We start from the raw sequence: 144,179 nt of genomic DNA, 5'->3' as shown, positions 1-144,179 counted from the left end.
TTCAGGAATAAAGCAGTAAACAAATGCAATGAAGCTTTTGATTTTTTTCATGATGGGAAAAAAAAACAGCAAATAACCCCACTTCCCCCTTCTATTTCTACCTTTTGTAACTTAATACTGCCAGGGCTTCCTTACTGAACAAAGCAGCACTTTTCTAGACTAGCAAGCTTGGTCCTAACCAGTCACAGCACATGTCGGTGTGGGCATATTTGGGAGATCTTGTTTCAAGCAAAGGAAAAAAGCAAAATAATCTGTAAAGCTGTAGTAGAAGTGGATTAGATGAATCTACCCTTTCTTTCCTTTCTTAAAAATTGCCTTTAGGGTTTGTTTCCTTTTGAACAATCATGACCCTAAAATTATTAGGAGGTATTTCTGATGGCTTGAACTTCTACCATAACCTAGAGTAGTTTTACTCCTCTGTGATTACTTAGACAAAGCAATATAGTCCTGAGGTATAGCATGACTGTGAGGGCCTGGTAGAATTATTAGTTTAGTTGCTGAAAGTTGAGTGGCTGAAAGTACCTGGTGTGATTTCCTGAAGCGCTCACACATGGTCAGCTTCTCTCCTATGCAGAGTACTAGCACCAGTCCATGAAACCACTTCAGTCACACTCAGAGCCTCAAAATAGGCTTAAGTACTTCTTAGGCCTTGTGCTGGCCTCATGTTCAAGAGTGGCTTTCACCCCTTAACAGTTTAAAGTAACTGAAGTACTTTTTAGCAAAACAGTAAATTATAACTTCTGGATTTTTTTTTTCAGAGAATGCACTGCAGTAGATCCTGCAGATGGAAACCATTGTGTAGGAGCAGGCTTTGATTGCACCACTGTCATGATTTCAAGCCCAGCCACAGCTGACCATCATATGGCTGATCACACAACTGATCCCCACCTTCTTCTCCTGGTTGGACTGGAAGGAGAAATTGGGATCAAAATGCAAACCCTGCAGGCTGAGATAAGAAGAGTTTAGGAGAACAATGCAAAGAAGGAACGAACAACAGAAATAACAACAATAGTAAAGAAGTAATACATAAAAAATGAGTGATATAAAATGTGACACCCTCACATGCCAAAAAGACCACACCATAGAGCCCCCACAACTGCCTGCAACAGCCATCCCTCTTGTCTAGTAGGCATGAGATGCATGGTATCAAAGGTATCAAATGCAAATTGGCTGGTTCAGCGGGCCATCCCGGCTGGGTGTGATGGTTTGACACTGGGCCACCCCCTCCAGCTCTTGTGAAGGAAATTAACCCTATCCTAGACAAACCCAGGACAACCAACCAATGGCTAAGATCAAATTGTTTGGTAATAGATAAAATCCCAAGAGATTGCTATAAATAACAGAGTGTATCTATAAAGTAGAAAGAACATAAAAATCAGAACTAAGAACTGAGACATTTAACTTCTGAATAAAGAAAGGCTCATACTGTGGTTGTCAGTACCACAGGGTACTTTTGCCCATGAAAGCAGAAGATAGTGTGCATATGTAATTGTGTGATATTTGAGGGTGCATATAGCTCTGTAATATGGAGAAATATAGAAAAAACTTTAAAAGACTGATTGCCTTTGAAGCGTGTGAATATGATGTTAAGAATTACTTAAAACTCTTTATGGGGTCAGTTATCTTTGAGAATAACTTGCAGTCCATTAGTGACTACATGATATACATTGTACTATATCAGCTCTCTTCTCTCAAATCTGCCTCATTGTTTTTTTTAGGGTGAAATTCATCCCTAGGCAAAGCACACATACATGATGTTGAGTCTTGCATTTATTATAACATCTATAACTCAGTACATAAAACTGTGCATATGGCCTTGATACCTGCCTGCAGTGGGGTGAATTTTCCTTTTGCATACTGAACCAAGGTGAATAACTGTTTCATCAACACTTTCTTCTTCAGTGCTTCATTAATAACAAATGAGGAGCTCATGAATCCTTTCAATTAATAAATTTTTTTCCTGGTCTCCTTTTCTTGCTTAACAGGTTGATCTGTCTCCAAAATGTACATTTTCTGAATTCCCACTCAACTAATGACATTTAATTTTTTTTTTAATTATTTTTTTTATTTTGGAATATAGCCATCCAACTTAAAAGTAAAAAGAGATATTGTACATTTGAAAATAGTATTACTGTCATCTTATGCCAGTAAATCCCAATGCTATGAAAAGGAACAAGGATAGAATCTGTCTTCCTTTGAGGTTATGAGACCAGGCATATCACTATCACTGAGAGAGACACTTCCCTTCAGGTGTCTCGGCTCATATAGAGTTTTATTTAAGTTTTGATTCAAATAATCATTTTTTCCAACCAATTTAGGGGTTATAATATCTGCTGTTGACCTTCTATTACAACCTGTGAACCATCCTGTTTAATGTGAAATTACATCATGTAAGAAATTCCCTTTTGTCCATTATCTTGGTCAGTGTCTTGACAGGGCTCTCAAAGAGTCATGGGAGTGTAAATCAGAGATGGGACTAAGAAGTGAGGGACTTGGGAGTAATAGGTGTGAGTCTAGCATCATGATTCCTTCTGTTCCTAAGGCCATAGCAAGAGCATGATGAAGAATGGACATGAGGTGTTTCTTCCTGGCACTGTGTCAAGTGCAGAATATTTTATGCAAATGAAATATCCTGTTCCGAGAAATAATAGATCTGTAGTGATTTCATTCCCATGTTAGAGCAAGAAGGTTTACACTGGAAAGATGGGTTGGCCACAACTATGACCACTTGTTGAGCACGAAAGGAATATCAAGAAGAAATTAATTGTGTGGCATTAGCTAATAAGAAGCAACACATACACATAAAAAGAGGTCATAGGCAAAAGATTTCATAGACAATAATTGATTATTGTGATTTGCTTAACTGGACTTGAAAATTATGGGAGAAAGTGAATGTCAGAGTGAAGAAGGTGGAAGTCAAGGCTGAAGGATACAGTGCATCTTGTGTACATTACACACTTTACTGGGTAATGTCTCAGGCCAGCAACAGTGTTCCTTCCTGGTATAACAAACCTAGGCATGTAATTGGAAATGTGAGGTGAAGGTAAAATTCATACCAGTAAACAGGATTCTGCATTTCAGGGGAAGATGAATATAGTGGTACAGTGACACCTTTGGAAAGTTAGGAGACCTTACGGAGTGAGATGGAGTTCAGTCTTTGGATATCTCTGTGAGGGACTGGATACACATTCATCCCGTTTCAGGTGTTTTAAAGTACATTGTCTCAGATATTTCTTTTGGGATAGAATCCTATGCTTTTTTTCTGTCTTGGTTTGGGGTTCAGTTGCCAGCTACTTACCCTGTATGTGCAAGTGGGATTCAAGCACTATGTTTGCCTCTTTTCAGCAATGACCTGAACAATATAGTCCTTAGGGCAACGTATGAATTAAGAAGTTCAAAAAAAGTGTGAACACAAGGGGGGCTTTTGCAAAAATCCATCTGAGCAGCGTTATCTGTTGCCACATCATATGGAAAGTTAGATAATACACCAAATCACAGTTGCTTTGAAAGAAAACATCCTTTTGTTGTCTTTCTTTGCCTTTTCTGCAGCTTTGCTCTTCCTTCATATGTACATGTGCCCTGTGATCTGCTTTGTGTGAGGCATGACCTATACTATGTGTTTTCATCAACATAGATAAGCAACTCAGGAGTGTGAAGGGGTCAAAACTTTCTCAGGTGGTATAGCAATGACTAAATTCCTCTTGTTGACTCCATAGCAGCACAGGGGGAGTTTAGTGGAATAAATACCATTGCAGAAAGACTTGATGGAAGTGGACTACAGATCTACCAGTCTCTGGTGCTCACATGTAAGTGCCAACAGCTAGCTGTAATGTTGACTAACCCTGCTTTGAATAGAATTGAAGATCTTCACTTCTATTGGGAGCACTTCTGATCTTTCACTTAAAAGTAGATTGCATCTGGAAAGGTTGTTAGCTTGTATTTTGCCTCACTCTCAGGACCCTGCTGTGAACGGTTCTTATATTCCTTCTCTTAGTACGTGAAAGAATTTGACGAATTCATGAAATGTGACTTCTATTTATCTTTCCCATTGTGGATATGGTTGGTTCCAGTTGCTCTTCCATAACTGCTCTGCCTCCTTGCAGCTACATCCACTTCATGGTAGAGTTACTCATCTGAAGACTGAACTAAATGAATTCCTTCAGTTTTCCTTGTTAGTTTAACATACAGTCTTAGAAATCAGGTGGATAAATCACATTCTGGATACAAATCAAAACATGTGATTAATACCTAGACATTTATGGCCATACAATGTCGCACCACAGTCAAAAAAGTAACATTTGGCTCTGGGATCTGTGCACCTGCTAAGCAGTAATGTGTTGCTAATGTTTTAATGAAGGATCCCAGGGAAAAAAAAAAGCTCTCTATGTTAGTGGTAAAGCTTGTGTTCCTGGAATGCACATATATGGATAGCAGAGTTGACTGTCTGGGAATATAGCCATTTGTTTTCCCAAATTACAAATAATAATTAATAAATAAAATGTTTTCTCATGCTGTAAGCAGGGAGCTGGGAAAATCGCTTGGCAAACAAACTGATATTTAAGCTATGATTTGCTGAGAGCATTTTGCACATTACTCTAAAACAGTGGTCCCAGGAGGAACAGTGCTGAGCAACTTGCATTTTACAGACAGGTTTGCTCTCTCTGTTGGCCTTGGGATTAAGTTTTTAATTTGCTATATTCAGAAACAACATCAGAAAGTCTTGTGGGCAACATGTTGCATGTGAAACAAAGATTGGGAACTATGGTTTTCTGGTGGTGTATTAAGTTTATTGATACTATGATATACAGCATAGCTTTTGCAAAGTGCATGTGGGGAGAAAGAAAAGATTATGTACAGAGGCCCTTTTTCTGAGAAACTGAAAAAAAAAAAAAAACCCTGTGCCACTGGTTTGATGCAGTATGGACTGAAATATGTTCTTTGCATTACGATGATAAATTCTGGAGATGTTACCTGGCAGAAATGGTTTAACACTACTTCAGAAGCAATGATTTGCAATGAGAAATAGAGATGGACCAGTGCCCTCCTTTTTTTTTTTTTTTTTTTTTTTTGGTGAAGCTTCAAAAAGAAACTCTGCAAGACCTTCCACAAGAATGTCTTCAGGAAACCTTTATTTCATATTTGTTTTTGTGCTTCTGCTTCATGGAGGCATTCATCTAACCTGTGATTTGGTTGTTAACAGTGGTGAACCCTAAACCGTTTTAGCAGAAGGTGCTTGGAACTTTGTGATGCTATTAACTCATTTGGTACCACCTATGTGGATGTATATGGCATCTCTTCAGAACTTGCATTTCTTAATATTAGTGCCCTACATACTGGAAAAAATGAAGAAATATTTCTAATTCATCAATCCCATTAGAGTACTTCAGCAAATTGAAGCTACCAAGATATACAGTAGATCCTGCTTTTTGTTTATTAGGTGGATCCTGTTTCCTTCCACATAAGCAAATGGTTTTCTCCAGTTTTATGTGGATGCATCAGACAGCAAATGTAATTTGATTTGCTGATCTCCTTCTGAAGAATACGAGAACATCCTTTTCTTAGTGAAACAGCTGACAAATCTGGGGCAGAAAAGGAAGCAGTACACAGAATAGAGGAAGTTCATGGTCCTCTGGTTGACAGAACTGAGATGGTGGCTGAGGATGGCATAGAGGAAGCACTAGGAAAATGTGAGATTTTTCTGCATTTTCCTTTACATACTTCCATAAAATCATATTTTTCTGAAGAAGTGGTTGAAACCTGTGTAATGTTGGTGACATCAACAACATATCAGCAACTTAGAATTTTTTTTGAGATACGGGGGCTTCATTTATATTCAGTAAAATATAACCATTGTTTAAATGTGAGTATTGTGAGCTATAAAATTTGTGACACCTGATTATGTTTTTATTCATTTTTCTTCATGGGGAGAAAAAGGTTAAAGACGTTTACATCTTTGATCTTAAATGACAACAAGTGCTAAGAAATGAGTATTCAGCAATAAGAGGTGAATGTTAACAGTAACATGATAACCTTCTGGAATACCATTGCATTTATTTACCTGAATCTAGCAATTATTTATTGTTTTTCTAAAGAATAATTTTCACTATAAAAGTCTCTGTTTTGGGTCCAGCTCAGTAGAATTTTCTTCCAAGGAAATTCCTTCCATATAAGTATGGAAAACCATTTTCAAGCCATGACCAAGCTAATTACAGAGCTGCACAGGACAACTTGGAAGGGAACTGAGCAAGCCCAGGCTGGATGCCAATGAGCTGCTTGGGTAGGGTGCAGAAAAGATGGCGATAGAAATTTATTCTTTCTTAATTTTCAACCTCCCTCTTCACAACTTCTGTTTTTAAAAATAATTTTTAACTAGTGTAAATGCTTAACTCAGGGGAGTGCTAGATTAAATGGTATTGGGAGCTTTTGTGATCAATCCCACTCATTCATTCTGCCTTTAGAATCAGAGCATGACTTTTCAGGGCATTATAACAAGGCAGTAAGAAGCCTTAGATATGCCACTGCTGTCAGCCTCAACAGTTGTTTGTTTGTTTTTTTCTTTAATAAAATGAACAGAAAAAAACCCCACCTCATTAGTTTATATTGTGTACAGAATTCAAACAATTAAGTTACAAATAAAGCTATCATAAAAATAATTTAAAAAACTGCAATGACCTGTTTTCTGAATTTTGAGCTTTGTGTGCATATCTAATTTCTCTTTTACAAATATCTGATCACTTTTGAACTGGGCACAGAGATTCTTCCTTTTCAACTGTACTCAGGGATTTGAGGAAAAACATCACATTAACTGCAAAACTCATGATAAGACTGCAAGAACTGAAGAGACTGTAGGCCTTGTCTTTTAAAACACAAGGTATCTTAAATGGCTGTGCACATTTTACAAGCTCATAATCTTAAAGTAGATGGGTGTAGTGTGGATTATATTTGTAATGCATTAATAAGAGGTAATAGAAGTGGTTTGTAAAAATTTCTGAGAGAGAAGATTTGACATCTAGACTTTATTACTCTTTCACTGGTGTATATATAGCTACTTCTAAAGAATGGCTAAACTTCGCTTGTGAACAAGAAACAAAAAACTGAAAATGGGAAAAAAATATTTTTTCAAGATTGCCATTTCCCGTGCAGTTGTTTCATAAACTACCAGACACAGCAATCACTGATTTCCAAACACATTGAAACTGATCATGAATTTTACAGTGCTTAAAAGAGCAAAGGAGGGAATTACTGAGATTTTCATGAAACTCTGAGCTGTGACTTCAACCTACTGTAATTTCATTCTTTCATCCAAAATGACTGTATTCTTATTTTACTGTCAGCACAACCCAGGCTAATTTTTAAGCTGTATGACTTCCCATTTGTAAATACAGATTTTAGCTACAAAATCTCCAAAGACTGCCTGTGTAGTAGGTATCAACCATCTAATGTTGCATCCATGAAGCTGGGACTGAGCAGACCAAACACTTAGTCCTTCTATAAAAGGAGTAAGAGAGAAGTTGTAATATGAGAACTGAAACAAATACAAGGAGGTGGCAGAATATCTTTCACTAGGTTTTTTTTTTTTTTAATGTGGAAGAGAACCACAGCAGAGAGGATGCATAGGAAAACAATGTGAGTAAAATGGAATAATGTGGTTATCTGAAAATCTAGATATAGTGTGGTTTTAAAGGTTTGATTTTAAAGATCTGAAAGAGGAAAATTATGGCAAGGAAGATGACTTATCGCATATATTAGTTTTCTGGGGCTTGTGTTTCAGGACATTGCAGAACACAAGAGTGACATCTTCCATGACTTGAGACTGGAAGAGATTCAAAGAAGCTGCTCTCAGTATGCTGTCACATCTATATTGTGCAAGGATAAGGATTCTTCAGGTTCCTCTAAACAGTCCAACTTAAGCATTCAAAGCAAACTAGCTGTAGCAGCAGGTATCTCCATACCATTACCTCTTCATAGAATCATAGAATTGCCTGGTTGAATCATCAAGTCCAACCACAAGCTAATGTCTCCCTGTGCACAACTGTTAGATCATGTCCCTAAGCACCTCACCCAAATGTCTTTTAAACACCTCCAGGGATGGTTACTTCACCATGTCCCTGGCCAGATTGTTCCAGTTCTCAATGACCCTTTTGGTGCAGAAATTTTTCCTAATATCTGGTCCAAAACTCCAAAACTCCCCTTGTGCAGCTTAAGGCCATTTTGTCTTGTCCTGTCACTTGTTACCTGGGAGAAGATGTCAGCCTGCACCTCTCTACAATCTCCCTTCAGGTAGTTGCAAAGAGCCATGAGGCCCTCCCTTAGCCTCCTCTTCTCCAGGCTGAACAACCCCAGCTCCCTCAGTTGTTCCTCACAAGACTTGTGTTCAAGACCTCTCACCAGCCTCATTGCCCTTTTCTGGACATGCTCCAGCACTGTCCTTGTAATGAGAGGCCCAAAACTGAACAAAGTAGTCAAGGCATGGCCTGACCAGGGGAACAATCACTTCCCTGGTCCTGCTGGCCACTCTATTTCTGATACATAGGATTTTTGATACATATTCAATGACAAATATTCCTTTTTGTAATTGATGTGAAATTCATGTTTTTATTGATGCTTATGCTACTGAGAAATGTCTTCTGAAAACAAGATAATCTAAAAACACAGGAACAGATAATTTTTAATCAGAAATAATCTTGGAAGAAGTGTCCTCTGTAAGTGATCACGATCATTGTGAAATATTTCTGCAATGTTGTCTCTGTACCAATTTCACCACTTTCAAGTCAGGCTTTTGATTAAAAATCAGATGGGTGAGTGTGTTCAAATAAAGTTTTTGCAATATCCAGCCAGCACAAACTTTCTAAAAATCCTGTTGTCTTGGGAAAGATAAGAGATGCCTTTGGCTTCTCAATGAACTGCCATCTTTGAGCCATCAGCGATGGATTATTGCCTCCTATTTCAGAACCGGTAGGAATTACATTCACCAATTTATATTGAGTCTTATTCAAGAAAAGACATTTTCATTTAAACCTACTGAATTAGTTCCTCACTGAGAAGACCTAAAGAAGGCAGAGCAGCTTTTATAAAAGGAGGAGGACACAGCAGGTGGGTTTAAGGAGAGTGAAAGCAGTAAAGGAGATTCAGGAAGAGGATATTTTTAGGGAGACCCTTTAGAGTACAGATAAGTAATGGAGAGCCTAAGAAACAGAGACAACATATCTGAAGCAAGCAGGGCCAGTGGGAAGGAAAGAGAAGACATTAAGCACCCTGGAAAGAAAACCGACATCATTAGAATGAGGCATTTACTCTCTCTTGATCCGAATGACAGAAGCAAGGCAATCTGCTGTTTGTGTTGTAAAAGTGTTTGCAGTGGGAAGTATGGTATACACACAGAAAGAACATCTGTTCTAAGAAGGCTTTTGCAAATATAAAGCTGCAATAATGCGGTAGGAACATCTGCACAGCTTATAGCAGGGCCACCAGTAGTGCTTTAAGGTGGGGGAGGGTATTAGACTTGCCACAGACAGGACAAGGTCACAGGGAAGCGTCTTTAAGGATGAGATATTTTTTCTATATATCCATTCAAAGGTGAGATACTTGTAGACAGACTGCAGTGCTGTGGAAGTGTTATAAACAGCACAAAATACATTTTTGTTCTTTCATTTAATAATCAAATTCACAACTTTCGCATGTTCTTGTGTACTCACAGGATGATTCAAGAATGTTAAGGAAAGTCAAAACATAAAGGTTTTCTCCTCCCAGTTAAAATAGCTGAACGTTTTATGGTATAGTCCTGGTAGCAGAAGACCAAGAAATTCAGAGTTACTAAGGAGCAAGTGAGGCAAAATCCAGTGTCAACTGGCAGCTTGCTGCAGGAAAATATGTCCAGGCACAGTTCTCTGCTACGGTTACACAGCAGCTGGCACCTGAAAAACTAATTTCTTGTTGTTTGGAGTATCGCTTCACTACAGACATTGCAGGGTAAATATGATTACATGATTTGGTGCCCTTTGCCTCAGTTCCTTTTCATTGCAAATGCAGCTTAACAACACCTGCCTGAATAGAGCAACTTTGCCTGTGTGTGGAATTTTTAATGAGAAAGACAGAGGAAATCTACAGCTCATTTAGAGCCTACAGTCTTCAAAGGATGGCATTTTGGGCTGTTTTTTGCGAAGGCGCTCTTACATACTTCCCAAAGTGGTCCATTCCTTTGCTCTGTTTCAACTCTCATCCTTCAGACATCTTGGTTTCAAAGCAGGTCCAGAAAGTTTTACAACAATGTTACCAATTTTTATTCCATCAGGATCTTACTGAACTCTGTTACTATAGCTCAGAGAGACATAAATGCACAGCTCTCCCACCAGACAATGACCACCTTGACAGTGTCTAGGGCTTAAAGTACAAGTCTTTGGAATTTCAATTTGAATGTAGATAAATGACAAGAACTAAGGACAGGAAATATTTGTTAACATGATATCATAAATGGCTGCTTCTGCTTTTCTCATAATTTCTCTGCACTGAGTGGACTTTTTTTCCATGGACAATAATCAGAGGTGGGAGGGTGCATCTGATGACCGGGCTGTGTTGAGCAGCCACCTGTATAGCAAAAGGTTATTGCTAGCACTGGGAGCCCAGAGCCCTGTTGAGCCTCACCCTGAATATCTTCAGGACGGGGCCTCAACCACCTTCCTGGGCAACCTGTTCCTGTGCTCAACCACCCTCATTGTAAAGAACTTTTTCCTAACAACCAATCTAAATCTACTCTTCTCTGATTGAAACCATTGCCCCTCATCCTATCACTGCAGGCCTTTGTAAACAGTCCCTTTCCATCCTTCTTGCAGGCCCCCTTCAGATACTAGAATGTGGTGAATTGGTCTCCCTGAGCCTTCTCTTCTCCAGGCTGAACAACCCCAGCTCCCATCCTGTCCTTGTAGCAGAGGTGCTCCAGCCTCCTGATCATTTTAATGGTCCTCCTCTAGACTCACTCCATCAGGTTCATGGTGTGCTTGCAGAGTTCAGGAAATAGTGAAGACTTTGGCCTGCATCAGAAGATCTTTATAGCATGCAAACTGCTGAACATGATGCTGGATGTCCTGTTGCTTGCAGGCAGACAAGGCTGTTACTCATTTTGTCTGTATTTTAATGTTCTGCAACAATATTTAACAAGTATTGCTCCCAGAAATACAAGCAGACTTACCCAATTAGGTACAGAAATTGTGCATGTTCTGTTTTACTGGAATTAGTAGAACTAAAAGACAATTTGTATTTGTAAAACAAGACCAAGAGGATTAAGTGCAACACGATCATAGGTGAGTAATTCAATTGCCGGAACTAGGAATCACTTTTCCATGGCTCCCCATGTAATTCACGGAAAAGAGATGGCTCCAGCATAGGAAATGAAGCTGAGACCTCTGAGAGATCCTCTCTCTCTTTCTTGCATCTATATATGGCACCTAAGCCTGGCCATTTCACCACTTGTTTGGGGCAAATCCCCTTCCTTTCCTGTACTGGTAAAATATTACTTCAGGAAAGTGCTTTGGCATTTTTACCTTTTAGCATGTTCATCTTTAAGCATCTTAAAAACCCAGGGCAGGTTGAATGACACTACCTGTATTTAAAAACAGTGACATGCTTCAGTGTGTGGCAAAAATAAATGAGGAAAGTTCTTCCATCTTTGAAGACTAAGCAAGATGATTTTCTTTTGTTTTGCTTTATTTGTTTTTTTTTTTTGTTTGGTTGGTTTTTGGGTTTTTTTGTTTTGTTGTTTTTTTTTTTTTGACAGACATCAAGCAGTTAAAATAAAGGTGTTGTTTACATTTAGGAATATTCCTTATTGTTACTTTAAATAAAAACTTACCCTTTCCCATCTGAAACACGTCCTTAGATACATTCGTTCTCCTTAGATACATTGGTTCTGGATAGTGTATAAATTATACCTACCTTGGGAGAAAAGAACTTGGCCTTGAAATCAGATGCCTTTTCCAGAGCAACCATGTGCTTTTTGGCTCTGGAGCACTGCATTGCATCATACTTCACAGAAGAATTCTTATAAAAGTGATGGTGAGGCAAATCTAAAATACTCTTTGAAAAATGCCTTTTGGTGATTGAGGCCAGAGGGGGCTGCTTCATTTTTTCACATCAGGATGACCACACAAATGGTCAAAATCCAGATGGAAAAGAGAGTGAAAGACTTTGTCATGCAGAGAATATATCTTTAACAGGGGCTGCAAGAGGAATAGGCTTGGTCCCTGCTGTCCACGTTACTGTATGTTAGAAGGATGCCGAGGCTCCACATCATTGGTTTTTCTGGTGCAAAAATCACCCTGCTTTTCTCATGAGAAGTGTAGAAATGGTTTGGGCTTGTTGCACTGTGGAACAGAGAAAAATTTTAAAATCTCACACTGTGTCAGCAGACAGGAAAACAATTTCCTACCTAATTCTAATGACTTATCATTTCTCATAGAAAATAATGCCAATAGCATGTTAGGGTTTTCAAATAAGATGGAAAAGAGTAGTTTCATCACTGATGTTATGGGGTAGGTAGAAGAGAACATTAACGTTGAAAAATATCAGCCCTCAGGTCAGAAGGGGCTTTTTCCCTGATCTTCCTTTTCATTCATTTTAACATCACATTTATCTCCAGCTATAGAAAAGGTTATTACTGGGCTCCTAGATGCTGGCCATATAAAAATGGCAATATTAAGCAGTGTTAGGCGAGACAGGGAGGAGCAATGGCTGTGGTATTTTTCTAGCTGATTTTGGCCACAATGATGCCACATTATTGTGTGCAGGCAGAAGTAGAAGAATAGCAAACTGAATGGAACAGTATGAGCACACATGATGTGGCCAGGCCAATTAACACTAACCATCACGGATGCCATTAAATTCTGGTAAAGAAGCAGATCTGTTATTGCCTGCAGTATCCCATGGAGGGAGGTTGAGGACGAACATGTAGCTACTAGGGATCTCATGGCAAATATAAAGAGCTGCCAGTGACCAAATAATATGCTCCTAGAAAAAGGCATGGTCCATTATCCCTGCTGAAAACAGAGTGACAAATTACTGTAAAAGTACTGTACTGCAGCTGAAAGAAGCCAATAATTTCATGAATTTTACAGGTACAGCGAACCATAACAGTATGTTCTAGTACTAGCCTCTGCATGCTACAGTGCTTTACACTATAGTTCTTTTTACAGCACTCACAATATAACCCATGTCCTTTCTTAGCAACATCCCTCAAGCCAGGATACTCAGAAAGTACATCTGCTCTACCCTGGGAGACAAATAACACCAGGTTTAAGAAACTGCTGTAACTTGCATGCGTATTACCACGATCCAATTCTGATCTCATCTCTGCTGATCTTGTTTCGGTGTGCATCTGTTGACTGAGAAAAATGTTACTATGGATTTGTGTTAGAATTGAGTCTCAAATATCTTCTATGATGATTAATCTTTTCAGACTGTTTCCTGCATCTCATCCATGGTCTGACCAACTCATGCTGCTTTTTGAGTATTAGTGTGTTGTTCAGTACATTGGATATGAACATGTGCCCTACCTGCAGTATAATAGTAACAACCTTGAAAATGCAATAATAATTGGAGTTGAATGCCAAATGCATTTGGTAGTGCACAGATGCACTGGAAAAGAAAACTGAAAAGAAGGGAGATACCTGGAGAATTTGATGAAACAACATAGGCAGGAGGTGCAATAGTTGATGTGCTTCAGATCTGGATGTGGAAAACATTGCATGTACAATGATGGTCAAAGGAGAGCAAAAGCAGCAGGTGAAAACTATTTCAATCAAAAGGCTTGGGGTTGCCTTGATTTAATTAGAGTTTATGCTGTTTCATCACAGATTACTGGTAGAAAGTCTCTTACCAGTGAGAAGAAATTTAACAATAAGAGAGAGTTTACAGTCAGTGCCTCCTTTTTTAGCACATTTACTGAAGTAAGGATGAAGATCTAGCAATTCTCCTGAAACAAACTTGCTTCGTTAGGACTTTTTCTATGATTTATGAATGGAAGAACTCAAGAACAGTCCAGTTATTTTATAAATATTTTGAACTGTGAAAGATTGATTCATTGTTGTCGACAATATCCATATAGCAGTGTCAATGCAGCTTGTGTGGTTTTTCATATGAGATTTTCTGAGTTTGGGGTCTCAATATTTCACAAACACTGACTCTGATTTCTGTCTGCAGTGAAGGCTGTAATGTGGAATGAATGGAAAAGCATACACTAAAACAAAAAAAACAAAAGCATATACCTGCAAATCAGGCTTGCCAGGTCTACCTGTGCTGAAATGCTATGACTCCCCTTTTTACAAAGCAAACTCTTGAATGAAGGTAATGCAGAAGACATCAGTAGCACAGCAGAGAGCAGAAACTATTTTCTTCCAGTCCTATCAATTCTTTTTTCAGCCATAATTAATTGCCTGTTGCCAGCAGCTGTTCCAATGCCATAGAAATGGTTCTGTATTGAAACAGGTGTTGACCATTCTAAGACTGCTTATTAACGGATGTCCCTCTGCTCCAGCCCATCTTGGAGCTTGGTTAATTCTCATCTTTGTGTTTTGTTTAGTGGTCACATTTTTTATTATGTCGGTTTTTATGTTTCTTTGATTTATCAACATAGGAGGAGAAAGCAACCTGTAGAATTAACTGCTGGTGTCAACACAGAGATGGGACAAGACTATAGTTGTTGGAATTGTCATTCAGATACGTGTGAGTCAATCCAATAAACGTAGATTTTTGGCACATTTGTGAGGGATGCTTTTACAACAGACTGCTGTCTGAGTGTGTCTCGCAAGGACTCCCAGCACTAAGTATTGCTGCTTTCAGATTATTTCCCTAAAGGCAAAGTCTGCATAGTTTCTTCATGTGACCAGACGGCTTTGCTGGTTTCTGAAGATCTATTTCCCACAGAGTCTGATTTGATATGGGAAGGATGGGCTTCCTAGCAATTAGTAACAAGGTATTTTCCTTCCCACCCACACACTCTGATACTTCGCAGAACTGTTTTCACACTACCAGAACCAAGCCAGAAAATGCCCCCAGATTCCTCTGCCTCACAGGTCAAATATAGTTACCTTGGATTTGAAGTATGGCAGAGCCTTTTGTTTCCTGTCCCACCTAGAAGAGACATTTATAGAGTAAGGTCCTGTTGGTGGCAAGACAACAACTGACAGACACTGGGATCTAGGAGAAAGGTTTAACTGGAGTGAAAGCTTTAGTGGATTGAGATACTGAGCAAGGGAGATCCGATATGGAGAAGTGCAGGCAGAGCCAGGGAAGCAGCAAGGGCAAGGGCAGGAAAACCAAGAAAAAGTAATGCCACCAAGCATTACCATGAAAGAGAAAATGAAGAAAGGACTACCTTTATGGATGTTTTTCTTCTGCCACATCCTTAACTACTAGTAATGTATCAGAAGGCTAGGACTGAAAAGATGCCCAAAGCAGGCATCCATGGTTGTCTTTACTAAGTTTTTCACTACTGGTGGGTTTTCCAGTATCAGACAAAGGGCACACAAATAGAGAAAAAATGCAGACAGGCTAAAGTGTGAACTTTCATAAGTTGGCTAAAGAACAATACCCTTTCTGTCCTGAGAAATGGAGTAATATAATAAAATCTTACCACTGGTTCAAAGCATGAAGCAATCAAAGATGTAAAAAGACTCTCAGTGGATTAAACCAAATCCACAATGGCAGCCAAGCATACCAGCAATAAATGTTCTCACTGAGCCTGCAGACACGGATGCTCTCTCAGCCGCAAGTGATAAAGCACTTAACCATTTGGCTTTGAGCCAAAAGATTTGGAGATCTGAGGCAAAACTGATCACTTTAGGAGAGAGTCTGCTATGGGTAATTAAAGGCAGATTATTGGATTAAGATTTGATACAAATTTGAAGTTCTTCCTTTTCTTTCCAGATTTATTTTATTTTTCTTGTCCTCTTTGTTTCTGGATAACTATAATTGAATGCATCTTTAAACTGTAAATTGTAATTTTGCTGTCAGCAATGGAGCTTTAATTTCAGATGTTTATTAGAAAATTTCTCTGTGAGCCTGTGAGTTTTGTTTGCTGGAGGGACTTGAATCAATTCTAAAGCCTCCTCCACAAAGCCACGGACAGCGTATCATGTGTTGGTGCTTTGAATGTTTTGTTTGCTAGTGTGAGAAGAGGAGGTAATCTCTGTCCCAAAGAATATTCCCCTCTCCTTCATTGTAGTCATGTTCTTTTGCACATGCTTGTTTTTTAGACACAAGGATCAAGTCCCTGTCAAAGTTCCCTGTCCTTGAGTATGGCTGTAGCCCACATTTATGACCACAGTGAATCTGCTGTGATCTCTTGTTCAGAACTGCAGTGAGAAGGGAACTTTTCCTCTCATATAAATGAACAAATACATCCCTAGTCAGCAGTGCTGTTCTCAAGTTGCTACTGAAAGATATGACAAGAGTAAATGCACAAAAATGGAGGAGAAACAGTTGCAGGGAGAAATCAGTCTAATTTATGAGCCCCCGTTGCTTCTTCAAAGGAAATATATACCCTCTTGCAAAAAAAAGGGGAGGGGGAGTAAAAGCAGCAGCTGAGGATTCTTGGAGTGCAGGAGAATCCTCAGCTGCCATGGAAATAATGAGGACAGCACCAGCTGTTCCCAATCTGTCCCATACATTTTGGGGGCACTGTTGAAGGCCAGCTGGTACACACTGCTCAGGTAATGCTGCTGGTGAAGTATAAGTGCCGTGTGCACATACCACTAAGGAAAACCTCAAAACATGTTTAAAGATCACCATAGCTATGTAGAACAACTTCTTTTGTGTTTCACCCAACTACATTTTGTAAAAAAGTTCTGACATCATGAGTGTGTGCCTGTGATGAGTAACTGAATGACCACACTGATGGGACCATGGTAACATTAGATATTTGAGGGGTGTGGGTGTGTGTGAAGGAAACTTTCTGAATCTATTTGAGAAAAACACGGTATGTGTTTTTTTTTCTCCCTGTTTGAGCTGGACTGTTAAGGGACTTTTTATTTTTGTAATCCTTTCTCACAGTGCACCACAGGCATGCTTTTATTGCGCAGTGTCACTCTACCTTGTGGAGTCTTGTTGCTTAAATAGCTGTAGTTACTCAAGCAACAATAAAGCTGTATGTCTGCAGAGCATATCTCTGCCTCTTTACCCATTGTGCTACCTGCAAGAGACAGCAGAACCAAGCAAACCTTTCAGAACTGCCTGAAGAATGGGGTCTGGTTAAATGCTGTGCTGCAACTGTTAGTTGCTTGATGGCATTATGTCACTGTCAGTCATTCAGTATAGAGCTCTAATATTGCTCACTCTCACTCTCTCAGTCCTTCTCTCTTCACTCTAATTGAACTCCTTATAATTAAGATAAATTCTGAGCAATCAAGCCTGGAATGTGGATGAACAGTCCCTTGTGCAATCCCAAAAGTTCAGCTTTAGGAGGTTATTTCATACACTGTAAATCATTATCCCAGTTTAACTACAGCATGTGGGACTGTGAGGTCTTGGGAAAGCTTGCTAGAGCAACTTCATTTATGAAGATAACTCAGAGGAAAAGGATGTCTGTTTACAACAGTGTGATTTTACAGGACGTAAGAGATTCTTTAATGTTAACACCTTAGCAATCAGTGAGAGGGAGTCCAGTGCACAGACCCTACAGCTCATTACCAGAATATGAGGCATGACTACTGAAGAAGGGTTTCCAGTACCCATAACTAGTCTTTAAAGATAGAAGGGCACATGCAGCCTATTTTACATAGCTTGAGGTACAGCCTTCTAGTGATGAGTAAAGGGGGTATGATGCAGAGCTGTTGTGAGCCAGAGAAATAGTCAGAATATGATGGAGGAAAAAAAGAAAAAAAGAAAAAAAAAAAAGAAACCAGGGATCTTTCAGAAAGAGGAAGTTAAAAAAAAAAAAAAAAAAAAAAAAGGAATACTCTAATTCTCATAATAAACACCAGAAACACTCATATGGTTTGAATGGCCAAGAAACCAGAGGTGTATGAGTCAATCTTGTGCTCCCAGCTTCACACAGTTCCCCATGCCTGCCTGGTGCAGAGGCTTGCAGAAAGAATGATGTAGTTTCCTGCAGGGATTAATAGGATTCTGTATATATTGGATCTTCGCAACCAAGCTCATCAAGATTAATTCACACTGTTTTTCTGTTGCTGGACTTGTGTATGTATTGTTTTTTGATTTTAGAACCTAGGCTCCTCTGGCTGTCTGATCGTTCTTCAGATTCACTTCAGATTTGTTTTGCAGAAGGAGACAATGGAGGTGTCACAGCTCTTGCCCTGCTGTAGTGTTACAGCATGGCTTATAACATCTCAGATATTCTCTAGTTTTGACATAACTTCATTGGGCCACGTTTTGAGTGAGTCTATAGTATTTCTAGGTTTGTATGAAAACCCTATCACATCATTTCCTGGCATACTCAGGAAACTGTAATGAGTATCAGCTTGCTCTAATTGTGAAGGCTGACTATGGGCAACTCATGAGAGGCCCAGAGACCTGGAATATCTCAATACCTATGGCTGCTTCTAAGATTGCTCTTCAAAATCAATTTATACATAGCTGCTGACCTTGATTCTGCAACAGGAATTGCAATGCAATGGAATTGGGGTTTTTGTTGTTTTTTTTTTTTTTTCACTTTTTGAAATCCTTTTGGGTTTGAATTTGTTTATTAGGACTCCATGCAATGATGCTTCTTGAAACACTACAGTGTAGCAAATGTCACATGAAATGTTCATAGGAGTCTTGAATACCATGCAGTCTGAGGGGAAGAGCCAAGTATAATCTTCCTCCAAGTTTGTTGCCTTGACATTTTCACTCATGGATCCTATTTTGAATTTCATGATACAGCACCTAAGTCATAAACAGATGTGTTTGACCCAGCTGTATAAAGACCAGCTAAAAAACCAAATTACAATTCTGAAAGCAGCACAAAGATCACTTGTCACGACACTCCAAAGAGAATAGGGAAAGAGATAAGCTTTGCACAGGTTAGACTTCCCTGGAGCATCTAACTTCACTGTAAAGGAATTTGCATGTATTTTGTATACTGTCTGTGGGATGGCGAAAAAGAAACATGACATCCTTAGGACTATTTTCTCCACATGCTACCTCCTTCCCATCCACAGGCTATTCTTTTGGATGTGATCAGATGTGATCTTTGTCCTAGGCTGGTTTTGATCTTTACAAAAGTTATTTGTTTGGGGTTTTTGTTTGTTTGTTTGTTTGTTTCAAGAAACCAAAACAACTTTTGATTTTGTTGTGAAAAAGTCTTACTATGAAATTAGGCAGAGGATGAAATAATGTCCAAGAAACAGAATTTATTGGGGGAAAAAAAAATATCTCTTTTTACATGCTCTGATGTTATTTACATTTAATTTGACTGAGCTGTGACCCTTCACATGTGTGAAGTCTTTTGTGAATCACAAATTCACCTCTGTGCAGAAGACTTGTACAAGCCTGAGATAGTTAAGTCCAGTCCCTCTCAGATTCTCAAAATGACTCTTACATTGGATTCCACTCTGCAGAAGAAAACAAATGGATTGTTTTAAATATATCGCCCTATCTGGGATCTCTTTCTTCTGTATGCCAATGCTTAAATAAAACCTGATTTATCTTATTAGGTAGGAATTTATATCTTGTCACATGCAGTTCTGAAAATGATTTTTCCTCCTGCTTTGGGACCCGATTCTCTGAAGTGCTGAGACTCTGCCAAGGAGATGCTGAGCACCACACATACTCTTGAAGCTCAAAGCGGGGTGAAGTCTCTCAGCACTTCTATGATTAGGCACTTTGTGACTGTGTTAAAGCTTTTCTACCAGAAAGAATTACTCTTTTCATGGCATTTATTACATGTCTCCTTGAGTCTCCTTTGCAGACTCTTTCTGCCATCTTTCTGTAATAGGAAGAAATTTGATCCTGGAGTTATGGTGACAAACCCTTTCGAGCCGTGACACTACAGCTTTTCTTATCACCAGAAACCATCAGTGGAATTACAGCTCTCTATTATTTCATTGCTTTTTTCTTATGTTCTATGACACATGGGCTTGAAAGCTCAAGTGTATATTACTGCAGTGAGACACAGAAGATGGATTTCGCATTAAAATCTTTTTGAAGAAAGGAGTAAGTGGGGGGAAGGGAATCACCTAATTAAGTAATTACCTGGTTCTCTCAGTTTATTGAGATATAAAAAATAACTTATTAATAACAATGCAGTTCTGAGTGGTTGATAAATAACTGCCTGGAAATCTCTTTGCAGTGACAATGTCAAAACTGATGAGAGCTTCCTGCTGCCTGCTCTGCTGTCCTCTGCTCTGTTATCCTCTGCTCTTCTCCCTTCTCGCCTCTTGCACCCAGTCATTCATTTCTTCCTTCTCTACTCTGCCATGCATTTCTGTGTTTGCACTGTCCTTGTGTTTCTGGAAATCTGTCATATTGGTGTCTGGTGGGTTTGTTTGGGGACAGGTCCACATTTAGGGTCAACTGCCACAGTTTGGATTTATGACAGCTGAGGATTTCACCCTTTATCTATCTTCCAATCCCCTATGCCAGACCAGTTTTGGCAATAATATAGACTGGATTATAGATGTATATCCTGCCTACATTTTAACATGTAACAGGATAGAGTACATCTTGTTTGTGAGGATTTTTATTGTTATGCCCCCTTTAGCTCACCAGTCTAATCTAAGGTAACTCTTGTGTGTACTCAGAACACACAGCTGCGAATCGCATAAATTCTGTGCATTACCACCTTCAGAAACAACCTCATTTGGAAAAGCAGCAGTAGCCCTTTTGATTAAAAAGTGCTCCTAGGCCTCAGTTTGAAGTAGAAAGGATGGATTAGATAAACTAGGACTCATTAAGAGGTTTTTTAAGAGTTTTTTTTCCTTACCTGGGCCAGGTACAAAGTTTTATTCAAAACTGAAATAAAGTGTATGGGCTCATACACAGCACTTTTAGTTACAAAGCCCTCTATAGATCTTTTCTTCTTAAGCATGATGAACAAGACTTTTTTTCCTAAATCCTATATAGTGTCTGGGAAGACCTCTTAACAAGCAGTCAGGCTGCAGAGTTGTTTCTAATGTCATGACTTGTTCCTTATTGCTGCTGAGGGTGGGAAAAAGGCTCCCCTTTGACTTTTAGTTTCAACAGACAATTTGAGTTCATTGTAGGCAGTTTCCCTAAAATATTGCAGGTATTTGTAGAGGAAAAAACAATACCCACCTCCTTAATCCTCTCCCATGGCATATCATAAAAATGGTATGTTTTTTCTTACACAGCTTTAGGATAGAGGTGTGCCATCCAGGTCTTGACCCATGTGGTAGAGCTCTCTGCCATCTGCTCCTTGGTGCTGGCAGCCTCCAGGAACACTTCTGTGCACTATGAAGGACAACTTAACTTTAGAAATGTTCCTCCTTCTGGCATGCCTCACTACCTCCATGTCAGCTTTGGGTTTTTCAGTCCAGAAACTGCCTCAGCTTGCTCCAGGCCATCCATTGTATCACCTTGTTGTTGATCGCTGTGTTTGTTTTGTGAGGGGTTGAGGAGGAGAAACTGAATGAAATCGTGATATAAAATCAGACCTGGGGGTCGGGTAAATGATAATCTGTTGGATTTTAAACTTTAAATATTTTCTTTTCCTCCTATCTGTGAGGTAAACTCTTCTGTTGATGTTCCTTTGCTCATTAAATCTCCTCTCCTTTACTCTGAAGCTTCCTGTCTATAAAATTCTTATGGTGACTTAATACAGAAATTAAAGAAACATTCTTTTAATTGCAAGCAAACCTGGGCACATAATGTATTTGACATCATGAGGGAAGATTGACAGGCTGGGTGAAAATAAGTTGACCTTTTAATTTGTTTTTTATTTTTACTTTTTTTTTTTTTTTTAAGGATGTTAGTTGTATTCTCTTGTGCCTTGTGTAATCGGATGCATCAGTATGCAGAGCAGAAGTCTGAGTGTCCTTAGGTCAGTTTGGACCAAGTTTTATTGGCCTTGGGCTCTTGTATGTGATGTACTGTTGTGTAATGTTGCATAACCATCCCTTTGAAAACATTAGCAGTAATCTAAGGTTCAGCCTGAGTGACAGCTATGCATTGTGAGTAGGTCTGTTTAGGTGGCAGGGTGATGTAAATAAGGATGACTAAGCCATGCCACATAAACAGAATTTGCCATATGATATTGTTCCCTTTGCATTTTTCTAAGTCTTTTGAAGTTAGGGAGGGGGAAATGACAGGATGCATGAAAGCAGCACAGCTCACAGCTCAGCAGTCAGTCGTACTTTAAGATTTGAATTACAGTATCTCTGCCAGATGGACACAGACACCTATGAGGATGCTAGGACAGGACTGCTTCTTAGAGAGGTCAAGTGACTCAATGTACTTCAGCACATCTGAAAAGTGAAAATTAAAGACATGGAGGCATAGTTGACTTAAATTCTAAAATTTTAAGGGGCAGAATTATTTTATTCCTCTTGTGTTTTGCCTTTTTTTTTAACTTTTCTTTGTCTGCAATATAGTTTAGAACCATATACAGAAACCTCATTTTTTTTCTGTCAATCAGTAAGGGCAGCCAGTCAGACCTCATCATGTAATAATGGATGTTCAGAGTGAATTAGTTAGCCTGATCACATCAGAGGTGACACTAAAGAAGGGAGGAGAATACTTTATGGTCTGTGGTGTATTCACTTCTCTGGTAATTTGTCCACATCTGGAGAGGAGAGGAAACCATCCTCCTGAATTATGGCCAAACAACTTCATCAGGAACTGAGGTGGAAGATCGTTCTCTGAATTATTCTGGCCAAAGCATGACTCTTAAAACTCTCCAGTGCCAAGGGCTTAAACAGTCGATATACTTCTTGTTTACCACTTCCCTCTTCAACATATATGTCAAAAGCCTGAGATTCTGGTGTCCAGAAATTTGGCTATAATAACATTTTATGTACTGGTTTTGTGCAATATTCGTTGTTAATCCTGCAGAGCCTGCTGGTAATCTAGGCTTTGGTAAAAGTACTTAAATTCCTGTAAAGGAACACGAGTCATCAATATAAAATGGTGAACTCCACCCAAACTCCTGGACTTGCTAGAGTAGAGAATAGGGACAGCAGTGGCTGGCCTCTGGGTGAGTGTGTTGATCTAGCTGCAGTTAAATGGGAAGGACTTTTGTCAGGGCACAGAAAAAGAACAAGCTTAAGTACAGGATTCTGCAGTCTGTCAAGTTGCTAAGGGAATTCAGTTCAAAATACCAAAGTGACTAACATATGGAGATGAAGTGAGAGCTTTGAGGAACCTATCAGAGGATCAATGTGCTGCAGAAAGGAGGGCCAGCTGGAATGAAACAAGAATAGATGTTTCACCTCTTGTACTTGGCCAAGGAAAGTTCATGTAGCCTTGTGGAACAAACAAGGTGGGTAACCAGGCCTTATTGTCTGCTGGCATCACCTTCATACAAAGGGAGTTTGTGGGGGACGGCAAAGAGATTATTTGTTCTCAAGCAAGATGAATCAGTCTGAGAAAATGACCAGGTTGATCCATTAGTGGTTACGTCTTTTTTTATCCATTTAGATATCTCTGCACTGCCCATTTGTGGCAGGATACTGTTTCATTGCATTTGTCAGAATTTCCCTGCAACATTCTGTATGAGTTGTGAGCTTATTGTAGTTGCGTTTTTGTAACCCTTGAGATAGTCTCAAAATGAAATATACCCCAGACCTTCCAAAAAAATGCATTTTCTATGCATGCTTGAAAGAGGAATAAGACACATATGTTAAAGCTGTTCAGACAAGAACAAATTAAGGTAGTTCTAGGAATAAATAATCATAGCCCCTATATTTTTAGAAGATTTCTTGTTATCAGAGAGGTGAGGTCCTGAAGAGACCCTGATCTGAAGATTTAAAAGATAAGGATCAATATATTCATTCACAGCAATTGAAGGCATACTTGTCAGGAACAGCAAGGATCTGGATGATGTCACTTAGGAAGTTTTTCTGGTCCTTCATACGTGCCGTGTCTATATTTAATATATTGACAAGGCCTTGTGGGAAAGTCTCACCACATAAAACTTCTCTGTGACCATTTGAGCATCTTTTCCTGATAACCAAATTCTGTCAGTGACAAAATTAATTTCACCTATACTGCCAACATGCAAACCCACACATATACACACACTTCTACAGACATATACATATACACATACATATACATATATACATACATATACACTTACATATACATATACACATACATACAAATGAAAAACACAGGCTACAGTTCATGAATCACCAGAAGACTGAATGAATTTACAGAAAAATAGTATTTTTCTATGTCCTTACTCTTCAACACCTAGCTTCGAGCTTTTACAAAGGAACTGATTTTTAGAGTGCAATGATTTTTGATTAAAAAAAAAAAGGCACTGAAAATGTTGAGCATCCAAAATTCTATTTTCCAGTTAAGATCTGTAAAGTTATACCGTTGTACAGTTTAAGTGGAAAAAAAGCCTTGATTTGCTTTGGGTTGCATAGTTTTGTGACTTAGAAATCCATTTTCACAATATAAACTGAATGAGCACTGCTACTTTTAACTACTGTCATGACAACCTATATAGGTCTGAAAAGAGGAAAGTGTATTTCAAAAGGTCTTTGCAAAAGTTCTTAAGATTCGTGAATCTGTGGCCATTTTTTCTTGCAAATATTCAGGATGCTGATTTTTTTTTTCTGCCTAGAAGCATTTTTGGGAAATGATGTCTAATTTATGTTGTTCCTTGGAGGTCTTGCATAAAGCCACTAATATAATACCATATGACTTGGGGGGATCAAATAATCTGTGCAAATATTGACTCACAAATATCCAGCACATTCAGCAAACAGTTTGTAAGTAATTTATTGGCTAAAGTGAATACAGGGGTTCAGAGAATTGTACTGAAAAGGAAATTTTTCAAGATCATAACCTCTTCACTGGAAATTTACCTAAAGAAGAAAACAAGTAAAATCTCAAAATCATTAGGACATTTTTTTTCACCTGGCTCCTAATGCAATGCATTATATCTTCTCTTCCCTCCCTACCCCTCCACTATCATCTTGTCATTAGTGTTTTTTTTTTCATTGTTATTATTATTATTGGCTACTACATTAATAGAAGTATTTTTATTTAATCAGCATAAGTTTCAGTGTCTTCTAGGATTTTGTTGCTACTCCTATAAAGTTTTCTTCACTTTTGGAGTGCCGTGCTTCAAAGCTGGAGTGTTCTTGGTGCATATGAGTGAGTACAGAGATGTTTCAAATTTAGTCTTTTTCTTCTCCAGTATAGAGAATACTAAATATTGTTTTGCAGAAAACTCTGAATAACTGTAGAAATGTCTGCCTCAGTGGAGCCATGTATTATGCATCCATCTTCTTGTTTCAGTTTTGTCTCTTTTTTTTTTTTTTTTTTTCTCCTTAGGGGTAAGAAAGTCTTGTTATAGTGAAATTTGCCTTCTGGAATAAGGTTTATCAATAAAATAACATGCAGTATGGAAACTGGGAATATTTACAAAATCAGTTAAAGAGGCAGGTTTACTGTTCCCCAGATGTTTCTTAGAAGGCTCACCAACAAGATGTTTCATGCAAAAAGCTAAAGCAATTTTTATTAATACCTCCCAACCATCTTAAAATACATTGTCACAGAGTATTTAAGGTTGCATTTGCTGTCACAGATAGGCTAGGCGACCTGTCATCACAGGGATAGCTCTTCATGGATTTCTTTCTCCTGACAAGAGCCTATTGTTTTGCACAAAAATTTCTCATCTTAAATTTATCTGATATATAACCATTCTCATCCCACAGCCACTCTGCCAATCATGTACGATATCAGTGTACTGCTTAATTCCCACTCAAATGTTATCAATGAGCCTTGAATGCAAACCTGTAACTTTTCAAAGTGAGAAGTTGCACTTTAAGTGTTTCTGCAGCCTGATACTGACTCCTTTGAAATATTCCTAGATACAGTCTGCCCACTGAATTAGCCTAAAGTGGTTCATAATACTGCCATGCCTGATAGGGTAGCTTCTTGGGAATGGTACCATCTACTGCAGACAAACACATCAACATCTGCAATAACCATTGAAATCTTTAGAGAAGGTGATTACTCTTAAGATAGCCAGTTGCAAATTTCTTGGGTAAGTTGCCATGGGAATGGCAATAGGACGTCAACTGCAGATGGAATTATCATAGAAGGACATAATTTCTGGCAGCAGAATTAGAATGTCCAGCCATACTTGCTGGAGCATTTGCCAGCTGAGTGGTAATGCTCAAAGGAACAATCAAAAAGCTTCCTAACAATTTTAACATTAGCAGTCCACAACCATCTTGAAGCAAGCTTCTTCGATGTGTACTAACCAAAACATACAATATAGCTATTTTTGCTGTCTTCATACAGTTTGGAAGATGCACTCTGCTTGAGAGAGTTTAGAAGAGAACTTAGAGGAGATTTCCAAAGAAAAGGTTATTAAATTTTTATAACCTTATTACAATAATATAGCTGTAGCAATGTTCAAAATAGTTCAGACAGCTTGATTTACCCCTGAATAATATACTACCAATCTTTGTCCTGGAAAATAGTTTCTAAGAAGCCCACCTTTTCTTTCAACACCACTGAGCTGAACAATCTGGGGTATAACCTCAGCTGGTGTCAAAGATGTTATCATTGAAGTCAGTGGAAGTGCACTGATTTACATCAGCAAAAGTTCTGGCTCTGTGCCTTCTTTTGTCCTCCATCTCAGTTCCAGGGTTACAACAGACCACTCTTGAGCAGACTGGAAGGATTAAGCTGATGATTTGGTATTTCAGAGTTTAAAAGGCAGCCTATGATAGAGCATATGGTCTTCTTCTGCCCTTTAGTATTCCTATATCATGAATCTAATGCAATCTGCTCCCACAGAAATATGAAGCCTGATAACCTGTTAGAATAAATAAGAGACTTGCAAACAATTGCACCCTGTATAAATTACGAACCCAGCACACAATAAGTTTATTACTCTGAGAAAATGAATTGATTGAAGTGTATGAACGTTTCCGAGCTTTTAAAAACCAAACGATCAAAGATACAAATTATATAGGTTTTTAACAGTACGAGTAAATAAAATTAATAACCAGCCCAGATGGTACTAAATATTGTGTGGCTAGAGAATTCATCACTCTATTGACCCAAACTTTGGACTGGTTACATAGCCCTAATGTAGTTAAAACATGCACGCAGTTTACCTGCCTCAGAACTGCATCAGGTTATTCAGGGTTAAACTAAATGCCACAGGATTGGATGAATCCCGAAGGGCTTTTGCCTCCTGTGCTAAAATATGAGTTCACTGCCCTTTATGTTTCATATTGTAGTGCAACAAACATTCTGTGTAAGAGGATAGGGCAGTTTGTATCAAAAATCCACTAGAGTTTCTGCCAGCACAGAACTAGCTTTTTTTTTTTTTTTTTCCCCCTCTCTTTCTCTCTTTTTTCCAAGTATTCTAAGGCATGGCCTTAATCCTTCATTAAACAAAATTATCTCTAGCCTCATTAGGACTGGAGTTCATCACAACTGGCACTGAGCAGCAAACAGGCAAAGGGAAGGTCCTGGGTATCAGCACAGATAACAGGCACTGTGCGTGATTCTTCGGTGCTGAAATACCCTTCTGCCATGGCTGGCTGTAAGCGAATTGGCTGGACAGATTTTCCAGATCCCCTGAACGTTCCTAAATTACTATACTCACCCAATTACGGTCCTCAGGGGTCACATTTCATTTTCTGAAAACTGGTAACAGGCCACCACAGCTGATGAAATGATGTGGGTATCCAGGCAACTATTGTGCTGTTTGATTAATATAGCAAACACTTGTGTGGCATGATCTCACATGCTTCCAAATGTTCCACACGATCTGCCTCAAACTGGAGACCATAAAAGTTTGCCTCATAGTTACATTCCCAGTCTTGCATGGATCCTATTTTCCAGATGAAAATATTTATTAGCACCTCTTGTTACACCCCTCTTTTGTATGATTTAACCCCTGACATACTTGGAGGTGTTTAGAAAACAGAAGGTTAATTTCTGCTATTTCTTCATAAGTCTTTTTTTTTTAGTGAAGTTCATTCACTTCAGTCTAAGCCAGTTAGCTGTGGGAAAGTTTCAGCTTGCTTTCAGGTATTAATTTTAATTCAGGATGTAATGTCACTCCAGGGGACATTTTCAACAGTTGAGGTGTGTCCATATGGCCAAGGGGGAAATGGGGAAAGACAAAAAAATGCAGCTTCTTGTTGTCAGAGAAATAACAGAGAGAACTCTAAAATACCATAGGTCTCTCACTTTGTTTAAGAGGATCTGAGCATTGCTTACCCTTTAGATGTCCTGAAAATATACTTTGAAAAACATGTAGACCCAGCAGCGGCACCAGGACAGTAAACAAATACCTAACCTAGTTTCTGTTTGCAGCAGCATCACTTTCTGCAGACAGCTAATGCACTCTGATTTGCAAATGCTGGAGAGATGGTGAAGAGGAAAAGAAATGGCGTGTGGCCTCGAGGCAGTGGCGAGCACTGTGGGCAGCACTGGCTGCCATGTTCTGCAGTTTCTGTGGGGTACTCAAGGGGTTAACAGAGCCTGTAGTGGAGTGTTTGTTTTCTTCTGTTTGAAATCAAGCATCTGATCTTTATCTGAAGTGACAGGTTTAATGCCTTTCTTCTCTGACAAATTTTTACCCAAAGAGGAATGCAAACACATATATTGGTGTGGTTCTATAAGTGTTCATCTGAGCAAGCCAATATTGGCAGCTTCATTCTCTTAATACACAGCAAAGCCATGAGCTGATGCCACTTGCTTTATTTTATTTTATTTTATTTTATTTTATTTTATTTTATTTTATTTATTTTATTTTATTTATTTTATTTTATTTTACTTTTTTATTTTACTTTGTTTTATTTTACTTTACTTTGTTTTATTTTACTTTGTTTTATTTTGTTTTATTATATGTATATTTTAATCTCTTGCACCATTTAAATGACTTTATTTTAGACCTGTCAGGGTCAGGTACTTAGGCAAAGTGAAGTGTCACTGTTCAGCAATGCTGACTTCCTTTTTCTCTCTTTTCCCCCCCTTTTCTTTCTACTGCTTCTTACTTAATTTAATGTTTTCAAAACACCCTATTACTAGATTCACAGAGGGAAAAGCCTATTTCGTGCACATGGCAGGACATGTTCTGGCCAGCAGAAATTTGGCTTAGACTAAATCTCTCCCTCTGGCATGCTATACTTGCTTCTTGAGGAATCAGAAAAGGGGCAGAGGAACAAATTAATGCTGATGATTCCTGCGGACTTGATGTAGACAGATGTCTGTTCTGAAAACAGGACTGTGAATTGCAGTCTGTTTTAAATAAATCAATGAAGATTCATGAAGCCATGGTGGATTGCAGACATTTTTACACTAATATTTATATTCCTGAGCACAGCAAATGCTCCCTAATTCAAAACGCCCTTCTTTTACCTCTAACTTATTGAGAAGAAAATAGGTCTTTATTTAATTTAAACTTTTGCTATAGATCTGAAGCATCAACCATTGTTTCGTAACAAAATCCATAAAAGCTCAGTAGTTCTGGTTAGTTAAAAATAAATTTCCTTTCTTAAGAAGCCCCTCAGTAACTTCTATGACTGAATGGTATAAGGCAGAAAGTACCTGCTAGAAGCACTGAAAAGCTATTGTGTGGTAGCACAGAGTTTTAATTTTGGCTTAAATAAATGATGGTGGAAGAATGTTTTTTGGCTGTTTGTGACTATTCAAAAGATCACAAATTAAACCAAGATTAAAGGTACTGAGTTTGTCTCTTAATTGAGGTGGGAGTGTAGAGAAAAATTGTAATTTCAGGGTGCCTGCAGTCAGATAAGTAAAAATGATGATCAGCGGGGTCAGGCAGAGCTTTGATCAGCTAATTCTCTGTCGTTAGTAGAATTGGGGTCAGATTTGTTTGCATCATGTTTTAAAACACTTTTCACCCCTGAAGTTTCTAATGTACTTCTTACTCCATTTTCTCATGCCAAGTGTTTGCAGTACCCACTGATACTGATGAACAAACCTTATCACTAAACACAGCATACAAAGCAACCCTGTTGTGGTGTTTGGGAAGTCATCTCCTGTTCTGCAGATCTTTTACCTCTAAGCCTAGATATCCTAAGACATAACAGAAGATGTAGGCTATGGTATTTGGACAGAGGAGTCTTGGATTTTTAATTCGGTCTCATATTGTTGTTTTCCCGCACAAAATTGCACCCATTCAAGGTAAGGTTCCATATTCCACCAAACATTGGGTAATTGAATGCCTTGGAGCATGTGGAAGATAGGATAATGCCTCCAAGAAGTCCTTGCAGCCACCTTCATGGGAAGCCCATATCTACAGTGATTTCCTAAGGTCACTTGCAGCCACCCTTTACAGGAGATGTAGATTTAGATTTGATTGTGAACTTGGGCCTATGCTGAAACTGCTGTACAAACAGACCCAAGCTGGAGGACAGTCTCGTGTGATTACAGCAATCGATCTTCTGTTCCCAGCTGTCTCAGTGGTGCAGAGTGATTGTGTTGGGTGGTAACTGGGAGCCTTGCTCCAGTGTGGTAAATTGCAGCACTGGCACCAAAGCTGCTATTATTGCTCCCAGCTCCAAACTGTTCTCATCTTTGTGATTCATTACTGGGAGTGCATGTTTTCTGCATGTCAGGTTTTGGTATCACAAGAAGCGTGATCACAGCTGGATTCATGCCAAGGACATACTTGCTATGAAGCTTCTAGCAGACTTCAGTTCCTTGCTAGAATTGCAAGGAGACATACATACATGGATGGGAAGCTGCTGCTCCTAAAGTTGCCTGAGGGTGCCCAAATAAGCTCAATTTCCATGCTATGGGTTGTGGCCAACTTGCTAGATCACAGCAGAAGACCTGAGAGCTGATTCCAAGTCTGGAGCCAGGTTTGTTGGTGCTGTGATGAGAAACTGGCCCTCTTGATCTTTGCTCATTTGCTGATTTAGGATTCCTGTTGGCTTTTGCCTGTGCAGTCCCTGGCTGTGCCCTTTCTCCCACAACTTCTCCTGCCAGAAGGCTGAAATGCCAGTCAGCTATCTCATTTTTTTTTTTTTTTTTTTTTTTAGTCTGCCAGTGCTCACTGACATAGAGCCAAGCAGAAACGTAAGCATAAGCATCATACTGATAAGGTGATGTTAAGCTACCACCTCTGTATGTTACTCCTTTACTTATTTTCTTAACCATGGTGTCATGTGGGAAGACAAAAAGGTGAAAAAAATATCCAGTCTACCTGAGTGCATTCAGGAACCTCACCAGCCACCCTGCATGGCTTCTTATCACCTTGGTATTATTTAGGCGCAAACATTTGCCCTCCTGCTATGTTGCAGGAGATGCTCAGTACATGACCTGAAAGATGGACCTGCAGGCACTCAGGGCAGGGAACAAGGTGAAACACAGCCTGCCCCAGTGGCAAGGGTGGCTGGGACACTGGCCAGTAGGTGCCAAGCCACCACCCTCCTCCTCAGCTGCCGGCTTTTCCATGATCTATAGAGCGATGCTGACAGTAGATTTTCTGGCAGCAATAAAGGTGGCCTGATTCAGAGAATAATTACTGTATGCAAATGAGTGTGATTTTCCTCTGCCCTTTTATGGATGACTCTGCTCTGCCATTCATCAGGGCCACAAATTTCACTTGGTAGGAGACGGATTTAAAGAGACAGCCGCCTCTAGAGCTTTGTCTTAGACTTACTAAATCCATGCTTAAGTGTCTTCATAAATAGACGTGCATATGTTATAAAGGGGATGGCAGATTCCAGCCTCTTTATCTATGTATTATTGCTTAGGAAACTGTTGAGAAAACATCCGAGTCTCTGGCCATACAGTATATGAAAGCTTTCACTGCTTTGAATAACAGTCTCTTCTCAAATCAGGGTTATATGTGGTTTAGTATGGCCTCTAGTGTGTTTTTTCTCTCTCGCTGTGTCCTTTATGATGTTTATATGGTATGTGCCTCGGTGTGCAGTGGAGGAGGGAGAGAGTGCTATATTTTTTCTGATGACGATTAGTTAATGGCTATCACGTTCACCATAGTAATGGCAGAGGCTGCACCCACAGCAAGAAGCCTCAGCACGTTTGTACTGTTGAGGTTCAGTATGCCTCATTGGTAGAAGGAAATATTCCATAGTCTGGGTGCTTCTGTTCCCATCTTGATCTGATGGTGCAATCAACATATCCTGATACAGGGGAGGAAAAAACTCACAGTGGAAAAGAACCGAATCGAGATTTTTGGTTTTGAGTACAGTGTGTGCCTGCTAGGTGGCAGGAAAAGAAAACCATTATGAAGTCAGTCTTCTGTCATTCGCTGGTGCTGGACACAGGAACACAGTGGTGTGTTCACAAGAAATGTGTAGTACATAATGTGTCATTGCTAAATATCAATTCCAGCACTTACTCCCAGCATGCTCTCTGCACCCTCCTCCTCAGAGCATGGAGGAGAGAGGAAGGAGAGTGCTATAAACCGAGCAGCCCTTCTGTCACTGGGCTGTCTTGTTATTCATATGGCAACAATATACCCATGTCAGTACATCCAGAACACTTTTCTTCCAATGCCACTCAAAAAGCAAAGAGAAGCTGTGATATTTCTGTGTTTACCGACAGTGTGCACCACTAGAGGCCATCACACACTTCCCTAAATAAATATCAATTAACTCACTGGGTGATAGGGAAATCTGGGACATAGGCTCTAGGCCCCTTAATCTACTCTCTCAGCCCCAGTACTTTGGTTCAAGGGTCAGGTCCTTTAGCTCATAGATCTGAGCAAGATATACTTTGAGAATGAAGCTGTTTTAAGGAAGCCTTTGGTCCGTGTGCAGAGTGTATCAGACATTCCTTTTCCTTTAAATATGACAAATAGATATCAAAGGAAAGTGGGAAAAAGCAGACCAGAAGTGTAGTTTCCCCAGGATATCAAGAAGGACAGAGAACAACATTTGCACCTAAATGGGGCAACAGGGAAAGTTTACCTGCTTCTGAGTTAGTCTCTTGGTCATTCCCACTTTTGGCAAGTTTCTTCAGTCTCACAGAGGCAGGCTTGGACTGGATTTATACATCTAGACTTCCCCACTACTTGTACCAAGCTATAATTGTTTGCAACACAGATGCAGCTCCAATGGGTCTGGGCAGCTAAGGAGTTAATTGGTATGAGTAAATGTTTTCTGACATTTGGAGGAGCCAGTGATTTTCTGGTAAACTAAACCTGAGTAGTCCTGGGCATTGAAATTTTTCTGTGGAAACTTAGAAAAAAATCCTGATTGTGATTTAAAGCTGGTAAAAAGTCTGTTGCAGTGAAAAGATTTTATTCCAAAACTCATAGCTGAAGATGGGAGGTGTAAAACCTCACAGAAAACCCTTAACAGCACTGATTCTGCAAAAAACAATGAAGATGCTACCAGTGCTCCATGTGTATGTCCAATGAAGCTGAACTCCATGCCAGAAAGCCCAGGGCTCATGCTCACCCAAGGAAGGATAGCAGCAGGGCAGAGGCAAGTGTTTAGAGAGTAAAGTTAATTATTTAAGGAAAAAAAAATAAGGCAGCTTTCCTATACTAGTAGGAGGTATTTATCCTATGTCTATTGAGCTGCCATTCTGATGTAGGTTGACCTCTGAAAAAGATTACAATAATGTGACATTCTTACATTGCATTAATAGCCACAGTGACTCATTCGGGAGGCAGATTGTGACTTACAACTTCAGAGATGATCTTCTCTGTGTCCCATTATTATTTCAGTGTTAAGGGGAGCCTTAAGGCTTCAACTCCAATGGGTTTCCACATAGCTTTGGCGTGAGCTGGAGATTAATGCAGTTGCAAAACTGTTTGCCTGATTCCCTGTTTCCCATCCACCACTGGCAACTACACTGCTGCTGGGGGAGTTTGGGATGGAGCTTAACCAGCCTTATGTGTCATTGGACACTGGGCTGCTTTTGATAATTTATATTTGGTGCAAGACATGGCATTGAGATTTAGGTAGGAGATTTAGGTAGTCAGGGCAAACTCAGTGTAATGAAATTGCATGCTGTCCGGGGCAGCCAGAAGTCTGCTGCCAGGAGCTGGTGGGATGACCTGTGGAGCCTCGCTGAATTCCTACCAACCACAAGGTGCTGCTGCTGCTGTGAAGTCTGTTTAACAAGTGTTTAACCATTGTGCTCTGCAGAAATTTTATGGATGCTGGACAAAATAACCCTGGAAGGATACCACGGGACCTTCCAGTAGTCTGTGAGAAAATCTGTTCTTGGACTTACAAAATAGATGGGGCAGAGTTAGGGAATGGAGCAAGCACCTCTGAGGAGAAGGTTTGAATAAATATGTTTTCTTTTTCTTTACATCCACATTTAAGACTGAGGTATTTTCAGGCTGCTTAACACAGGGTTGCTGGTGGTTCATGTGAGTGGGACTAAGGCATGAATTTCAAAACTGCTTTTCTCTGCTGCAAAAGCTCCAGACCACAATCAGGGGAAAGGGAAGGAAAGGGGGAGGAAGCTCATTAGATGGGGGATATTCACAGAAGTTTTAATTGAATGCAAATCTTTATGTGACTGTATCCCCTCCCACCTGCAAATTACTTTCTTTCATTCCAATTTCTCCCTTTTCCAACCCTCTGTGAATGCAATCAAGAGACGGTGCTGCAACCCAGATCTGGATATTGCACCCCATATGGTTTGAATATGTGCACAATGTAAGCTCTGGTGTGACTCTTGCACATTTATAGTAGTCTCCACTGTATGCTAGACATTTGCCAAGCATTCAAGAAGGAAGATTCCTACTCGAAGGAGTTTGCCATCTAAGAGCAGTGACAAAAGTTGACACAGTAGGGGAGAAATTGATAGGAAGTTTACATACAGTCAGCTAGACATGACAAGAGCAATTTAAGTATAGATGGGAAGAGGTCCTTCAGGTGAAGTCTGGGAGGTCTTACTGGGCAGCCAGAGCTGCATAGATGAAGTCACAGAGGCAGCTGAGGAGCAACCTGACAAAGAGATAAACAGGCTGTCATCATGGGAGTCTACCTATCAAAGCAAAACAGCTTGTATTTTTTATTTATTTTTGAGCAAAGGCACTGTTTAAACTAGATGTCTAAATAAAGCAAAGTTCCCTATTCATTCTGACATTTTTTTGTGTGTGGAGATGTTTCTATGAAATTTGAACCACTGTTGGTTTTTTCAGCTGAATTTTCACCAGCTGAAGTCCACTTGTAACCAGCTCTTCTTCTTCCAAACATTTTCCTCTTCTTCTCACAAACCCCTTGTGCTCCCTCACATTCACGGACAAATGCTGTGCCAGGAGAAGAGCAGTTACACTACCTCAAGCCAGAGACTTTTGTGTCCATTACCCATAATGCCTTAAAGTGGACAAAAGATTTCTGAAGCACACACTGAGACACACCACAGGAGAATAGTTAAAAGAAAATAGAGCATCTTTTCAGTCAAAACATCCTGCAGTATCTCCACATAATGCTTCATGGCATATGACAGGAAGAAGATGACATCTCTCATCACTAGTCAAAAATAAAAAGCATGTCAACTATGAATTGCCTTTGAAAAAAGCTGTACATGATTTCCATGGTCAGACACCCTGGAAAACCTCCAAAAAGGGGGGAAGAAGGAGGGGATAAAGTTAAAACAAACAAAAAAAAAAGTTATTGATTTCCTCATTGGGAATGTTATATGACCTTCATATTTTATTTAAAAAAAATTATTCTCACTTTGTGAAAGGTCCTTAACATATTATGTCATTTTGTAATACAATAGTTGTGGCAGTTTCCAGCTCTTTCCAGACCCATCTCCCCAATGTGTTTTCTCAACTGCAGTTTTCTTTCCTTCCTTTTAAAAAATATTTTTGATAAAATGTTTGCAAGTGTTAAATAAAGGGGTGTACTTTAGTGCAGCATAAGTTAATACAGGCATCAGATGACACTCAGAACATGCTGACATATTTCAAGTAAAACATGGGAACACTTCAGTTCAAAACCTTATTTTTTTTTGTCCTGAAGGACTCTCATAGTCTTTGTTTCAAGAACACAATCTATTTTTTTTCCTTCGTAATAGTAGATTCCAGCTGCAAGACTCCTCAACTTTTCCTTTCCCCCTTCCTCCTTCTCCACTTCCCCCCTCTCCTGCCTCCCCTCCATCTCTCCCCCTTCTTCCCATCCGGCATCTACTCACGCACACATACTCTCAAACTTTTTGTTTTTAGTAGTGGCTGCCCCATAAGAAATGCTATCCAACAGACCTGGTGCCTGTCACCGTTTCCCATCACATGCCTGGTAATTAAACTCTGACTGATTTATTGACTGACAGCCAACAAATCCCAACCCAGTTTTTATGATATACATGCTTCCCCAGGCTAAATTCACTCAAACAACAGCCCAGCTGAAAAGGAGGAGGAAAGGGAACGAAAAAAAAAAAAGCACAAAAAAGAGTGATAAAGGAAAAGAGCTACACACATGCGTGCACACACTCACATATAAAAAAAATCTGGTATTGGTAGGAGAAGGGGAGACATTTTGCAAAGAAAAAAAAAACCTCAGCACAACATCTCTTTCAAATCCAGACTTGGAAAGGGAAGGAAGGGGGGGGGGTGGGGGGGGGGGGGTGTGTGTGCAGGAAAGAAGTAGTAAACATCATTACTTCAGCTTTAAGATTCATTTGAAACGTCTCACGTACAAAAGAGCTCTGAAGGGGAAAACAAGACGTGCTTGCAGCTAATATTACAGTCAAGTTCCAATTTTACCTAAGGGAAAGCAGCTTTATTAAAAGTCATGACTGAAATTGCGTGACAGGTGCCAATATTCTCCACCCTGACAGATGTGTCAGTTTGCGAATGCCATTTTCTTGTCAGCGGTCCCTAGATGGAGTTGCTCCCATCACCATTTGTCTCTCTTCCAGCTAGATCACACATGCCCGTCGCTTGCCTCCAAGCTGCGCTGCGTTGTTTGATATGTGGAATCTTCACAATGAGACTTATTAAAAGACAGTCCATTATTTTTATTTAGAGCATTTCCAAAACAAGCAGAGCGCGCACAGAGATAATTTAAAAATTGTGCGGCGGGTCATCTCCAGGCCAGAGCGGCTCAATTGGAAATGCATAAGGAAGCAGTGTCTCCCCCGAGCCCCTCCTCATCCCTCAGTTCATAATGAGGTTGATTTGAGTGACATTTAACCCTTGAATAATGGCCCTTCGAGTCAGCAGGACTGTATAGCTGTGCTCCGCAGAGGCAATTCAGCCTGAAGGATTAATTCTGGTCTGATTTTTTCCTAAATCTCATGCCCTCCCCCCACCTCCCCACCTCCTGCTTTCCTATTTTGTTACAGGTGGGCTTCACAGTGTACTGCTAGATGTAAAATACCCTTGATCGTCTATATTTATAGACCCTTTTTCCTCCTCCTGTTGGTTTCAAACACAAAGAAAAATGGTATCTCTCAATCGTGCCTGGTATGAACAGCAGGTAAAGCTGCAGCAGACTCCTGTCCAGCCTCTGATGGAAAATTATTACAGATGAAATGATTCTGTAATGGAAATGGTAATAGGAAAGTTTCATTCTAAAGGATGTTTGTGCTAACATGAGAGGCTATAATATGTGATGGATTTGGATGCAGGAATAAGTGTGATCTCAAACTGAATTTTACTTCATCATTTCTAGAGGTGGCACTGGGGGGCTGGAGGAGGGCTAATGGACAGTGCTGCAAACATTGCTAGGTGAAAGGACTTAAATACACGATTATTTATGTCTCATTGTCCCAGGCCAAGTGGCATAGCGAGTTGTTGCTTCAGCACTTCTTTCTTAAGTCTGTGGATGTTAATTCTTCTCAGGCTGGAATTAGCTCATGAGTCCTGGTGGGTGTTTGTCACTCAGGGAAAGATGTGTGATTAAATTGTAGCTAACCCTTTGTAGATAATAGGGAGCTGCTTTTATTTCTTGTGAGGAAACAGCATTTAACTCTTCCTCCCTGGCTTTTGTACAAGACACGGTCAAGACCCTTTTGCTGCCTGATTGCTTGAGAAGAGTTTATTTTCGTTGCCATCACAGGCAACTCTGAGCTGGCTACTGGCAAGGCAGGGCTGCAGACCGGCAGTCAGAGGTCACGTTTCCTGTATGCTGCTTTGGATCCTGTGCTTCTCAGTAGCCCTCAGCTCTGTCCCAGGCCTCCATCAGGTAGAGGCAATCTGGGATGATCTTCCTTCTTCAGAATATGAGCAGATCCCAAAGATTTGGGACAAGAATTGGACTGAAAGGCATCTTAACAATGTTTGACAAGACCTATATGGAATATCAGAGGCTCCCTCTGGAGCAGAGAAAACAAGACAGGGACAAATATTGGAGAAGAAAGAAGCAAATGAAGTACAGATTGGTTGTATCACTTAAGATCAACAGAAGACACTCTGATACTGTTTGAGTTGATGAAGTTTTGCAAGAATTTGAAAGGAAAGCTCTCGTATTCTTCAAACCATCTCCTGGAAGGCCTAAGTGTAGATCTTTTCACTCACTAGTTGTCACACTTTCCCATGAGCAGTCCTTTAGAAACATTTAAGAGTTACAAAACCATTACCAAAAACTGTTTTGAATTTTATCCCTAAGCTGTAAAAAGAAGATGGGCTGCCACAAGAATATATTCTTCTCATTCTCCCACAACAATATTTGCAAAGCTAAAGCTACTGTGCTGAGAGCAGCTCCAGAAGCTATTGTACCATAGTGCTAAACAACAATCAGCTCCGAGGTAGACAAGGAACCCATGAAACTGTTTCTACTTTACACTACATATTAGCATTTCGCACCTGGGAGGAAGGGAGGAAATGGCTGAGGAGGAAAGAGAGAAGAGGAAAAGGGAAGAGATAAAAGTGCTGCTTGTTTAGTTGATTTGTCTTATTGATAGACATATTAATCTGCTCCACCAGATTTCAGAAATCTGTTCTTTTTAAGGTAAAGAAAGAAATGCACAGCTCCCATCAAAAGCTGGGAAAAAAAGGGCTTTAACAATTTGAAACTGTAGCCTCAGTCTATTGAAGAAAGAACAATTTCTTTAGGTGAAAACCTTCAACAGGGCAGGGCAGCAGGCTTCACATGACTGTGGGCACTAACATAGCACGTTCAGAAGATTGTAGCTGCTGTGGCAGATCTGCTCTGGTGTCCATCTTTCAGAGAGGATCAAGGCTTGCAGGTCTTAATAAAGTCAAATCAACACATCTCAATGAAATAATAAGTCCAGGCAGCTGACAGATGCTAATGAGCATGTTTCTTTAAACCACTAGCAAAATCCAGTTAAAAACTGAGCACATATATAAAACTCTGGACTCAATCCTTTTTATTTGGAGAGAGATAATTAAGGCCCATAGGACATTTTCTAGGAAGATATTTGGGATGCTGCATTAAGAGCCCATTTCTGAGCATGATTAACCTTACTTACTGCAAGAGGAAGTATTCCTGGTTTTAATCACAGAATGTAGCTAGTTCTGTGTATTTGCAGGATCAGATTATATGGGCAGATGATGGAAAAAACAAATAGGGAAAAGAGGATGGGATGATGAAGAACTATGCCAAAAGCATTACTGTTGATGAGTCCAGGGAGATATGCATATGTTCTCAGCTTTTTCAGTGGAAAGACCTAGGCAATAGACACACATATGTGGACCTTTTAGAGCTTGCAGCTTTGGGTAGATGCATATATAATAGCTATTTTAAACATCACCTTGACAGTAAATGAGACTATTTGCTCTTGTGTTGAATATATGAAAGCATTTACATTATTGACTCCAAAATCATATTTATGTAATGAAACAGTGGGGCCTTCACTGAGTCCGAGTCCATCAGAATGATTGCAGCCAGCAGAAAACAAGATTTACACACTGGCAAAAATGGAAAAGATCCCTCCCTCTCTCCTGATTTCTCCCCTCAACTATTTGCACTTGCAAACTACTGGCCTTCAACTGCAACAAGGAAGTAACTCAGATGGTAATAATTCAAAGGAAAGCATTTGCTTTTTGTAAAAAACCTTCATCACTGGAAAAGCTCTGACTTGATTTTTGCAAAGCTTTCCTTTCCCCAGTGACATGCTGACAGAGAAAGCTGAAAAGAGTGTCTCCTTTCCCAGGAAAGCAGAGCAGAGATCATCTGTTAGGGCCTGGTGGCTCTGGTGCATTCGACTCATATCCTGTGGTTGCTGGTAAAGGAGGGGGAGGAAGATCCTGGGGACACAGATACGTTTTGATCTTTCTTGTCTTGTGTTTCACTGTCTTTATTTCTGTACTGTTCAAAGTGACTGTGTCAGGAAAAAATTGCTGATGCAAAAATTTCTTCTGTTAGCAAGCAGAAGTTTTGGGGTAACTTTTTTTTTCTTTTTTTACACCACTTTTTCACTTTTGTTCTGCTATAGTGCCAGGGAAATCTAGAATGCTATATATATTAATACCACTGGCTTTTCTTTCTTTTTTGGCAATCACTAAGAAGAATAACACTTCATGTGGGAGACAGCTGTTCAGATATGCTTCAAGTTAAGTTGATATGTATACATTATTCCCCACATTTTCTTTTTTTTTTTTTAATCTACAGTTGTCTTCATCCTCTCTCTCTCAAAAAAAAAAAAAAACAAAACAAAACAAAAAAAGCAAAAAAACCTTACCAAAGACTCAGTGGGACTCTTCAGATGGCCTCTGATTGTTTTCTTTTAACTCTGGCTAATCTGCATTCACCTATTCAGTTGTCTGCTATTCACTAACAGGAAAACACCTCTGACTGTGGACTTGAACTTCAAAAATTGTGGATGATTTCCATGGTTCTCTCTACTGTAACTGAATTTCATGGGTCTACAGAAAGGAGTGGGTGTGAAAGTGAGTGTTTCTACACAAAGGACATCCATGAACATTAGTCCTGATTTCATATAGTATTATATTCACAGCAGGGAAAAAAATAATACTAAAAAGATATTTTAAAAGTCAAAGGAATTAAAATGGGAAAATTATATCAAGGAAAAAATACATAAAAATTACTAAAATTAACTTGTGCTCAGCTGAAGATCAAGAAAAACAGAAGCAACCTTTTAAACTGGAAAAAATTAAAAAGGAGAAAAGGAATCTAAATTTTTGCAATGATGAAAGCTACCGATTAAGATGTCCAAGCCACCTTAAGTCAGCCAATTTGAACAACTTGAGAAAAACAAAAGTTAAAGTCTCTTATCTATCCAACATAGCAGTGGTTTCTTATCAATCCTTTGGCTTACATTAGATTTGAATCCAATGAATTTGGCCCAGTAAATCTTTCTAACACTTATTCCTTGGAGTCACAGGCTAGCATCTGTCTCAAGTTCCTTTTAAGTATAACCTGAAGTCTGAATTTTCTATGCTTTAATAGTTGCTTCTTGGTAACTGCAACATGCTTATAACAAATTTGATCTTTCAGTTGCTGATGTTCAGAAAACATAGAAGAGTTATCTTCACAAATTTATGCTAATATTTTTTCTTTTCTACAACTAGTTAAGCATAGCCAGTGATTCAGTTCAGCTTTGAAAACAAAGAAATACAAGACTATAAATATGACAGGATATATATATATATAAAAAAACTTACTCAGTTTTTTAATTTTTTCTCTTTGAGTGTTGCATGAACATAGTCATTGATGAGGGGTTGGTCTGTGACTAACCTGGTGTGGCCTTCATAGAATAGTATTGACTTTGTCACAAACTCAAACCATACAAACCCTTTAAACTTCCACATAATGTCTAGTGTTATATTAATATCACATTCTAGATATTCAAGTCTCAAGCTGACAGAAACACTCGTGTGTCTAAACCTCATCAGACATTTTGGCCACAATGCAAAGGATGAAACTGGGCAATTCCTGAACTATAAGCATGACTGCCTAATATTTAGAAGTAGCTGAGCTACATTTTGGCTGTGATACTCCACAGGCACTTAGCCTGAGGTATGGAAAATATGTGCCACTGTACGTAAGGTTCTGAGCAACTGGAAACTGTCCTACGAAGCCAAGACTTAAGCAAAGCTGAATAATAGATGGCATTATACAATCCAAATGGTCCTACCTGTTCCTGTTTTGGGATGTCTGAAGTAGAGATGTTTATTTTCAGTTCATTTTTCCACTCCTTGGGGTCTATCCCACTAAACAGTGCACACAGTTGTGTAACTTCTCACACACTGGCTCCATGTTAGAGATGAATTCCAATCACATATTCCACTTTTCTCTTCTGATGAGGTTTGAATGTCACGACATACATCTTCTCATCCCTTTTTTCTCCAAGATTATCAACACATGATGATGATTCTATGCAGTTCTTGAGGTCTCAGTAGACAGTGCTACCTTCAGGAAAATGCTGCCAGAAGCAGTGATTCTCTTAGCTGCTGGCACTGTCACTAAGACGGGTATGTTGGCTCTGGGTCTGTGTCCTGTAATTATCCCCCAGTGTGCCCAAAGCTTCTTGTATAGCTTGCTCCTCACTGAGCTCCTGTGGCAGTTCTTTCTCCACTGGTGTTACTTGGATGAGGCTAGAAACCTGGACTGCTGCTGTGGGTGACAGCAAGCTAATGCTGATGGTCCCAATTTCCTGATGAAATAGTTTAGTTTATTTCTTCTGTTGGAATGGTGTTAATACCTAATGTTATTGGGTTTACTTCTATTCTCAGTGCTCTATTTGTTCTCTTCTATATGCCTTGAAGTTGTTGTGTTGCTCTGGTTTCTTGCAAGTTGCCTGATTCTGTTTCCACCAAGACTATTTGAAAGTTTCTTAGTGTTGAAGTGGGAGGTAACATTATTTCCCTACCTTGGAAAGGTCAGAGAATCTCTTTGGGCCTGATGTTCTTCTCCTGGCTGTGCTAAGTCCTGTTGCCTGTGTTTGCTGTACAGCTCTGCTAGGCAGAAAAGAAAGTTTGATGTTTAAGAGCATAGCCAGTCTCCAGACCTGCTTTCACTCTTTCCTCATGCATACAAGAACAGGGCTTTGAGCAGTCTGATCTAGTTGGGGATTTCCTGCTTACTGCTGGGGATTGGTCTAGATGACCTTCAGAGGTCCTTTCCAACCCAACGCATTCAATGATTCTATGATTCCACAAAACCAAACATCTATAGAGGCTGCTGGGCACAGGTGCCACTGTGCTCTAAACATAGAGCCAAGGCCATTGTCATGAGGAGTCTCTCTCTTGCTTGAGACTGTGTTTTATCTACATCATGACTGTCTACTGCCCTACATGAGTCTGTGCCTCCTCCTCAGCCATCTACTGGGAAGCTGGGGGAAGAAATCAAACTGAATGTGAAAGGGCAGGCAGAGTCAGGCTCAGTAGAGACAAAAAACAAGCCTGAGAAGCAGGGATGGTCTGGGAAGTAAATAAAATCAACTCTTTAAATATAGATGCTGTAGGCAGGCTGGGGAAATGCCTGATAGCAAAGTAACAGCTACACAAAATATCAAGGGAGAAGAGTCATACAATTTGATAATTTAGACAACATTTGAAGACTGAAAAGGATGCAGCATCCAATCTAGTCTGGTTTAGAAAGGCACAGGACATGTAAATCTATCACTAAGAGCAAACCAGATACTAGCCATATTTTTCTGAGACTATAATGCTGTTTTGATTGCACCACAGGAAAACCAGGTGTCTTTGTAGCCACCAGAATTTCATTTATGGCCACCAGAATTTCCAGAATAGAAGTTAGACACCAAGTTGCTATAAACAAGCTTCCCCATCTCAATCCCAATTTTCTTCAGATTTGTTATTTTCCAAACCCAAGAATAACATAAATTTATAAAGATCCACTAAGATCTTTCTAATCACAATAGCAACCATCACATTCCCCTCTCCATCCCTATTTGAAGCTCTTGTTCTCTCCCATGAAAGAATAGCACTCTTAAAGTACTATGTGGTATTCTAGCAAGTTGTGTTTTGGTGGAAAAAAGGCCATAATGCAACACACTTCCAGGGGTCTCATGAGGAAGGGCTCACTTCTATGACCCCAAAGGATTTGTGCATACCTATAACCTTCACAACAAATGCTGAAACCTTTGAAGTGTACCATACTTCGACAATATGGTTTCTATATCATTCATTCAACACAGTCTGTTTAAGGAGTTCATCCTGAGGGATCCTCTGAATTTTAGCTACTCTTATTCTAAATAAGAAAAGAAATTGAGAAGTATCCAGAGCCTTAATAGTCTGTAGCATGATAAGCTTTAGGCTTTAACTCAGAGAGGACAATGTGACTTCTCATCAAAATCGTGTAATTGCCCAAACTTTAGAACTGAGCAAGAGGGTTTGGCAGGAGCTGTTTCTTCAAAGCTACAAACTCACCCTGTAATTTATCTATGAGGTTCTTCTTAGAAAGTTTGTTTTATCTTCTAGGATACGAGTGGTGGGATGCTCCATATGTGACAAAGTATTCATTGAAGGGCATAGGAGAGACTAAGGACAAGACAGAGTTTAATAAGGGATTAAGTCATTGTATAGGAGTGGGAGCATGAGGCATGTGAACTGCAGTTCCCATGAGCCATTGGAACAGCATCTCCACAATAAAATTAATACTTTTCAGCTGAAAATTTCTTCTTTTTCTTTTGCATTTTTGGATTTTCTCAGGGGGAAGAGGGAAATCATTTTCTGACAGGCACTAATTGTTTCCCATTTGATTTTGGCTTGTGAGCAGATCTGAGTTAAAAGGGCTAAATGCAGACATTCTGCTATTACAGTGCTATGCTCATTCAACAGTCAGTCTTGTTTTACTTGCAGCAATATGAGTTATACCATATGTGTTGGAAACTGGTAACCAAACAGAGAAGGCTTTCAAGCAACCCTAAGCTAAATTATTAATCTTTTTTGCATCTTTTAAGTAAAATAAATAAATAAATAAATAAACTCTACAGCCACAAAAGGAAATCAGTGAACAACTTGCAGCTTGGGCTTAACAATAGCAGTCTGCCTGAGAAACTCAATCACCCTAGTAAAAAATACTAAAGATTATAATTATCCAGCCTGACTATGTTTTAGTATTCTACAGGATTTTATTTTGTTTGTGTGTAATGTTATGGAAGCATATCAAATAATTAAAATTATTCTTAATTTGTATGTAATACTACTGTTTTATTTTTATATTAAAGACATTGTTATTTTGTTATCAGTGTTATGTAGCATGTACAAACCCTAACCTTTGAATGGGACCTCACTGATTTATGCACTTTATGAACTAATTGTATTTTTTAACTTTGATTGATTGCAATTTTTTCCCCTTAATTTCTACATTTAATGAAAAGGTCTCTTCAAGAGAGTAAGATTACTTCTAAAAAGAATTCTCTAGTATAAGATCATAGCCTTAAATAGTGACTTATTCATGTCCAAAGTTACACTGAACTCTGGGAATTGTTAACATCACTTGATCTCCCACCTTTGAAAAATTATTGGCACAGAACAGGGCTAAGTTTCTAGCTTTGCACTGTGAACCCAAAACTTCAATCACACAGCTTGGTTTAGCGATGTACTCGAGAAAGCTTTGCACTCATACCGATCTCTAGAAGCCCAAAGTTTGGCTGAAAGAGTAATCAACTCAATGCCCTTTTAAGAGTGGTAGTCAGATGTTACCACCAAGTGGGAAACAGGTAGAGAATGGATACGGCCAGCTTGAGGTAACTTGAAGAGTCAGTGGAAAAGCAAAGAGTAGCAGTTAGCTTTTCCCTGCTTCTCATGCACTCATTTCTCCTAATCCTGCCTTGCACTTTGATCACGTTTAACTTTATTGAGAAGACAGCTGCAAACATGCAAAGTAAAATAAAATGTTCTCTATAGACTTTATAGATTTAAACAAATACTTTTTAAAATGTTGCAAAACAATTTGGCATACCTACACATTTATGATAATACCCTGCAATTCTATAGTCATATTCTAAATTCAGAATCCTTTACTCAAAAAGAGTATTTCAGTTCCATCTGTGATTGATAATGTGTAAGATCAAACAGGCTGGATGCAAAACTTTTTGTCCTTATCAATGCTATAAATTTGCAGAAGATCACAAATCAAAAAGGCCTCTTATTTGCTGAAGCTGGTTCTCATACAGCCCACGGTGGATGAAAGCTCAGAAGAACAGCTGATCTCATGAGATTTTCAACATTTGCAGCTAACACCTTCCGAAAACAGTTGGCAAAATTTCAGTGCCTTGGAACTCGAGTTTTGGTTTAGCCCTAAATTCAGCACTAGCCTGGTGCAGCTCCAACATTTCTAAAACATGTGGGCACACATCTAAGTTTTTCACACATGCACATCTATTTTGTATGTGTGTGTGTGTGTGTGTATAGGAAGTTATGGATTGAGGATTTTTATCCTTGGAATAGCTATTTATCCCTTTTCTCATTTCATTCAGGGTACAGCACTGGACTCTTTGGAATGCATCACCACCCGCATCTCACCATGTTTATTATTAGAGGCTCCAAAGGTACCAAAGGGAACACAAAACTTGCCTTGAATCTCGAAATACAGAACATAAAAGCTGTGCCACTACTTCAGCTCTCCATCTGCCTTTTATTATCATTAATATTCAGAAAAGAATAGGATTTCAAGAGTGAAGTTAAAAATCTTTGATGGGTCAAGGCTGTTCTCCTACAGTGGTCCTGACATCTCTCTTCCCCTTTTCACCCTACCCAGCAGAATCTTCTCCAAGACTCCTTGCTGGCCTTCAATAAGGACAGTATGTGTTGTGTAGCAGCTGCAAAAGGCCTCACAAATGCTGGCTGACAAGAAGTGACAGCTCTGTATATCTCTCACTGGCACTGACAGCTGACAGATGGATACCACTCACACACAGAAAAAAAGCCCCCAGGATGATTCGCCAACATTACTCTCTGTTCATAGGGGCCACATTTGATTGAGTGCTGCTCGGAATAATAAACCCTTGTCGATCCGTTGCAGAGCCAGTTTGCTCACAATGTCCTGATTTTTTTCCCCCTGAAACACATATCAACATACACACAGAAGCCTTGCTTTGTCTTCCCCCTGCCTTCCCCTTAGTTTTGTTTGAGAAGAATAGCTACCTATCTTTATGCAGCTGCTTGTTAGAGCAAGGCAGCAATAAGTATGTAACTTAGCAATACCATGTTAGGGTTTTGCTCCCTGATAATTCCTTCATCTCCCCAGTCTGTTTACTATTACCCTTCAGACTGCTTTTACTCCTTTCCACTAAGCAGCCTATTGTTGAAAATATTGCTGGTTGGGCTAGTCAGAAGACAGTAATGTAAAACTGGACAATAATGCGTGTTGATGTAAAAAAAAAAAGAAAAAAAGAAAGAAAAAGGAAAGAGAAAGAAGGTGATAAACAAAAAGAGACATCCATCCATATGGTCAGATAGATCTAAATGGAAAAAATAGGAAAAGGAAAGTTTTTTTCAACTGTGGTGGCTAAAGACCTCAGACTGATGTAATTTTTCTGGCTTTTTGTTCCATTTTCTTGTACAAACTGCTTAATTACTGGACCCTGCAGGTGGACAGCTTTTACCAGAGTTCATCTGTTCTAGGTGAAAACATATTATGTCATTGTACTCCTCAAAAAGACCGGAAATAAGTAACATGAAGAAAAAACACCCTGTTACAATCTGAGTCACCTGTATAAAATCTGAAGGTTGTGAGTGGTTCAAGAAGTCAACCATGACTGAGATGAATGAGAAAAGAAATCTGAGCTGTCATCATTAGTGATTATTATGTCATGTTAAGCATCCTCTCTAAATCAATTCCTGTTATTTTTAACAAAGATCTTTATATGAGTTTTTGGATAAGACCAATCGTTGTTGTGTTTCTGAAGAAGAAACTGAGGCAAAGAGTTGTGAAGGTGTTTATATGTAAAATTTTTATCCCTTTGGGAAGTCCAAGCATAAAGCTCAAAGTGCAATGTATGCCTAATCAGGCTGAATAACCAATGAAGCATTTAAACATCCCTACACATCTGGCTTGATCAGTCTGATTTTTTGATATTCAGCACCTCCAGCTCTTAATCTGAAACTTGAAGCATCCAAAATCTGTGAATTCTGAAAAAATATAAGTCCATGGACTGTGTTTTTAAAGCTATCCATGCAGTAAGGAAAAGACTCTGTTGAGTTGAAGAAACAGAAAAAACCCACATACCCTAGTTAAAACTTGACACTTTCTGTGTGGGCAATTTTGTCCCATGCCACCCACCTTGGTGGATAAACAATGTCCTGTACCTTGCATTGTTTTACTTTATGGCTGTTATGTTAATATATTCTGATAAATGCAGAAGGCTTTATTCTGAAGAAATACTAAGTGGACATTTTAAAAGTATATAATTTATTTGATTTGTGTGTCAGGTGACTGGCAGATTTGCTAGACAACTTGGACAATCTGGAGGTTTTCCCACAAAGGAGGACGTCACTCTGTCACACCATTGCTCTGCAAGATCGTCGCCATGCATTTTCTGAGTGCTCCCAGAGAGGGAATGCATTGTGCATTGCCACCCAAGACACTGGAGTGTGTGCTTTCTTGCTAACTGGGCAGAGCTTTTCCCTGTGCACAAATGTGCACAGCCAGTGTAGGATCATTCACCATCCGATGCATTTGATATCAGAAGCAAGAAGCAAGGAGGGTTAGTCTGGGGCATGGAATGCCAGGACTGGGATAGAGGAGGCATTACATCAATTTCACAAGGTTTTCTGTTCAAAATAATTTCTGGTCAGCCAATTTTTGTGTGAATTTGGACCTCGGTCGAGTAAGGCACCGTCTTACTCTTATAAACCCCAAAAGAGAGCCTCAGCCTTCACCTCAGGGTGCCTGAGGAATATGCCTGATCTGGGAGGTCTGGCTGCTCCCAAAGATGAGAAGATGCATGCTGTGCCATGCTGCTGTCTGCAAGCAGAGGTGCTGTGCTCAGCATACCTACACATATAGGTGTGCATGTATGCATGCATGTATGCATGTACTTGCAGAGAGGCACCTGTGCCTTGAGCACCCCAGAGACCCTCTGTCCCTTTGTGGCTCTGCTAGGTGGGGAATGACTGCTGGGTAATGGATCTGAAAGTCTCCCTTAAAGGATTGGGTAGGGAAGACCTCCTTGTGGAGAAGATTGAGTTTGTCTGGGTCAAAACTCCAGTGCTATTTGTTTTACTCTGCAACTCTGCTTGTCCCTTGGGCAGGACCTGACCTCGGAAGTGAAGCCTGATCTTATCAATATCAGATAGAAGAGATAAATGTTGGATCCAACTGATACCAAGTGAGAGAGAACTCATGCAGGGAGGAATAATACTGCCTCCTGAATGAAGCTCATTGTTTTGCTCTTTAAAATATACCAAAATTTTATTTTGGCTGATGACACAGATCACTACAGAAAAGAAGGGTTGGCTCACTTTTCCTTGTGGTATAATAGCCCTCTTTCATATCTTTCCTAAATAGACAACTGAAGAAACATTATATGTTAATACTTCAGCTAACAATAGCTATTCTACACAGATATGTCTGATATCTACATAACTTCCCAAAGTGGGGGTGGGAAGCTGTCTCTAGCTTCAGCAGGGTTTGAAGATTTGTGTGATACAATAATAGGTGCATGTAGCAGGAAAAAACAGAGGTGAAGTGTGCAAGGAATTAAAAAGAAAAAAAAAAAAAAAAGGAAAACAACTTTTCTGTCAGTATCCTATAGGCCAAAGGATTGCTTGTAGATAATCATGGATTAATTGTGAATGTAAAGAAAGAGACACATTTTTTTATCAAAGCTGTTGCCTCAGGGCAAACTCCAGTGCCATGAAAGCCGAAATGTTTTCTTTTATCACAGTTCCTTTTCTGGCACCTGAAATTATTTCTTTCATGTCTGATAGTGAGGAACGAGGCAGCATAGCTCCCCAGAGATGAGCGATTGTTACCATGGTCTCATAACATATTGGCAGCCGATGTGGCATCCATGTACACCTGTCACTCAAATAGGGCGAAATGCAGATGTGCCACGAAAGCCTGAGCTCAACCACTTGGAAGCCTCCCCCCCTTGAAAATGCTCATGCACACCCCAAAACACGCACATGTCCTCCTCAGCCCCCCTCCTCCCCAGGATGTGGCTGTTTTTCAGCCTACACATATGTGAGTGCACTCAGACGTTATCAGGCCTGTTTAATGCAATGAACCTGCATTAGCATTTCTGCAGGGCAAACACAAATAAACAGAAATGCGCTGAAAAAAAAATGTTTCAAACAAATTCCTTTGCAAGTCAGGCAGAGAGAGAGAGAGAGAGAGTACAGCACACAAATGAGCCAATTTCCTTCATATGGAAGTGAACTAAGACCTTTTTAATGAAGACTCCAAGGTTGGGGAGGGAAGGGGGGGCTGGATGGATGCTTATTTACTTTTTGATTTTCTTCAGGCTTTGGGCAACTCACGTCACTGTTGTCACACAAGGCAAGGTGATAAAAGTGTCAAAAGACAAGCAGATACAATTTTATTTTAATCTCAGGACTGATGTTTTTTGGGGTAATTCGGACCCCGGATTAAGGCTCAGCATTCAGACAAATGCAAGAGGCAAGCAAAACGATTTTTGTTGAGAGATATTGTATCTAATATGGACATGGGACAAGCCTTTTGCTGGGGATGTGACACAACTGCACTAGAAGAGGAAGGAAATGAGACATATATGGCTCTAAGGTTAACAATCATGTTGAGGTGAACTGGATTTGCCCATGTGAATGATCTGACATTTTTGGTCAGTGAGACAGAAAGTATAGTACAAAATGAAACCTGAACCCTCTCTTCTCTCTCTCCTCTCTTGCTTTTTTAAAAACAAATTGCCAATTTAGCTCCTGGGCTAAAGGAAATAGTGCACTGCCATTTTTTTTAAAGGGAAATATGACAAGGAACTCAAATGCGTTCATCGTAGATTTGTAAATCCATTGCTTTATTGAACCATTTGTCCATTCTTATAAGCTGATTTATAATAACTGTAATGTGATTCATCATGTCATCTTGTAAATAAATGTGACACTTCATTAAACACAGTAATCAAATTTAAGCAGTCCCACTTTCGTGTTAACAACTGAGACCTTTACATTTCTATTGCTCTGAAGATACTCCTACTCTAATGAAAGTAGCATCAAGCAAAGAATAAATTGTAACAGAGGTAGTTTTCTTAGAGGAGTGATCAAGAAATAAATATACTTTCAGTAAGTAGCCAGTAATGAAATTACTAATGGCCTGAAATTTACTGTAACAATGGTTTTACAAGATACTCCTGTTGAGATGTTTTATGTCAGTAAGGAATGGACAGTTTGAACATATTGGAAAATCTGTTGGAGGGTTAACAAAACTCTTTTAGAGCCTGAATTTCAGAAAGAATTTTTTTTTTTTTTGGTGCTATTTTTGTGTTTGCCATCTGGAATGACACTGCTAGCTGGCAAACACAGGAATAATGTGAAATATTTCCATCACATAGAGTTAGCTATGGATTCATCAGGGAATGTAAGCATCTGAACATCAATTAGATACCCATAATTATCCCAACTTTGACCTGTTTTGAGGTATCAGGCAGACCCTGTATTAAAATTAACTTTTGCTTTCTTTCAGAAAATGGTAACGTAGGTAACTATGTCTTCTGAGGGATAGGAACTCAAATAAAAGAAAACAAAAAGAAGTGCAAATGGTAAAGTAAACATAGAATAGAGTTTTTCTGTCTTTGTTGGGAGTGATTTAACATTTTAACAATAGCAGCTTCATGTTGTAAGCCAGATTTGCAGATGAAGTAAATCACTGTGAATTACCCTGGTTAAGGATTTGGCCTGTAGTTCTCAATCATGCCCTCTATTGATCAGCTGTAAGGGAAAAGCTTAGTTCCATGGCCCTCCTCTCACACTACTTCAGAAATGGGCATGGAACTCAAAGGCAGAACATGTGGCGTTTCAAACCAGGAATCTGGGATGAAAAATCAAGCAATGTAGCTATGCTATTCTAATCAATATTATTAGGATTTTGGGGCACTGCAAGGCAGAATCTGTATTTACTATTCTCACAATTTTGTTCTTTGCTTTACCCCTGGTTAGACAAAAGCAATCATCACACTAAGAATCTGAGATCCCTTCCAGTTGCAATCTGGAATATCAAATGTAACTCTCCTCTCTGAAGTCTATGTACATTTATAGCTTGACCACTGAAGTCTGATTTAGTTTTTCAAATCCAGTTGGAGTCTGCTAAAACTGAAGACAGCTAAAAAATAGCATCTTAAGAAGACTGAAAGAGAGCAATGGAATCTGCATGAATGACAGTCCTCAGAAAGAGGAGGAGTGTTGAAAGGCAGTGAAGGCTGGGTTCCAAACTGGAAAAACCCTAAGTATACAGGCATGACAGTAGAGGGTGCCAAGGAAATTCAACTCCAGTAGAAATTAGGGAAGATATATCACTGCCTGTTAGAGGGTGTCCAGAATTTCAAAGATCTGTATGTTCAACATCTAGTTTCATATTTCTCATGGGAGAATTGAAGAGGTCTCTGCATTGAAAGTGAGAGGTTGACAAGCAGAAAGGGCCAGAACATAGTGTCTGCAATTAGAGGAACAGAATATGGGCAAAATGATGAAATAATAAAATAAAAGTAATCAAAACAAATAATATTATTCCACATCTTTCTTGCTAGAACAAGAAAACAGATTGTGCTTAAAAAAAAAATCTTAAATAAATGAAATTACTTTGTATGTGGACCTAAAGCTGTCTCTGAACTCTGCCAGAGTTTATAGTTTAGGATTAAAGAATAGAATAAGTGGATCTCAGCACTCACCTGTTGTAACAGAAGGATCTTTAAATGAAAACAAATTGGTGCTATGTTGGGATGATAAACAGTATTTGTTAAACAGCCCTTAGCTAGGAACAAGCACTCTCAAGAAAAAGGGTGGAGTGTAATCCAGTATCTAGAAGAATTGTAATTAAATCATTGATAAAGCCAAGTCTTCAGGAAGGATTGGGCAATACTTGCATTACATCTGAGAGCTGTTGTCACTTGCATTGTACCACCTTGATAAACATCTCTGAGAAGAACAGACACATGATCCTAAACAACTTCAGTTGTAGTGCTTCTAGTTAGTCTTTGGAGCCATGACTGTGTAACTATGCTGCATGGAAAAGGTAATTTCAGGATTCCTTTTATCATCAAATCAAGCAAGCCCAAATATTGAAGCTTCATCCATAATCTTAACTAGTTCAGATGTGCCTATTACTTGCTAGTGCTACTCCTTACCACATGAAGTATTCTGCATTGGTCAAATCTGGCTGCTTAGAGCAGGTGAATGCTGAAATACGAGGTATCTGGTGCAAAAGACTTAGCTGGTTCCTCTCTTAAAGCAGTAGCTGAATTCTGCATTATCAGAACTTCCTGCTACATGTATTGAAGCAACAAAATGGCTAGATGTATATGGCCATTTTGTAGCAGACTGAATGATTTCCAGAATGAAATCCGATCCTTAGATAGCCATCTACCTAAAGGATCCATAGCATTAAGACAGACTTGCAGATTTCTCCCATGACAAGTGGGGAGGACTAAGATATCATAATGAGATCCACAATAGTATCTGTGCTGCACAGGAAAGTTAAGTAATAGGAAATTAAAGAAGCAAATAGATTTAAACTTTAAGGCATAGACATCTGGGAAATTTAATCTTGAGTCTATATGTATAAATATTGCACATCAATGCATAATTTTATGTAGTATACCTAGTAGCTGACACGCTCAGACTGGACACACTCTCAAATTTAATTTCTTCCTCATCCTGTGGGATTTCATAGAGCTGTATGAAAAACAGTCCTCAGAAATGGGAGTGTTGAAAGGTAGTGAAGGCTGAGCTCCAAAATAGAAAAACCCTAAGAGATACAGGGATGATAGTAGAATTTCATAGAATTCTTTGGTGGGAAGGGACCTCTTGAGATTATCTAGTCTAACCCCTCTGCTCAAGCATGGATAGCAAGAGGAAGTTGCCCAGGAGCATGTACAGTACAGCTGTCAATATTTTTGAATATTCCACAACCCCTCTAGGCAAACTCCTCTGAAGTTTTGCCTGCGCCACCAGAAAAAAAAACAAAAAAAAAGTGCCTTAACCAATTATTGACCCTTCACTGGAACTGTCTCAGCTATGTCTGTGCCTCAGTTTGTGCAAGGGATTCCAGTGCTAGACAGAGCACTCCAGATGTGTCTCTCCAGTGCTGAGTAGAGGTAAGGGTTCACTGCGCTTGACCTGCTGGCAGCACTTCTCATAATGAATCCCAGGATGCTGTTGGCCAGGATATTACTGCAAGGGTGCATTGCTGGCTTATGGTCAGCTTGTTGTCTACCAGGATCTCTGGTCATCTCATCGTAATGGAGCTCAGATTACACAGTCTGGTCATGACAGCAATAAACCTGTGCTGGCAGTTTGGCATGGTAGGCTTGGAGTAGTAGATTTTACCCTGTGTGGTCACATACCCTTTGCAGGACAAGGCAGCATCCATTGCTAAGCAGTACAGAATGACATAGAAGACCTTTTGGGATGCAGGTCATGTTGCCATATTGAGTTTAGCTGTGTCCAGCAAAGTGTCACAAGCAGCCTCAGTGCAGAATGGTTGAAGTGTGTAAGTTTTGGCAAAAAAATATCGTATCATTGCTGTTACAGTGTTTCATTGTGCATTAAAGGTTTTGGGATTTGCCCTAAAAGCTCCTCAGCTGCTCACATTGTTGGGAAATTTAATTGCCAAGTGACCAAAAAGTCAAATTGCCAAGTGGTCATTAGCACTTGCCACAATGGTGGAGTTCTAAGCACTCAGTGCAGGGCTGATTCTCAGGGAGGAGCTAATTTGTAGCTGGGGAGGACTTCAAGTGTAGCAAGGAGGGTTGAAAGGACAAAGGTTATGCATTTGGGACACATGAAATAGAAGATCTGGAAAAACAAAATCCCATGGCTTTCTTCTTTGGATCTAAAAATAATAAATGGAGAAATCAAGGCATTTTTAGAAGACCCAGTTTACTGCAGAATTACACTCCAAATGTTACTGAGTGCACAGTCCCTCTCAATGTGCCTTCCTGGTCATGGCAAAAAGGTGATGTCACCCTTTCTTTGGCAAATAGTTTCCAAATTTCCAATCTTCTAAGATGGAGAGACAAAAAAAAAAATGGTTACATTTCTTATTGACCTGTAAGTGTAAAGGCATCTTTAGACATGAGGTGAAGTCAACACACCATCTAATATAATGCTTCTACAAGGCTTCCACTGATTTGTAATTTGTTTTCCTTTAGTCCATAACTGGTCTCCCCAACAGTTCCAGATAGCAAATCTGTACAGAGTGCAGAACTCCCATTAGAAAACTAAGCAAAAACCTCAGCTTGCTGCTTTCCAAAGGAACTTTGGAAAAAAAAATTAAAAATTAAGATTTATAGTGTCCAGTCTCAAGGGATTCTTCTAGTATTTCATTGTTTGTCTTACGCAATCTGGAGGCCAAATCTATCACAGAATAGCCATTAAGATTGGAAAAGACCTTTAAGATCATTGAGTCCAACCATAACCCATCTACTATGAGCACTAAACTGTATCCTGAAGTGCCACATTTATACACTTCTTGAACACCTACACACTTCTTGCTTGGTATTACACAGGGACACTTGGTCTTGCTGCTTGCCAGGAAAAGGGGATGGACAATTCTACCACTTTTACCACTGCAGTGGCAAAAGGATCCAAGAAGTCCACACCTTCTGCCACTGCATAAGAGTTAGCATACCCTTCTTTGGTTAGCTTTTATTTTATTTTTTTTCCTTCTTTTTTTTTTTCTTTTCCCCCCTTTTAAACCATCAGCTAACTAACTTTGCTACTTCTTCACTTGTCTGGATGTTCATTAAAGCAGTGACTGGCACCGTTCCATGTCTGGCCATTGAAGTGCAGAGAAACATAGGCTGACAGAATATACATGATGCTGTCAAGCATTGCTGTCAGGTGGCATTAATATTATTATTTATTGTTTACCTATTTAATGACCTTATTGATACTATGCACTGTTATTATCACTGATTACAAGACGATAAACATAATTCATAAACACTTTATAGTGAAATATAGAATAAGTGATTAGTGACAATACCTGAAAGAGTTGCAGATTTGGTATGTACATGCCAGAAATTACTTTAAATTGACATTATCATGATATGAATCTGTTTTGATAAACTTAGGCATCAGCAAGTGACCTACATAGAATCATCTTTGTCTTCAGCAGAGAACTGATCAAAGCTATAATTATGGTGTGATTACCTTGTTTTTAACTCTAGTTAGCAAAAAAACAGAGAAAAGAAAAAAGAAAATAAAAAATCTCTCATAAATCAGATCTTTCAGTTTCTGACAGCTCTACTTTTTTTCCCTGGCTGTACATTATTTCTTTAGCTAGCACTTAAGGAATTATAGGTCATTTCCTAAGAGATGCTGACCATCTTCTGGATATTCTTTGCTTTCAGAACATGACCTATTTTCCCAAAAGGACATCTTTACCCAGAGTGTCCATTTTGTAGGCTTTAAATGCCTAAATCCACTTAGATAACAGCAGTGTGTTACAGTTCCAGGTAATGCTGCAGATTTGTTGTTACTCAACTGAGGTCTGACATAGAAGCAATCAGACTGACCCTGACTCCCTGGACCAGATCAGGGTCAGTTTCTCAGTGAGATCAGGACAATTTGCAAATGGAGCCCCTGCTCTCTCTGGCTTTTGGAAGCATGCTGTAAGTGTAAAATGAGAACATAGAATCATAGAATCATAGGGTTGGAAGGGAACATCCTCTCTCTAACACCAATGAGACCCACAACAGGCACAAGTAGTCTGGTTGCAGCCCATGTTACCCCATGTTCTGCTAGTAATGCCACATTTACAGCACCAAATCCTAGGAGAGCTGCAGGAGAAGGAAAGAAGCCTTTGCACTGCAGACAGGATCCAGGTAGCTGGTTTTAAACTGACTTGGAAATGCCCATAGGAGCAACATATTTGACTTCCTCGTAGGCATAACCCAAACCAGCTTCTCTGTCAATGTTCATGTTAATTTTCTCAGCTGCAGGTAGTGGTGGCTAAGAAAGATTATGTATTTCCAGTGTAAAATTTATGACTAAAAAATATTCTTTGTAATGTGTGTCAGGGTGAGCTGAAATTCCCCCCACACCAACAATAACCAGGCTAGCTCAGTCTGGAAGTGAATGAAAGCATTATTTTGCTTTCTTACACCCAATAGTGACTTATTTACATTCTTTCACTTTCTCTGCTTGAACTTTGCAAAGAAAAATTAAAAAGACAGTTTCAAACCATCACAGTAATACCATAGATATTTGGAACTTTCACCATAAGCAGTGCACTTTTTGAGAAAGCTTCTTCTAGAAATAGGAGAAAATCTTGCTGAGAGCCTCCACATGTAAATCATAAAGGAAAGTCCTTTTATAATGCCTTTCACTTCCTACCTGTTTCTTCTTGAACAGATCTGTTTTCTAATGTACTACAACAGCAGTGGTGACCTGTGGGACACATGCCCAGACACCTGCATATTAAGATTTTTAATTGTATTTTTATTCCCTTTTCCTAACAGCAAGGTGACAAGGGCTTAGGATTTCATAATGTGGGGAGAAGTTCTGTAACTTCTGAAATCAGGGTCTGCAATATAGCCAAAGTATTGCAGTGTCTTTATAGGGAGAAAAAAATGTAATAGAGCAGAAGTCTTTTTTACACCAATGTGAACACCTTTTCAATACAGAATACTGTCTTCAACACTGATGCTGAGAATCAAAAAGTAGAAAGAGGAGAGAAAATTAAAGGAGAAAGCTGGAGTGAATAGAGGACCAGGAAAAAAAAGAATAGAAGGAGAATAGAGAAAGAGCAGGGAGACACAGTATATTGAAACTGAATGGGGAAAGCACAGAATGAGAAACATAATACAGGCCTATTCTTATATTGACTTGAAAAAATCATGTTGGTGGATTTACAAGCAATTGTGAATCCAAGATTGTCCACTAATTTCTGACCTTGAGTGTGATAAGCCATTGTGCTCATTCACATGTATATAAGAATTTTGTTTAGCAGAAAAATAAAGAGTTATGTGTTCAGGATGAGCAGGGGTACTTCGGCAAAGGCTTAACCCACAATGGTTTCTTCTAAAATCTAAAAGGATGATGATATTAGAAGGTTAGCTGAAAAATAAAGTTTGTTTCATAGAAAACATGGATCTGACCTTCCCTCTTCTCTGTTGAGAATTACTGTCTTACCAAGCTTTACTCACTTGATATATGCTCTGAATGGAACTGGATATATCTGAACATAAGTGTAATTATGTGTAAGTACTATAATTTTATTACCATGATGCTACAGCTATTGATTACAGATAATTGTCTGAAGTCTACAGATATGGTTGTGTGAAGCTGTCAGCTAGTATCATCCATTAGGTATCACATCTCTGTGCTATTGGAGGAAAATGAAATCAGATTTTAAAGTGCATTATATTAGTTCAATAGGTATCTGAAATACAGAGAGTATCTTACTCCATGCTTTCTAAAGCAAGAAAATTTAAACCTGATCCTGAAAAGTGCCTGCAGAAATATAAATGTGTGAATGGTTTTTATCACTGTCTCTCAGTGTCTCAGATGAAATGTACAGTTTACAAAAGGTGTTCCTCTTGGCCTAGAAAGGAAAGTCACTCCTTACCTGACATCATTATTTGTAGCAGAATTTATGCAGGGCAAATTCTGCATCTCTTACTTCAGAATTGTCTTCGTATTTGTCTCACAGCTCCAAAGATACAGCCTTCTTAAATTTTATGGGAAAAAAAAAAAGGATTTGGTCCCACAGGTAGAAGTCATCTACCATTTACCATGAAAGGTAAATCAAAACATTTTAAAGTTTGCAATTCTGAGTCTTTTGTGTATATTTCTGTTGCTGAAGTTTGAAATGTAAAAAAGAAATGTCAAGAACTTCACAGAAATATTAGCCTTCTTTTCAGGTAATTCTAAGCTTCAGTTCCCAAATTAGCCAGACTGTCCTCCTGATATGTGAGCTATAGTATGTTGTGCTGAGAGGATTAAAAACTTTAGAAATGTGCTTTTGCTTTTGAAATCTACAGAAATTCCTTGGTTCTAGCTGTGGTCATGAACAGGAAGTGGGACTGTTGAGTAAAAAAGTGTCTTTCTATATGATTTTCCCACTGCATTTTAATTATATTCAACACCAGTGGAAATGGAAGAAATAGGAAAAAAAAATAGAGGTTGAACCTGGCTTTCCACTAGTTATCGCCTCTAGCTGTCAGGAAGATTTGGAGACAAGAACTGAGGGAAACCTTACAGCACAGCCATGCTCAGCTTCTGCTGAAATGAAACGATCCTTAGAGTTTCAACATATCACCCCATCAGATGAGGGTCACTCACAAGATGCCTCTCTCACTAACATGTAGCCATGACTATGGACCCCTAAATAAAGTCTAAATGTATCAAAGTAAGAAAGTCAAAGATTTTCTAGGTTTCATATATTGCTGGCGTACTGGAGGCTGATGGTAAAATGCTGAGTATGTGTGATACTTATTGGCTTCTGTAAGGATGAGATCCCTTCTATCTATTTTTAAAGAGTTTGTCATTTCACTCTATCTACCATACCTGCATTCTGCCCATTATTTCAGTCTGTGTAACCTCTTAAAAGATTAAAATAGCCAGTATTAAAGTGTTAAAGTTATATACCTGTTTTGTCTCAAACAGATCCTCTTCAGGAGTGTTTTAATGAGCAAGAGTATTTTAGCAAGCAAAGCAGCCCCAGTACTAGGGGCTGGCAGCTCTCTGTGAAGGATGAGTACACAGCTTTAATGGAAAACCTGAGCCCTTGCCACTGGTTTTGTTTTCCTACTGTTGAAGGAATGCAGAGCACAGAGACTAGCCCTGAACAGGCATCCTTGCAGCTGGAAGGTGCCCTCTGTCTTGGTGCTGTTTGGAAAGGTGCTGGAAGGGTTTTTTTAAATCTTAATTTTTCAAATCAAGTTAAACTATTTATGCTCACATCTGCTATGGGGAAAAACTTGGTTTTGCTTACTGGATCAAGTTGGCATCATCTCTGAGCTGTGTATTGCCTGAACTCCCTAGGTGAAAATCACCTCTTCTCTGTTGTGGAGAAATACTCTGAGCTGTGGGGCTGGGCTTGTTCAGGTCCTTTGAGTGCTAGCACAAGCAAGTAATAATAACAGCATGATGATGTGTGTCTTTCAAAGTGTCAAATGGCCACTGCAGGTGGTGACAGTCCAGAAAAATAGAAACTGCAGCCTTTAATAGCTCACCAACTTTTTAATGAGACTAGGAAATGGTAGAGCAGAAGTCTGCTCCCCGGACGATGACAGCAACATGGGTAGGAAATGTACTAACCTAACCTGCTCTCCTCACAGCCTGCAGCCTGGAGTCCTCCAGGACTCCTGACTATGCAGGGAAGAAGCCAGGAACGCCTCCTTTGGGACAGCAGCTAATTAGAGTATCCCAAAAATCTGATGTCAAAGCCTGGCCGGAAGCCTTAAAGAGAAACCTCATTTTTAATAACTAGATTAGAGTAACAGCACAGCCACAGAGAATTTCCCCATGTGGGTAGCTTGCATAGCAGGGGAAATGGGGTTCTGTGGTGGCAACCTTTATGATTGCTTTTTAGAGAATCCTAATGAAGCCATGAAGCTGTGGGTTTGTTTGGTTGCACAGTCTATTACATTGAATCAAGCCAAGGTCTGAGAAGCAGATTTCAAGTTAAATTTGTTTTGCTTTCGATTTCTATAAACTGAACTCTGAAGTACACTGATAGAATGAAGCAAAAATACAGTGTACAGCAGCACTTCATGCTGCTTTTGTCACTGATGTGGTGGCAGATTGTAGCGAGGGTCATATTGTTGCCAAGTGTGCCTATAATCTAAATAAAACTCCAGGAGGAGCAAGGGACTGGTCATACAGAAGAAACTAACAATTACCTATCAATGGGGCAAATCCCTTCTGCTAGCACCTAATTGTGAGCTATTTATAAATGCTGTTTTCTTCTAAACTTTGCTTATTGCTGGTGCAGCCAATGCCAATTGATATGTAGACTGACACATCTGACATACTACTTTCTAGTAGCAAAATAGCCCACTTTTCTATGGTGTTCCTATACACTGAACTTTAAGCCCCTGAATCCTTTTGAACGGGATAGGATTGCAGATTTGTGTATGAAGCACATGCTTGATTGTGGTGGAACTGGGCAAGGACATGACAGCATGTAGGTCAGAAGTTAGTCACATGCTTGAAAACACTCAAGGAAGACTTTGTCACTTTGCACAGCATGAGAGGCACAAAGGTTATATAAGTAGACAAATGCCAGCTTAATATTCTGCAATGGGCATTTACATCACTGCTGGTATTTCCCTTTAAAAACAAAATCTTATTGGAATGTGTTATCTAGACCTCTTTTTATTAGATGTTAATAGAGTCTTTATAAAACCATGGGTTAGTTAAAAACTTCTCTTAGATGACAGTGTCGTTACTGGTGGGCCCATGGTGCTCTTTTGGCATTCATCAGCTGGAGGCAAGTGGGCTGTCTCATGGGGAGCTGAGAACTTGCAGGTTATCACTTTGATTAGCTGCTGTAGGCAACCGGTGGCTACTGTAATTGCCTCTGCAAGTCTAACATGAATATACAATTCCTCTGACAAGGAACCAGTAGGAATATATGCCTGGTGGAAGTTTAGGTCCCCGTAATGCCATGGAGATCAAATTAAAAAAGGAGAAAGGGAACCTGTTGCTATAGTACTTCATTAATTAAACATCAATTTAGAAAATACTATGGCATTGACAGGTTTGGGACTGGCTGCTGATACTGTTTGGCAGGGGCAAATTTTCAAGTAGGTTAAAGTGTAATCCTTATGGAAGATAACAATGATGCTGTAATTTGGAGGCTGCCTCTTTAAATTTGGTTTAAATTACAGTGTACAAAGTCAGCCTAATGATTTAAGTATTCTTAAGTAGATATTTTAAAGTAGTTCACTCATAAGCAGCCATAGGTGTAGGAAATACTTGGAGCATCCAGAGAGTGGTGCTGGGAGTGGAGGGGAAGGAGAGCAGAAACTTTTGCGCTGTTTGTCTGGGCTGGAGAGAAGCAGCTTAGGGATGGCAGGGATAAAACGGGAAACCTGGAGCCAGGACTTCAGCTGAGATCCAAACAGCCTCTGCATTAGCCTTCTCTCCCAGTTTTGAATTACATTACATCCCATGTTGTTCTTTCATTTCTGTTCTTGCTTCAAAAATGTTCTTCTGCCTGTTCTTTGGGAGGTGTTCCAACCATCAGGCTGTGGCGGTGGATGAAGTATGGGAGCTCAGCTCCTGGAATCTCCAGCACCTCAAAATTCTCTGGGTATGTGAGCTGAATGGTGAATGCTGGGACAAGGTGTTTTGAGAGGTGACTGGTTCATTTGCCATTTTGTGTAGACAATGTGCTGGTTTATTCATCAGTGAGGTTTCGCCCGTCCCAAAAAATTACCTGCCTGTACCTGATCAACAGTACAGAAGGATATTGGATCCAGTGGGCCACATTGCCTTATCTTTTCCAAAAGCACAATGAGACTGCACTCATATCACTAAGAGCGAAATTTGGCCAAGTATTTCTGAATCAGAAAAGAAAAACAAAAGGTTGAAGGTCACTGACACACTTCTCTCTTTTGTTGCTAAGATAGCTGCCATTAACGCTTCTGGGAAAGACCCTGGAAAAATCTGGGAAAATCCCTAAAATCAGCTTTGATAATAGTTTTTAAGCCATTTTATTATCCTAGGGAGTTATCAGATCATAGCTCTTGAACTGAACTCAGGGTATTTAAAAAAGGAAAGAGTTTATTAAGAGCATTATATTTTCATATAGAAAAAAAAAAATGAGTGGAAAATCCAGTCTATATTCTTTCCCTTTCCTTTCAGGAAAACATGTTGAGTATTTGGCAATCACATTCTTCAGCATAAAAGTGGTGTGTGTGCTTTTCACACATTTTCTGCATAAATATTTTGAGGTTCCTGTAAAACAGGACAACTGCTTTTTTTATTCTTCATGAATCAGCCCCTATGTTTGAAACAAATCGTTGCAGCAACAAGGAATGACAGCATGACAGCCTAGTAGGTTATTAATGGGAGTGACAGCCTGCAAATCAGAAATCATGGCAGTGCATCTGTATGAACAGCAATTTGTGCTCAGTTGAATAACCAGGAAATCCAGAAAATCAGAAAGGGCTGGGGGAGAAGATGAATCAAACAGATACATTTTTAGATAGCCCAAACTTTCTAGAAGTAATTGGCATGTCAGGGGAATAGCAACAGTCAAAAGTTTACTAGTACCAATACTTAGGTCCACATACATTTGTTTTGCTGGCCTAAGACTAAGACCTAAAACTAAACAAAAGAAAAATATAAAAATGCTAAGGTTTTTTTATTATCTGCTATAATGACATCATCAAGAAAATGAAATTGCAGCCTATTTATCATAGTTTTCTTACAAATTTTATTTGCTGTGTATTCAAGATATTCATAAAGTAGAGCTCAGTAAGCTGAATGTTGGTAATTCTCCACAGAGGAAAATCTCTGCATAGTTTATAAATGCAGGTGAGTTGTTTTTCCTACCTGCTGGTTGAGTTGTTCTGAATAAGAGAAGAGAGCAAAATAAAATCCATTCCATTTCTTTCTCATATGTAATAGAGAGGGATGGTGTTATGTAAAGTACGAGTTAGAATGTTTTCAGTCTTAGTTTATATATAGGTGTATGGAGAATTTCTCCATGGACCTGTAGAAGTAGGGTTAAATTTTCCAAGTAGACCTTTTAAGCTTTTCTAAATTTTCCTAAAACTAACCTGATTGGTGTTTGAACCCAGATTTATCATCTCACTGTTAATGGTCACTGACACCAGTCATCAACAACTTTATGGTGTACTTCTCACTACTGATTAGCTGAGCAATGCAGTCTCAATTTTTTCATGAACTCAAAAAAGGATTTTAGTTTTAGTTACCTAGAAATTGCTATAAATGACTACCTAGAATCAAAGCTAATAAATTTTCTGACTTCGATTCCAATCCAGAGAGTGGGAAATTTACCTGATCTAAGCCCCAGATTGGAGGTTTCTCCAACATATTGATCTTAAATTTATGCATCTCAGTCCAGATTTTACGCTTTCAGCAAGCATCAGTTGTTTGACCTAAGGGATATCAATCCCCCAGTGGTACATTCCAGCCATACTATTGCTTGGACAGTAAAACATTCCTTTGATTTACGTGTTCAGTGAAGACTGAAAGCTCTAGGAACATGAATCTACTTTTACAGATAGATGTTAATCACAGTAATCTAGCTTTATTATCATACAGTGATTGCTATAAGCATAAAATCCGGAGCAAGGTGAGTTTAAGGAAGGTCCTACCTTCAATTCAGAGAGACAATAACTATTCACCATGAAGAGCATTTTAGCACGTGACAATCAGGTCATCCATACCTGATGCATAAACCTTCAGTGATTCAAAGAAAGGAAAAGAGACAAAGCATGTAGATTCAGAACACCCACACCCTACACTATACTTTCCTCCCCAAAGCCGTAAACTATTCCTTGCTCTGTCTGTCTGATTTTAGTACAGAATTAAAAACAAAAAACAAAAGACACAAACACAAAACCAACCCTTATCTGATAAATCTCAAAATCTGTTTTGCTTCATGAAGAATCTGCTTCTTTTTTTCCTCGGTTTTGATTATTTCTGATAGTTTGTATTGTTTTGGGTTTTTAATAAGCTTTATTCTTTATGTTATCAAGCATATAGCCTTTGAATTCCATGTTTAAGTTTTATTTCCAATGCTACAGTAACAATTTTGCCTCTCTTCTTCATCAGCCTTTGTGTTTGATTTGCGCTAGAAGTTAGCATACTGCAATGGGTAACCCTGAGGCAGTGCTATCGTTCTGTTCTTGAAGTAGGGGGGAAAAAAAAGAGTATGCCTTTTTTTGGATCACTAAAACATAAAATAAAATGAAAACTAACTCAGAAGTGAAACCCCATTGGTTGAAAAGCTTTTTAATGTCAATACAAAATATAAACAAAACATGGTTTCTGAATGAAGTATCAAGACAAATAATCCTCTTGCCCATCTGTTATACTAAAATGGATGCTATGGTATTATTTGTGAGGATACATGTGCCAGTAATGAATGAGATAAAAGCAGACATATGCCAGCAAGAAAGAATAAAAATTGTTCATAATAAGTTATGAGCTGAACCAGTATGGAAAAATATATTCAGACATGAGAGTACAATATCTGCCAATCTACGTGTAAAGCAGATATTTCCATCCTGCAGGTAATTGTTCCAGCTGCTTAGTGACTTCATCCCAAAGGACCTCAAGAATGCAACATGTCACCAATATCAACCTAAATAAACACTTCCTCACTTGCCTTAGAAACTGCTCTGTCAAATCACCTTTATGATTATTTGGCATTCTTGGAACAATTTCAGCTTACCTGTGAATACGTTTCAGGGTTTGACCAATCTGGGAAACAGCTACTCTGCTTTTAAGGAATAATACAGCTTTTTCTGGTTTATCTCTGTGAATTTTGTGGAGCTGTACATGAGAGATAGAAGTACATTGGAGATTGCCTCTTGTTGCTGCAAACTGAAAGATTAGTAATGGCTGAAAGCCACAACACCCAAAAGTCCATGGTTTGTATGAAATAAATGAGTCTTCTTACTTGCAGTCCTGGCAAATTTCAATTTGTCTGGAAAATAACTAAAACAAAGATGGTGACACAGAGGCTCCTTCATGCTCTGCTGCCAATGAGCCTCGTCTTACCCTCTGGAGTAGAGTTGGTTGAAAAATGGTATTTCCTACAGGAAATTCCAAGAACTTAATGTATGGATTCACTCCAAACTGAAACAAGTCCAAGTCTCAGAATTTTTCACAAAATTAATCTTTCCAAAGCATTTCATTTTGATTGCTCTGAAATAATGCAAGATTCCCATTAAAAATCTCCAGAGCTGCCAGTGCTGGGAGCAGTAGGGGACTGGACAGAGCTGAGATAGCATATTTGTAGGGCACCTTTACAAATGTTGCTCCATTTGATTCCTGGCTGGATTTTAAAGCACGCAGTTAAGATGACACTGCAGAGAAGGCATAGAGAGGAGTGATGTGTACAAAGGCACACAGCATTCACTGTGGTGAGTTCTTCATGCCTTCTTCATGCCATTAATCTGGGGAATCAGTTTTACAGCCCATAGAGTAGTCCTTCCACAGAAACTGAACTCTTGAGCAATGGACAGCCTCACGGAATTTATACCACAACAGCCTTCACTAGCCACCAGGTAAGCCTTTCTGTCAAGCCCTTGTGCTTTCCTGTGTCATACCCAACTGCATATCATGCTTCCACATCAGTTCCCATTCTGCTGAGGAGTATCCAGCAGTGGCCAGAAAATTAGTGTTCTGGGGATGGTGCTTTCTCTCCCAGCTCCTACTGTGTCACCATTTCCTCATCAAGTACACTCAGGTTTTGGGTTTTTTTCACCTTTTCCCCTTTGCATATATTAAAATTGAAAATTCTGAGGGAGAAATGCAGTTTTTCAGGTCATGATAATATTTATTGTTCCTTAGAACAGCAAAGTAGGGTCTTTGTGTATTCACAAAAATGAAGAAATGTTGGGATTACTGCTAACCTTAAACATGTCAAAGCTAGTCAGTAAAACTGTTCAAATTTTGCATGAAATAGTAAGATTTGATTTTTGAGGAATGTAGTATTTTATAACACTAAGAGTATAAGACAAATGTAGAGTAATTGATTTAATTCTTTTATTTTAATCTATGATGTCTGTTATGAATATGTGATTTGTGTCAAAAGATGAGTTAGGAGTAAAGTTCAAGGAGTTTGTTTTGTTATAATGTCCATTGTGTAGTCTCCAGAGTCTGATGGGGGATGAAGAAAATAAGGAGTCTAGTTAGGTGTTCATCTGTTGCAGAGCAAGACCCCTGGAACCTGTCAGTCCTCAATGTCATGTGGGAAGCACCAAACTATATTGATGATATTTGAGTTCCAGCGAAACAGAAAACTGAATCTGGCAACCTAGAAAACATGATTTGTGATTAAGTAGTGTCATGTCCTCCTTCCTGGGGAATCCATGATTGCAAGCTCAGACAAACCTCCTCTGTGGTTCTGACAAAAAATCCATACCAAGTATTTACGATTGTTCTCAAATGCCTTTGAAAAACTGTGGCCAAATCTTTGGTAGAGTGAGCTGCTACACTCATCTTAATGAGATTAACTCTCAGAACTAGTGTTGAACCTCAACCAAAACCACAGAGCAGAATACAGATTGCTTTTGACTACTTGGATCCAGATCTGCTGTTGAACTCTGGATTGTGTCTGCTATTTTAAGGAAAAAGATCAGATCCAATACAAACACTGAGATTCTATTTTTATCTTTTCAAGCAAGAGCTCAAGATTTTTTACTTGTATTTTTCCCCAACACATTTTCAAACTTCCCCTCCGGACTTCCCTTTCTTGTCCTTTCTCCTTCTACCATGACAGAGATATTGAGATAGACAAGGTTCACTTATGTTCAGATTTTCTATGAGCAATGGAATTATGATAAATTCACAAACAAAATTAAACAATTCATTTAGGAGGAATGAAAGATGAATAATGGGACAGGAGATGAGGTGGAGACAAATCTACTGAGATATATTACTCCACATTTTTGGCAGTGGCTGTTTGTGAATGATAGAAAATACCAGATTCTTGGTTCTCCTTAGGAAGAGTTTTCTGGCATCCACAACGCACAATGCATCCACAATTGCAGAAATAAGCAGATCTTCTACTATATCCTGTGTTCTTTTGGCATAAAACAGGGAAGAATCTGAAGAACATGACTGTATTTCATCATACTTAGAATCTTTAAGATAAATGTTTACAAACTCTTGTCAAAAGATGTAATTTCAAAAAAATTCTTCAGCCACTTTAACCTGTGTTAATATGGAAAAAGACAGGGGACTTTGAGGTTCTAACGACTCTGATTAGCCAACATACTCTGCTTGGAAATATTACATGCATTTGCAGTTGAGAGTCAGCTTCATTTTACTGAATATCTTTCAGGGCAGCGTAAATAAGCAGCTTGTTGACCCCGAAGGGCTCTTGAGTCATCTACAAATGCTTCCTCTTCTTGCATGAAAGAAAAGGAATCTAGTTGTGAGAATGCTAATTAATAACTTGGTCCTATTTCATACTCCAACAAGGGCTTCCTGTAGTGTGTTGTTCAAGTAATTTAATCCCTGTTCATGGAAGGTTTTCACTGACTACAGGGGTGGAATTTGGGTTCCTGAGTCTAAACCTGTTTGTAAGTCTGTGGCTGCCAGCTTTTTCACCTGTAAAATTCCCCTGATGTTCTACTTCTGTGCATAAACAGAAGTACCACCAATTTAGCAGCAGTTAAGAAATTAAGTGGTTTGGCATTTATTTAATGGCTGATTCAAGCTCAAGTTCACATACTCTGTTGAAACTTCTGATGGATCTAGTAGAGCAGATTTTTTTGAGCTTGTTTTGGCAAACATCTTTCTGAGTTCAACAAAAAAATATGTAGTGTTAGTGGAAGATCATACATAGTCCCCATTCCTGCAATGTAATTGTAATTAGGGCTGCAGATGTAGGAAACCTATTTTCAGTTCCTCTCTCAGCTTCAGGGAGTGTTTATCCATGTTCTTCATCTTTTAGCAGACTGTACTCTGTTGCAAGTCATCATCTTTTCTCCTAAAACTCTGCCACTAGGCAGAAAGACACGCAAGAGTAGATTTCACAGAAAGAAAATTCAAACAAAACTGCAATACCAGGCTTTTATAGATCAGATACAGGAGGTACAGACTGTAATTACTGGGTGCAATTTTACTGTAGACTGCACTCAAGTTCAGATGTACTTACAGCTGAAGGGAGGCTTCCTCTTCTCTGTCTGCCATGTCTTGTCATGACTGCCAGGACACATAGAAAGTTAGTCAGTGGCACAGTACTGAAGCTCCATAACTTTTATCTTATGCCCTCAGACAGACTCACTATTTCATGTAGTCAGTTTCATTTTGGATAGTTACAGGTCCAATTCAAGTATCTTTTTCATATTTTTTTGCAAGTTAATTTCCATAACCTGCCTTTATTTTCCCAGCAAAGATGGTTTATTTTAAATAATTGTGCCCCTAGCTGATGTGCTGGTCTCCAGGATGCAGATGAGTCACCGAAACAGATTCTCCAACAGTGTTCTATAAATGAGGCCACAGAAATGTGTCTTGTGAGCAGTATGCATTTCTAGGCTTAAAGGCCAAATACTTTCAGCTGAGTTGACTGAGAGCATCTTTGGGTACAAAACCAGAATATGGCTTGGACTCACGCCTCGGTAGCTGAAATGAGATATCTTTACTGCTCAAACACTGAATTTTGGCATGGTGTGTATGCATGGAGATAGTGAAGATCTGCCAGATTCTCCTAACAATTCTAGAGTTACTTCTTGTTTCAAACATGTCTTTCTTTTCTTTATGGCATCTATTCTGAATCATAGTTTCAAAGCTTTTCATCAGCTATTTAAGGAGCACCTAGCTTTCTAGGGCTTAGATTAGATTGCTACTATGTTTAAGGTGACTAAAGATGGGGAATTCCCAAATAGGGTATGTGATAAAGGGAAAGTAAGTGAGACATGGCTATGGGAAAGTGACATATCTGTATACAGAGAGAAACCTTACTTCTGAATACACATTGACTTTAGGAAGAAATCAAAATCCTATATCACATTATTAAGGCAGGTGATTAGGGAAAAAAATGGAGACTATCAAAGAACAGGAAAATCCCAAGGAAGGTCTGAAAAACCGTAATCAGAGAAAGCAGATCTCCACAGATAAAACTGAAGGTATTCTGTCAATAAGAGTCTTCTACTAGTGGCCTGCAGGAGGATTTTCCTTCCAGGTTGTTGGCTTTCTCCAACAGACAGACAGGCAAGACTAAGCCTGGAAGAAAAATCCTGCTGAGACTTGGATGTAAACAGTTGGTTTCTCTTGAGGGAAGAGAGCTGTTTGTTGTTTACAGTGCCATTGTGTCATATCACAGCTCTTTGAATAACAGCAAAGAAACTGAAGTGTTCTGTTAGGCAATGCAGTTTGCTCAGACCCAAGGTGTCAACATATCTTTAAAAAAATGAAATCCAAAGTTAGAATTAGCTGTTAGCATATCATGAACAAATTTTAAATCGAAATCTTTAATAGGTACACTGTAAAGTTTAGAGGATTTTTATGCAGTGTTATTTAGCCAGTAAAAAAAAAAAAAAAAAAAAAACAACCAAAAAAACCCCAAAAACCAAAACAACAACAACAAAAAAAACCTTTGGAAAAACTAGGGAAAAACCGAAAAGCCAACATCCTTGCAGAGGACTTCAAAATTCTGTATAAAGTGTTAGATTCATTTCGTATTGAAAGATTTGGGGCTGTAAATGATAGAATGCTTTCTATACACTCATGAAATAGTTTTGATTTAGAAATATTTTCTCCTTATTTTCTATACCTTGCTGGAATATTGTGCTACAGGCTAAACTTTACTGATCAAATATTTTTATATTTTTTTGGATTTTGCGTTATTATTTTGTGAAGCAATTATTTGTTCCATATGTTGTGAGGTTTTTGCTGGGTTTTTTTTCTTTAATTCTGTAATTTCTGCTAGAAAGAGGATATATATATATATATATATATATATATATATATATTCTTCCAAATTTCCCTGAATGCTGATAAAAACTTGGAACAGTGAAGACAGAGGAGTCAACTGAATCTTAGTAAAATTCAGAGGTAGAACCATTCAGTTTCCTGCTCTACAAACAGTCTTCATCCTAATGTACTTAAATATCAACATGTAATTTGACTAGCCACCACTACAATAACCACTCACTATTGTGGTAAGAATTTTATAGAAAGTAGGTCTGGTCTTGCCTCCAAATAACTTTAAGACAAACATATATTAAAGTGCTTTACTGGGTCAGGGCCAAAACGAAGCACTTGAACAGGCAATTGAAAACACATATCAAAATGGAGGGTGAGTGGAGTTTAGGATGCATGAATAAATGAGTCTTTACATCTCTCACATTGGAGAGTTTTGTTGTTGTAGGTCTACTTTACAGAAACAGAAGCTTCTGAGAGATAATTCTGGTACTGATATGAATTTTGAAGATTTTTCCTGAATTTTGAAGATTTTTCCTGAGTATAGCTTACAGTAATCATTCAAAATGCGTAGAATATGAGAACATCTTACATCTCTGGAGGAGTAAAGTTGCTGAGATGAAAATAATTTACTAAAGCAAATGTTGAAATGGCATGAAAGGCTGTAGAAATTATGGTCTGTCGTTTTACTTTGGTGGAGTCTTTTGACGAACCATAGCAGTTTAGCTAAGTCCCACCAGAGTTTTCGGACAACTGAAAGCACTTATATTGATTAATCCTCATATTAGTCCTCTGTTTCATTTGATCTGTTAATTTTTTAATGCAAGAATTACATCTCCTAAAGTTTTTTTGTTTGGTTTTGTTTGCTCGGGGTTTGTTTGGTTTTGTCTTTTGTTTGTTTGCTTGTTTGTTGGAAAAAAAACATTATTCAGATAAGTTATGACAATGCTGTAATACAGACTTTCCCACCACTAAATAAATGTAATCTTTCCAAAGTCTGAACTATTTAATTTTCATTCTAAAATTCATTTCATATGAAGCAACTGCCTTGTTACTCATCCTTAGTTTCAATACTCAGTCCTGACATACTGAGTCATGATTCTACATCCTTGAAGAGTTTTTCAGCTTGACTGTCTTGCTTCACAGTTTGGATCTTCCTGTCCCCTCCCTGCCACTGCCATTATGAGAAGCAGTAGGTTTGTGTCTTTTGTGTATCTTGCTGTCCACACCAGTATTTAATGGGGAGATTTTTTTAGTAATCCACATAAATGCACAAATTTTTCCTCTGTCCTATTTTACCAGTCCTGCAGAGTAATTGCCACAAGACAATATCAGGAAAAAAAATCTGGCTTTATTCCCTTTTATTTCTTTCAGCAGAGAAGAGGCCAATATTTTAGCAAGTTCTCTTTCTGTTCCCTATTCCAAGAGCTCCATGAATCACAGTTCAAGAAATTCTGATGCTTGATACTTCAGGAAAAACCATTTCCAAGATTTTAATATTACAAACCCTGTCCTTCCCCCTCATTTTTCTGTCTGACCATTTTTATCACTTTAATCAGATTTTATTCAGGTTGTCTCCTCTTGAGTCCTTAAGCTGGGAGCACTGATGATCATCTGAATGCAAAGTTTACTATGTGGCTGTAACTGCTCTCATATTGCAGCTGTAATTTTTTAAATTATCGAAAATATCTGTGAAATATAAATACAGAAGTTAAATTGCAGTGACAGTGGAAATGAGGTCAATATAATAAACCAGCAACACCAGATAGAATGTGAAGAATATGCTAGTGGATAATAACTGAAGAAATCAGGTAATTCTGTTCTCAAAGCCATAAATATAAAGATTCTCTAAGTGGCAAAAGTTAAATTTCTCTATATAATGACTAATAACATTTAGCTACATTTAGAAGGTTAGCTCAGCTGTTAGTAATATAAATGGGAAGATCCTATTTAGTATAACAGAAGATGGTTAGGACTTAAAGTTCTCTAGATTGTCTAAGCACTAAATAAATATTATCCAAATATGCAGGGCTCCAAAAACCCTTACAGAGAACAAAGTGAACCATGAGTCAGACTGTTTTGAGGTCCATGAGCATGGATCCTATTGCTGCATGCCTTCTGGGGAACAAATTTGTGTTGCCTTTTGTTGTATGTAGCATGGGTGGGAAGGTAACATTCCATTTCCTTACATAATTTATGGCAATTTAGAAGAAACAACAAGGCTGGGACCTCTGGGCACCTGATATCTAAAGAACAGAAAGGATGTGCCCAAGGGACTGTGGACAATGACAGCAGAAGAGTCATCCTAATTGTCTTTGCTGGACGAAAGGTCTGGGTTGTCCTGGTTGTTTTCTGTCCTGTAGGTTTTGGGTTTCCCTCTTGCCAAGGAAGGCAAGTGATGAATATATGTGGTGGGGGAAGAAGGGAGGGAGAAAGAAGAGGAGAAACTGGGAACCCCTTGCTCAGGCCCCTACATGGGATTGGAATACATAAACTTCTGGATATGGAAATGATAGAACTCTCCAGGTTCTGTCAGTTTAGATAAAAGATACTGTCCAAGATATATGAAGCCTTTTCTTTTTACAGAGTTGTCAACTAATTCAATCCATACAGGATCTTGAAATTAAATGCTTAAATATTGTCATGCTGAAGTAAGTGTTTGAAGGAGGAAATAAAACTAAAAAGCCAATATTACAATATTCATGTAAATTGACTCCACACAAAAAGTCCCACTGGCTTCAATAGCTAAAGACTAATTGGGCAGCTGAAGATTTGTTAGTATCTAGGCTTTAACTAGCAACGTGCATAACCAGAAATCTAACACTACAAATCAAATGTGCTAAGATATGGTTTAATTCCTGTGTTACTGTAATGCATAGAACCTTTTGCTGCATGCAAGCACATAACAGTTTCTGTCCACAAACTATGCAGAAAAGGTACTGCTGAAGGAAGGAAGAGTTGTTTTACTGATGCAGAAAAAAAACCTAGGGAGTAGGTTTTGATGCTAGAGTGCACACCACTATACTATGCAAATCAGTTTTGGAATTTGGTATAAAATATAGAGGAGTGAATATAAGCATGATGATGTAAGTCTGTTCATAACAAAATAGATGATAATTTGCCATCACCATTTAAAGAGGTCAGATACCAAAAATAGTTTATTCTTCCTCCTCTAAACAATAATAAAGAGGCCATCTATCAAATTGGCAGGTTCATATCTTTTCTAGCCGTGTACAAAACACACTCCAACTGGATGAACAGCTGTCAGAGCAGTCTCTTGTCAGCAGGTGGGTTAAAGTTTGCTAATGCATATGTACCCAGTCAGGCATTCGTATCCTTTATCTTGTGAAGATCAATAACAGTATTTCCAAATGTGTTTGCATTTAAGAGTTACTCTAGATGCATTAACTTTCTTGTCTTCTTATGCTGACCTGTCTCCTGTTATCATTTTTGTAATTTGTCTACCACGTGGGAATTTTGCCATGGGTAAAATCTAGAGAGGTAAGTAGTATGAATTAATTTTGTTCTTTTGATTCCTTTCTTGATTCCGTGGTAAAAAGTTTATCTGTGACCATTCTACTGCCACATTTTTCAGGTGCCATGGATTGAGTTGAACCTGCTGCTGTTATTCCTACCATGCTGCAGTCATGCCAGCATCAAAAAATGAAAGTGCTAACTGGAGCAAAGTATTATGGGGCTTGAAGTTCAGATTGCAACATGGGAGGCTTCCTGTTCCAGTTGCTGCTTCTGGGTTCCAGCTTCTTGGGTGTGGTCTCTGCTCTGCAGGTATGGTGGTGGAAAGAGTGGGAGTCAGGTAGCTGCTGGGTTTGGCTTTCTGGTTTATGCTGCTTGTTTTTTAATCCCTCTGTATTTCACTGCACTTCTGCAAATAGACTAAACTAAGGTAATCATGTATTGTATTATTAGATTAATTAGGTTATTACCTAAGGTAATTGCATGTTGTGCTTATGATATCCTATATACCTTAAACTCTTCTCTCTTTATCTCAGCCCTGAGTTGTGTGTGTTAGTCTTCTCCTCACTTGTGTGTTGGGGGAGCAGGCAGGTTAGCCCTTGCTCTAAACCATTACATCAGGACATGGAGATTATCTAGTTTCTCGTCTCTTGTAACATCATGTATGAATATCATAAGCCATGTACATCTTGAAACTAATATTCCAATCCTTGCCAGTCTAGAATAGAGTCCTACTCCTGTGAAATTTTATTTTACAAGGTGTATATGAAGACAATGAAGAAATTTAGTCTGCATGATTCAGAGGCATCCACACGGCAAAGGCCATACCAGAGGGAAGTGCATACTTATGGATTAAGATGAACTTTCCTTAGAGCAGACCTGAAGACCTGCTTCATAAACATATTCCCAAATCTATGCTGAGGTAGTTGAAAGCCTTCTTCGATTCCAGTGCTTTCATCACCATGCTCTGAACTTCCTCCCAGGCTTATTTTCCAAAAAAATTGTCAGCTGAATCTGTCTCATCTGCCCTCTGTAAATATAACTCTAACTATGCCATTCAAAATCAATACAGGTAGTCTAAATACCTTTCTGAGTACAAGGCTGTTTTTATGATAATCCTAATCTCTATGTTAGATTCACTGACAAGCAAGAGCTGTAACACAGAATCACAGAACGCCAGGTTGGAAGGGATCCCAAGGATCATCTGGTCTAACCTTTCTAGACAACAGCAAGGTTTAACTCAGATGGCCCAGCCCTGTCAAACCAAGTCTTAAAACTGACCAATGAAGGGGAATCCACTACTTCTCTTGGGAGATCACTCCAATGCCTAACTATTCTCATTGCAAAAAATATTTGTCTGGATTCCAGTCAGAATGTCTGCAAGAGTAACTTGTACCCATTGCCCCATGTCTTTTCCCATAAAACTGGAGTCTCCATCGTCCTGGTAGCCACCCTTTATGTGTTGGTATGTGGTAATAAGATCTCCCCTAAGCCTTCTTCTCAAGGCTGAACAAAAACTGTTGTCCCAGACTTGCTTTGTATCGCAGGTCTTCCAGTCCTCTCATCATTCTCGTGGCGCTTCACTAGACGCTTCACTAGACACTTCCCAACTTGTCCACACCTTTTTGTACAACAGGGACCAAAACCACTTGCAGTGCTCCAGGTGTGTCCTGACAAGCTCTGAGTAGTGTGGAACAATGACTTCTTTATCTCAGCTGCTAATGTCCATGTTGATACAACCTAGCAACCTGTTGGCTTTCTTTGCCACTGCAACACACCGTTCACAGATTAAACACTGTTAGGCCAAATATCAATCCCTGGGAGGCCCCAGTTGTGACTGGATGCCAGGTTGAGAAAGAATTATCAACTGTCACCCTCTGGGTGCAGTCTGTCATCCAGTTCCCCACCCACCACACAGACCACCTGTCTAGGCCATAACGTGTCATTTGCTCTAGGAGGAGGTTGTGGGGGGACCGTGACAGAAGCCTTGGAGAAGTCCAGGTAAATAATGTCAGCTGCTCACCCAGCATCGACAAAGTTCCTTTGTTGTAGAAGGCAATCAGGTTTGTCAAGCACAACTTGCCCCTGGTGAATCCATGTTGGCTTTTCCCAGGGAAAGGCTTCAGTTGACTTGTGACAGTCCCCAGGAGATTTGTTCCATAACTTTCCCAAGGATTGAAGTGAGTCTATAATTACCCAGGTCCTCCTTGGAACTCTTTTTATAGATGGGGGTGACATTAGCTTTCTTCCAGTCTTCAGGGATGTCTCCTGATCTCCATGACTTCTTAGAGGTTATGGAGAGCAGCCTTGCAACAACATCAGCCAGTTCTCAGCACCCTTGGGTGGATGGCATCCAGTCCCATCGATTTGTACATTTCAAGCTCTTGTACAGGTCAAGCTCCTGTAATAGCTGACACACCAACTCTTCCTTCACTGAAGACAGGTCTGTGTCTGCATCAACCTGCATTTTTGTTCCCGTGGGCTGGGACCCAACTGCATTGGTAAAGACAGAGGCGAAGCAGATGTTGAGGACCTCTAGAGGCTTTTTCAGCGTTGCTGGTTCACCTTTCCCATGTAGTTGTGGGCCTATACTCTCTGTTTCTGCTTGTTGTTAATATATCTGAAGAATCCTTTCTTGAATTTTTAACATCTTGGGCCAATTCCAGTTCAAGCTGAGCTTCTCTCCACTAGCTGGACAGGGAACATGGTCTGATAACTCCAAATGCGCAGCAGCCTGAACCTGCCCCCTGGTAGAAGGATTCTCAGTGATGCCTGTGATTAAGCCAGCTCTGTGTGGTAGGTGATCTGCGTATGTCCTACAGACATTACATGAAATACTCAAAGAGCATAACACACTGCAGATAACTTATTTAAGACATACTTATTATCCACATATATTTCTTGATGTCTGCAGGCATCACTTGCAGAATTCCAAACCTCTATAGCAAGATACTGCCAGTATGCTAAGAAACCTGCCACTGAAAAATAAATTAATACCATAAACAGATTCATTTCTGCAGTTTGGCATAAATATATTTTTTTTTCAATTAGACAAGATGTTCTGAGTAGCATAAATCCCTTTTATAGTTTTGTTTGGTTAGGTACTTAATCAGTTACTTTCCTGAGCAGTGAATGATCAACACTTAACTTTTAAACTTTCCTCTCAGATAAGTGCCATCAATTTGCGAGGTGATTTAGAATGCAAATCACGAATAGTGCTCAATACTGCTACAGTTACTCCTTTATGAATCAAGACCCTATAAAACTTTGTCAATATCTGTATTAAACACTTATTGACTGAATTTTTATAGAAGCCTTATTCACAAAGGACTAGTTTTCCCAGTATGATCCTAGATCATTGGGAAAGGCACAGGCTTTGGTTTGTATTTTCCTAATGATTGCCCTTAGATATATGGTATAAGAAGATACACATAGACAGGTGTGAAAACTCTGGTTGCCAAATCACCAGAAGAGGGAAAAAAGATTATATTTTCTGAATTATTATAATAAAAACAGATAAAAATACAAGGAAAATAAAAAATATATAATTTGTACTACATTTTAAGAGTTGGAATAATAAGCAATAACACAAAAAGTAACTGTAGTTATTTGTCTGCAAAGCTTATCATTTTATTACTGTTTACCACTTCTCAATTCTTGAAGATGGGATGCTAAAAATCTTAGTTTAATTGAAGTTAGGGGAGTTTTGCTTTCATTTCATTGGTAGCAATACCTTACCTTGTGTGGTACCAAAAGGGATTTGATTAACATCTAGCTGACCAACATGCCGTGTTATCATCCAAAGGCAGTAATATTGTCAACAATGAAAAACGTGCATATCCAGAAAATATAATAATCCCAAACTGCAAAATGAAAATATCATTCAGGACTATTTCAATTTTAAGCACAATGTTTTGGGGTCTAATATTAAAAAAAAAAAAAAAAAAAAAAGTTGCCTTCCTAACTTTCCAGTTGATGAGTTGATGGGCAGGAGAGAAACCTTTGTAAATTGCTTTATGCCAATTTAGACAGCTCAGTGTTCAGAGAATCTGTGAGAAGCAGGTTAATCCAGTTTTTTCATTGTTTTCTAATATCAACATAAAGCAGCTGGATCAGGATGGAACAGCTACTTAAAAACTATGGAAAATTGCTTATTAAGGACTTTTCTTCATTACTCCACCTTCATGGTAACTTCAGCAACAAGGAAATTCAGGTTTACGGTTTGATACATATATAGTCAGCCACTTAGAATCACAGCCAAACCTCTAAAAACTGCTTAATACAATGGTGACAACTTCAAAAGAAAAAAACCCAAAAACAAAAAGACACCCCCCCCCAAAAAAAAAACCAAAACCAAAAAACAAAACAAAACAAAAACAAAACAAAAAAAAACCAAAGAAAAACAAACCCCAACCAAGGAAAAATAAACAAATGACAACAACAACTAAAAAGACACAAAAGAACCAACAAACAATGCCTGCAGCTAACATTTACATGAAAATATTTTTTAACTGCCAAACCCAGCTTCTCCAAATATAGCCTTATCTATGGACTACCATGACTCTTGTGTAAAAAAATCAAAGATGTTGCCTTTATAGAACTATTTGTAAATTCTAAAATAATGCCACACAGAAGATATCTCAATAAAAATACACATTTTGGTTTATGTGTGTTTTGCAAAATCTAGCTATTGATTTATTTCTTAAAGAATTATTGAAAATATTTTAGAAAAAAATGTGTTTGTATAAATGAGCTTTATTTGTTTGTTTTTTCAGCAAAATTTTGTCTCTGATGTTATATAAAATTTAAATTATATTTTAAATGTAACATCTTTTAAAAATTTGAACACTTTTACTTCTGTAAAAGCAAATAATTTTTCCTAATTTGAAATTTTTTTTTCACATTGTCAGCACACCAAAAATTTCTTTCCAAATGCAGCAATGATCTTTCCCTGGATGTTATGGAACTGCTACTTCATTAAAACCACAAGTAAACAAACAAAATCCCTACCCAAACATACCTGTAGTTAAAAAGAAAAACTGAATCTAAACTTCATTTTTGGCCTTAGGATCTATCAGCCCTGTGCATGTTTTTTGTTGTTTAATGTGAGTCAAGTAAAAGGGGTTCACAAGTCATCTCCATAGCTTGTCGTGTGTGCAACCTAATTTAATGCACATACAGTAGCAGAGTATCCTGTAGCAAGAAGAAAACTTTTGACCTTTCCTGCTTTTGGGGAATACATAGAGTTGGAGATTCATCCAAATTGTTCTGGGTACACATGACATGATGTATGGTGCTAGAAATACTCCTTGCTGCAGCAATCAGGATGCTTTTATCAGTCAGTGGCCATAGACTGACTGACCTTAACTAACCCAGTTGTTTAAGGGCAATATGTGACCCAAAAATGAACTTCTCTGCAATGAGAGCAACTAGTCTGCATGTGAAAAGGTTTGCTTTAGCTGTGTTCAATTTCTGTTCAGAGGCTTAAGTCGGCTCTTATTTTATCTGCAACCGTTCAGCCATTAATATGAATTATATTTTAGTTCTAGAAGTAGAATAAAACTATTGGCTTGTAATAATTTGGTTGTGCTCAGTATGTAAATTACCTACTGCTACCATAATTAGATGGTCAACAATTCTTATGGAACACAGAAGCATTCAAACTGCATCTATTTGGTGAAAAATAAGCATTGTTCAGCGGAGGTTATTTCACCTATTCACCCTATGATAAAAAACTTGCTGGTTAAAGATTTAAATGGGTTTAGGATTGGCATGGTGTCACCATTGTGCAAATCCTTTGTTAAATATTAAATAATAGAAAAATGTCTCAGGGTCACACAGTGTGTGATTTATGTAACAAAGCCCTTATGGGCTGTGTTTGTCAGAGGCAACTCATAATTCTAGATTGTTTCGCTGAATAGCAGAGAATACTCTTGTTGTGGTGGTGGGTGGGAAAGAGATTTGTTTTCTCGCTATATTCAGTGTGGTAAAGATTTCTCTCTGTCTTTAGACACCTTGCACATGAAGAAGCCAAGCCCTGGGGCAAAGCAAAAGAGATGGGGAGAGATGGGTGTCCCTTCCTTGCATTAAGCCACTGCTGATAAAGGATTTTTGACATATGCATGGTCTGGGACTCAATTAGATTGTCAAATAAAAGTAATAAAAATATGTCATTTTTCTAAACATTTTTTTTTTATGTGTGTCACAGTCAGAAGCTCTTTAAAATCTGAAGGCTGTAGGCCATGTGGACTTTTTGAAAGACTTGCATATGTGTATAACTTCACATCATCTCAGAATTATTCTTCTGGGACTTTCTAAACAATTGTATCCATATAAATCCCTATTGCTTTGTTAAAAAATATATATGTATACAAAAAAGTAGGTAGTAATTTCCTTCCTCCACCCCTTCAAAAATATATATATAAGTTACAGCCAGAAATTATTGCTTGCATTCTGTACTCTAGGAAATACAAAGGCAAATTCAAAAAAGACCTTGTCTCCTTTCTTTCTCTAAAACACAATTTATTGCTTTAAATCATAAAAATAAAACAGTCAAATGTTGCATAAGAGACCCTCAGCAGAAATAAAAGAAAAGAAAAGGCAAAACTGAACTTCCCATAAACCCAAATCCCATACAGCAGAGCTTTCTGCAAGACCATAATTAAATAATCCCTGAAGGACTTGTGGAGGAGGGGATAAGAATACATAAACTTTCCAACACGGTGAAAGAAAAGACCCTGTTATTACTATTTGATTTTATTTTTAAGAAGGAAAGGACTAAAAAATATGTACTTAAGGTGGCATACATGTGACAATTAGTCCATTTTGAGCAAGTATCTGTACAAATCTCAGCTTCAATACACAATAAAACAGAAATTAAAAGATACCTTTGTAACTTGAAGTCTACTAGTGGGTTGTGACATTGTTTTAAGGAATGCACATCTTCAACACCAGATAAAGGCCTTAACGCTGCAGAAAAATGCTATTCCTAAGCATTTAATTCTTTTTTTCTTTTGACTCTGAGATCTGAGATGGAGGAAACTTCCAGAAGAAGGTCTCTATTTTTCAGGAGGTTCTTCACTGGATGGGACTCTTGTTTGTTAAAACAGGAGAAGAGTCACACACCTGTGAGAAGCGACCTGCGCACACTGGAGATGAGGTAGGGAGAGTGACCAGGAAAGGAAAATATTTTTGCAATCGTTTTACTTTCTCAAATTAATAAAAACCAAACTATCAATATTTTATTCAGCACTTTTTAATTACATTTTGCCATTTTCCTTCAGGAAAGTTCACTTTTGATGAAATGATTTTCCTCAGACAGAACAGTATCTCACTGGGAAAACACTTTGAGCATCTCAGACTGTCATATTTTTCAAAGTAAATGCTGACAGAGTCTTCTTTCTGCTAAGCCTTGAACTATGGGAATCACTCCTCCTTACATAGGCAATACCAAAGCTTCTGTGAGCATTAGAGCACCTGTGAAAGGGGAGGGCACTTCACTGGAAATCCAGCAGGGCAATTTTTGCAGAGGCTGGCAGTTTTTAGTGTGACAATACCACTTTTTGATTTTTCTTTAGGGTTTGTTTTTAGTTTTTTATTTATTTTATTAATTATTATTTGTTTGGTGGGGTTTGTTTGTTTGTTTGTTTTGGTTGGTTGGTTGGTTTGGTTTTTTGTTTTGTTTTTTTTTTTCTTTTTGAGGAGGATGATTCTCCTGTTTTTATTGAAACCTTCTAAGGACTTATGTCATATTTATTTGGGACTAAAAATATGGAACTCTGTCATGGTTTTGCTTACAAATCTTTCCAGCAAACACCCCTAGTAAAGGAATAATTAATTATTAATTGTACAGATGTCTAACGTGCAAAGAGTTGTTTTGTGATGCTATTCTTCACCATAAAGCTGGAAAAATTATCATGTATAAAATGAAGCATGACTCCAGAGTTCATGCAGGCAGGGAAAATTCAGGTTTAGTTCTACCTGCTGAGCATCACAGTTTTGTTAATGTCTTGTCTGGGTCTTCTAACATAATGATAAATCCTGTTTGTATGTTTTGCATCTGGATTTAATAGATGGAATAATGATAGAACTGCTTATGATTTCACTGGTTGGTACTACCTAAATTTATAAGTTGTTCAGTCAGAGGTAGAAAGTTGCAAAGACAATGCCAATACATTTTCTTTTACGATAAGACACGCCTCAGTGAAGCACTAGGAAGCATGGGAATAAACTGAATTGTGTCAGATTCTTCACAAAATACCCAAAATTCCAACCTTAATAGGGTTGACTAATGGCAATCAGTCATTTTGCCTTTCTGCCAAATTGTCTCTAGCCATGCAAGGCCTGGAGGACACACAGAACTATAGAAGTGAAGGTCTAGTCAGATGAAATCTAGGAGAATCTTCAAGTCACAAGTAAGAAATTGGATCCTACATATTCTTCCTGTGAATAGGGATAGTATGATAATTTTTTAATAATTATAGAAATTCTTTCCTTTACTTATTCTTTCATGTTCAATACCATGCAAAGTCGTAGTGAAGTGCACAGAGATCATGAATCAGAGTCAGGAGGAAAAACTGAACAGAAAGAACAGTGGATCTGAGACATCTTTCACCATCCAAGATGGCTTCATAGCAATGGGAAAGCAAATGAACCTTTTAATATAATTCTTATGAATTGAAGGTACAGTAAATCCAAATCAGACTCTGAAGATAGTTGTGTTTTTTTTTCCCTGATAGCATCTCTTTAAACTATGTTTGAATACCCTGCATATACATACAGTGGTCCCAGTTTTACCCTCAACTAAGTCTGGTTTAATTCCAGGTATTTTAATTCAAAATTATTTGTTTCTAGAGGTATACTGGTACAGCTGCAAGTGGAAAAATCACACAGCAAACTGAGAAGCTTGTTGGAAATAAGTATTTGCTCCTTGGTGTAACTAGGCTGTTTTGCTTAAGCACGATATTGCTATACTGCATGGAGTTTGAGCTGGAATGAAAATGAATACAATTCATCTCCAAATGAGATGCAGTACCATATGTGTTGTCAATTTATCAGTACACCAACAAAATTGAAGTGTTGAATGGAAGTTGCTCGGCGACTGTGTGCGGCTGTAAGAGTCAGCAAATATTGCAGTTAGCTGACTCAGCCAACTGCTTCTTGACACATCTCTATCTTTAGAATTATTGACACATCTCTAGTCATATGGAACTGATATTTAAATGTTAGCCTACAGTCAGGCACACATAATGGCTACAGAATTCATGCCCCTGGGTAGGCTGAAGAATTTGTGGAGAGATTACTACGACACAAACTGTGATTTTCCTTCCTGTAAGGTCTGAAAGGAATTGCAGTCAATCCTCCATTCTAACTGGCAGATCAATTTTAATGAATGGCCTAAAGTCATAATAAAACCCACTATTTTTCATTGCTTCATCATGAACATAACTATTTACTCCCAGATTAGCATCTTCTACCTGCCTCTTAACTATGTTTTTGTTTTGTTTTATTTTAGTTTTATTTTTTGGAGGGGGGATGTGGAGTGAGAATGGAGGGGATGTTGCTGCAATTGTTTAATATTCGATTGCTTAACGTTAAGATATGCTATAGCAAGCTATGTTACATGAGTTGATGGGAGTAAGGAACAGAGCAGTGCAATATAAATTTAAAAATAATTAAAAATCCCTAAGGTGTAAGAAGTATGAAGAAGCCCATTACAAACCCAGACCAACTTGGCAGCTTTCCTGTGCTGACATCTTTAACTATTCCCTCATTCCACTCCTCCTCCTCCCAACAAATGCAGAAGAAACACAAGCATGTAGAGCCAGATTCCTAAATATGTTAGATACCTAACCTTTTAAAATCTGATCCATAACTCCCACTATTGTATTTCCTTCTCAAATGCATTTTATAGCAACCATGACTCCCTCAGAACCTGCTTGTTTCATAAAGGCCACTTAGAGACACCATGTAACTCTAGTGACTCACCACAGTGCCTTTTCAAGGCAGCAAAATCATGACACACTGCTCGTATATATAACACAGTTCTATATTACTGATTTTAGATTTAATTTTCTTGGCTAGGGCTGAGTTATTGGATGGACACCATGGGATACCAAAAGTACAAATTGCCTTGCAGCTCCAGAGTCTATGAAGAATCTTGACTGAAGTGTCTATGACTTTCTCAGCCCACAATTAACACTTGGGGACCTGCCAAACAATCCAAAGATGTTCATGGCGATATATGAATATGTTGAAAACTGCACTGTGGGAAGAAGTGTTAGTACAGAAAGGGGCAAAACACATGCACCAATCTCCCTGGGGAAACTGGAGCTGGAAATTTTACCAGATATGTATATGCACAAGCTACCAATAGACTCTATTTCCCCTGTTCTTCAGGGTCTCTGTCTGCTCTGAGATGTTAACTGTATTGTAGTCTCTAGCAAAATGAAATTTTTCTTCCCTGCTAAAAACATTACTTTGGAATTAAAGAAAATGGGTTCACCTAGTATCACACAGAGTGTCTATAAAAAAAGAGCAGAATGTAGATAATCCAGCTAAAAGTGTAACTTATTAAGAACAGAAAAGGCACTGTGCTTCTATTGCAATTTCCCATGCGAACCTTCATTTTCAGTAGAGATGGGTTTTACCAGCTTCACAAATTTATATTGAAATAAACCCCCAGAAATGGCAGCAAGTTAATTAGGAAGTGACAGCTTTATTTGTAAAGATAGAGAACAAGGGGTCTTTTAGGTTCACAGTTTTGAATCGCTTCAACAATCATTTCAAATAGATTTTGGGTTTTTATTTTATACTCTTGAATGTAGTTTATAATATTGGATTTGGGGGATTTTGCTTAGTCCTGTTAGCCTGGAACAGGTCATCTACTTGTATAAACCAGAGCAAAACCAAATGTTAATGTGCATCAGTTGAGGACTGGGCCCAAACGTGCAATTCTCAGCTTCTTTGATGTGTTAATATTGAACTGCCAAATGCAAACGAAGATCATATGTCATTTTTCAGTACCATGATTTTACTGTAAACTACGGCAGGGGAAATATTTATGTTAAGGTATTTACTTTAACATCATGCTTTTAGTCTAGGTTAATGGAAATAATGTGTTCCCTCATCGAAGTGTATGTGTGACTTCTATGCTAATGAAAGAAAGAGACCTAAATGCACTAATTACAGTAGGGAATATTGCACAGGTAGCTGAGATACAAGCTCCTCTACACAGATCTGCCAAATGTAGCTCACACTTGATCTGCCACACTGTCAGCTGGTTGCTGTACTAGTGCTCTGCGAGGTAAGCAGAGACGATAAGCTGCAGTAGCAACTAAGACTAAATCCTCACCTTTCAAACCCCAGAAACAGATCACAGGGAAATTGTGAGGACCACAATCCAGATGCACCATAAACTGTGAGAGTTGTTAAGCTACATATTCTTAATTTTAAAAACGTGTATCAATAACTCTGCAGATATAAGAATCAAAAATTGTGATGCCGCCTCAACCCTCAGCTTATAAAGGAGATCTGTAACTCCTGCATTTATTTATTTATTTATTCATTTATTCATTCATGTCAGCATAATATTAGGGATATATTTTCAAACCTTGTTTTGCTATCATGAGAATACAAGATCTGGAATAAAATCACCAGCAACCAGAACAACTTGTGCTTCCGAGTTTATTCACCATATCCATATTTGTTTGTCTGAATCCCATACCTTCTCATCTTGTTTGCTGCTGTCTAGTTTCTGTATTGTCAGAAACAACAAATTGTTTTCTGTGCACCTTTCACATGCCACCCATGATTTTACAGAGCTTTATAAGATCCTTCTGCCTCATCTCTTTTATGAGTTGAACAGTCCTAGTCTATCTTTCCAGATAGAGAAGTCTTTGATTTCCCTTGTCACTCTTCCCTGTACACTCTAACTTGTTCTCCTGAATGCTAAATATTCTAAGCTCTGCTAAAGTTACATGCACCTATTTATATAATAAAATACACTTTATAGGATCTTTTCCAAAACTTCAAGAGAAATCTGTTGCTCAAATAATGTTACATTAAGATAAACATTATCATAGTCATCAACTGTTTGATTTCTTTTCCATTCCATATAATTGAACAGATCTAATTAGGTTGCAGAATACCAATCATGCACAGATCATGCTCTAACTTGTAATGTAGCTGGACAAGTCTTAGAAACTAGGATTGGATCAAAAAAATCCCCAAACCTCCAGGATTAGGCAAATTAGATCAATTTGAAAATTATGTCCAAGTAAAGCAAGGTGGAATACAGGAGATAACCTAAAGAATAAAACATACATAGAAGTAGAAAAAGAAATGTTAAAAGTGAGAACGGATAGCACCAAAATGTAAATACATGGGAGATGATGGACAAAATTCTGTGGTGTCATACATCAACAATAAAGTATGAGTGTGATTTTGGCCAGCCTCTGCAGGGGAGCATTGTATCCTTCTTTGTGTACATTAATGCAAACCTTACTTAAAACAGTCGCTCTGCTTTGTGCATTTCATTACCAGGGGGAATGCTGGATCATGGTGGAATTCAGTTAGAGAAATTCAACTGTAAAGATTGGCTAAGACATAAGTAAATGGGAATGGAAGGGAGATTAGTATGGCAATCATCTACTAATTGATGAAGGAAATATTAGCACCCAGAAAATAAAAAGCAAACAAACAAACAACAAACTAAACCAAACAAGACAAAAAAATTAAGAGGGTGCAGACATCTAGGTAATAGGATCCATTCAGCTGCAGCATAATTTCATAAGGCAAACCACCTGTGATAGTTACAAAACAGACTGGCCCAAACACTCATGTTAAATGTGTTCTCAGGAACAATGCTGCAGTGGCATGAAAATGAATATTCCAGCTTTAACTTTGGTATTATTATCCACAGTCTGCCTCCTTCCCATAAAAAATGAATAGTTTCCATATCTCAAAACAAATGGATCCCAGATTTTTGACAAGGATTGAGGTAGTTCACTGAAAAGTTCTCATTTCACTCTACAGAAAAAAAAAAAGAATTGGAGGGTGCCCATGACAAACTGGGGTCCTCTTTATTTTCTGCCTGTTGTCATCTGAAGTAAATCATCTCAGTAGGGAAGCAAACTGGGAGTCTAATATTCTGTCTAGAATCAGCCTGCTCACTCCTCCAGCATCCACTCAGTGTCAGCTCTCAGGAGATGACTAGGAAAGTGCCTCCTTGACAGAAGGCAGCAATATGCTACCAAAGTCTTCTCTACTGTGTCACTGATATGTCTTTTATTTTAAAATGGTTCCTGCAGATTACACCTCAAAGTACCCAGAGGTGGAAAAAGACTTAACATGTAAATGGCTGGAAACATTCTAGTTATATATAAACACCATCTAATGTGATTTTCTTGGTTCCCTCTTGCCTACCAAGCTATATTTTTTAATCTGCTGAGATATGTTATAGGCATTTTTACTAGAGGGAAAAATTTACTGTATCAGTAGTCAGTCTAATCACCTCCTGCCTTGAATGTTCTCCCGCTAGATTTCAGGATCCCATGCAGAACAAAACCTCATAGCAGGTCCTCACTTCTTTCCCACTGATCACTGTGTTCTTCTTTCATAGCAGAGGCACAGAGAAAAATGACAGCCGTGGAGGGAGAGGGGCATCAACTGCTGTGGATAAATCAATCCATCAACAAAAAAAAAAAAAAACCCAAAACAATTCTGCCATTCTGCCATGAAACTTAATCACTAAAGGTCATGTCGGGGAGTGAGGAACAGATTAAATTAGCATAGTATTAGATATGGAAAATGATTTCTGTCAAAATCATCTTTACCACAATTATAATATGTTAATTACGTATTTCATTAAGGAAGTTGATTATGGTTCACAGATGAAATCATGCAGACGAAGACACCTGGAAGGAAGCACTAGAGCCTGAAGCCTCTTCTCTCCCTCTCTCTCCTTCACACACACGTACATGCACACACACACACACACACACAATTAAGTACATGCACTGTTATGTGGAAAAGCTTTTCCTGATATACCTTAGAGATTATTAAAGTGCAGCTGTGCCTGGTTAGGACAGAAACTTGAGGAAATAAAGGAAAGAATGGTAGGGTACATTAGTTTTCCTTCTATCAGTACTTAGAATGAACTGTTCGTTTTAAGACTGTAACATCCCTTGCCTCTGGTGACATATTGGTGGCATCTAGTACTGTGGGCAAAGGATTTCAGCACTGACTAATGAGATGGTAGCTGCGTGTTTTTTATAGGGAAGAGATCATTCGGCAAATTTTAGCCAAGTTGTTTGAAAGAGATATCAACCATACGAATGTCATACAATATCGTGCCCTTCAAAGTGATTTCACTTCATTTATGGTGACTTCGAGTACTTGAGTACTGTGAAAAAGTTACATCCATCAGCAATTATAATTTCTGAGTCTTCTTTTCCAAATAATTGCTTGAATTGTTTGCTCTATTTAGTGAACAGAGCTACGTCTTTAGTGATTTGAAAACACAGCCTCCTTGTTTTAGCTAGAAACAATGCAGCCAAATCCCATACTCTGTAAATGCTGAGAGACAGAGAGAGGAATTTTCACATACGTATGAGTCTGAGTGTGTGTGTCTGTGTGGTATGTGCACAAGTGCAAGACAGAGAGGAGTTGTAGCCGCTATAAGAAAGGGCTAATTTTATTCCATTCTGACTATAAGAGCAGCAGAAGTGGAATAAATGAGGTACTCAGTGCAAGGAATGGAGGAGGTTATATGTATCCCTCTAAAAAAGGGTCCTAGAGACGCCCCTAGGAATGAAAATGTCTCAGTCTCAGTCAAATATAATTACCTCATTCTCATATTTCCTAGTGAGTGAGAATGCATCAATGCTTGTATGCCCTTGTGTTGATAGATTTTGCCACACAGAATAATCATTGTTGGAATTAAGCATAATTGTCAAGAAAGACTTGGTCATCATGAGAAAGACTGTCTCGTACAACTGTCCTTTTGCTTTCCAACAGTAATTACTTTAGTAATTAATCTCTGTCATTTAACTGTATTACATTTTGAAAAGAGAAAATGGAAGAAAGACCATTCTCTGACTAATTTACATCACAGTTTAAAATCCTAGAAGAGGGTGAATCAAATGTCAAATTTAGCCCTTTCGCAGACTGCTAAAATGGTTGTGCAGCACAAATGGAGTTAGGTTGTTAAAGTAATCTTTACAATACCTGCATCACTTGAAGATTTCCATTTCAGGTCTCTTAGTTGTAGGTAATGGAAGACAGAACATAGAGCAGGAACCCTGGCCAGGAAAAGGTGAATCACTGCCTACTGAAATGTCATTTCTGCTGCTAGCCATCTTGGTAGGTGCTGCTTATCACCATGCATCACTTCTGCATCGTGCGACAGTGGCCATGTTTTCAAAAGCAGCTGTTGAATGTGAATGTTGCCAGTGGTTTTTGCAAGCTATGATGGAAAGACAGAAGTGCTGAGCATCCTTCATTTCAGTTGCACCGATGCCCAAAAAGCTTCTAAAGTTAAGGCCCAAAGTGGGTCTCTGTTGACTTCATGACATTCTTGCTCTTTAAAGTATTTTAAAGCTTCTTCCCTTCTTTTCAACATTTGAAACTGTTTTCCTTTGTGAAGATAGGTTATATGGATAACAACAGTCCCTTAACTGAAGAGAAAGACAGGTCAATGGTGTCACTGCTACAATGACTGCAAAGTCAGGGCCCAAATGCATCCTAAAAACTATTTAGAAAGAAAAAAACGTTGTTTATTTTGAAGACTGATGAAAGAACTCATTTATTTGTTTCTTTTAATGATTAATCATTTTCACTGGTCTTCACAGGAGTCAAATTAGGCTTGCAGGATTTGACCTAGTATCAACTCAGAATAATATGTAAGTCAGGTGAGGTATTGCCAGGGATATATTACAGTCAGGTATTAAGTTTTGCACTCAAACAGGCTTGTGAGAGAACGGTGGTGTTTACAGTGCAAGCATGAAATCTGCCATAATTTGAGGTTTTGAGGTTATAATCTTACAACGATTATCAGATACTGATCCAAAGACAAGTCCTCTCCTTTCATGAACTCTTCCATTTTAGCGGAAATGAATTTTACAGTCCATGTTTTCCTGAAACAGATTGCTTAAAGAACAGAAAACAAAGCAAAATATAAAATCAATGACTAGGGCTTTTCTTTATTTCTTTATTAGGAAAAAAAAAAAATTGGCACATTTTTAATCCTGATGTCTTACTGTCCTAAAAAATTAACAGTGACAGCTTGAGATTGTATGAAAATATTTACAAGCTGTAAACTAGCTGAACCCAACATGCAAAGAGAACTCTAGAAGAACCTCAGAGAATATTTTTTCTGAATAAGACCAAAATGCAGACCTCAGGATCAGGCCTACTGAGCAGGTGTAAAAGATTGTCTGATGGAGTAAATCCATGTAGCACCATGAATATCTGATCCAGCGAATATGCTACACAGACTCTTGCAGAATATGTGTGCCTATGAAAACACAGCTCAGAAGTGAATCATTATTCTGCTGTTTTGTCGACAACCAAGTACTCCCTTAACAAGATACTGGGAATTTTTATTTCAGTTGCTATGTAAAGAAACACAAAATGTACAAAAAAAAAATTAACAAAAATGTGGGTAGGGTAGTAAAGAAAGAAGGATTCAGTTGTGACTGTGTAACAAGAGAGTCTTAATGTGGTACATGAGGAGGAGGTGGAGGATGTAAAGAGCTATGGGAGAAAAAAATGAAACAAAGGTGATTATGGTAAACAGTTATTTTCCTGTCTCTGTCCCCCAACTGTATCCAAGGCCTTTGTGAACACTCTCTTTATAATATGCCCTTAAACGTCACTGGGCTTTCAAGATCAGCCTTATAGGCAGTGCATTCTACTAATTTACATTGCTAATTATATTGTACTAAATTTAGTTTATAGTGATAAAAAAATATCAACATGATGCTTTACAGCATCTATGTAATCTGAGCTTTCTTCTTTCAGGACTATTTTTGGGTTATGCAGATGAAATGGCCCCTTGAAACAATCAGGATTTTTTTTTTTTTTTCCATTTCCATTTTGTACCCATTGTGTGATCTCAGTGCTCCAGATGTGATTTCACTGAGGTTCCTCAGCCATTCTCCATCACTTTCCAGAGAGGAGAAAAGGGGGGGTTAGGAAGAGTGAGTGACATGAGGGGGGCTATTTTTACAGGCCCGGTGCAGCGTGATTAGGACAGGCTTATGGTCTGCATATGTACATGGAAAAAACCTCGCAGCAATTGACCTGCTAAGTGAATATATATTAGAGAGCAGTAAATAAAAAGGCTATGAGGTTTTAGTTAACAAGAACTGACTGATACTTAAAAGCCAGGTTCTGCCCCCCTCCCTACTCCTCCTCAGTGCTAGCTTGTTATCCTTTCACACTGGACAATACAACAGCACGTCTGTCTCTCCCCCTCTTCTCCCCAAATCAAAGATCAAAGGCTGCATTTGTAAAGCAAATAGTTGGAGAGCTACAGCCGGGTTTGATGAAAACCCACTCCAGGCCTCTTGGGAGATATTACCTTCCTCATTATTCCACTGATTGGCCTTATTTCATCCAAGGATTACTGCACATTCTCCTGACGGCTGATGAGCAGCTTCATGAATATACAAAATAATCCGGCGGCACTGGGCCAGCACTGATTATTATTGTGAAACTCGGAGGAGCAGCTTCAAATGAGCTGCTGGAGACTGTGGAACTCTTCCTCCCCGTTTTCCATCTGATTTTACCACAAGGATCCTTATTAGGCTATTTTTCACATGTCTGTGAAGAAAAGGAGAAAGAGAGAGAGATATTGCATCTAGTTAAAAATGATCAGGGAATTCTGGGTACCAGATGTTTTTTGCTTAATATTGCAAAATGGCTTTTATTAGATTACACTAAGCACTTACTAACTACAGTTAAACTGCTTTGCAGAGAAACCTGATGGGAATGCTGCCCTAAATAGCTTCTTTTTATTTATTTATTTTTGGGGGAGCAGCCTCCTCTCATGTGTGTGGGAGGGCGGGCGGGAGGCTAGCATGTCGGCCGGCACGTGCAGGCATAGGTCGACAACACCACAGGGTTAGCCAGGGATGACAGAGTGCTGGAAGGCTGCGGTGCTGAGAGACTGTGTGCAGTGAGCAGAGCCTGCGTGCCAGCCTGCGAGTAATATGACTTCAACCTGCCCTCCGGCCTCTTTGGCCAGGGACCTCAGCCAAGTGCTCACAAAACCATCAGAGTCGAGAGCTAAGGTCTACGTTTTCCAATTCAACCTAGCAGAAACAGTGTTGATGTAAAGCACCTCTGATAGACTCCAAACCAGAGCTCAAAACAATCCTTTCTGATAAATTCTAACCCCAAATAGAAGCCATTTTGTGGGAGATCTTCTTTCATGTTATCCTCTTCTTTTTCCTCACTTTGTTGTGTTTAAATGTAAAAGGATGCCCACAAGGCTGTTTAAAAGTGTAACTGGAAATGGTGGCCCACTTGCACTCCTGCTCTTCAGAATGTAGCCAGGTGGCTTTGCATTTGACAGAAGCCCTTTCTCCCCCAGACCTTTCATCTCGATTAGTTAAACAAGAAGGTTCCCCTCTTGGAGGCCTCTCCCAGGCCCAGCACCAAACAGAGTGCCTGATTTACAACACTGCCAATGTAATATCTGATAAACAGAGGCCCTGTAATTGTCATTTACAGTTGGGTACACTAGTTTTTAGTGATTATGAACTACCAAACTGCTCCATGCTATAAAAGTCTTATCCTACACTTTGTAATATGTCACATGAGATAAAAGACTGACACAAGTGACTTGCTGCTCCCTCAAACCCCACTAACCATGTTTGAACCACGGTTTAACCAGGTATGTTATTTTCTCAAAAGAGAAGTCAGAAAATGTGCTGCTGTTCCTCTGACAGTGACATGCTGTCTCCTTCTTTCAGAGAAGACAGGCTGGAGGCTCACCAGAGAGACCAGCTGTTAACTCTTTCTGGAGATGACATGAACACAGCTACACAGCTGTTGGGTCCTTGCAAGCTCCTTTAGTTATGAACTAAAGGTTACTCCTTGGTATGCATTCAGGCTTCAACATTTTTTTTTTAATATTTTATTTCAAATTGTCAAAGAATAATATATTGACCACCTCTATAAATATACTTAATAATAGATTAGATGGTTTGTCTTGCTGGAAGCCCATTGTTAGGACTGAGTAAGAGGGAAGAGACTGACAAGGAAGCCTTCTCTTTTTTTTTTAAGCAGTGTCTTGATGAACAAACCCATGCTGTATTTTAAACAAGGCTTTTGCACTGAGCTACCCCAGCACAGTAATTTAATGAATCTACATTTCATGACTGAAGTGATAAGGATGAAACATTTTAGAATAACCAAAAGGTAGATACACCAAAAAAGTCTGATGAAACATTAAATGAATGTAGTGTAACACATTATCTTTGCTTCTGCACATCCAAAAAGTGCAATGAACTAAAACATTGCATTAAGCCAAGAATAAAGCTAAAAATTAAATTGGCTTAGAAAGATCTAGTGTAGTGGTTTATGCACTAAGAACGCAGTAAATTTGGTCATTTAATATCATTCTCTTTACCTCTGATATGCACATTAAAGGCAAACCAAGACTCGTGGTAAAAAGTAAGAAGGAAAAGCAGACCTGAACTTTGCATTTTAGATGCTTATCTTCTTTTAAATATGCAGTATTAATTGTTGTTTCATTTACTTTGTAGTCATTCTAGTTGTCTGTCTTTCAGGTGCTATGAATCCTCTGAGACATGAAATATAGCAAGGTCTGTTACAGATTAAAACAGGATCCAATAAAGAAGACATATTCAAAAATATAATACTGCCCCTTCAAATCAATAAATAAAGACAAGCATTTCATACACTAATGCATATATCTATGACCATTATAAATTTGTTGCTTGCCAGAAAATACACTTCTTAGCACAAGTGCCATTATTTAAAGTTGTCTGTTTAATGCACACTTAGTATATTTTCTCATCCAAAGCTGCACTGCATAATTAGACAACATCCATTCTTAAAAACTAAAGTAGATGCCAAAAATGTAATACATAAAGCATGACGTTTTACAAATTTACATCTTCAAAAGTTATGTGTGGTTTCAGATAGAAAAAAATTGCAAGAAGATCACTATATTATAATAGCCTGGGTTTCATCTTAGCTTGCTCCATCTGTTGGCTGGCAGTAATGTAAGTTATAATGCACTCATTCTTATTCAACTTCAGTGAATGGGTATTTTCCAGGGTAGTTCTATTAAGTGGACAACTAGATAGGTGTCTTAATAGTTTGCTGAATTATGGTTGTTTAAGTCTCAGTTAGATCAATGGGTTGATTGCTGGTTCTTTTCCCAGAAGGCATTTATTGTCTTCTAAGGTCTTCTATAGATTTCTGTCTGTACTTCCAGCACGGATGGGTGTCCTGCAACCTATTGGTCATATGCAGCAGAAGCTCTTACTTTTCCCATTTGGTACCCTTTGGGAGGGCTCTCCTACACTATCCCACCCAAATGGATTAGGTTGTCTGTCTCTTCCTGCCCTTTTTCAGCAGTATAGAGAAGCCAAACTGGTGCCAGTTGCCTTTGTGAGAGCTCTAACACAGTTCTTTGTACCCTCATCAGCCTTTTCCTGCCCAACAGGCCACAGCTGATCAAGCACACAGCTGAAGGAAAGTGTGGGCCCTCTGAAGGATACAGGTGACTTAGTGACAAAGGGCATGGCAAAGACTCAGTTGCTAGTTGCCTTCTCTGCTTTAATTCATTGGAGAGGTCCTTCACCGGCCTCTGGAACACCTGTGGCAGGCAGCAGTGTCTGGTACAGTGAGGTACTGCCTGTGGCAGCAGATCAATCTATGAACCAGTTTTCTGGACTGGACATGTACAGGGCCATGGGAACAGCTAAGCATCTGATACTCTTGATAGAGCAGGCCACTCTTACTGTGAGGGTACTCCCTGTCCTTGTTAAAGAGTTGTGGAGATCAGTGACATGGAGAAAGATCTGGGAAACTAGAAGTCAGTCAGAGTGATGACATCCTCTAGAAAGATCATGGATCAAAGCTTCCCAACAGTCATTGCCAAGTGCACAAGAACAGTGAAATAACACATTGGCATTTACCAAAGGCAAATTTTGTCTGAATGAATTGATTATCTTTTACACTGAGAGTCCTGTTTGGTAGATAAGGAGAAAGCAGATGATGCCACTTACCTTGACGTTAGCATAGTCCTTGGCACTATCTCTGTGGTGCCACTGTAAACAAATTGAAAATATGTAAACTGCAAGGAAGACTACAAAGTGGCTGAAAGACTGTCTGAGTCACTAGATTTAAAAACAAATAGTCAAGTGTTATGAGTATCAGGTGGTGGGTGCTTACTGGTGGCATTCGTGAGGGACTGATTCTGAGACCTGTGCTCTTGAGTATCACCATTAACAAACTGAGGGATGGGATGAACCTTTATCAAGATTCTGAATGACATCAAACTATTGGGAGTGGAGGCCACCAGTGGTGGCTGCAAGCAGGGCTGTCAGTAAGAGGGACTTCAACACACTGTAGAAAGGGGCTGACAGAAGCCTCAAGAAGCTTAAAAAAAAAATGGGGGCAAATTCAGTCTTGAATCTGGGGTGTAAAAAGTGCAACAGTACAGGAGATGGGGTGGTTGGCCAGGACATTCTCAAAGAAGCATCTGGGAATCCTAATGGACTGCAAGCTGCAACAGAAAGAGCAGGTCAAGCCCTGTGAGACAACATCTACGTAGTGTTCAGGTTGGAATTTCTGCAGTACAAAAAGCACATAGACAGTGTGGAACAAGTCTGGCAGAAAACCACCAGGCTGATCAGCTCACATAAAGAGAGTCTGAGAGAATGACACTTGCCTGGGGTATAAATCTATTTGACAACTTACTACCTTCTGGAAGGTCAGAGAGGAGATGGAGATATGCTCTTCCCAGTGAAAGGGCTGGAGGCAATGGAATCAAGCAGCAACAATGGAAATTTCAATGAGAGACAGCAGAAATTCTTCTTGGTCACAGTGATCAAGCACTGGCCCAGGTTGCCCAAGTGCTGTGAAATCTCCATCTTTGGAGATACTCAGAACTTGACTAGACAATGTCCTGGGCAACCTTGACCTAGCTTTGAAGATGGTCTTTCTTTAAGCAAGGAGGTCGACTATATGACCTCTAAAGATTCTTAATTAAAATGTGCTGTTAATTGCCTAATATGTGTTGATGTTTTTATTTTTATGGTTACTTCAGGCACTGGCCTGACTCCTGGCCTGTCTCTTTTTTTCCTATTTTCCCTATGGGCTATGGCATTTTGGCATCCAGCTCATGCCTCTCAGCAGCTTTTACACAATGCCACAGGAGAGCAAAGGCTAGCGGGCCGTACAAGCTGGCCAGCATGCCAGGAGCCTTTATGCTTCTGTCTGTTAATCACAAGGTGCTACTGAGGTGTGTGAGCTGGCCAGTGTGCCAAGAGCCCATGCATCAGCTACACAAAGAGAAACGAGCTAGCAGCAGGCAGCAGCAGATTGCAGAGATGTGTCCCAGTGCTGTCAGGGGCAAGGCCTAACCACCCACAGCAATTAGTGCAGTCAAATCAGATGCAGCAGCAGCCAGTTGGACCGGGGCTTGGTGCCTCACCTTCCTACTGGCCTGGCCACTCCCAATGTACTCTGTCACACAGGCACCTTCATTTATTATGGAAAGGGAAGCAAGAATCACTTTGTGTTATATTCCATTATATATATTGTAACTACTATATTATGGTAGTTACATTATGTTGCATTACATCATGTTCTGTATTGCTCTGGAGTCATTTTCCCAATCTGGAAGTCTCTGTATTGCCACCATGCTTTGCTCTCTGCAGGTGTCCAGCCAGCCTACAGAATGGCTGAAGAGCTGGAAGAGGTTCATGCTCCCACCTCCCCACCTCCTTTCTTTCCTCTCACACACTGCAACAGATTTCACTAAGCAGCTGAAACTGGGAGTGGGTGTTCTAGCCTCAGGAGAGCAGGCAATGAGATCAGATGAGAAGCTGCCCATTGATAGCCTGCTCTTTGCTCTGGCAGAGACAGACTAACATTGGAGGAGAGTAGGGAGAAGCGTCAGAGCTGGGTCCCCAGCATCTCTTAGGGACAGATATCTGTTCATCTTTGAGGCAGAGGGATCTCTGTCAGAGTGGGTTCACCCCAGTAAATCAACATGGCGTTGATTTGTAAATGGTTGGTCTCATTTACTGCATTCCTCTCTGCAAACTGAGCTTGTGTTAAGCTGCTGGAGCCCAGCCTCACTTTCCTCCAGCCGCTCACTTCCAAAAAATTATTGACATTGCCTCCAGCCCTTGGATGTTAGTGGTATTTTTGTTTTATGTCTTTCCTAACAAGTTGACACAAGTTAACAATGTTGGTCTTGTCACCAGATTATTCTTCTAAATGAGACAGTTATTCACAGTGAGTCATTGAATATTTTACAACATGGTTACAGTAGCTGCTCCGACAGGCACCTGTGTATAGATGAGAGTGTATGTACTGTCACAGCACTGTCAAATAGGAGATGTTTGCTCTACCTTTATTTATACAAACCATTCACTGCCTCCTCCCCATTGCTCACAATCTGCCTCTAATTCTCATGGTCCCATCTTCCCACCTTGTTACCGGAGTGGATGTAGAGAGACAGCCTTACCACTACTGTGTGCCTTGGGTTCCTTCATGTGTTTTAGGGAAATGAATGTTATTAATATTGTGCAGCTGGAGATGTGACCTGCAGACAGTGTATTTCCTGGCAGAACCAGTGAGATTTGGGAGAGGGAATCTTTCCTTCAGGTGAGAGTGGCTTGGGAAACAAATTTGTTCCAAATTTTCCTTTTTTTCCCTATTGCTTGATTCATTTTTCTTCTTCTTCTGAAGGACTTTATAGACAAGAACAACCAGGACATCTTCCCAATTGCTTATAAAACCACTTTGTGGCCATCTGGATGTAAAGATCTCTAGTACCTCCCCCGCCACCTGAGACCATCCCCAGGGAATGAATGTGTGTGTGTGTGCATGTCTGCGTGAGACAGCGTGGATATGTGTGTATGAGTCCACAGTAACATTCTGGTTTGTCCATGGTTTAGGGAACAGCAGCCTACCTGATGATGGCCCCAGATTTCTGATACATTAGTGGTCAGAAAGCCTTGTTTATCATCTGCACCAGGTGACAGGACATCAGAAGTGAACCACTTAGCTTCTTTGCAAGGTGCTTTTGTCCCTTTTTAATGTCTCTGAGAATACCTGCTTCTCAGATATTGTGGTGCTTTAATTAATTCACATTTTCATATGAGTTTCACAGGCACATATGTTCCTTGAATACAAACTATGCTTGCAAGAATTTGTAACTTTTTTGCAATATTTTCGTTCCCTTCTTTTATTTTTTTCCCTTTTTTTTTTTTTTTCTCATTTGGAAAGTAATGTCCCCAAACTAGTTAAATAGCAGAAGAGTTTGAGCAACAGCAAAAGGACCTCTATTCTCTGTCATCTTGTACTTTGCACCTTGTTAGAAACACCTGTATAAAGCTGGTGTAAAATGGCAAGCATGCAGCTCTGCTGGTACTTTAGGCTCATTTGTATTGAGTGAATAGACTACACAAGGTGCAAGGCCCAAAGGCCTATATATCTGCCCATTTGGGATATGCTCTTTGCATCAAATCTTGAGATTTCTTTCTTTTATTAAACTAAACCCAAAGGGGTCCCCTAGAGGCATAGCCAATATTCACTCCTTGTGGGCACACAAATCCAGGATTAGCCTGTGGCTGTTCCCAGGGAAATTGCTCGCTAGTGAAGTCTGAGGTAGTGTCAGGCAGGTACTGTAACGGAGAAGACCTGCTCTGCTGGTTTATTCTTCTGAATTAGGTGCCTCCAGAATGCATATTTGTATGCCTTTAGAGTTTAAAACTCCAGCATGCTTGTGCCCTCAGATCTGCTATTCTTCTGAAACTGGTTTTCTTTCACATTACTGTGAATTCTCCTTGAAGTCAGAAGGATTTGACACTGAAAGTGTTCTTTGCTAATTTCTCTCAGCTAACACACAGAAACACTGAAGGTGTGAGATCTTCCAAATTGCCAGTTATCTAAGCCAGTTACTTTTATGTATATATGTATATATATACACATATATATTTTTTTTTTCTTTTTTTAATGCCCCAATGCCAGTTTCACTTGGGGAAGCAAAGGGAAAGACTGGTAGAAGAATAATTTTTAAAGCTAGGTGTGAAAGTATTCCAGATCTGTGTATCCTCTCCTTTGCAGGAAGACAATGCTGAATCCTTAGCTGTTTCCATAGCTCACTTCCTTGCAAAGGTCTTCTAGTGTTAAGCTGAACCAAAAGCCCACCACCAAAGATCATCTGAATTCCAATGTTTACACCTGGTTTTGAATCAGTCTGGGTTTATAGAGGATAAAGGTTCATGTACAAGAATATCCTTGGATGGCTAAAAATAATAATTAAAAAGCACTGGGACAAACTCTCATTAATAAACTCAATTTTAAGGTATCATCTGGCTTTTCTGACACTAATGATGAAAGATGTGAAGTGTAGGTATTACAGATAAACAGATGTCTGTCAGAAGTAAAAGCAATTATTACTATTATTATTAATATGTCTTACACCTAGAAGCTCTAACTGAGATAAGAGCCCTACTCATTGTGCATGCAGTCAGAGACATTTCTCAGTTTGCCTCATAAGCAGAGAAGAAAGGCAAATAGACATGACCACAAAAAAAAAAAAAAAAAAAAAAAAAAAACATAAAAAAAAAGAAGGTGAGGTACACAACAGGATCAAGCTTGGGCTTTTCAGAGGACCTTTTTCAGATAAACCTTAAGTATCCTGAATTTCAAAGGGAGACAGAGCTTAACCCTTTTATCCAATTTGAAAACCTTAGGCTGACAGACTTGTCTGAGGTCATAAGGGAAGCCCATGAACAGAGGCAAAACCTGTCCAGAGACAGCAAAGAAAACCCAAACCTCTAGAATGCTTTTGTACAGAAATAGTGTTTCTTCATACAAATAAGTGTGTCCAGAATCACGTCTCGCTTAGATGAAAGAGTAATGGATAACCATCTGGTCTGGTTACCACCACAACCTGAATTCTAAGGGTTATCACCCCTAAGACCTGCAATATAAGTCTCATTCACTTGAGACTGAAATATTTCATTCAGCACCCCTAGAAAGCTGACATTTCTGGGCAATGAAGCTCCATTTTCCTTTCTTTGCTTCCTTGGTGAGTGATCTTGACTGTGTTTCCACCAAAACAGAGATGCAGTATCTCACAAAGTGGTGCACTGCATGTTTCTGCCGGCATTCGCTGGCTGCGCCTTGCGTGTAGGGCAGAGGCTTAGCCTCTAAGATTTGTTGGCAGCCTCCTGCTCTTTGTTCTTCAGAATGTGAAAATAGTGTAAATAGCAGCATCTGCAATTGCTCCTGCTGCTCTGACTGCCAGCCAAGTCAGATCCCCCTCCCCTCGGAGAGCAGTCCACATGCTACACACAGGAGTGGACCGAGGAGGAATTATATGCTGTGAGAGTACAGCCTCAGGAGTGCTGTGAAGAATACGGGCCATCAGACAGGGAGGCAGATAGACTGCCTCCGAGTTTGGTTATTCCCAAAAGAAATTAAAAAAAAAAAAAAATCTTCCCCACATCATGACCCTTATATATTTTTTAGGATTTCTGTACCTAAATCTATCTTGTTACTGAAAAGATCTTAAAGAAAGGGAGAAAATAATTCACTCACTGTTTCTGTTATGCAAGGATCACAACCAACCTTCCTGTTGTGATCCCATATCTCCCTGCCCACATTCTTACACTAAACTCATCATTACAGTTCAGAGATTTCAGCAGCAAGGTTCAATCTTTTTCTGTTTATATAATTTTCACAATATTTAAATGTGTACATCGAAACTAATTTTTTATGAATGCTTAAAAAACATTAGGGTTTTTTTTCACCATGTATATATATATATATATATATATACACACACGTGTACATATATAGTATACACATATGTATGTATCTGCCACAATAGATTGTTTTTTTTCTCTCCAGGTCAGGTTGAAAATACAGTGAAGTCCTTTTTCATGTGAAAAGCATTTTAAAATACTTATTTGTACATTTTAAATTAGCAAAAGAAACAGAACAGTAGAAGTCAAAGAGTCATGTTCATCTACTTTCTGCAACAAGAAAGATGGCAAAGAGCCCTGGGGTAAAAAGCATGCCCCAGAGAGATGCTCTTGATGGAAGCCTTCTTCAAGCTTCTTTCCAACTAGCACTATCAGGCAGTGCCACCCCAAAAGCAAACAATTCTCATGCATAACAATGGCACAGCAAGGTCAGTAGCATGGATTAACTGAGTCAAAGTATCTTGTAAGCAGGCAGCTGGAAAGGCTTATAGGTAGTTGATGGCAAGATTAAAGCCTTAACCTTCTCTCTCAACCTCATAGAAATATAATAGAGAAAAAGAAAATAAAAATCCTGGGGATGTACATGGACTGAAGCATAATTGTTGTGTGTGCTAAGTTGCGATTTCACAACGTTGGTTGTTTTTTTTTTTTTCCTTATTTTATCTAACTACTGCAATTTTCCTTCTCTCTTCTGTATACTTCAAGAGACAGATTGGACATAAAAATGAGTTTGCAAGAGGATTCAAGTTCTGCCTTAGCTGCATGGCAGCTGTCCTGAGCTGATGCTTCATCATGAAGTTCTTATTTTCCACTTTAAGCAAAGCATTAATTATCTTTCTGAATTCTGTTTCCAACTTCTCCTCCTTTCTCCCTTAAGACAATCTTTCAGCTCTAAACTGGCAGCATAGCAGGCACAGTCCCATCTAGCTTCAGGTACCTGTGCTTCATTGTGAGCCCACCTTAACATCAAGATTCACAGCTTCCAAAGACATTACTCTCCCGTAATTTTTTTTTTTTATTTGTATCATTCCAACACATGCCAACCTCTAGCACATAAAATGCTTGGCTCAGAGGAACAGACGTATACAGCTGCACTGTAATTGTATAAAAAAAGCACACTAATAACTCTTCAGTGCATTCAAAAACTCTGCTCGTTGCAGGAGTCTGGGCAGATTGGCACATGGTGCACAGGCGTAGATTACACAGCGCTTAATGGCGAAAGCTGGAGTGCTATAGAACCCAAATACACTCACTTTAAATTCAAGAGAATGAAGCTTTTCTCCTTCTTCCCAACAAGTGAATTTCAACCAAACATCACTAGAATATTTGTGGAAAGCCAAATGTGCAATGCGTAAACACAGAGGACTGCAATGGGAACCTCAGTCTAAGAGATATGTTCTTTGATTGAAAGGGAAGAAACACCCTATGGGAGAAGTGGCCAGTCAAAAACAGTTCTGATTTTTAATGCTAATTGCTCAAGCAAGAGTTACAGAACAATTGTTACTTGTAGAACTTTTTCAGCCAGTAGTTTTGAACAGTGAGTCCATTTTGAGGAAATTATGAGCTGTTCCTCGTGACTTCCAGAACAGAAAAGGGAGAAAAATGCATTTAAAAGATTGTTTCTTTCAAATTATCTACCCATGTCTTCCAATGCGCAGTTTGAAAACAGCTTTTCAGTGTTAAATCTTCACAGAGCATGCTGTAAGATTTTCTATGGTTTACACGAGTAAAAAACTGAAAGTCATACTGGAAAGCAGCGTTCATATTTTGTACAAAGATTATCACATTTGCAGCACAGATCTAACATTCACAAAAGCAGGCAGAACTGCACATGCTGTGAGCATACCACTCCAGCTTAAAAGCTTTAATTCAGAAAAGTCACTCTATTGAGGAAAAAGGAACATAAGCACTTGTCTAACTGGGAGTGTTTAAACTACTTGCCTAAGTAAGTGGAGCACACACTTAAGTGGTTTCCCACACCAAGGGATTGCACCTCCAATAATTTTATGAATTAATTTTGAATCTAATTTAGGGAAATAGTGCCAGTCTCTTTCTGGATATGCACACTTCTCCCACCCATCCATGATGCATTTGTCATCAACAGTGCATTCAGTGGCCATTTGATTCCCTGAAGGACTAGGTTGGGACCAGTTGCTGCACAGGCTGATTCCCTGACTGCAGCTGCTGCACACCATAAATGCACTGAAGGGGCTAGCATATCAGTAAGCCCTGAAAACTGCAAGGAGGCTTTGGGTAAAATAGATAACAACCCTTCTAGAGCTGTAACAGTAGCCTCATATTTCCAACCCCCCCCCCCCCCCCCCCCCCGTGCTGACAAGACAGAAGGAAACAGAAACCTCCTTTGGGCTGTTCAGTCTGATGTCTACTAAGGTAAAGAGGAAAAAGAGGAAGTACAGTCTTGGAGACAACCAAGGTGCATATGTCTACAAAGGAGCCTCTTTTTCTTTGGTGGCCTGAAGCTGGGCCAATGTAGGTATACTGGTTACACCTGATGATGTCAGATGCAAGAAAAGATACAGGTATCCAATAAAAAACAGGGTACATAAGAAAAGAGAGAATTCATCTATATATATATATATATACACACACACATACACATATACACACACATATTCCAAACATTTCTTTTTGCCCCTATTGATGATAAACATATTGGCTGAGAATATAATTTCCTGCAGCTTTTGGGTTTCTGTAACATTTTCAAACATTTAGGGCACAGTCTGGAAACTAAGCTGACAGACTCCATCCTTGAGCAATGTTGGCTTGCTACTGACCTCGTGCACCAGTCAAAAAGAATAGCCTGATTCATCTTTTACCCCGGCACATGACTTCAAAAAAAAAATCAAACAAGCGTTTCTCATTACACTTATTAAATTTGAGTATGGCTTGTTATTAATTGACTGAGGTAAAACAAAACTCTCTCACTGTAAAACATAATTATTTAAGCTAAAGTGCTGATGGCTTAAAATGTCACGTTATAGCATATTATCTATGCTAAAATGAAAGATAGAAGCATCTCCTTTGCCCAGTTGCATGGAATTCAGTGCACTTGTTATGTCTAGGAAATAAGATGAGACAAATGCAGAAGATAGATGCTGTGTTTGTCTGAAACCAACAACCTAGGCTTTCCCTACTCCTATGGAAAGAGCCAAACAGCTACAGCAATGCAGAAAACCTTTGAGGGGACAGGACTATGTTCATGACTAATCAAAGACCAAATAAAAATATTTACCTTCTGTGTAGAAACAACACAGCATGATTTGCTTCATATATGTCCCTAAAGGTGTTTGCAGCCTGGTGAGGTTTTTGCAGTCCCTATCTTTCTCAAGCAGTTCCTAGTTATCCGGTGTACTTCAATTTGGAGCGGGAAAGGGCTTCCTATTGGTAAATAATTTATAGATCATACTTATATCTTAGATTTATGAAGTGACTTTTCTTCACCAAAGAGCATCACAAATTATAGGTGAGTTCATCCCTTCTGATTTTTGCCACTGAAAAGAAAGCTAGTTCAAATAGTCCAGAAATCTGTCAGAGGAGCAGGGAGCTGATTGTGGCGTTGTCATTCTCCTCTTTGCCTGTAGCTGGAAGGACGGCTGCGTGTATGAATTCTGGCTGACTGGAGGTCCACTGAGATTTGGGACTGGGAAAGAGCTCAAGTAAAATGTGTGTCCTGGGCAGCCACAAACCCAGGAGAGCCAACATTATATGTGGCATAAATGTCTGATAAATCCACAAGGGGATATGTATGGAAGTAATGACTTGGCTTAATCAATAGCAGCTGCTAGATTCACTTTTATGCTATTGTATCTCATCAGGACATGAGGTGTTTTGGCAAGCAATGGGTCCTGCATGACCTGTGGCAAGCAGTGTAGTTTGGGGGAAACACTGTAAAGGGTTTTGACACCCTCCAAATGCATCAAAATTCACTGAAGTGTTGCTGGTGTTTCCTAACATTGGCATCCTCATAAATTTTTGTGGCTGAGGTGGAGGTGCTTAGGATTAAATCCACCAGCAGCTAATGATGAGCATTGTGCAGCCTCATATTTAAGCACCTTGTGAGCAAGACAGAATCCAAACCCCTAAATTATGCATCTAGGCTCCCCTTCAAAATTAGAAAAGTCTGCTGCCTGAGAGTGGCTTGTCACAAGCTGACATGCTGAGCCAGGAGCCAGTAGGAATGGTTTATCCGGTTACTTTGTAAGGATTAATTAGCATGGGGACAAGTCCTCAGGCCTTCTTTCATCCTGCCGAGTCCTTTAAGCAAGGGTTAGGGAATCACTGAGAATTTTTCCCCCTGCTTTGTTTATTCAGTGCCCTTTCTCCCTCTTTTGGTGGTGAATAACCCCTCCCCAGGGAGAGGATATTAAATGGAATCCACCCCATGACATAGTGTGAGTGCATGAGCATGTGCTCCAACCTCCAAAGTGGCAGACAGACCTCTCCTCATAGGAGACATGTCTGGGGGAGGGAGCCCTTTTTCAGGGGGCTCTGTGTGGAGACAGATATATTAGGCACACTCAGAATGTGTACCAAAACAATAAAACATTTTCACAGAAGCTATCTATCAAAACACAGATATACCCTAACAAAAATTCACTTGCAGAAAGCTGGTGGGGTCTTACACAGAATCACAGAATCAATAAGGTTGGAAAAGACCTCAAGGATCATCAAAGTCCAACCTGTCTTTGCACTAGCTCTGTGATGGGAAATTTGAAAAGCTCATCCGGCTTTCCTTTACTTTCTGCAGGGTATCTGTATAGCCAGAAAGGACATGAGGAGGAGTTTTTCCCCCTACCTTGGCATTGCCCCACAGAAGAGAGTATTTTTCACCTCCTCCTGCATTAGAAACATCAGTACTTGCTTTCCAGTGCTGCTTTTGGCATTGAAAGGGGATTACTCAAGTGGACCTTGCTTGTGACAGAATGGAGGTTGACAATAAACACAGAGCAATGGCATCCTAAGAGAGGATTTCACTGTGAATATGTGTCTATAATGACAAGGTTCACTGTCAAAATCCTTCACCAGCACAGCTCTTTTACTTTTATAGCACAAGACATGGAATTTCTTTTTTATCCCAAAGGTATATAACCCACGACTTCTAAGAGACTTCTGTTTGCAGCTAGGAAAAGGCAAAACCAAAACCTATCCAACAGAATGTCTGCTTGTGGACACCATGGACCTGTACACACCCCTTCCATAATATAAGATTTCCATGCACATATTTACTAGCCTAGACTGGGAGCAAGACCAGCTGTTGCAGGTGCAGCAGAAACTCAGAGAAGAGCACTCCTTCCTTTTTGGAGCTCAGAGCTATGTCCACCATGAGTCTATGACCTCTATGGAGCTCCAGGATGCAGCTGGCCTCACAAAACACTGAGAGATGGGCAAGCAAACAAGGCACCCTGAGCATTCGTGTGATGGTGTCACCTACAAGTTCAGTTGAAACCATCTACTCTTTCTCCCCAGAGCAACTGAATCCTCCATGCAGTCATACCAGCAACAGATCTCCTTTCAACATAGAGCTCTTTAAATGCTGGCAGCATTAAGGTCTGTTGCTTAAGAACATCTGGGCATATTCATGATAGGACAGTAGTATTAAATCTGTCACAGTAATGTCTGGTGCCTTCAGAACACCTATGTAAGACCTCCAAAATGACACTGTCCCCTTTTCCTTTTTTCTTCTTTTTTAGCTGTTTTGTGGTGTTTTTTTGGGGGGTGTTGGTTTGTTGGGGTTTTTTTCGGGTAGAAGATCATCCAGAATCAATCCGGTAAAAAGAATTGTCATAAAACCTCACACCATTGACTTGTAAATGGAATTGAATCTGTGGAGTCTACATAATGATCCTATCAAAAAGGGAAGGAGCTATCACATTCATATAACAGATGAGATATGAAATGACTACTATGGCAGATGAACACCCCAGAGGTATTTTGCTTTATTCTACTCGCTGTGTTTATATCTCCAGTTTCTCTAATTTTAGTTATTTTTTCCTCAGGTCTCAAGACAAGAACAGAAAGACTTTCCTTTCTTTCTTTCTTTTTTGCCCTTTTTTTAACAAATAGCCTCATACAGAAGTCAATAATATAAATACTTATGTTTCTGAGGTCAGTACTGGGGCTTTATTAAAACTGATTTTTCACAATGTATTCCTCTGCCGTTGCTTCTGCTGCTAGAAACCTTCCAGTCATTTCCCCTTCCCTATAACCATCATTTGGGTTGCTGAGAAGTTAAAGTACTTGCAGCAGACAGGGGCCAAGCAGTGACAGGCTCACCTTCCTCACTAAAGAAATTACCCTGCTTAGGAAAATCGGATGCAAAGCCCTCATCCCTCCCCTTCTAACCCTCACATATTCCTTTACATCTCTTACCTCCACTCCTTTCCCCCTTCTCCCCTGGCCCCCTCCGCTCAGCATTTTGATTAGTGACTACTTAAAATAATCAGAACAGCCACTTAACTGGGAGTCTCACACTCGCACCTGAAGCTAAAACACAGTGTCATAAAAATGAAAAGTCATCAGAATCGCAAAGACTGCTGTTTGCATGCAGCTGCCAGAGGAATATATTCATACAGCAGCGATTGTGCAGCACTGCTGTTAGTCAGCACGGGTTGGATTAGTACACAGACCCTTCTATCACTGCCCTCCAGGGATTCACACCCTGGGTTTAATTAGGGTTTGAGCCTGGTTCTGCTTCAGAGAGATGCTGAGTTAAGTGCAGCCCCAGTGTATTGCACTGGACGACCTCTGTCTATATGGAACATGCTCCTGCTGTGGCATACACAACATGCATGCACACCCCACACACACATTCTCCTACTCCTTTTTATAAATTATTGGCAATACTACAGTGCACAAGCTGGAGGGTATTGGTTAAACCATGTGCTTTGGACTTATTAAACATTGCTGGCCCCGGGGAATGAAATGAGCCAGGGCTCATTCGTAGGAACTGTTGTTGGCACACTCTAATTGTATAGAACAATATAATCCAATGTGATGTAATGAAGATCTATGGAGCAAAACAGCCCTTTCCTTTGAAGAGAATGCCAATGTATTTTAATTTTTATTTAATTCACTGACAGATCGAGAGATGAAAAGCTCAATGTGATCTTCCACCATATTCTACATACCACATAAGCCCTGTACACATGTATATCCTGTATAAACATGTACCAATAAACAAGGTAAAGATTGGAGGTAAAACAAAGCAAAGAAGAAATTCAGAAATAAAAATGGTACAAAATCAATCCTTCATGCCTCTCTCCCATTACACAAAGGAAGTGAAATGTCCCATACTGTGCCCAGAGCAGAGATAGCAACCTTTGAATTACAGAGTGGTACTGAAAGTGCAGTGCATCTAACCTTAATCTTATTTTAACTTTTTTATTCTCTGTCATTGTTTTGGTTTGAAAATCCCTCAAGGAAGATTGTGAAATGTGTATCAGCTACCTGAAAGAGCAGTTGTCTCCTGTATAAATACATATTTAGAAACTATCCCAAAGAGCCCTGAAGTTAATGGAAATATTTCCATAGTTTTCAGTAGGCTTGGATTAAACATTTAGGAAGTCCTCTAAAATGAACAGTTTCACCAACATTATAATTTCTACTTAGATTAACATCTACTTAGATGATTGACTAGAAATAGAGACAAAATAGGAAAGCCTTGCAAAATAGAAACAGATACAGTAACTTCTGTTACCATAACTTGCTTGGCTTGTGATAGTTTCATCTGTCCTCCTTCACTATTTGTCTGCTACATGGGAGAGGGATGTAGGCTTTGCGCAGGGCAGTGCTGTACAAAAAAACACAGCAGCAAAATGGGGATAGAAAACAGACCAAATGTATGCCAGCAAGAGTGGAGCTGAGAATGGGGTCACTATAAAGGGTAGCCTACATAGCTTTTGCTGACAGTCACACAGAACGATTTGCCACCTTTGTCCCCTTTTTCATATTAGCCACTGTTAGCTGTCTGATTTTGCCGAACCTCAAATCCTGCTCTTTTCAGTGGTCTCCTTGTTACCTATGTGAGCTTTGCTCAGGAAAGCAGAAAAATCGCAGATTTGAGAGGAGATGCTGGAGGGAAAAGACTAGGAAGGAAGAAGGAACAAAATGGTCAAGTATGACCAAGGGAAAAGCATGGAAATATTTGCTTGCTCATAAGCAAGATCAAAAAATTCCCCCAAATCACAAATTACCTTATGAACAGTTCAACTATAGGGCTAGGGCTAAATCCAAATCCAGTTAAAGGCTGAGGGAAAAAGCCTTAAGGAGCTACTCTTCTGCAAAGGTTGACAGGATCACTCTGAAGTCTGAGAAAGAAGACTGAAAAGCAAAGAATGAAGAGAGAGGGAAGTGTAGCGTGCTTTGCTAAATAAAGGAATGGGGTCTAAAGCCTATTTTTCATCTTCCTGGCTCCCAGCTCCTCTCCCCATGAAGATGAGAGAAAGGAATAGGAGAGCAGGTCCTATTAATTCTTTCTCCAACATCTTTGGGATCTGCTTACTATAGAGCTTGCAGCTTTCATCTGACTGCTGTACTTAACTTTTCACAAAGGACCTCCTGGATCTCTTTCCTTATACCGTGGACCCTAAAGGGCTTACTGATGGCCCCTCCAGGCCTGAAACATCCAAGTTGGTACCTGCTGGACAGTGAGTGGTGGCCATGTCCCTTCTGGCTCTCTGTCTTAGGGAAGCAAAGAAAAATCATTGTGTTTGCCACTGTGGCAGGACTCCAGGGCAGTGGAAGCTATTGAGCCAGGGAACAACTTGTAAAAGTTTTATTGACATCTAAATGCATATTTAGGGATTGTTCTGTGTATGTAGTGTTTGATTTCCACACTCGAATATTTACTGCTATTGAAGTCCATAATTAACCAGCTTTAAAAAAACATTTTTTAAAGACCCCACACACATGAGCAGTCATATTGGTGTGTGAGAGGGAACACAGGCCTAGGGAGATGAGGACCCTCCACACAGGAGGGAGGTCTGCTCACACATGTGCTGTGGTATGAGAGACCTAGCCTTGTGTCCATCTTTCTCCTGCTCTCAAAATTTGGCAGGCGTTGGTGTCTGACCCAGTTTTAACAATGATGGAGGATTCTTGTCCTTTATTTAAAGGAGCAACTTATCCTTGTTGAGTCTATCTGATAACCCTCAGTATTTGATTTTTTTTCTTCTTCAGTGGAAAATACATACCAGTTTAATATGCATGGCAGGATATTTTTTCACAGGCAAAAGATGTAATTCTTCATTGACCTTGCAACCACTTTGCAGCCACAAGAGTTGATGGTTGCACTAGGCATAAAGGAGGAAAGAATATAGTCCAATATAATAGTTAACTCAAGTCCCTTTCATACATGCCTCTTTCATATATTAGTCTACACAAAAATAACAGGAGAGTCCTGGTTTGGATTTTTACAAGAGGAAGGACCCATGGAAAGGTTAAGAAAAAGGTCCAAGAGAATAAATTACTCCAACTCTTTGCAAGAAGAAATTTATCACCTTTACTCCTACCACTGTAATGCGGGCTACAGGTTCCTCTCTTTGACATGCCAACAATATCTCCAGGCATACTCTTCTTAGTAGAATTGCCTCATCTTAACTTACTCAGATGTCCTTCCTGTGAGTCAGATGTGTGAGCGTAGTTCTGGATGTCTCCAGTGTCCTTGTCTCTTCCCCGACTGCACAGCAGTGACACACACCTCTGTTAGAGACAGTGGTTTTGTGCAAATAGAGGTGGAGGGGGAAGGCTAGGGTGGAAGAGCAAAGCCTCATATACTTTGTCACCTGGCAAGAGCTGCTATGGTCTTTTCCTTCTGCTTTTGCATGGCTTTGCCACAACTTCCATGGTTTAGACCCAAATAATGTTGTCTTTCCTTGGCTGGATATAACCTTCAGGGAAAAAGAATCAGAGGGACGATCACTCGCATTGGGTTTTTGGTGCTCTCTCATGGGAGGGCTTTTGAGAAGTCTTTCTTGCACTTTCACATCTGAAAATGCTCTGCTCATCAGAGAGGTTCAGGCAGGGCAGGTCTTAGTGGTAATATTTTTGTGTGAAGGAAGAACTGCACCACAGCTAACAATAAGCACTTCTTCAAGAGCTAATTGAAGATAGAATGTATAACACCATCTGTAACCAGCCATCTGGTGATTCCCAATAACACTGCCTTCCACACCACAAGGAGGGGAGGAATTTATAGAATAGCAATCTACTTTGAACAATCTGATCTGGATAAAACAAGAGCCCGTCTTTGCCACCTCCTCAGCCATTATCCATATTCAAACTGTGAGAAACCACAGCTCATGCAAGGGTTTAAAAAAAAATTACTATCAGAACATGAATAATAATGATGATGATAATCAGAAATGTATTTATTGGTTACCTCTGAACTTTCAGATTCCAGCCAGACAAGATGCAGGAAACTAAACTCTCAGGAGAGTCTTTTTTCACAGAAATGGCAGACCAGTTTTGCATTCCCAGGGGACAGTGCTAGCAGAGATAAGTATCTAAACTTGGGAATGATTATCTGAGCTGAACTTCCAAACGTTTTGCAGTTCGCCATCATTGCCTGTGTCTTCTCTTACAAATACATGAAGGGACTGTAAATTAATGACCACCAACCTGCCAGCTGTGAATCAACAATATATTTTACTCGCAGGAATGCAAAACCAAAACAATTCCCCCTCAAACACCGGTGGTTTCTGATATGCTCTCGTAACATAAAAACATCTGACATTTTTGCCACATATCATTAGTGAAATTTGAACCTGTGCTGAATCCTCAAGCGGCTTTTTCTTTAAACTGTGAGAGAATTTTAGCAACTGCACTTGGTACCCTTGCAAATACAGTCAGAGAATGGTAATAGGGACAGACCTTCACTTTTAGCAACACAAATGGCACCAACTATAATAAATATGAGAAGTGATTCCCAAATCGAAGACTGGCAAATAGTTACCCAGCTGCTATAGAAATAGCAAGATAGATTTTTTTTTTTTTAAAGAAAAGAAATTAAATGAAATGGATATTAGCTGGAAACATCTGTGTTCACCACAGAGCAAAATGCATATTCAGCAGCCAGTTTATTGGCTCTTTAGAGGATGTGAATGGTGCATTGTAAATAATGACACGCCTGTAATAAATTCCCAGTAAAAAAGAGAGGGGGACTGAGCCTGTTCCTCCCACAATTCACATTTCTGGGTCCCTGCTGTGAGTGATGATTCACAGCAGTCACAAATTCCTGTTTTCAAAATGCTATTGTATACTCCAGGGCTTTCATTAAGTTTTACACTAGCAAGGGAAATTTAAAACTTGAGAGAGAGAGAGAGAGGCTCTGTGGTGACATTCATTTAACACTCACTGTACTGCACTGATAGATGTGATAGGAGGACGCATGTCAGAAATCAGTCTGTGTTCCTTTCTTTAAATGTAAAGAACAGTGCATGAAACCCTGACAGTGTATAAGAAACAATTCAAAAACCACCAAAATTGTGACTTGACAGCTTTTGTGTTTTGGAGGTGTATAAAACATTGCATAAATGTATTGGGCTTCAGCATTTAATTTGTGCTCCTGCGGGACAGGCAGCTGTCTTAATTTCCTTCCTGACGCAAGTATATCAGGTCTGGGAATGTTATGTATAAAAGATGTACTGCTCCACCCGTACAGTTTCAGGATTGAGCTAGCTGCAAAGAAAGATTTCACTGCAGAGAATATACCTTTTCCTGTCAAAGCTGGGTATCAAGATGTGCAGATGAATTTTCCTACCCTGACCAGGGAATTCCTAGAACATCATTCTGGTGCACAGTGTTCCAGCATGCTCACTCCACTGGGCCTTTCACCTCCAGGACACGGTTTTATATTCAGTCTACATCATTTCAGCCAAACGGTTGTTCTACAGCTGCAAAATGTAGTAATGAGATGAGTTTTTGGCAGACTCACAAAGTTCTCAGTGCCCAGAGTTACACATGTTGTGCACTGTCTGCTGGCTACCTCTCTTTGCACTTAAGGAGACAACGTAAGATTTATTTTATTTTATTTTGTTAGCAAAGAATATATTGCCCAGTGGATGAAATGTTATACAAACTTCTTCTCACAAGAACAAATTTGCCATACCCCACCCATTTAGAAAGGAAGCATCCCCATTCTCAGTTAAAATAAGGGCAGATTTTCCAAGAACAAGGGCCAAATTCTGCTCCAATTTGTTATAGTATTTTTTTCACCCAAGTGCAATTTCATCTTTTCATTGGCATCACTCAAGCAAAGGCAAAATGACTGTCCCTCTTTGGACTAGATGAGCTTTGGAGGTCACTTACAACCCAGACCCTTCTACGATTCACATGACTGTAGTATATTTATCTGCTTCATTTTTTTCTCCCCCTGAAATTTAAAACTTTCTGTCATGATTTTTAGCTATATTAACCAAATCCAGTGTTTCATGTTCAGAACTGCACCCTACACAGGTATGAAGACACAGGAGCATTAAATAAACAGTTCAGATTCTGCATGATAGTATTTCATCAACATTACAAGTTTATTTTTTTCAGGGTCATTTTAAGACAGAACTCGTGAAATTTGCTCCATTTTCTACTTTGAACCAGAGATTAGTGTAAATCTTGGAAACTGACGCATTACATTTAATTAAAACACAAAAATGAAAATATTGTTGCTCTTCTCTCCCTCACCCTTTGCGTTTTTCATTCTCTCACAAAAGCAGATAAAAGTTTAATGTAATTATTGATTATCAGGTTTGGTTTTAAAAAATAATGTATAAGGTGGGAAAATGCTTGAAACATTAAGTAGAAACTTTTAATTTGCATTGTTCAGGACCTGGAACAGAGAAAAAATTAACCTGCAAAAGCACCAGGCTGAGAGACTTCAGAGCAGCACCTATGTAATGATCCTGTCCTAGCTCCGTATCTCCATCCTTTGCTGTGAAGATATCCATGAGGCTGTCCAGTTCAGCACCACAACATTCCCTCCACACCTCACCTGACCCCACACCAAGCCAGGAAGACAAGACCACAGAATTTGCAGCTCCATGTTAATTATTTAATTTTCCAGGGAGCACCACTTCATTTTTCTCTGAAGCTGCTGCCTGCCAGCCAGCTGCCATTTTGCGGAGCTGCATTGACATAGTATGCTGTAGCAGAATCAAACCCTCTATCCTCTTAGAGAAGCTGCTATTTTTGGTTCCTCTCTTTGGCTTTTTCCTCACCTATGTTGAGGAACTAAAGCTGTTCAAACTGACTGCCTCCACTTGTTCAAGGTATGGAAAACAATTTTTTTTTTTCCTTTCCAAGGTAAGAAGAATTACACAGTGTAAATGTGCAATTGCCAGCAGGTAAATGGTCAGCATGTCATGGCCCTGCTTCTTCAGATGGGGTCCCATCCTTGTGAGAGCAGTGCAGTGGGGAAATCAGGTACTTTCTAATGCTATGACTGTGTGAAGTAACAAGAAGAGGAAGAAGCAGATAGGCTTCATGCCTGTAAAATGCTGTTTCTTTTGGGACCTTTTTACCTCTTTTGTCTGTGAGGTGTATAACATGAATTTCCAAAAGGAGTTGGTGCTAAACGCCAGATTCACAGGTAGAAAAGGCATTAAATTATTTGGGTAGATCTGCTAACAGTGTTTGTTTTCCAAAATAATGTTCAAGCTGGGACATGTTTTTAAGAAAGGAAGCTTTTGCTTTACAAGATCCCTGAGGCAGAAAAATGGCAACTCCTCATTACCCTTTATATCACAGCATCACAGAATTGTCAGGGTTGCAAGGGACCTCAAGGATCATCCAGTTCCATCCCCCCTGCCATGGGAAGGGACACTCTCCACTAGATCAGTTTGCCCAGAGCCACATCCAGCCTGGCCTTAAAACATTCCAGGGGTGGGGCTTCCACCACCTCCCTGGGCAACCTGTTCCAGTGTCTCACCCCCTTATGGTGAAGAACTTCTTTCTAACATCTAATCTAAATCTCCCCTCCTCTAGTTTGGATCCATTCCCCCTAGTCCTATCACCACCTGACACCCTAAAAAGTCCCTCCCCAGCTTTCTTGTAGCCCCCTTCAGATACTGAAGGCCACAAGAAGGTCTCCTCAGAGCCTTCTCTGCTCCAGACTGAACAACCCCAACTCTCTCAGTCTCTCCTCATAGGAGAGGTGCTCCAGCCCTCTGATCATCCTCGTGGCCCTCCTCTGGACATGTTCCAGCATGTCCAGATCCTTCTTGTCATAGGGACTCCAGAACTGAATGCAGTACACCAAGTGGGGGCTCACCAGAGTGGTGTAGAGGGGGAGAATCAACTTGTACAAACTGCTGGCTACACTTCTCTTGATGCAGCCCAGGCTGTGATTGGCTTTCTGGGCTGCAAGTGCACACTGGTGGCTCATGCTGAGCTTCTCATCCACCAGCATCCCCAAGTCCTTTTCTTCAGGGCTGTTCTCAAGCCAGTCACTGCCCAGCCTATATCGGTGCCTGGGATTACCCAATCCAGATGCAGGACCTTGCACTTGGTCTTGTTGAACCTCCTGAGGTTGTCATGGGCCCACCTCTCCAGCCTGTCAAGGTCCCTCTGGATGCCATCCTTTCCCTCCAGTGTCTCTGCTGCACCACACAGCTTGGTGTCATCAGCAAACTTGCTGAGGGTGTCCTCAATGCCACTGTCCATGTCACCAACAAAGATGTTGAAGAAGACTGGTCCCAGTACTGATCCCTGAAGAACTCCACTTTTCACTGGCTTTCACTTGCACATGAACCCACTGACAGCCACCCTTTGGGTGCGGCCATCAAGCCAGTTCTTTACCCACCGAGTGGTCCATCCATCAAACCCAGACTTTACCAGCTTGGAAATCTGATTGTCATGTGGGACAGTGTCAAAGATTTTGTTTGGGTCCAGATAAATGAAATTGGCTGCTCTCCCCTTTCCTATCTATGCTGTGGCCTTGTCATGCACGATTTGCCCTTGGTGAAGCCATGTTGATTGCACCCAATCACCTCTTCATTATTCTTCTGCCTCAGCAATTCCTTCAGGAGGGTCTGCTCCATGATCTTACCAGGCACAGAAGTGAGACTGACTGGCCTAGAGTTCCCTGGATCACCCTTCTCTCCCTTTTTGAAAATGGGGGTTATGTTTCCCCTTTTCCAGTCAGTGAGGACTTCCCCGGACTGTCATGGCTTCTGGAACACAACAAAGAGCAGTTTAGTGACCTCATCCTCCAATTTCCTCAGTACCCATGAATGTATCCCGTTGGGTCCCATGGACTTGTATACTCTCAAGTTCTTCAGATGGTCGTGAACCTGCTCTTCACTTACAATGGGTGGTTCCTTCTTCCAGGAAAAAAAGTGGATAGGTATATTTTTGGTGGTACTCAGAGATTTACACAAAAAAATAAACAAAATTGACTTTTCCTTAAACCTCATTTTTTTCTAAGAGGCGTATTATTTTGTGGCTAAGTTTTCTTCCATATAATAACATCAGATTTATCTGAAGCTCTCAGAAGTGCAGAACTCTGGTTTCAATGTGGAGTAGCTGGCAGAAGACGACTTCCACTGGGGAATTTGACTGATCTGAGAAAGCCCAAATCTTTTAAACACCATGATATACTCCAAAATGGATTTCCTTGACTTTCACTGTAATAGGAGTTAATGCAGATCCAATTGGAAAAGAGAACCACTGCAAGTTAAGATGTGAAAACTGGATTTGACAGAGCAAGTATTGTTTGCTAATTTAGCAGATAATTTCCTTGTATAGGCAATGCAAAGCAAATACATGTGTGCATTTAGAACCTGAAATGAATTAATGTTCCTTTCTTCAGATCCTTAACACTGTTTATATGCTCATTTTAAGCTAAACAGTTTAAAACCATCCGGTTTTCATGAAGTTTCTCAAAGCAGTAAGGATGTTTTCCAAAATTACTTCTAGAATAGTATTGGATTGTATTTCATATAAATAATTCACATATTTTTCCAATTCTAGGAATACATTTTTTTCCCTCTCTCAAGGTGACTTTGAGCCTTGTCACTTTACAGCAGACTTCAGAGGTTTTCATCACCCTGTTTGCAAGTACCATCTCAGTGCTTAATCACATCAGGGACAGCTGTCTCTGGGGTGCCCTTTTTGATACTGGGATGGAAAAAGCCTTTACAGACCCTTGCTTTGCGGCTTCAAGCACAAAATCAGCCACTGACATGTGCCCTGCAGAGAGGGGAAGCCAGTAAAATGATATCACAGCTATTAAATGGGTTTAACTATTTTTGTCTTTTGTTTTTTCCCATTTCAATAAATTTTTTGGAACCTGCCCCACCACCATTGATTCTACCCCAAGAGAAGGAAGCATAAAATCAGTCACTGTGAGAGTCAGAAGCACTACACAGCAAACTGCTTCCACCTCCCAAGAGAAACTGAAATATGTTCCCAAACAGAGGACTTAGAAACTTTTCTCTAAATTGCAAGAATGTGAATTATTCCTGTTAGAGATAGAGCATGAGAGAGAAGTGAGGAGAGTAGCTGCAGTTTCTCATCACGGCACTATTCTTCCCTTCACCACTTATCAGCATGTAAACTTTGTTTTCTCAGGAGTAATGATTTTACAGCCACTGGGGACAATAGGAAATGTCAGATAAGAGACTCATTACACATCAAAACAGCTCAGCCCGACAAGACTGGAACAAAATTCAGAAAGAATGAGTGTAATTTTATTTGGTTATATTTTGTTCAAAAGTGGCCACTAAACAATAATACAATGTGTTGGATTTTTATTTAAACCCTGTGCTCATGGTACTCTTTTTTTCCTCTTTGTATCACAACCGAAGCTTTACTGAAAAGAGAACTCTGCATTCAATGCTGACATCTCGTTTTCAACTTTGAGGAAGAAATTAAAAAACAGAGGAGAGTTCAGAGCTAAACTTTGTGTCTCCTGCCTCTCTCTTCCTGCATTCCACCACACATTGCAAAAGGAGGTAGCTGGCAACACATATATATAGCTTTCATCTACTGTATAATGGATTTTGACATAGGCCACAGTGGTGATGACCTGTACGAAGTGGACACCTGTTACAAAATCTCATATGACTTTGCAAAGAGCTCATGATAAATGTTGTCAGTTGAACAGTCAAGCTCTACAGGCTATGAATCCATAATGGATTTCTTGGTTGTGGCTACTTGTGCTGGGATACATAGATTGTGAAATGAAATCCAGATGATAGCAAAATTCCTGTTTCTACACTGCAATGTCACAAGCCACACAAATAGTCTGAAAAGGTCCCAAATTTTTGAGCTGTAAAGGAGTTTACATCAATGCTGTTGGCTGAGGGAACTTTTTCAATGTCACCAGTATGTAAACTAAAAACCTGTTTGGGACATTTAACACCGACTGTGCTTTCTTAGTGCTAATTGCCATGTATATATGAGCCACTAAGTGTGCCATGATGCTCCTCATCAAAACAAACCTTCCCTCTATTCTAAGAGAACTGATTTTTTGCCCAATGTGTAGTTTGCACAGAGAAAACACAGGTTAGTAAAACAAAATAATAAATATTCTTTTCTCTTTAGTTCTATGCTTATTTCTTCCAGAATGTCTCAGATTCAGCAGATCCATTTTGAACATTCAGCTGGCTGATTACTAAAGAATTTTGTCTGTGAGTCAGCTCTACTTTCATGATGGTTTCCACTGTGCAATGAACATGGAAACCACAATGATCTTAACTGACTGCTGGAGAGGCCTAGCAAATCTACTACTTCCCTATTTGATATCTACTATTTGCTAAAATGCGGACATCTTATAGAAGCAATGGGTAGTATAGGACCCTACTCAACTTACAAGCTAAGGAACTGGGGGAAAAAAAATCAGTAATTCCATACCTTTAAAGATCACAAATGAAAAACTAAAAGTAGATCAATATAGCAATTGGAGAACTCAAGTAAATATAGAGAATGTTTACTACCCCAGCTACTGATTAACTTTGATCCAGATAATCTGCTAATCAGCCTTCTACAGTTTGAGTATGATTGACATCCTCTTTGTCTCATATTTCAGTGACACTGTAAATATTGAGTGTAAAAACTCAATTAAATACCACAAACTCCATGTTGTGTGCAGAGACACACAAACCAGAGTGATTTCTTTGTCTTAGGGATGTGGGTTATGTGGGCAGTATTTTCAGGAGTTCATCTAGTTCACATGTTCCATCTTAACCAGAGCTCTCTGTCATGAGACTGGAAGGCAAAGACCAGCTAGGAATCTGCTGATGAGAAATAGATGAATGTTTACATTACTTGTGTAAAATTACATTTCACATGTAATATTGTCATAAACCTGATTCACAGAATCACAGAATCAGTAAGGTTGGAAAAGATCATCAAGTCCCAGGGGCATTCTATAGTTTCAGAGAAATGGTTTAACTGGGAGAAACATCCTGTTGTCAGCTGTTATATACATTGGGCTTCCTGAACAGGGTGAAGCTTAAGTCTTCTCAGGTGGTTATAATCATCATATACACAGCCCTTTCCTATTCATTTAATCCAAGAGGAAGACCATGCTCTTTGTGCCATAGCCAGGCCTAGAGCTAGCAGGAAGACTCACAGAGACCACAGATGCACATACAAACTGGGAAAATTTTTTCACCGTGACAAAAGAGGGTTCAGATGGTCAGCTTCCACTCTAGGTTTCTGGAGCTAGAGTTTTACTTCTTTCAAAGCATGAAGTCAATAATAATAACAATTACAATAGGTCAAGAGATAACACTACCCTGGCCAATAATAAATCATACAGCACTGGACCATCCTCAACCAAATTGACTGCAGCCTTTGGTATTTCTTTAATTATTTTCTGATGTAAGTTTGGGCTCTTGACTGGAAGAAAATGATAAAAAGGTTTGTTTTAGTTCAAAAACAGTTCCAGTTCCAGCTATGTAACACTGTCAGGTCAAAGATCATTTGCTTTGAGCTATGAGTAAAATAATAAATCATTCACTGTTTTCTGGACATGTAACTGTAAATTCCTTTGTTAAACCTGTTTGCTTGCCAGTTGCACTACGCATTATAGATTAATTACTCAGTAACAGCTCTGAAGGTGATGCCTGATTGAGGATGCACACTCTGCACGCTGCCGAGTGAAGTCAAGCACACGTGTTTGGATTCAGTCGGGCTTTACCATATGAGCCACTTTACAAAGGGATCGTAAAACAAAGTACAACGTGACAACCATGGATACCACTGATGGTCCTTGTGCAAAAGAGACAAGTTGAAGGAATATCTACCATGGAGAACCAGATGGAGAGGTTCTTATAGATGCTTGGTGTCCTGATTCAAACGCATCTGCTCGGGTGGATTTATTACATTCTAACAATGACAGCCTAAACCACAGCTCGCTGGCATTGCCAGGGGTCTTTCTCTTGTCTTCAGAGAATTAGGATCAGATTCTGAAGGTGGATACAAGTCTTCCTACTAGTATCAGTAGATGATAGGTAGAGAATATATTTGAAGAGCTTTGCCTAATTGATTTCACAAGATTTAACTTCTACAAAAAAGTCTTAACTCCATTTTGATGCATCACTTGGCGGTGTTGTTTTTACAGCCATTATTAATTTGAAGTCTGAAACTTATAAGCATGTAAATGCAGTACCGATAAAAGATAACATAAAAGATTCATAAGATTGATAAGATACTGCAAACAAAAGGAGAAAAATGGTTCATAGTTATTCTAAACACTTAAATTATGATTCCAATTACTTTGTTTAGACTATTCGGGAGAACTTTTGGGAAGAACATTTAGAAGATTGTATATGGAAGCCTGGTCAGAGTTAAGTCTCCTTAGAATTTAGCCTGGTAAAATTAATTGATGGAAGGGAGAAGTTTGTATAAACATTGTTAAAGCAGAAATTTACTGTTGCTATAGAATTTCTCAGTGGGTAGGGTCATCATAGAAATGCAAACTGAAAAAAACAAACAAACAAACAACCTTATCCTGATTATAATAGCTGCTTATTAATTTAATATCATTATGATGTAGAACTCCAGCAATAGCACTCACAGAGTCATGGAAACAAAGCAAAAAATAGTTACCACTACCCTTTTGGAAACGGAAAAATAATCAAAGCAAGAACTCTTCAGGTTTATATTTACCCTACAGACTAAAACTAGTCACAAGATCCATACATGAAGCAGCCATAATGTTCTTCATTTCCAGATGATTTTACTCACTCCAGTACAGGGTAGAAGGATAAACAGTGTCATTATTTTTTAGAAATACTGCACATGATCTCTTAAAATATTTAAGAACACATCTTTACTAAGTGACATTATTTCGATGACTGGAATGAAGTCGCAGAGATTTCACTGAAAGCTTGATGACAATGTCTCTGGAAGATGCTGAAGTGCATCTCAATGTATTCATGAATGCTTGGGACTACCATGACACTGCTGGATGCTAGCCTTTTCATAGTTTTTCCTCATAACTTGCCCCACCCAGGCAAGTTCAGGATCTCTACATTTTTTTTTTTTCCTAGAGCTAGTTAAACTGTGTGAAGGAGAACTGTCTGAGTTTTCATTTTCAAGAGTGTTCCAGCCATGTGGACTACATCTGTTCCAGCATGTTCCTGTGTGCAGAAGTGGCCATGGCTTTGTAGAAAATCCTTTCCACTCTTGAATATATGTCTCCATTTTTGAGTGTGTGCTGAACCTGCCTCCACACCACTCAGTTCATTCTGTATAAAGTCCATTTTATACAAGAGATGCTTTTCTACTGCTATTGACAGTTCAGCAGTACAGTCTACTAAAATAACTTTGCACAGGTTTATGTTAAGCCCAGTCAATCCATACTGCCTCTGCTAAGAAGCAAGAAGAAAGTCTATAAAACTCCAGTAGCTTTCTTTAACACTTTCAAGCAATTAGACCTGTTTTGATGAGAGTGTCATAGCCTGCATTCCCCATGTACTCGTGTACAAGTGCTTCACTGCACGTTACTCTGGTACTTGCTGGCACGTGCAGGTGTCATGAAGCACCTCATGCTTCCAGCACATGAACAGTAGAATCACAGAATCACAGAATCAGTCAGGGTTGGAAGGGACCACAAGGATCATCTAGTTCCAACCCCCCTGCCATGGGCAGGGATGCCTCACAATAGATCAGGCTGGCCAGAGCCTCATCCAGCCTGGCCTTAAACACTCCAGGGATGTGGCCTCAACTACCTCCCTGGACAACCCATTCCAGGGTCTCACCACTCTCATGGGGAAGAACTTCTTCCTCATGTCCAGTCTGAATCTCCCCACTTCCAGCTTTATTCCATTCCCCCTAGTCCTGTCACTACCTGATATCCTAAAAAGTAAACTCTCCATCTTCCAGCTCAACATCAGAGATTTTTGTGAAAAATGAATTACTAGTTGTCATCAGAGCCCCTGTAGGTGCATTTTGTAAAGAAAGGCTTTAGAAGCAGGTAGTCTTTGCACTTTCAGATTCAGTTTCAATTAATTAGCTGAGGAGGAAACAGCTGTCAGCAGCTTTAAAGAGGGGAGGGTGGAGGGGGAAGACTGAGACACATCAACACAATTTTGGACAACTTCCAAGAAGTGGGGCATACATACATATCCTTTGTAAGGTTGGACAAGGTAACTGGGTGTTGCTGCATGCTCTTTGTCACCTGATTTCCAGGTTTGATGTTCACAGGAATGTAAAATGATTAGGAAGCAGTTGTGTTTAGGATTGAAGTCCTAACTGCTTTTCACATCCACACAAAGCAACGTAGACTGGCAGGACTTCTCCAGCCTGCTGAAAATCTCTGTTCCCCTTGGGAATATTGAGATGTTACCAACATTCAGAGTTGGTAATATCCCAGTATTCCCAAGGGCAGCAGAATATTTCAGCAGGCTGGAGAAGACCGCCTGTGAGCACAAAGTGAAGTGATATATTCTGGCTACAGAAACATACATCAAGTGGTTAATGATCAGCTTTGGCCAAGATTTAAGCTTTGCATCTGAGCTTTACTACTCTGTATTGGTTTGTCCAAATACATTAAACAAAAACAAAACCCAGCAAACAACACATATGAAAAAAACCAACCCCACAAATAACCAATCTTCACCACTGGGTTCTAGCTCTGAAGGGTTCAGCTAAGTGCGTTACTTATACTGCAAATTTCAGAGTTCCCTATTTTTATAAGGCCATCTTTATATGCATTGCTCTCTTCACAAGTCTTAGCTCTCATCTTGTATCTTGTATCTTGTATCTTAGTTCTCATCTTGTAACTGTATGTGCTACATCTACCTTATGTCCACGTGTGCATCCACACAGCGCAATCAAACTGCTCACTGTGGTAAAATTAAACACGTTTACAAGTGAAGGAAGGGTTATTTTCCAGGGACAATGGACAGCATACCTAATCATTTTATATGTACCAAAGAAGAAAGGCAACAAGTAGATTATGAAAGAGGACCTTCCAAGACATCATATTCCTCAAATTTGCTGCTTTTGCAGAAAGACCCAAGTTAAATATTCTCCCCAGATGCCCAGGCATTTGAACAGTCCTGCAAAGCTCAATGAGTCTCAGTGCAACCAAGGAAGATCTCTACACCATATATTTTTCCTAAGTAGCTCAGAGCTTGCCCTTTCATTTTTATCAATAGAGTTACTTAGTAGAAAGCAAACATATTGTGCTTTGCGTAACAACTGCAAAAGTATGAATGCTGCTCACTAAATTTTCCAGTTCGAAGACAAATCCTGGACTGTTCAATATATAGTCATGACTGTACCTATACAGAAGCTCTGTGAATCAAATGGGTCCCCATGTTGGAGCAGAAAGGCACATGCACATTGTGGTTGATGTGTCAGGGTGTAAAATGGGAAAAAGGGCAAGCAAAGACAGTAATAGGGGAGCATGTCTTTCAAAACATTTTCCTGTTGCAGAAAAGCCCAACACAAAAGCTTACTCTTTCTCCCCCAACAATTACCAGTCAGGTCACCTGAGTCCTCCTTAGCACCCCAGCTTTTTGCACATCAAGTGCAACTGCCTTGCTGTGACACCACAGCTGGCTGTCTCTCATCAGCCCCTGCTGTGATACTCCTAACTCTTTCACTCCAGGGAGTGCTTCCCTGCTTGATGCTGCTAGCAGATTAAAGCTGTTCTAATTTTCCATCCTAAGCCAAATAGATGCATAAGCAAGCTGTTGGATTGTTTTGCTATGAGTGCAGTACACCGTCAGCCTGCTTCTCACTCCCCCTCATCCCAGCACTCATGAGGGTGGACATTTGCAAGTAAAATGTGGGGTGGAGGGCAGAGGTGAGGTTAAGACACACTATAGACAAGGAAGAGTTCCAGGAATATTTTTCTGCCAAACTCTATTTTTCAAGCTACTCTTCTGACTCCTATCTCTGTGTTAGTGTCAGGAGATGACTTGAAAATTAGGGAGTCTTTTTCTAGGATCAGAAAAGTCATCAAGATTCATTGGATCAGAAGAGTCTTTAAGATCCAATGTTTTTCAGAAATAGGCTGAATGAGCTCAGTAAAGATTAGATGCCAGTCCAAAAATACAGTGCAATACAATTTATTTTTATATGCCATCTTTCACACAAAGTACCACAAAACACTTTAGAGAGATGGAAAGATAATGCTTTACAGAGTTAGGTACAGGAACTCCCAGACAGGCAGAAAAGGAAAATGACATATGGAAATAGAGCAGAGTAAAAGGGAAAGCTGAAATTTAAAAGCAGTAAAGATGCAAGTAAGTATCCTCATGGATGAGTCCCCTTGAAAGGACTGCGGAAGAATTCAGTGACAGGGCAGAAGAATGATAAGTAGAAATTAGCATCAGAAAGTAGGCTAGAAAACATGGGACAGAACTGGGAATGTTTTCTTTCAGCAACATCCAACAACAGGAAGCAATATAGAGGGATACCGGGCTGTCATTATAGAGGGTAAACATTATTTTAACTACCCAACATTATTGATAACCTTAGTCATTTTGACTGCCCATCTGAATTAGGCCCAGAAAGATTTTCACACACCCAAAGATCTCCTCTTGCCTCAGAAACTGGTCCATCTGTGATATGAGTATTTTATGATGCCTGAACACTTCAGGGGCATTATGGTCATTTCAGGAAAGCTATTAACCAAAGGACATAGAGATGGCTTTGTCTGAGACAACAGGCAGAAATACTTGCATGCACACAAGCACAGATGCATGCACATGTGTACAAACTTTACCTAAGAACACCTCTAAAAAAACATTGCTGAGTTAAAATGTACCTGATGATTCTGAAGTAAATTGAAGGGCTTTAGGGTGTGTGTTTGTTTCAGGGGAGAGGGAAGCATGTACTGTGTGCATGGAAGTATTCCCTTTCCCAGAGCATCTCTGTAGCTGGCTGGAAGATGAAAAGGCTGCAGCTAAGCCAGAAATGGGGAAAGGAAGGAAAAAAAATAAAAGGAAAAAATATTTTTTTTTTCAAAAATAGGATAAAATTATGCTAAATCTATTTTATGTTGGTGTAATGTCACTGCTGGCTTTTCTGGCTGTTAGTGCACTTGATTATAGTTTCTGAGAGCACAGGGATGGCATTGCAGCAAGCATGCAGCACAGTCTGCATTGCCTGGATAGAACAGGCATTGGGCAATGGGTTATCACATTCCTTGTATCATTCAAGCCTTGCTGCAGTGATATGTCATTATGTATATTTAATTCAAAGACATGAAGCTGGAGAAGTCACCAACGCTGCCGCTATTATAGAACAACATCCCAGCAGCCAGTCTCTGGTGAAAGGTAGGTGAGACAGTTCTGTTACAAACCTCAGCTTTTTTCAGAGCTTTTTGTTTTGTTTTGTTTTCCTACTCCAGCTAACAATAAGCTGCAGCATACAAAATTTCAGTGTGAAAATTTGTGCTCTGACTGTGCATGAACATAGCCTTACATACTTGAATAAACCCACTGATTCCAGGTTCTCTGGCTCTGGCTTATACCTTTTAACATGCTATACTAACATCAGGAACTATTCTGAGAGTAATATATCTACCCCAGTGCTTCTCCTTCTTGCTTTTTTTTTTGTTGTTGTTGTTCTTTTGGGTTTTTGTTTGTTTGTTTTTGTTTGTTTGTTTGGGTTTTTTTCTCTTCTCAAACTTACTCTTTGATGAGGTATTTGTCTTAATACCTATCAAAGTATATCCAGGACAGTTCTCTTTACCAACCAAAGAAACTTCAGCTACCACCACAGCACCATGGGTTCTCCCTCTCATTATATGTTTCCTCATAGCTCATATCCAAGACAGTTAAGTTAAAAACACACTAAAAGGAGAGATGTTTTTTTTTCCTTTGATCCTTTATGCTTTTAAATTGTCATTAGTGGAACGTTGCTAGAATATTTTCTAATTTATTTCAAGAAACATGGGAGTAGACAGTTTTTAAGTTCTATCCCAGTTAAGACTTCATGCAATACCACACACAGCACATGTAGGGTACATAGGATGATCACCAGTGCAAGTTCGTGTGACACTCACTAGCGGATATGTACTGTTATAGCAAAGTCATATATTAAAATGGCAAGTTTGGGGCGGTGAGTGAAAGCCTCTCTGGGAACTGTTCATGTGCCTTTTAACTAAGTTGTGATTTGTTTTATTAGCTTTATATTTCATTTATTTGGCAAGGACTCCTGAGGGATCAACTGTTGTCCCAGTCTCAAAGACAAGACAGTTTCTCCTCTTGCTACAGATAGCTCTCCTGGAAAACTCAAGCTGAGAGAGTAGTATGGCCCTGCTTTTTTGCCTGACTCCATTGCAGGACTTGCAGTAGCAATAGCAAAAGAGTTGAGTGGTCTTAGTTATACAAACTCATCTGAACTTAGCCTCAACATGCTGGCTGCCAGGCAGGGTAGGAATTTTTTTGGCTGGCTTCATATTGACACATCAGTTTAGGTGGGATCCTGCCACCCTCTGTCCTGTGTGGCTTGCTGCTTCTGGGATATGGCAGGCAGGGAAAAAGGCTTTAGCCATTAAATAAGTAACACTAAATGTTACTGCATCTCTTATATTCAAGATTTAGAAACTCCTAATTCCTCTTTGACCACTGTGTGAGCCTGAAAGGTCTTCTAATATGTAGCACGAAATGTGTGGCCCTTGTCCCAAGTCAGAACAAGCATATGTAACTCCCAAGCCTGTGGTTACAGCACACTGAGGAAAAAGAGGATAGAATTGTCTAAAGAGTTATATGAATGTTCACTCAAACATCCAGTTTTCACTGCAAGGGAAGGTAATACTGTAAATTCCAGAGAACCAAATAACTAGCTGCCTCTCACATGCCCTCTCTGTAGCTCACCAGATGTTCAAAACAACCTCCCAAAGCACATCATAAGAAAATAACAGCGTTCACCTGAGAGATGAAAAGTGGTGGTGCACATACCTTCATCAATGAAGGAAACCCCTTTCACATCTCCTCTCCCACACCAGTTAGCTAAAGGCTTAGGATGTTGACCTAAAAAAGGAATCAGACTCCAGGGAAGGTCATCCCTGAGCTTTCTAGTTACTATCCCAATCAGGAGAAGTGCCCCTTAAAGTGCCCTCTCCCGTGGAATTTTTCCTATTGGGAGCTTACAAAGTTCCTGACTCACCTGATGGGTTTGTGCTCACACTTCAAGATGTTTATCAACCCTGCTGCCAATTTCCCATGTCAGGGAGACTGTTAGGACCCGAGCTCTACCAGAATAGAGCTCCAACCTAGTGACACCTTTTATGTCATCTACATAATATGAGAGTTGATCTGAGTAGAGTAAATGTAAGACTGTCTCTCCAGGACATGGTTTAGTGGGTATGGTGGCATTGGGTTGAAGGTTTGGCTGGTTGATCTTAAAGGTCTTTTCCAACCTTAATTATTCTATCATTTTATGAATCTGGCCTCATAAAAGTAACTGAAATATATACAGAAGGTTGTTACAATAAAAATATAGAGTGAAAGAAAGAGTAGAATAAGAAATAGTGAGATACAGCATGGAAGAGGGGTAGAGGGAGACAAAAAAACTTTGGGGTGCTATGAAGCCCAGTACAGATGTGCTAGAATAATTCAGAGGAGTTTTCTCTGGGAAGGTGACAGTTGGACTAAAGAGTAGTCACTGGCATTACACCAGCTTTGGCTCTGTAGACCCTGTGACAATTTGCTTCTTACTCTGTGGGCCTCCAGATTGGTGTGCTAAGCAAAATAGGGTGCAGCATTCTTTTAAAGATAAAAGGACTTGTTCAAATTTTACATAATCGTAGAATTATTCTTTACAGTGGATTTACATAGACATTGTCAGTGGGGAATTCTCTCAGCAGCTTCAATTACTGTATTTTCATGTGCATTGTCTGATAGGAGATGTGCTGTATCTCAAATACCTGCTTACCTGATTAATGTGGATTATTCATCCCATTGTAATTACCTGTGAATTTTGAGGCAGCAAACATGTGAGAAGAATTTGTATGAAAGCCGCAGGATTTTTGAAAGGCAAATATTTCCCAAGAATCCCTGCATGCAGCCTGACACATTTCATTCCTTATGGTGATACTTTCTGCATTACAGCATTTGACTTGAGGTGGATGTGATAGTGCTAAGTAATACTGACATACTGCAGTGAGATGCACTAAAGAACCACACTAGAAAATACCTGGCTATTGAACGGTTTCAAAAAAGCCAAAGCTTTTCATCATCAATTTAGCTCTCGACAAAACTGCCCTCAGATGTTTGTTGTCTTGTTATTTTGAATCCTAATTAAAGATGTACCATTTTAGCTGGTCATGCTTGTGAACCAGGAATATGGAGTTCCCCAGCAGCACAAATATGTGGTAGCAAACAGCATTAGCACTGGGCACCATTTTGTCAGCAGCCTGACAACTAGGTTAGGCTGGCAAATGGTTCTACCCAGCCTGTGAATAGATATTAATGTAGTTGAGCTGATTGGGTGGGAATTTGCCTTAATGGGGTATATGTTCTTAAATCACACAGGACTCAGCTCTGCAGGCACAGGCAGGCAGATCTGAACTCTTCTGCTCACATAAGAGGCCAGGTGCAAGTGCACTTTGTAGTTTTGGAAGTAGAACAGGTCCGAACATCCCTGAGTTCCTCTGTATGACTAGCACTGTCTTGAAAATCCCAGGTTTCCTTTCTATGGGTTAGGTTAGTAAGTGGGTGCCACAGGAAAAAGCCCTATGTTAGCATTACCTTCCAGAATACTAATTTTCTTGCCTACAGAGAGAAGTCTTTCTGAAAACAATTTTTTCCCCTTTTATTTTTAATAGCCAATATACTTCCACAGTTAGGATTGCTACTAAAAATAAGGAAGATTACACTGAAACATGAATGTACTGCTCACAAAAGAAAGTCACAAAGACAGACTGATATCGACTGAATTTTGCTGAGAGGTTTAGAAATATTCTCCTGAATGATATTTACTGACCTTGCTAATTTTCACCAATGTCACTCCACAGCTTCAGGTCAAAACAGACTGAATTGAGAGTAGAGAACAGCCTGAATCATCTGAGCTACGTTTAAAGTTAAACAGGGTTGCTGATAAGAGCTTTATGATCTTGAGCTCATTATAGCCTGTGCAAGCAGAACTATATTGATACATCAAATTGAACATTAACACTAAAAACCCTGTGAGCCACCATTTCGTTGCTCTGGGAACATACAGAGCCCATGCCAGTGCAGAAAGCAAACGCAAAGAGCTTAAGGAGATATCTGCTAACATGATTTCCCTGTTCTCTTAAAAGTTCTCTGGCCACCCTTTTTTCCCTTCTACTACATAATAGGCATGGTGTCCATCATCTCCCTCTGAAAGCCTTTTTTATCATCAGTGACCATAATCCAGGGTTACCGCTTCCTGACAGTGATGTATTGTATCTCTGCAGTTAACAACAAAATCTCATAAAGCTCTCAAAGGACTCAAAGGATTTCCTCTCCTCTTTTGGGCATTGCTCCCATTTACTATTATAGAGAGATGATGGTGAGGATAGGGGTAGATCTGTGCTGATAGAACCTGCATCCCTAGACCTGTTTATCGTGTCATCAGCAGGTCAGCGTTTTACCTATTTATTCAGTGGCAAATAGCACGCTTGTGCTGTTGCCACAGGAAATCTCAGCCTTTTACATATGCATGTGCAAACTGAGTCTGGAGGCTACAAAGTTAGAAAACTGTAATAGTTCCCATGTACTGATCCAGGAGCTGGTCTCAACTTCGAGCCAATAGACTCTATTTCTGTTGTCCCTCAAGGGGACAAGCCTACGTCTGCCTCTTTGAGAAATCCAGCTCAACTCCTTCCTGAAACACAGTGCCAGACACGCTGACATGCATTGAGTGAAGTGTTATAATTGAATGGTTTGGACAATTTGAGACTTGAGATGTGATGAATGCTTCAGCAGAAATCCTCCTGATACTTTCCCTTCATCTACAAAGAGAGTGGGTGGTTTGATATCTGCATCACTAGTTACCCACCAAGCCTTACTGGGAATAATTAACACCTGATCCAAAGACATAGCAGTTATTTCTATCAGAAAAAAAAATTATATGTGGCAGTGAAGAGATGCCATTTTATTATTAACCCACTGTGCTCTATAGGAAAAAACATCATCAGATTAAGGACCAGATCCCACACTCATTTATGCATGCGAAGCTCCACTAAACCCAAAAAGGAGTCCGGCACGTATGTGTGAGTAGGATTGTGCCTGTAATCACCAACAGCACCTTTCCTCACAGTTCACATGCAGTGTGGTATAAATCTCTCCCAGACATCCTGAGGTGTATGAAAGTGGCAACAGACTGAATTTGGAAGATGGTAAACAAAAGCACATGTGATTTGAAAAACATGCAAAAGAAGAGCTTTTTCAGTATCATTTCACTTTGTCTAATGCACTTGTTAATAAGGCCATTCTGAAAGCTTCATTTGTCAATTTATGCTTAACTGTACTATTGATAGATCTGAAAAGGTTGCCTAAAGCAAAACTTGCACAGTACTTCTCATTATAAAGCTTTAGCTTTATTGCTTAGAATTTTGCCCTGGATTTAACTGTGCTGAAATTAGCTACATCAGCTGCCTTTCTAGAGGAGAATTTTGTTGGGAGACTATTGAGTAGTCTTTCTAATATGCCATCTAATTTTTTTTTTCACCTGTTTCTGAGAACAAGGTAAAGGAAAAAATCAGTTTACTGAATTAGAAATAAATTTACAACTGTACTATGGAGAGCTGGCTGTTTGACCTTGAACAAGGGATTTGCAATTTGACAGAGAAGGTGCCTTTAGTCAGGGACGAGGTTTTTGCAACCAGCCACTGGGAAAATCTGCCTTAATTCCATTGAATTGTGAGCCCTGAAAAAAAAAAACAACAAAACTCAGGATCATCAAGACAAATCATTCCTGAAAATTTTCAAACAGAGCTTTCCAAGGGCTAATTTAACACTGGTTACTAAAAACATAACCACTTTCCATATCCACTGTTAGAAGTTTTCCCTACCAAAGTATGCTCCAAACATTGCTACATATCTCTTACCAGGATCTCATGCCACAAATATGCATGGTAGTGTCTTTCCTTGGCCCTTGCCTTCACCTCTAGTACCTCACCTTGCCTCCAGCATTGCAGGCTGTTCTTAGCTGCTGCCTTCTTCCCACCAAAAATCACAGGTACTGTTTCTAAAGGGAGCCAAGGGTAGGGAGGCTTTCAGAAGCTGTATTGAGTTTCTAACCATTCCTGTTAGGAAGTATTTTTGCTAATGGAGTAGCTTCACCAACTTTGTGAACATGAATTTCACTGCAAGATACCCCACAGAGGTTTTAGCTATCTCGGGGGACTGTGGTATTTTTATTTTTATTTTTTAGTATTATTATTTGGACTGCTTGACAAATTCTTACAAAGTAGTACTTAACCTATCCCTGTGCAATGTGGCAAGTTCAATTTGAACTGCCTAAGTACTTAGATCTGGAGATCTATACTTCCTTTCCTCCAGGACTCCTCTGCTGTGGGAGACACTGGAATCCCCCACCTCCCTTGACTGCCAAAACAGAGAATATTCCACAGGAGTCAGGGTGGAAAGAATTCCAGGGATCTGCCTTCAGATACAGAAGCCCTTCTTTAGGTCTTAAAGAAAGAGCTCACATGCCAAAAAATTGTTTATTTTTAAAATTATACTTACTGGTCTATTTATTCCTATAAAACGGGAGAGTGTCAAGGGGACAGTGTGGGAGCACACATACCCAAGTCAGGGTTGGAGCTTGGGGATTGCCTTTAGGAAAAGGAGGGAATTTATCTTGGATCTGCTGGTCCTCAGGCTTTTCATATATCTTTCAACTTTCAAGACCTTTTAGAAAAAAGATACAACCCCCAATCCTTTCCCAGTTTAGGCTAGATTAGGCCTTTCATATCTGAAATAAAGTCTTTAACTGTCGGTCAAATCAGTGAGTGAATACAGCAATATTTTTCCTGGGTTTAATTTTAGTGAAACGTTTCACATCCATTTCAGTCCAAATTAAAACTTTAGTAATTTTTTTGCTTGATTTCTCAATGGACTCCAAAATTTCTTACTGTATGTCTTGTTTCACACAATACCCCACATCACTACTGTATACTGGTGGCAGCTAATGCACAGGTGGGAGGATAATTTAGACAACAGCCATTCAACCCAGCATACTTTCTATTAATTACAGTGGGATGGGAGTATTGCTTTTTCTTTAGCTGGGAAAAATTATATGAAAAGAACACATACCACTGCAGGTCAAATCTTCATCTTGTACTGCAAGCTGTACTATGTCATATCTGTGGAGTTACACCCACTTACAGAAGGTCTGAATTTGGTCTTGCTCTTTTCTGATGTTTCCCTTTAGTAGATCAGTTTATGGTCATTTAACAGGAACCTAGCACAAATGCAGGAAAGGTGTCACAACATCAGTTACCTGAGATTATTGTAAATGATGTGCCAGCACCTGAAGGAGATGTTAGGATGTATGTCAGATCATCATAATAGATACAGTGTTGCACCAGGCAGCACAAAACCAGATGTATTTATAATTCCTGCAGCTGCAGTCCTGCTATTAGTTTAGTATAAGAATGGAGCCACTGATAGATTTGTCATAGATGAGTTCTCTCACTAATAGAAAGAAAGTGATGAAAGGATATAGATGGTGACTCAAGTTATTGGCACACAGAGTCTTTAACTATACATCTTCAATTCAGAACCTGCCAGATGCATGTGCTTGTCGTTTGTTCCTTCCCAAACCACTCAGTGTCCTCTGTGATACAGCCTGATGTGGTTTCACCGAGGGTCCCAATGAAAGGGTAGAGATACCCTATTAGAAGTGATTCAATTACTGATAGTCTCCCCACAGAGAGAGAAGATGTGTAGGCAGTGAGACTGACTTATGCAGTCAGTGTGTTTCAGATCTGGTATAAAACATGCTAGTCAAGCTGGGATGGGTCGTTCTTGTTGTGTCTGTCTCTGCTGAAACTTTTTGGAGATGATTAAAAGGCTTAGGCTCTTCACATCACACTCAGAAATGTTGCAGTGCTAATTTCAGAAATCAGCTGGGATCCTAGAGACCCTGTAGCAACCTTAGCATCACCCTGCACTGAAACTGTTGTACCACTGCCAGCTGCAGGCTTAACGTAGAGGGCCCATGTATTTCTGCACCATATTTCGTTACTTTCCCCTGTAATCGAGTAACTTCAATAACCATGAATTAGTTTTCCACATTTAAAAGAAACAGAAGGGTATATGTTTAGAAGTTAGGGAAATAACCATTAGGAATCTGCTGCCAAGTCAGAATCTTAGGGTATGAGCTGATTGCTCAGACCTCATCATGAATATTCAGGAATGGAAATCAGAATGCAATGGCATTGGGTGAGGTGATCAGGTAGCATTGGCATCAGAAAAGCAAGTTGGGGAGAGAGAGGAAAATTAAGCACATTTTCCTAAGCACATTTTCTTTTCCTGATGATGATGGGAAAAAAAATGGCATTAAAGTTGTCTACATTACTTAGATGTTAACAATACAATTTGTCCAGGGACCAGTGCAAGGACCATATTGTGTTAAGTTGTGAGTTTTCAAAAAGGAGATCATTTTATCATAGAAAGTTTTCTGGGAGTCTTTAAGGAAAGAACTGTGTAAAAACTTCAGAGGACCTCCATGCCTTTAAAGACATTTCCAAACGGATGTACTTCAACTATAACACACTTTTATTGTACTTACCTTGATCTATTGATGACAAAAATTGCCATGATCAGGAATCCAAAAAGCTACACTAAATCATGTCTGAAATAATATTTAGAGAGAGTAAAATTTGCACTTTCAGATCAAAGTCTTAGAACCTGTTGATAATATCATGGAATGGCATGTAAAAGAAATCAATGTGTGTTTTTTGTTAAAAGGTCTTAGAAAAGTGAAAAATACCCCAGCTATGTAAGTGTAGAAAAAAATGGATATTATTAAGCCTGCCTCTTTGTGATTCTTAATGTCTATGTGCATAATTCCAAATCAAACATATTCACATTATTAACTTTTATAAGTTTATTAGTCTCAGTGCTAATGAAACCATTCATCCTTTGCAAATGCACATGGCTCCCTAATGAAACTTCAATAGATGGATCAGCAGTTAAGTGAGTACATCCAAATGTTTATGCCAAATTCTGTTTGCTGCAGTGAACAGGGAGACCAAATCTCTTTCGAGCAGATATCTACATGAACCATCCAACAGATGTAAGAAAAACTCCTTTTACCTATGAAAAATATAATAGGTTATATAGGACACTGGTATTTATGATACAATTTTGCTTTTTGCTTACCCTGGTGTTGGTCAGAGAAATTTCACTCGAAACAACCAGCATAAAGACTGGTAAAAAAATCCAGTGAAATAAGAGGATAAGTTAAAGTTAAAAATCATAGCTATACAGACAAGGATTTTTGAACAGGAACCCAACAAGAATCCAATGATGGATATTCACATGTTTATAGCTTATGTTTGAAATCTAAAGCTTGTGCTGCTAATTCTAATTTTAATACTATTTTCACCATTCTCTCTCTTTTCTTTGTTTACCTTCCTGCATTTTCCCAGTTCAGTCTTCTATATGGGTATATATTCAGATGTTAGAATGAGAAGTAGCTGATATTCCACATGAGAGAATTATTTTTCCTTGAAGAAGTGGTGGGTTTTTTTTTTTTCCTTTCTGACTCTCTGTTCACTAAGGGCACTTCTGATTTGGGGAGCTTCAGCATTATTGTTATTATTAAGTCCCCATTGCAAACATTTGTTGACATTGCAATATTTTGGAAATTTTAACCTGGCATGAAATGTTTATAGAAGGTGTATGATTGGGGACTTCAGGATTCATTTTCAGGAATTCAGAGAAAGGAACTCTTTATTATTATGCCAAACAAGAGAGAAAAATGTATTTGCTTCTGGACTTTACATATTATCTTAATTTTTTTCATTATTTTCTACACTGAGGTATAAATACTGTGCCTGTAGCTAAATATGTATCTTCACAAAACAAACAGAAAACATTCTTAAACCCAATGAAGTATTTACTTTTTTTAAGACATTTTAATCCTATTAATGGTAAATTATATTACCTATTGTGTAAGCAGACATGAAAGAAATATCTGAAGCATGCAATTAATTATGATACCAAGTGAAACATAGTATTTATGCTCTCCTTGTGTAGCTGGAACAATTTTTCTTTCACTAACTGTGAGTCATCCACTGATTGAAGTCTTGAAACATGATGAGAGAGTTGGCTGGCACATCTGCCATAGGAGTTTCATTTTATAGATAATTAATACTAAAAAAAAAAAAAAAATCAGGGTTTTATTCTTTTGCATTCACAGTTCTCTATTTTTTAAACAAAATCTCCTCCTCCTCCTTTTCCAAAATATCTCTCTGTTTAGAGGTTATGTGCTTAAGAATATTAAAAGACATCAAAGTCTCTGATAAAGCTAGGGAACGAAGATTTCACTGAACAAGGGTCTGAACTACGATTTCAGATCAAAGTTGCATTTCTGTGTCAGAAAATTGGAAATCTTTTAATCCTGACTTTTCATATGGTCCATTTTAGTGAGTGGGCTCAGGATATAGCTTGTTTAATGACCTGGGTTTGGGTTCTTCCTGTCTCACCAGGAGGCTGAAAGTGCTCAGATAGCCAGTTCCTGTTACAACACTTTTCTATTTTAAGAGGTTGTTTTGATCCCATTGTCTTGCTTAATTTTTGCACTTGTTCACTTTAGGTGGTTCCAGTGGCTGCTTAATTAGCAAACTAATGCAACTGCTTTTGATTCTTATGGCCTTGATTCTGCACCCCAAACTAGCAGTAAATTTGTGTATGGCAGAGAACCTTACATACCACACTCTCTTTATAGGCACTTTTGTACTGTTCCTTTTCATTTATTTCTATCAAATTTTTCTATCTTATTTTTTTGTTCATTCATATGGATATATTTTTTCACTCCCTCTTCTTCCCAAAGGATGCCTTCATTTTGCCACTTGCTTCTGAAAAGATTTGTTTTGAAAGTCCATTCATATATACTGACTTGGAAAGCTACAAAAAATAAACCAGAAAGGTGTTCTGTGAGGAGTATAGCTTCTGTCCTCCCCCAGGAAAACTAATTCATCAGCTTTTTGAAAGAGACTCTCTTGATTGTTTAGAAACTAAGAAGTATGCATTTTGTTTGCTAACATAAGTGCCCTTCATAGAAATACCATCCAGTGTCATAAGTAGGAAGGCAACCCCTTGGCACTCATGAGGTCATTTAGGCTTTGCATTCCAGTCTTAATAATTTTACAGATTTCAGGTGTTTAAGATTCTGGTTTCAGGTATTAAAAAGTAGTTTCTTTTCCCATTTTAGCACTAGCTTGGAACAATTTACATTGTAACTGGTCCACTTTTACTGGAGTTTGTTGCAATATAAGTCCTTCTGTTCAATCATTTAAAAGAAATCACTTTCTATAACAACCTATGGCACTCACTTCACAGGAATTTCCCTTTGTTTCTTGATGGTATATGCCCCAACACTGCATCCAAATGTTAACCTAGAAGCGTATTTCAATCCTATGAAGCCCATGGAGGGAGAGGCAACAAGGTGTGGGTAAATTCTTTCCATTGCCCTTGCACTAACTAGATCACAACATCAAACACAATCTATAGCAGAGGCCAGCACCAGCATTTCTTCCTTCTTTGGCATATAAATAACCAGACAGTTATCATTTGACTAAATCTTATATGTGGTTACACATACAATTGCCCAACCCCCATGGTGAAAAGAGCCAGTTGCTGAAATGAAATAAATTTCAAATGATACTATAAGAAAATCCAAATGTCTAATATCTCCAACACAGTTCCAATTTTCCTAATGCATGACTCCACTCACCTTACCTAAATATTCACCAATCATTTTCCTCCATCATTCTCAACCCTGTAAGCTTTTAGGGACAGTTTTCATAAATCAGTATTTCATTGTTTCTGGCTATCACCTCTTTACAATAAAAAAAGATGTTATCAGTTAAAAAGTAAGAAATGCAGTATGGTCCGAAGAGCACAATTATAGAGAATACTATCAAACTGCAGTGTAAGGCCCATGCAAATCCACTGCTTGTTATCTGTTTCATAGATTGCAAAAAGCTTGCAGTAGTAAATGTGCAGCAGTATAAAAGGCAGTGATAATACAGAAAATAAAAGCTTCTAATCCCTATTAGCAATTTGCACTACACTACCTCTCTGCTGTGCCCTGGTGAGGCCACACCTGGAATACTGTGTCCAGTTTTGGGCTCCTCAGTTCAAGAAAGACAGAGAACTGCTGCAGAGAATCCAACAGAGAGCCACAAGGATGATTAGGGGACTTGAGCATCTCCCCTATGTAGAGAAACTGAGATCCCTGGGGCTGTTTAGTCTGGAGAAGAGAAGACTGAGAGGGGATCTCATCAATGTGTATAAATATCTGAGGGTTGTCAAGTGGAGGGGGCCAGGCTCTTTTCGGTGGTTCACAGTAATAAGGAACAATAGGTTCAAACTTGAACATAGAAGATTTCACCTAAACATGAGGACAAACTTCTTTACAGTGAGGGTGATGGAGCACTGGAACAGGCTGCCCAAGAGGTTGTGGAGTCTCCTTCTCTGGAGACTTTCAAAACCTACCTGGATGCATTCCTGTGCCGACTACTCTAAGTGATCCTGCTTTGGCAGGGGGGTTGGACCTGATGATGTCTGGAGGTCCCTTCTAGCCTCTGATATACTGTGATACTGTGATACTGTGAATGGGAATAAACTCCCTGTTAAAATTTAGTTCTAGGAATTTGCAGTAACCTCCTCTTCTTCTTTCTGATAGCATGGGTTCTTTTGGTATCTCAGTTCAGTTTGGTAGGGGAGGTGACAAGCATGTGTCAGCAGGTGTACTAAATGCAAAGGACACCAGTACACTGCAAAACCCATTCAAGTTTTACAGGTCTTGTGATTTCCTTTGAATATTTTTTTTAAATCAGCTTTTATCTAAATAAGACCTTCAGATGATTTTTTTTTGATACTTCTCAAATTCTCATTTCATAAAAAAAATATTAAAAGGAATTTGGTCAATAGTTTGTTACAGCAAATAGCATGGCCTGAATGATGGCATTCACATTTTGTGACACTGAAAGCACTTGCAGAAGAACGACATTGGCTAAAGGACTTTCCCTGAAAACAGGTATTTTGCAGATAGGAGCCAAAATAATCTCATTGTAGCAGCCTTCCACATAGTTGTGGTTACCACAGTCACATCAGTTTGTGCTCTGCTTCTGCTGTAGGGAGCCCCACTCGCTGTCCAGGCAGCTTGCACCCCAGTAGATACAAGATTCACCTGCAGAAAGGTGCTTTTGCAAAAGCCTGTGCAAAAGGGAAGGTATGAAAGCAGAGCTAGAAGCATAGACAGACTGGCCCACACAGCCTGACCTGTCTCCTCCTGAACAGCTATTGAAACTGATTGATGTAATGCCTTGCATCTGCCAAACTGTCATTCAAGCCAGAGGGGATTTGGATGAAAACAGGGGAAGCATTGTAAAAATGAGTTTGTGTGTTAGTTTACTGAGCAAGCTTTGAACTTCTAGGTACAGAAAAATTAGCTTATAGGAAAGAATACGCCCACAATGAAATGGCTTCACTAGATGGAGAATTAAGAAGGGAAGGAGGGAAGTGCTATTTGAAGAGTTAGTAGATTTCTTCCCTTGATTTGTGCCTGAAAGAAAAATATATCCCAGCTGTCTGCTGCATTGTGTGAACATATACATGCATTTAAATTACTTATATCATTACTTACAGATGTAATTGTGAAATATGTTCTTTTGCATTCAAAATTAGGGGCAGAACAGATGGTGAAAACTCAGTTTAAGGCAATATGTCCATTAAAATAACCCATACTGTTTCTGTGTTATAACAATAGCAGTCTTCAGCATAGCTGAGATTTTTTCAGTATGCTAGATTATGATAGAAATACAAATAGACTGTAGGACAAAATTCAATATGCCTGAAAATTCACCCTGAAAAAATTGTAGCTAATTTCTCTTTGGTGGCTGTCAACAGATGAACTCAACTCTGCATCCCACCACCTTTGTAGTATTGACTCCTTTGTACCAAAAAATGAACAGTAAACTTTCTGGATTTCACTTCTCCATATTTAATTTTCAGGGACTCAATAAGTTTGCAAATTCCTCTGCAGGGACCATTTTTACATAAAACTCTGTATATATTATGAGCATATATATTTACTTTAGAAATATATGTGTGTGTGTATATATATATACATTCTTGATACTGACAGGAGAGGGTTTTTTGTGGGTTTTTCTGTTTTGTTTTGTTTTGTTGGGATTTTTTTTTGGTAGGAAAAGAAAAAATGAATCTGTCTACCTAGATTGGCACATAGAATCATAGAATAGTCATAGAATTGCCTGGTTGGAAGATCATCAAGTCCAACCATAACCTAACATATCCTTGTACACAACTGTTATCACCTCATCCAGGCACCTTTTAAATACCTTCAGGGATGATGATTCCACCACTTCCCTGAGCAGCCTGTTTCAGTGCCCAATGACCCTTTTGGTGAAGAATTTTTTCCTAATATCTGATATAAACCACCCCTTGTGTGGCTTAAGGCCATTTCCTCTTGTCCTATGACTAGTTACCCAGAAGAGGCCAGACCCCCACCTCACTACAACCTCCTTTCAGGCAGTGGTAGGGAGCAATGAAGTCTTCCTCAGCCTCCTCTTCTCCAGTTTCCTCAGCAGCTCCTCAAATGTCTTGTGGTCAAGACCCCTCACCAGCCTCATTGTAAAACAGAAAGAGCCCTGTTCGGAATAGAAGGGAAACAGTGTAGGCATCAGGCTTTGCCTGTGGGGCAGGTTCACAAACACTGGAAGGTGAAAATGCTCATTCAGCCTCCAGTCAAGACATTGGATAATGCCTGACATGTTTCCTCTTCCAAGGGGCCTGTGTGCCTCTTTTTGTTACACACAAGTTCCACCCTGAACTGTGCAATACCCAGCTCAAGGTCCTGCAGACCTTGACTCAGGAGCTACTGGCTCTGCCTCCCACACAGGTGTCTGGGTACCCAGGCTTGCCCAGGTATGCTCCAGGAAGGACCTGTGCTTGTAGTAAAAAATGCTCATCTTTTATCTCTGGACTTCAGACAGGTTTCTCAGCCTTCTGAACATGAATACTTGCAAATGTGAATCAGGTACTTCTCAAAAGCTCAAAAAACAGCACATTGTTAAGCTCATAGCTATGTTTTCTGAAAAATCTCACATAGGTTGTAGGTCAGTTCACTCTCTGAAACACTGAGTATCACTTTTTGGTCTTCACCTGTAAGTAATGCACCAACAGAATGCCCTTCATATTCTTGTGATACAGTAAGATTAAAATAGAATAACATAACAGTCATGAGTCTTATGTCTTGCCATAAAATCTGGCAGACTCTACATCATTTTGGATAAGTAATTTCCATTCTACTTCATTCACTTGCACATGGTAAAGTAGTTAAGAGGAGCATTTATCCTCTTCCCTTATTCCATCAGTCCTGACATTTCAAGCTGTAGTTCTCCATACATTGAATATACATGTTTTCAGTTCATCCATGCAAAAAAAGAGTGATGTTTAACTTTAAAAGAAATAATGATGGTTTGTGAGAAGTTTAAAGAAAGCCTAGATCTGACTTCTGCATTTGTCCAGCACAAGAAGAATCACATCTCTAAGACGTTATATTAAACAAGGATTAGAATGGTATGACTTCATGTAAGTGTCATGAGGAATTTACTCCAAGCAAGACAGGTGTAGAAGCTCTTAAGCAATAAGTTCAATATCATATCTACTGGAATTTGTTAAAATGCATTTATCAGTGCATTTCAATCCCACTCATAAATACCCTACCTTAGGGGTGTGTCTCCCACGGGCTGCTAGAACAGCTGAAAGTTGGAAGATTATAACAGAAGACTGAGGGAACTTGATTTGTTTTCTGGTATTCATCTAAACATAGAAGACATGTTAAGATGTACAAGTTGGTCATTAGTAGATTTAATCTGCAAACAACAATAAGGATAACCCATGAGAGACATGAGGTTTTAAATCAGTCCTCCAAATGTACACGTGTATGTAGGGGGAGTGGCCAAGTTAGAAGCTTGATGAATTGTATGAGGGGACAGAATTGGTTTCAGGATACATGAGGTACTTGTACCATACTTACATTTAATTATGCAATGCAATTCTTTTGTTTTTAAGGGCTGAGGAGTAGCTTTTTCTAGGCGTTGATTCAAAGCTTAACTTCTCTTCATATTTATTTAGTATTGCTTTCCTCTTAAAGTATGTGAGACAGGTTCAGATCTTAATATCATTTGGATATTGTACAAGCAGTCAAAATAACATTATCTACCCTTTCTTCAGCTTTTCCAGTGGCACATCATAGTTTTTGTGGATTTCAGTCTTTTCTATAAAATGTCTCAAACAGTTACAGAAGAAGGGGAAGGATAATTTATAACTTCTGGACTTAATGTCTGTCATAGAACCAGATTTAACTACCTTTGTGGTCTGTTCAGCTCTCTGTTCAGCTGCTTTATTGCCAAGGACCACAGACTTTGCAATGAAGTTGATCTAGAGGGTTGGTGGAAGCACTTCAGTGCAGCTCTCCTTAAGTTTCCCTCTCCTTCAAGAGCACTAAAAAACTTGTCTTATGATCTGTGCTGTTCAGGCTGTTCCTGTATTTCCCTAAGTTCTAGATCCAAATGACACTCAGAGGAAAGTATTTGACTTGTTTGAATTCTCTCTTTCTCCTAATTACTTTTTAAGAAACAGCATTATTAATCATGTTTCCAAACCAGTCAGTAATTCTTCTGAAATACATTTAATTACTAAGAGGTCCAAAGAGAGCAGAGAACTCTGCACCTGTCAAGTTGGACAAGAGAAATCAAATGCTTTATAGCAGCAGAAGAATACTCCATTGATCTTAGAATGGCTGTTAACAAAGCTAAGATCAGCAGAAAAATTCATTAATACAAGAAAGAGTTAATGTAGTGTAAATGGGAAATGTTGCTAGTAGTAGTGAAATGGTCAGCGTTTGGCTTACAAATATCAGTTTCCCAGATACAAAAGGGGTCCGACACCCCTTTTCTAATTGTTTAAAGTGTGGTGGTGTTTACTATGCTGAAACCCATCATTAAGAAATGGAAAAGGCAAAATCAATAAAGGACTAAGACAAGCTGTAGATGCAGTTGTTTATTAGGCGACTCCTGATAATCAGAGGAGTGTGTGTATCCATATGCTACTGTTATGCCGTGGTTAACTTTCAGTAACACTTTTTTGTTAAATGGGAATAGCAACCTTTAATTAGGATTTGGGGTTTGGTTCTGAAATTGCCATACACCTGCTTATTCAAAACAGATGTTTTATCTGCAGTGCAGTTTTACTCATAATACGTTATGACGGCAATAGCAGGTTGCTAACAAAATACAAAGGGAAGGCAATATCTGCTCGCTGTGTTCTCTTATATGAGGTTAATAAAGTTGACTGATTAGGAATATCAGTTTGCTTTTACCAGCATCTGACTGTGTTAGCATGCCACATTATAATCTATGGGAACTTATCCTTCAATGCTCTGTCACTGAGATTCTAATTCAGTTTTAGTCAAAAAACAATTATAAAATGACTTGGCCTTTATGTTGTGCTTCATTTTTTTAGTGCTTCATGCATCATCAGCTCCCTGTGCATTACATGTCTCCATTCCTGTCTCACAGAAAAAAGAAGCTAGTACAGCACTGAGCTTGGCCAACCTCATGCCAATAGCACCACAAACACAACAGATACAGTGAGGTTGTCAAAGCCTTACTCCTTATGTAAGGTTACTCTTTTCCAGAGTACACTCAGTACATCCTACAGCTTGAAGATACAAGAAACACCTGGAAATGTTAAAGGAAAACATTGCTGGCTTACACCTGGTACATGGCAAGGAACATTTCCAGAATCACTTGCTCTGGCTTTGTAACTGGCCTTGAAGGTAGAAAACACTTCTGATGCACAAAGAACGATTCATTTGCTCTTCATATTTTAACTAGAATTTGCTTATAATATACAATCCATATCCTGTGTAAGCTGAAGGTACCAGTTAGTCATTGAGTGGGCAGGAAATGCCTGGACCCATCCTGATGTCCAAAGTTTTACCATGTTTATCCCAAAGTGTACACCGAAAGAGTTGTCCTACCACCATAGCCAGGCCATCTTGGTAATTTGTGCCCCTTCTTTGTCAGGAGTATAGAAGAACAAGGAGTGTCATCAGAAGGGAGGAGAGCAGTCCTGAGGTTGCCAGGCCCAAGTGCCAACAGTGATGCAATACCGAGGACTGAAGCTTCACAAAATTTACATCAGAATGCATCTCTTTTTTTCAGCCTTGCAGTAGTTAAGTGGGTCGTTGTCATGCCTTCTCTGTCAAGAATGTAAAATTGTCATATTGAAGGCTAATGTAACGTGTCAATTTATTTTATA

Source organism: Indicator indicator, chromosome 6 (assembly GCF_027791375.1).
Source record: "Indicator indicator isolate 239-I01 chromosome 6, UM_Iind_1.1, whole genome shotgun sequence".
Lineage (NCBI taxonomy): Eukaryota > Metazoa > Chordata > Aves > Piciformes > Indicatoridae > Indicator > Indicator indicator.
This window is presented reverse-complemented; position numbering follows the sequence as displayed.